Below are 144,179 nucleotides of genomic sequence, written 5' to 3'. Positions count from 1 at the left end.
TAGGACTAATAACTCAAGAATACTTTTGGGTATTGTTGGTATCATATTTGACCTCTAATTTCGATAATTCAAGTTTTTTTATTTTTAATTTGATTTGCCTTGTACAATTTGAATTTTAAAACTTTCAATTGGAAAAAAAATCCTATAGGAAAATTGTCTTCCAATTGGAGCAAATAATTGATAAGTAATTCCCATTGGAATAATAATGTTCCAATTGGAAATTTTGTTTTTCAATTGGAAAAAGTGAATTTCCAATGGGAAAACTGGTTTTCCAATTCGAAAGTCAACATTCCAATTGGAAATCAAGTTTTCCTATTGGAATAAATTTTCCCATTTTTTCTTTTTGTCAAAACTTAAAGAATATGTTTACCATCTTCACAATGAAATTATTATATTTGTTTTTCCAATTTAATTCCGCGCAGTTTGGTGCATAATATAATATATTTACTCTAAAATGGCGATTTGGGGATTTGCAAAAATTAGAATTGCAAATTTGAATTAGAAGAGTTTAATACATATTATGTATAGAATTTCAAAAATGTGACTCGGGGTTCATGATAAGGCTGGATTTCGTAATAAATGTTACAGTACATACACTGTGAACTTTGAATTTTGCATGGAAGCATGTGCACACATGTACATGTATGTTGTCACAATATTTTTGTCTTATAATGTTTAACTGTACGTCAGGTGCCAAACCCCTGAACCCCTTATGGATCCGCCGCTGGTCTGAACGGATTATACTAATAGAGTTGATTAAAACAAACTAGATTCATCGTAAAATTTTTAAAACAAAAAGAAGAAAGAAGTTCAGACGCAATAAAAACTTTCAAGAATTGTTTACCTCTAAAAAAAAAACTCCAGGTTGAAAAAAGCGTGATACAAGGTAAGAAATAGCTTGTTTTGTCCTAACTATGCATTTTCCAACGATAAAGGTTTTCAAATCCCAAACTCCTTCCGGCTTCGCCATTGCGACAGTAAATTCTTGAGAATTTGTTCGAACACGAATTAATGATATTCAGTATCATGTAACACATATTGATTGCAGTTAAAAGGTGGCATGCACTAGATCACCATACTCAGACTTTGTCTCGGGTTATATTCTTCCTTCGTGAAATAATTTAGTAATAAAGAAGTCATTCGCCGAGTCTACTCTACAAAGGTATGCATATCTACAAAACTTCACAATATATCCCTGTCAAAACACCAGTTTTAAACGTTTTTACATTGCGCAATGCATCTTTAGCGGGAATGAATGTAACATGCTCAAATCCATGAACTTGTAGACAGATCACGTTAATCGAGATATGAACTGCAATGCACATGTCTATGGTTTGCCCACTTTAACTGTCTTGAAAGTACGTCTACGGAAGAACTGCGAAATATTATTCGAAGTTTATAAGCTTTTATATGTGGTACGCTGGGTGGTTTACACGGTCTTGACTTTCCTTGCGCACGATCGCCCATTGCGGGATTGTGTTAGTGGGTTGCAGTAATGCAGTCCAGGCTTTGGGATCCTTGACCGAAGAACTCACTTAGAACATGTTTTTCTCACGGCTGGGCTGCTCCGCAAACCCTCTGGTCAGTACTATCAACCCCGCGTGAAACAGAAAAAAATCCCCCCCAGATTGATATGCGAGACCATTGCCTTTATAATGTTTAAATGCATTGCCTATGTAATGTTTAAATGATGTTTAGCTTTTGCAAATATTTTGCCAAAAAAAATAACAATTCACAGTTTAGAAATTCAAAATACATTTAGTTTATTTCTTTTATTCTGGTTATGTAATAAAAGATAAGAAATTTTTAAAAAGGTGTAGAAAAAATGAATAAAGGTAAGAGATAATGGGCGACAATCAACATTTTAAAGTTTCCTCCCCCTTCCATAATCCTAGCGAAACGTATATTAAACATCGATTTTCAGCCTAATAAATAAAAGGCCGTTTCTATAGGCACTTCATTAATTTTGATTATAATATCAACTTTCAAGGAAATCGAAATGAGTTAAACATTAGTTTGAGCATTAATTCTACCACAATTGAGGTCTTTCAACACAACAAAACAGACGATCCCTATTGGTACGTTCGTTTATCAATTTAATGGAAATCTCCATGAGGACTTAATGGTAACATAGTCATAAAATATTATTTCAAAGGAATCATCATCGTCCAAGGCAGGGGCGGATCTAGAATATTGTGAACAAAGAACTGCTCTGATGAAGATCTTTATAAACAAGGGATACAATATATCGTTTGGTATTTATTTGTATATAAGTTGTTATAAACGGCGTAAACATATAAGTACAGAGCAGTTGTAGTAAGTGGTTTGTGCATTAAATTGTGTGTTACTTCTGATGAGATAGTTTAACAAGGTAGAAAAGTTGTTTTGAACATTTACAATGTCATCATTTAAATTTTCTGGCAGCCAATCTTGCTGTTTGCTTCACGTAAAGATTGAATGGTTCACTTCTCGAATTCTGATTAGTTATTTTCTAAATACCAATAAAAATTCAACTGAATCTGGGATTTATCACAACTGTAAAAGCATCTTCGCTAGTTACGGTCTTGCCCTCTTCTTTCACTCAATGGGAAGGGCAGAACCGTAACCCTTTCCTAGCGAAGATGTTGTATAAGCTAGGAATCGGAAATGAGCCACTCACAACTTTTCATCGGTCAATATGATAGTAAAAGCCGATTTCATTTGAAATAATCAATTTACAAAAACAATCTTTTAAACGCTCTCTTTTTCACCATCACAAAGTAGAAGACATTTAAGTAATGGCAGAATTTAAAAAAAAAAAAAAAAACTTTAATCCTTTCAGAATCTGAGAGAGAATAAATCATTACAAACTTTGTCAGTACACCAATCTGTCCTTTCTACTTCCTTTCATCTGAATAGGGTATACGATTGGTCAACCTAATGCAGGGAAATAAATACTACCTTTTTCTTTGTACCTCCACTCATCTGAATGAACAAACAAGAAAAGTGTTTTTTCACTAAGTACATCCATTTTATGACACAAATAAGATGTTACAGAGCTCTCGTACTTTGGTTTGATCCTTGCCAGAGCATATTATAATTACTGTGCACATCATGCAAGACAGCTTTTTTCCCTCCAGAAAAAAATAGATTCAATGCTGTTCATTCCATAAAAAATGAAAGCTGAACAAAATACACACTTGTTTCATCATTAGTTTGATGTATTTAGTGAAACCTTTCAAATCCACAAAAGAAAGCTCCTGAAATTTCTATATAATTTGTATAGGCTGTGCAAAAGGTCACACGTCAGTTGGGGTACATACGGAGATAAATGTGGAGGAAAGTGTTATTGCCTCCCGTTTGAAAAGTAGGATATCGAAATAATTAGTAAATGCTGAAAGCAATTTTTATTGTTATTTTTATTAAATTCATAAATACAAGCTGTTCAAAATTATTTTTTTACTGTCTATGATGGTACAATTTAAGTAAGAGCATGCTTACTGAGTTTGGACCAAAACAAGTGTGTAATATTTCAAGTTAACATAGCTACAACTTTCGACTATGATGAGCAGGTTTGAAACAACCAAGAACAAAAGCAAAAAAAAAAACAAAAAAAAAACAACAAACAAACAAACAAAAACAAAAACAAAAAACAAGGCATTTGTGTCACATTTGGTTGCACTATACATGTGAGACTGAGGTGCACTCTTCCGTTCACACAACTGACCCGGTCTTATTTTGTAAAACTTTGAAGTAAAAGGTGAAACTTGGTGAAAATGTTGATTGTGGATAGTAGAGCATTCGTAAATAAATAGATGCAATACTTGTGGAGGTAAAGAGGTGTAAAAATCCGGAAAGATTCAGGTCTTCACCGGATTGTGTTCTCTTCCCTGCACCAACTGGCTGTTTTTCAAAAATGCAAAATTTCAACTTTAAGAATTGAAATCATGAACAAATGAGTAGAAAAGGTACAATTTTTATCTGTTTACTTTTTACAATAATACCACGCCTACTTACTTTTACTGGCAGTTTTAAAGTGCCTGATATTTTAGAAAACCTGTTTTTTGACAATTAATTTTGGGAAAAAATTGTCGGATTTGCGTTTTAACTGTCTCAATTTAGCTTTATTGTCATAAAGTTATCTGCAGTGACCTATCTATATAGTGGAACCTTTGCCAATGCGGAAATTCTTGCCAACGTCTGTCAATGACGTCAGGTAGTACACGGAGTAGGTGGAGAAAAGGTAAAAATAATAAGACCCTTTTCGATTCATTCTCTCACAATTTTAGTCCTGAAAGTTCGTGCGAAATATGGTATTTTGAAAATCAGCCATCTTATGCTGAGGAGAGAACCTAATACGGCAGGGGACTGAAACATTCCGGATACCATTTTTCATTTAAATTACATCTGTTTACCATACCACATATTACATCTGTCTATGTATAAATGCTTATCTACATTTAATCAGTATGTCCACCAGATTTCAACTTTTAATTTTAAGTTTTACAAAATTTGACGGGGTAATTTGGTGTGCGAAACAGTGCGCCTTAATGTAACTGTATTGTGCACCCTCAACAATAGGGAACTTTCGAGTTATGTTACCTCTCCTATTTCGAGGAGCATTACATATATTGGCCGATCAAAAAGTTCAGCACCCTTACTTCCGGTTAATAGTTGTCAACGTAAACAATGTCGATGTCTCACGTAAAAGCTTTGCTAGTACCCGAACTGACATCGTATTTAATGGACAGAGGAATCTCATATACATTGTACAGAAGGTCGGCTTTGGTTCGTTTGTGTGAAACAGCTATGGAATTAGACTTGGAAGTGATAACAACAGCAGAAGATTATCACGATATGGACATGACACGACGAACAGTTCAGGTGAATGGATCAAAAGTGGTTTTACCTAACATAAACGATGTGCATAACTGGTCCACTGATTTAAGAACACTTCCAATGATAGAGCCTTATGATGTTCTGATTTATTTGATGAAGAATAATAACTGGAGTGAAGATAGGTTGGCATCTCTGAAAGATGATAATAGTTACAAACTGCATTTGGCTAACCATATACAGAATGTAGAAAAATCACAGTTATTTAACACAGATTTTATGTATGTGAAGTCCAGCTGCATACCAGAAACAAGGCAGTCAGAAAAGCCATACACAACCTGGGTAGTGGTCAAGTCTGATGGCCATGTTAAAAGTGGAGGCTGCACATGTGTTGTGTAAGTTCTGTATTATAATTTATGTACATTAGACATTTACAATGGAAAGAACGACCAAAAAGGAATGAAATCATCATAGACCAGTTTCTAGCACCTTTTTCTAAAACATAACAAAAACTGTCGGTTTTAATATAGGCAGGCCTTGCATAATTTCTTAGTGTATACGGTGGCAGACTTAAAAGGGCCAAATCAGGAGCTCCATTTTTTTTCAAGATGTGAAAACTACATCATATAGTACATTGCTAAAAATAAAGTCACTTCTGAGTATTACATATGTATTTAAAAAAAATACTTTCATGACAGTGGCCTTATTGCCCCTTCAGATCCACTTATACTAATGATACATACATGTTAATGTAAAAGTATGTATACTTTTTAGGATATTTTATATATGGACATAAATTGTATTTTTATTGTTTTTTTCTCTTTTTTAGGGATAATGGAACATGTAAGCACTGTAACGCCCTTCTCTTTTCGCTGGAGAGTTTTTCAAGCAGAAACAAAGACCGGCATACTGAATTTGGAACTGATATACCATGTATTTGGAATAAGCCAAGAAAATTGTCAAAACCATCAACTGTAAATCATATTGATGTTAGAACTGTTCTTACAGCTATCATGCCAGTTGAACCTAACACGTCACATGATCAACCTTCAGTTAGAGCAGTTTTTACCCATCATCAAATAGAGAAACGTATCTACAATATTTGTAAAGGTAATCAGTCTGTTTTTTACATACTCTCTCTGATTCCAGTGATGGTGAAATAGAAGACCAAAGTCCACTGACTATCAAGCAGCTTGCAGAGAAAATCAAACTTGAAAATAACAATATTGAATTTTTAGACTTACTCATGTCCTATCACAATTCAAATGTCATTGAAAAAATTGAAGAAAGAACAAGACTGACTGGTGTCAATATAGAACTGGAAGAATAATGGCTTCATTGTTCGCATCTGTTATGCATTTCAAATTTGGTAATGATTTGGATAACTATATTTCCAAGCAGATTTTGAACTCTGAAAATACACCTATCAAATCTACATCTATGGAGTATGGAGTAACTCACGAACCCATAGCAAGACAATTATAATTGAAGAAATACAAAACAGAACATAAATGTGATAAACTCTCATTATGTGGATTGTTGATGCAGATAAGCTATTTCTTGTCTCCTGATGGATTAATATCTTGTAAATGTTGTGGTAAGGGTATTATTGAAATTAAGTGTTTATACTTGCATAGAGATCTGACTCCAGAAGAAGCTTGCAGCCAAAGTAACAATAAATATCATCTTTATTTTGATGAAAATCATACAAGTTAAGTTAAAAAATGTATCTTCGTGGTATGTGCAAATTCAAGGACAGATGGGTGTGTGTCAAGTGAACTGGTGTGATTTTATATTCTATACAAAGAAGTCATGGATTTCCGAGAGAATTTATTTTGATCCAGAATTCTTTCAACAAATAGTAAACAAATGACAATGTGTTAACTGACAAATAAGAATGTGAGCATTCAATTTGAAATAAAATTATCAGAGCAGGTATGTGGCACTTACATGTACATTTTTACTGGATCTACATGTATCTTCATACAGTATGCTATACTAACTGTATGTTTTATTCCTTTTTTATTCACAACATTTTAGGATAAATACTGCTAAATGCCAAATTGAAGCCATATTGGCTTTTTCTTGAAATTCAATTATCAATGGCAAAAGAATGGGACTACAACATGTCTCGACCTGCATTAACACTAATATGCAAATTTTATAGTTTAAAAACTATAGTGGGAGTAACATAAAGTATATCTTAGTTTCTTAAAATCCACAGCACGCACAATTGCTGAAAAAGTTTAACTCTTAACGATGTTCAAATAATAATGATAAAAACCTGAAAAAAACATACAAATACACAAGGTTATATGTACATGTAGCATTACTTCACAAGTGGTTTGTCAAGGTTGCCAAAAAACCCAGCTACATTTGATTGGCCAGTGGTTTATATTTTAAATCCAACACACCTGATAACATTTGAAGTTTCTTCAATCTCTGTATTGCCCTTTCTACATGATATCTATGACAAGCAATATTTGTAGTAAGTTTTACTTCTGCTGATGTAAGACGACGACCTTTATCCCATTTACATTTCCTTGTAAAAGGAGGAATAACCAGTGTTGCTCGCCTGTCTAATAAAAGATCTCTTACAGTAAAACCTCTATCTGCCATAACTTCATCACCTGGACGAATCATATCAAGAAAGCCACTATTTTCCGTAATAAATCTATCTGATGTATTTCCTTCCCACAGGTCAGAAATAAAATTGACTGCACCTGACGGAGTTATACTCACTAAAACTTTAAATGTGTTATGGTTACTGTAAGTTATAACTTGTGCTGTTGGTGATCCAGGTTTTTGAATAAATAATTCAGTACAGTCTATAATGGCAGTAGTATTTGGAAAGTTTTTTCCTGAACGATAGAGGCATGTACTTTCTTATTTTGTCTCGTTTTGGCCATTTTATGCAAGGAACACAAATGCTGTTCATAAGATTAATCCAGGTGGTAAATATCTGAGAAACTCTGGTCTCTGAAACACCAAAGATATCTGCCCAGAAAAAAGACACTACAGCTAGTCTTAGCTTTACTAAGGTTAACAAGAAGCAAAACTAGAAACGTCACAACGTCGAATTCGACCCATGATGTTTCGTAGACAATGCGATACAATCACACATGAACCAATCACCCGTTTCTATTCTTCAGTTCCTGAGACCTCGAACTTCTATGTAGAAGCGAGACTCATTTTTCTCACACGGGTCAGGTGGTGTGAAAATCGATTAAAAATTCGCAAAAAGTTTGATTGTTCAACCTTGAGATTGTTTTTTTTTATTTCATGTAAATTGAGCTACACGATATTGACGTCATGATCATTTTACGCATTTAGCGGTGTCCGCTTTACTGATGAAAAGATATATCTTGTAGTTTGTTTTGTTTAACAATAGCATACATATTTATTCAACAATTGCCTGTTACGATATCACCAAGAATCCAAGCTCTCCATTGAATGTGTTTCCTGAATATTTCACTGACTAACGAGTAAAATTGCCAACGATAGTATGAAATAAAAATACATATTACATACATTCAAAATATTTTTCCCACTAACGTAAATTTATCAAACATTTCATTCCTTTATTCAAATTCGTTTTTATTTTAAATATTCACATTCTTTTTTCTTTTGCTCAGATACATTTATGAATAGAAAAAACTTAACCAACAAAGTAAAAAAAAAACTTTTATCAAAAATTTTATATTTTAAAACTAAATGTTCCAAATATATCTCTAGATTCATATTACATTTTATTACTGTCCTGTGGGTATCATCCGAGAACGCTTTAAGCGACGGACATTTTCCTAATATCTTGTAGTTATTATAAAAATACTCTATATTCTATCAGGAGGTTACAGTTTTTCTACGTTCTTCAAGTATCTAAAGCCAACAAAAAAGAATGCAAATGGATTATTGATCCATTCCAGTCACCTGAATACACAAACACAACGTAATTAAAATAATGATTGATATTTGTGATTCGGATTCATTTTTATTCGCTTGGTTTTAATTTTCGTGGATTGTGTTTGTAATGTTGAACCACTAAATTAGGAATTTAAAGAAAATTAATATCCGTGGATAAATGTTTACTCAGATAGTTCAATCTCAGTATCGATCATGTAACATAACATGGAGGAGGAAACACCAACGAGCAGTCAACATCCAGTCACCATTACTTGTTTAGTTAACCCATTCATACTGAAATTATCCTTTTAGCACCCTCGTACCCAAGCCGCAATAATAATTTTCATACATGTACCCAGATTTCACTTGGTTGTTTCAGTAATTATTTTCGGACACCTCAGTCAAAATTTCGTTTGATTCTGATTCTGACGAATTTGATTGGCTTTATAAAGCTGAGGTACAGGAAGCTGAAACTAGGCTTCAAAGGCTATTGCAACTACAAGGTATAGGGGATTATGATTCAGAGGCTGATAGGCCAACAAGGAACATATGTAAGGGAAAGAATCCATTGATTTCCTAAAATTGTTTTTGAGTGCAGCATTTCCTCAATTTATAGTCGCTGAAACTGACCGGTATGCACAATAAGAAAAACAATTGCATCCAAATAAAAATAAAATGACATGGTCATGTCCAACAATACCTGCGATGAGTGCTTTTCTTGGGCTCTGCTTCATGGTGGGCATTTATCGAAAAGCAGACTCAACAACTTCCTATGTGCAATATATTAACATTTCTCCCGGTAGAAATGGAAATCCGCAAGAAAATCATGGGTCAAATGTAGTAAAAAGTTGCCTTAAGAATTCAAATTTGACAAACAGGGGTTATCATGTTTACCTGTTTACCTTGATTACTCTTTCACACCGATAACTTTTTCACTAGCCCTGAACTTTTTTCAGATTTGTATGAAAATTATGGAGCATCAGTTTGTGGAGATACAGTAAGAAAGGTCTCCCTAGAGGCTTTATGTGCAAAAAAACATGTTGGAATTCATCAGACGGATGATATGAAGTTTCGGCAAAAAGAATGTCTTGTAGCCTCAGTGTGAAAGACATGTCATACGTCTACATGTTGTGCACAATACATGACAATGTAACATTAGAGGTTCGACGAGTTGTCAACCAAGATAGAAATTTCTCCAGAAAACCATTTCCAAGTCCCAAGTCTGTCATAAGCTACTCAAGTTACACGGAAGGAGTAGACACGGTAGATAAGTATATCCGGTACTACTGCTTTGAACACAATACCAATAATCCAGTAATATATTAAAAAAAAAACATAAAACAGCATTGATTTGTACATAATTAAAGCGGTCCCCATGGTTTGATACCTTTCAATGTACTATACAGTGTTTTAGCTGCAGTCATATTTATGGGTGCACTGATGTTTCAACGTACGAATCAACACGATCTGTTGTAGCGAAAGCATCATCCAGAAACATGAAAGTTGAGCAAGTTGCTGGTAAAATTTCAAACATTTTCACAAAAGTTATTTCCAAATGAATAATTTTACATATTTGAATTAATATACTACCATTAGCAGCACCTGAAGATAGAAGATTTGCAGTGTCAGTATATGTTTTGGTTTTCTAGCAATTAACTTGACAGTCCTTAAATCTAATTTTGTTGTTATTTTGATAAATTGGGACTTGATTTTTTTCTCCGAAATGTTTTATTTTATTTTCTGTAATTTTGGGGTTCCTTTTGGTAATGAGTGTATGATTGTGCGATAAATACTTACTTTGGTTGGTTTCCCGTTTAATCCATATTTTTGTCAATTGCTCATTCAACTAATTTATTTTCCAGGAACTAATATAGCCATTTATATAATTGCATCTTCCACTGCGTTTCTCCTGGCTGGTCTAGCAATATTTCTGCAAAAATGTAGGAAAAATGCTTCCCGGAAGAGAACTAAGGGAGACAGACCAACCATTCCCCCAGCATCAATAGTGGATATCGAAGTTCCAAGATTTGTACTGGAGAACGATTATTGTTATGCTGAAATAAATGAAAGAGTAATCAAGGGGACCAAGGTTATAGCGGTAATCCAAAGAATGTAATTCAGGGACAAAGACCAGACATGGAAAACAGACATACACAACAAAGAACATAAGGTAACTAGAATCATACATACAAAGTAACAAAAGTAAATGATCAACTCGGACTCTACTAAAAACTGGGAGCATGGACCAGGTGCACCGGTTGGTTAAGCGTCCTCTGCATTTCTAGAAACACCTGCCGCGTTGCTCATAAAAAGTCAAGTCCGGGGTTGACAAACGACGAAAGGAAAACTATGACCCGTTGAATAAATCACTTTTCATGGTGCTGATGGATACACCATAACGATCCACGACTTCATGATGACGACCATAGAACTTCTGTAGTGATGACTTCAAATTTGTAGCAACATAACCCTGTTCCAGAAGCCTATTTGATAGAGTTCTAGCGCGATACAAAAAGTCTGCGTAGTTTCGGCAAGCTCTGGCATTACGTATGAGTTGTGATATGAACACTCCATACGCATGAGCCGAAGGGATATTGCCACAGATGAAAGGAAAGTTGACAATTCTGAATGAAAAGTCATCACGTTTGTCGTAAAGTTTGGTCAATAGTTTTCCTTTACCATCGATTTCTAAGTGTAGGTCAAGATATGAGGCTGACTTCAGAGTGTCTGTAGTATCCTTTATCTCAAGTCCTTTTGGGTAGATGTGATGTATCAAATCCACGAAATTAGGATTGTTTAAAGATAATACGTCATCTATATAGCAGAAACTGAAACTAGCCAAACGATATTTTTTTCTTTCTGATCAGATAGGCTATAAAGTCAGTCTCATAAGAGTGAACGAATAGGTCAGCAAGTAAAGGAGCACAATTTGTTCCCATGGGAATGCCGACCGTTTGTTGAAAAACACGTCCACCACACTGGACAAATATGTTGTCGATTAAAAATTCCAGCAGTTAACATCTTCCTCTGTATATTTGGAAGATGATTTGGAATTATTTCTTACAAAGTATGAGGAATCTCTACCAAGAACTATATATTTGTATCTAGGTGTACCATCTTTTTTGGAAAAAACAACGATGTATAATGTTTTTAAGTCGGGATTTTAACTGAGCATGGGGAATAGAAGTATACAGTGTTGAAAAATCATATGTTTTAATGCTATTATATTCAGATAATAGTCTTGAACTGATTGTCTCTTAAAGATCTTTCGAATTTTTCAGGATCCACATTGAATTAATACCATTACGGGAGTAAAAAGTGTTGCGGTAGGACTGTAGACCCTCTTTGACAGTTGTGAGTATAGAAGTTACAAGTTTTGAAAGAGGTTTGGTGGTACATTTTGCAGATCCAGCTATGAAACGTTGTTTGTATGGATTTTTGTGAAGTTTAGGAATCCAGTACATAGACGGTAAATCACAATCATCGTCCTTGGTAGAGAGACCAAAAGAGGGTAGCACAGATTTAAGGTTTTCCACAATCTCTTCTTTGGAGAGAGTGGTAGCAGTGTAGGCCTTATCACTGCTATTATTTTCAATAACACAATATATTGTAATGTTAATTCATCTTGTCTTCATGTCAGTGTGGAAAGAGGTCGTCAAAGAGCAAGGTGGTTAACCGATTGAAGTAGTCATTTTGCTGCCGAATGTGTCAATAACACATCCAATGATATTGAGGACTTAGGGTAGAATTTTGTTTTTGGAAAAGCGTGAATAACCAAAATATGATCACATGTTTAAATGGAAGTCGAGTGACTTTTTTGGACATGATCGAATGCAATCTTCAAGCATTCTTGACAAGAGTTACATAATTTAAGTTATTCATTATAATTAAACTGATTCTTCTTTATATTATGTAGATTTTCTATGGGAACAAAAATGATATTCTCAAATAATCTAATTTGATTTGAACCAAGCTTTCTGATTGGTTAGTTCTTTTTTTTTAAGCAAATCAAGTTATTTTGCCTAACGTGCTTTGGTGTTTTGATGTCATAAACTGTCCGCAATCTGATGCATAATTCGTCCCACACAAAATAAAGGTTTTTTTGTGGAAGACTGAATTTGATATGTTTGTATGTTTTGTATTATATGTTTTTAATTGACAGTGATTAGTATTGATGAACGTACTTATTATATCAGGTTTTAATGATGAAATACTTATTTAACTCATTTATGTTATTTGATTTCATGATTACAGTGAATTTGACTAATACATTAATACACTAATACACTAATCCATTGAATGAAACATGTGCTTCTCTTAGTTCTGATATGCAAATTAAGGTTATTACCTTTAGCCTGGTGAACTTGATATTTGCTAATTTCAGCACTGGTTGTTTAAGCCTGGTGGTCAATTCTATTGTTCTTTAAATTGGACTTTGATATTGCTTTTGAGGGAGATGAAAGACATTTTGAATTTCATGTCAATCTGAAACTATTTTCAACTCATTTGATGAATCTATTCAACTCTGTTCTTTTATAATTTATTCAGGGTATCGCCATGCTTCTAATGTAAGGTATAACCATGTTATGGTGTATACAATATTTGATGATCATATTAGCATGATGTACTCATCCTGAGACGATTATTTGTGTTCCTTGCATCTCAGTGTGAGATAAGCATAGAGTTTTGATTGCTTTGATATTTTTCGAGTTTGTTTATTTTGCTTAGTTTAGTTTTGCTGATATTTTTACCTCTTATTCCTATGCCTAACGTTTTTGCTTTGAACCATGTGGATGCTATATGTGTATAAATAAGCTTGTGACATACAATTCTCTAGTTGACCATATTATACAACTTATGAGTACTATATTTCTATCAGTTAAATATACAGTTTTTCATTAGTATAATGAGAACAGATAATTCATTGGTAATTTTCATATTTTAGTTGTAATTTTTATTTTGTGAGAATAATCTAGGAAACCAAGGTTATAGCAGTAGTAAAAAAATGTAACCCCGGGACAAAGACCAGACATTGAAAACAGACATACACAACAAAGAACAAAAAGTAACTAAAGCAAATGAGCAACTCGGACTCCACTAAAAAACTGGGAGCATGGACCAGGTGCACCGGTAGGGTAAGCGTCCTCTGCTTTTCTAGAAACAGCCGCCGAGTTGCTTATAAACGTCAAATCCGGGGTAGACAAACGAGGAAAGGAAAACTATGACCCGTTGAACAGATCAGTTTTCATGGTGCAGATGGATACATGAATTATCATAATATGCTAAAGTTATTCTTCTTTACATATTGTAATAATCTTGATATGACCATAGTTGTTTGCATTATAAAGTTACAGTATTCACAAATGTATAGTTGAACGTTTCATCCATTGACTGTTGTTATTGTCTGTTTTCAAATATGATTGCGCATGTGGCGAGTGCTATCGTTTAACATATGTAAGTGACTTTTTAATTCAAATTTCCTAAAATATAACTTTTGATATTTTTATTCAATATGATGTTCATTCACCCTACTGAAATATATGAAAACAGCTGATACACATCAAAGTGTCTCGTGTGTTTGTTTACATGATAATTTACACATGCACAAGCCACGTCCAATAAGACACAGCAATCGATAGTAGTGGTATTAAAGCCCTTTAAGGACTTCATATTAGAATAGGTGACTAACTTTTATAATGTACAAAAAAATGAATAACTTTAGCCATGAATTAAATTGTTTAATTCATAGGTGTAGTTTGAAGGGGTTCCGGGGACAAGACGGAGGTTAGACAAAAAAGAAAACAGCACATCTTTACTGATAATTACAAGGAGTAAAAACGATAAATTACATTCCCCACTTTGTCAGGGTGGTAAGAGAACTAAACATGAATCTGTATATGTATCAATACAATGACATCAAAGAAACTGTAGTAATATACAGTCACTTGTTGGTAAGGACATCTCGATAGGACGGTCGTTTTTGAGGGTAGTATTGGTTATATGGATAGATTCCGCTTATGAATGAACCTTTTAAAATATAGTAGTAGATATCTTATAGACCAATAGATATCCATCATCTGTTCTTTAGCCTTGGGTATTGACTGTGAGGACTGCAGAGGGCATACTCTATATACATATACTTTATTTCTGTTAAACCTATGTAGACACATTTGTATACAGATAAACATGCATATTTTACAATATTAATGTACAGTTGCTGAGAAACAAAGATTGAAGTACAAATAGCAAACAGACAAAAAAGTAAGAAAGAAGTGAAAATAACACAACTAACAAATAGTAAAAGTAAGAGAGGTAAATACAAAGGTAAGTAGCATATAAACCATTTGGGTTTACTTGTGGTGGATAAAATCAGGGTGATGATTAAATGACTGAATGAGAGAATCTCTTTTCTTATTAATAATTCTGATGAATTGACTTTTTTTGTGGTATTCATTAGTTCATTTTACTTTATAATATTGCAATTCAGTATAAACTTCTTATCTATATATACTTGTCTCTCCCTCATGAATGACAAGCATTTTACTATATACTGATATTCATCACCTAAATCGCCATTCCAGCAAAAAAGGCAGATTCTGTTATCTATTGATATGTTTTTCCATCTTACATTTTCAACAGGAAGTTTATGATTTATGAGTCAAAATTTACAAAGCGTTGCAATATCTTTATCATATAGTATATCAAAATATTTTTCAATACCATAATCATTTTTTAATAGTCGGTGATTCACTGTTTTAGCACCATCTTCAATATTTGAATACCAACTTTGGATGAAGTGGCCATGAAGAGTTTTGTTTTCAACAGTGCTTTTTAGCCATTTACCATTACAGACAAATTGATAGAGCCATATGTATTGCAAGCCCCATTCATTAAACGTGTTTTCAATACCTTCAAGCCAAGATGACGAAAAAGATGCCGTGTTTTTTTAAGTTGATTATCGGCTTTTAAGCAATGGTACTTAATATTTTCATTGTACCGTTTAAGAGTTTCATCCAAAAAGAAAGCATTCTTGCTTTAATATCTAAGACTAAATAACATCTTCCTTGTTCCCCATATACCATGGAGCTAGGCGTTGTTGATCTTACTCGGAGTAGAAGTTTACAATACTTTAAAAAAATTTCTATATAATTTTATTATTGCTTAAACTCCTATATTTCACAACTATACAGTAAAAATTGGTTTGACAATTTTATCGAACAGTTCCTGCTAGCATTTAATTGAAAGATTATGACCTCGCCCCTTTTTAGTATACTATATATGGCTTTATTTGCCTTTTCAGCTAAATGATGTTTGCAGGTTTTAAAGTTTCCTCTCTTTGAAAAATGTACACCCATGTAATAAAAGTAATTTACAATTTCTACAGCAGAATATTTGTAGACGAAATTCATATTCATTATTTGTCTTTTTCTCGAAAAAAAAATTAATATTTTTGTTTTTTTTCAAAATTAACTCTTAATTGCCATGTGTTACAGTACCCTTTAAATTTGTTCAAGAAGTATTGCAGATCACTTGCCGATTCAGCAAAAATGACAGTGTCATCAGCATATAATAAGACAAAAAGTTTTAAAAAATAATTCTTATTCCTTTTCTATTGCACTAGTTACTGTATTTAAGCCCTTAACATTTTTGTTTTGCTATGAAAGTTATCGAAATCATTCAAAAGAAATAAGAAGGAGACGGATTTTTAACCCTGACGCACTCCTAATTCACAAGGGAAATAATCTGATTTCTGACCATTTCAATTTATACGAGATTTGATGTTTTGATATATATTGTGTATAACTTGAAACATGTTCCCGTTAATATTATTAATTATCATTAATTTGCCACAGGGTATCAAACGCCGCTTCAAAATCTACAAATGCACAATACATATTTTTTTTCTTAAATTCAAAAACTTCAAATATAGAATGAAGAACAAAAATATTGTCTACAGTGGAATATCCTTCTCAGAATCCACATTGGTTTTTCCTGATCAAGAAAGATTCATCCGAAAATCTATTAAGCTTATCATTCACTACAGACATGAAGAGTTTTCCAAAGCTGCTCACTATAATTATTGGTCTACACTTTGTGGGATTATACTTATTTCCTTTTTTTTTATAAAAGGGTTTTATAGTTCCCACAAGCCACGACTCTGGAATTTTACCTGTTTCAAATACCAAGTAAAAATATTTTTCATTTACATCAATAAATTCATCTAAAGTTGCCTTAATATATCCATTAACATTAATTATACCGTCATCGGCACATGCTTTATTATTCTTAAAATTTTTACAACACTTGTATATTTCTCCCTTCGTGATTTATTTTCTTATTAATGTTTTCAAAAAAGATCTTCCATTAGTACATGTACCACTGAATTTAAAAGTGTTTAAATACTGTGTTTTAAAAGTTACGAGTATTTTTAATTACCGGATTAGTAATGGAGAACAACACCCCTTTTCACACTTGCAGTACTTGAAAGTACGGAATCTACAATTTTACTGTGATGTCACCTTTGCATGCACTCGACTTTTGTCGGAAATTTACATATCATAAAGAAACTAAATGTTTAACGTAAATGTATCATTGTATTTGTATGTAGCAGTCTATAAAATGCAATATGTATGTGAAAGAGTATTCAAGGGAACCGAGGGGACAAAGACCAGACATGGAAAACAGACATACACAACAAAAAACATAGAGTAACTAAAATCATACATACAAAGTAACAAAAGCAAATGAGCAACTCGCACTCCACTAAAAACTGGGAGCATGGACCAGGTGCACCGGTAGGGTAAGCGTCCTCTGCTTTTCTAGAAACACCCGCAGAGTTGCTCATAAAAAGTCAAGTCCGGGGTAGACGAAAGAGTAAAGAAAAACTATGAAACGGTGAACAAATCACTTTTCATGGCGCAGATGGATACACCGTAACGATCCACGAGTTCATGCAGACGTCCATAAAACTTTTGTAGTGATGACTTCAATCTTGTAGCAACATATCCCTGCTCCAGAAGCCTATTTGTTAGAATTCTAGCGCGATACAGAAAGTCTGCGTAGTTTCGGCAAGCTCTGGCATAATCTATGAGTTGTGATATGAACACTCCATACGCAGGTGTTGAAGGGATGTTGCCACAGGTGAAAGGAAAGTTGACAATTTTTGAATGAATGGTCATCATGTTTGTCGTAAAGTTTGGTCAATAGTTTTCCTTTACCATCGATTTCTAAGTGTAGGTCAAGATATGAGGCTGACTTTACAGTGTCTGTAGTATCCTTTATCTCAAGTTCTTTGGAGTAGATGCGATGTATCAAATCCCCAAAATTAGGATTTTAAAGATAATACGTCATTTATATAACGGAAACTGAGATTAAAAGATCTAGCTAAACTAAATTCTTTCTTTCTGATCAGATCAGCTACAAAGTCAGCCTCATAAGAATAGAACAGCAAGTAGAGGAGCACAATTTATCGCAATTGAAATTAATTCATGTCGAAATGTTGATTTTAGTGGAAAATGAAAGTATGTTTTGCTCGAAAATGCAGATCCGAATATAGGAGAGGTTATCGTTATGTAAAATATAGCATATGCAGTCTGAAAAAGGTATCGTCATTTTGGTGGGTTTTTCTACATTCTACCATTTGCCGTGTCCGAATTTTATATGGACTGATAATTCATTAGAAACAGCCTCAATCTATTTGACTCTACTCAGAAATAAAGCATTTAATTCACATTAAAACATTGAAATGATTAAGGTGCACTATACAATTACATTTAGGTGCACTGTTTCGCACACCAAGTTGACCCGGTCAAATTTTGTAAAACTTAAAATCAAAAGTTGATATTTTGTGGATATATTATTTAAATGTAGTTACGCATTTATACATAAAAAAAAATATATTTTATGGTAAACAGGGGTAATTTAAATGTAGAATGGTATCTGGAACATTTCAGTTCCCTTCCGAATTTGATTCTCTCCTCGGCATCAGCTGGTAAATTATCAAATTTCATTATTAAGCACGAACTTTAATACGAACTAAAATTGCAAGAAAATGAATCGAAAAGGATGCTATTACTCTTAGCCTTGATCCACCTCTTCCATGCATGCTTTCATCCTGTGCTATTATCTGAGTGCTTGATATTTTATCAAAAAAATAGTATTTTACTAGCTGTTAGTTTTGAAAAGGCACATTCTTCGTACTTATACTTTAATATTTTTTTCTATTATACTACCTTGGCCACTGGATAGCATACCAATAATAACTAGACTAATTATTAATTACATGTACCTCCACACACCAAGGATTAAACAAATATGTACTTTTTATGACAAACACTTGAAATTTCTGTGCGGACTGATTGAAAACAGCATTATTTCAACAAAGAGACCAAATGTTTAGAATTTACCTAACCGTATAGTACTCCTTAGCCTGGACTTGCAGAAAAGTCCTGATTTTGTTATGCCGGAAGTGCCGGACACTGTTTATATACGATGTGTATGCTTCACAAACAATTAAACTTCTACATGTGACCACACAATTTTCAATGATTGGCAAATTGCATATAATAAAGCAAGCTGTAAAAAGCCCTATACATTATACATTCTTCCGCAAAAGTTGAATTTATTAATAAGTTCGATATCAATATTTTTCCTGCCTAAATTGTACAATTTGATGGATTCAATTTCCGTTCTGTTTGAATGATTTCCTTGTAAGGGCTTAACATAGTATAGGCATGATGTCGATAAATTTGACAAGAACGTTTCAGAAAGAGTGTAAAATAAAAGACAAAAGGTAAGCCAAATGAATATCAAATGTTTTATATTGTTAATAAGTCACAGGTACAGAAGTAAAATTGTATTCTGTTTAGTATTTTGACATTAAATTAAACCATGCTTTTATTTTGAAAATAACATCTAAATTATCCTGAAGAACATGTGTATCAGCTCAATGATACAGCGTATCGTTTAAATGTATTTCTTTTTTTGTATGTCAAGGTAGATTAAGGTGGTATTGTTTAGTTGTCTTTTATATATCATACCCCCTCCGCTTGAAAAGCAGGAGGGATATGGTGATCATTCTGCCCCTGTATACGTTTATTCGTACTTGTTCTTATCACATTGTACCATCGTGCCCCTCCTATACGTTTTTCATCTGAATGAAGTGTGTGTTTTCCTAATGCAAAACATGGACTTGTAATGGGTTGACCAAGGTTATCCATCTTCAAATTGTCGCCCTATAGAAAGTTGATGAAACTGCCATACATTTTTATCACATGATTTCATTTTGCACATCATATGTTTTTATCCATCTGCATTACTTTTTGGATTTTCTAAATGGTTTCTGAGGTAGGAAGAGGGAGTGGATCTCACCAATTGAGTGTTCCTTGCATTTTGTTCTTGTCAGTTATGTCTTTATTTCCTCTCAGTAGCAATAAGAATTTCATTCGGCTTTATTATCAAGTTAACCGTTAATGACAATCTTTATAAATATAATACTCTGTATTCAGATGTTTATATTAGTGGAGTAGCAAAGCGTTCGAACTAACTGATTGTCTCACCGACAACAGTGTTTTTGGTTAAGGACAAGCTGTTTATTAATTTGTCATTATCAGTTAAATGCAAGAGCAGTAAAAATAAGGCATATAATATAACCCCTATTTTAGTCAAACAGTTATTAAATCTTAACAGAAATATTTTATGTAAAGAAAAATGAATACATTACTTTTTTTACAGTGGTTATTTTCGTGACACGTGTTGTGCAGACCACGAGGTCAGGGGAAACCAATGTTATAGTAAGTAAATCAGCAAAATGAATATAGATGGAAAGGGTATTATAGAGCAAAATTATAGCAAAATTGAGGAAATCAAAGTATATATGTGTTGTCACGCCCTTTCAAGTCATTAAGAAGTGCTTGCTAAAATAGCCAGAATTACACATTATTGGATACAACTTCTTACAAACATTTTTTGGTCCAGTTCTATGTACATTTATGATATTAAAATCATTATACTACGTACTTGTCTAAAATCTGATCAACTTGTGTCGTGTACTTATGTATGCATCTCCAATAAGAGAACAAAACTATTCTTGGACGTTTATGGACTTTTGATGAAGATTTCCAGCTGAAATCTGTTTTACAAGCTTATTTGTTAGATGTAGTAAGTGAATCCTATCAACTTCACTTAAGAAAGCTCCTACAAATTTCTTCATAATTTGTTTAGGATGTGCAAAAGGTTACACTTCGGAAATTGACCGGAAATGCAATCCATGTAGTCAGGGTACATACGGAGATAAATGCGACGAAGTGTGTTCCTGCCTCCCGTTTGAAAAGTAGGATATCGTTACTATTTTTTGAAAGCAGTTTTAATTTTCAATTTCATAAACACAAGTTATTCAAAATTAGTTTTAAATATTGTTTATTCTTGTAGATTTGAAGTTATTTAAATTGATGTAAGAGCATATTTACTGAGTTCCGACAAGTGTGTAATATTTAAAGTTAACATAGTTACAACTTTCAACGACGATGAGTAGATTTGAAACAACGAATAACATAAGTTTTTTTTTTTTAAGTATTAAAATGATTGCTTTATGTAAAATGCATGCGTTATGTAGTGGTACTGTTTTGATTTTCTTTGCAAATTTCCATTAGGGAAATATAAAATCTGCTACGATAGCGAGCTGATTTTGGAGATTTTTCACATCGAGTGAAATATCAAAGTCGACGAGCTTAAGTTGTATATTTCGTTTCATTTAATTTCTTAAAACGAAAATATAATCCGTCATATGACATTTGTGTCCCATTTGTCAATGTGGACATTCTAGTTAACGTATGTTAATGACGTCAACAGTTGTCTCGTAAAAAACATTAGAAACGTCAGAAACGTCGTTTTCGACCAATGAGATTTTGTAGACAATGTGATACAATCACACAACAACCAATCGCCCCTTTCTATTCTTCAGCTCCTGAGAACTCGAACCTCTATGAAGAAGCGAGACCCATTTTTCTCAAATGGGTCAGTTGTGTGTAAAGCGATTAAAAATTCGTGGAAAAGTTTTATTGCTCAAAATGGATATTGTTTTATTTTTTTGATTTCATGTAAATTGCGTTACACAATGTTGACGTCATGATCATTCTACGCATTAAGCTGTATCCGCTTTACTGATGAAAAGATGTATCTCGTAGTTTGTTTTGTTTAACAACAACATGAATATTTATTCAACCATTACCTCTTACGATATAACAAAAACTCCAAGATCTCCACTGAATGTGTTTCCTGAATATTTCACTAAATAACACGGAGTATAAAATAAAAATACATATTACATACACTCCAAATATTATTCCTACACAAAACGTCAATGTATCAAACGTTTCTTCCCCAGCCGCAATAATAATGTTGGCACCCAAGAACCCAGGCCGAATTAATCTTTAAGGATACACGAATTTCAGTTTTAGACATTGCTTTTTGAAATACAAAAATGTACCTTAAAATAACTCAAAATGTCCAAAATAAATGACTGACATTTGAGGATTATCTTGCTGATGTGATCAGATAATCGGGAATTTCATCCGCATTTTTCATTAAATTGCGAACGGTATTTGTACTACAGTTTACAATTTGTTTCTTGAAACTGCAACATGATAATTGGTCAACCAAGAGCAAATCAAACATATCTTATGGTAGTAAATGCAGTTGTCCGAGAAATCCTCGCCAAATGGGCTTTTCTTCGTAAAGAAAGCGAGCTAATTTCCAGACAGGTGCCCGTTAAAATGAATAAGAATGATACAAGCAGTTGTTATTTCATGTAAATTTTTCAAATTATAAAAAAAATGTGTTCTAATAATAGAACGAGAAAAACTAGGTCATATGGTAATAACGTTAACAACATGGCGGTCCTCAATTCAGTAACACTTGATGGACCTAGAAGACAGAACAGAAAAGCGGTTTTAATGATTCAAAATCATATATTTGGGTCGCACATAACAAAAATCAACAGCTCACTTTTCTGGTGGTGTTTTAAACCTTTTTATAGCGCGAGTTTGAAATAAAACAGCAAAAGACTTGTGGGAAAAGGAAGGTAGTTATATCTTGATACGTGTAGCCAGGTTTCACTTATTTGTTTTTGTTATTATTTTCTGACACCCTTGTCAAAATGTCATCGGATTCTGATTATGATGAATTTGATGGTTTCAATCAAGCTGAAGTTCAGGAAGCTGAAACTAGGCTTCAAAGGCTATGCTACTACAAGGTATAAGGGATGGTGATATTGAAGCTGATGGTCAAGTAAGTTCTGATGTCTGATACTGACGGTTTTCCTGGTCCAGGTGGTGATCTCCAGTTGAATAATGGTTTGCATGATGGTTTAATTATTATGAAAGAGATCTTCCTCATCATTTCAACCGCAATGGCAGAACAGGGCCTAAAAGGAACATAGGGTAAGGGATAAAGCCTATTGATTTTCTTAAATTATTTTTGAGGACAGCATTTCTTCAATTTATAGTTACTGAAACTGACCGGTATGCACAATAACAAAAATAACTGCATCCAAATGAAAGTAAAATGACATGGTCATGTCCAGCAATACCTGAGAAGAAAGTTTTTCTTGGGCTCTGCTTCATGGTGGGCATTGATCGAAAACCAGAGTCAACAACTTCCTTTGTGCAACATATTGACATTTATCCAGGTAGAAATGGAAATCCACAAGAAAACCTTGGGTCAAATGTAGTGAAAAGGTGCCTTCAGAATTCAAATTTGACAGACTGAGGTTATCATGTTTACACCGATAACTTTTTCACTAGCCCTGAACTTTTCTCAGATTTGTATGAAAATTATAAAACATCAGCTTGTGGAAGAGTGATATACAATAGAAGAGGTCTCCCTAGAGACATGTGCAAAATTCCTGTTGGAATTAATGAAAGTGATAATATGAAATTTCGGCATAAGGGATGTCTTGTTACCTTAGTGTGAAAGGCATGAAATATGTCTACATGCTGTCAACAATACATGACAATGTGACATTAAAGGTTCAAAGAGTTGTCAACCAGGATGGAAATTTCTCCAGAGAACCATTTCCATGTCCCAAGTCTGTCAAACAGCATTCAAATTATACGGGAGGAGTGGACACGGTAGATTAGTATATCCAGTACTTCTGCTTTAAACACAAGACCAACACATGGAGTAAACGTGTCTTCTTTATGCTGCTTTAAATTGCAAAACCTAATGCTTTCAAGTTATTTCAGTTTAGCACAAGCTCTAGCAATACATTTGTTGACTTTTCCATTATAATTTCTAATGGTTTGGTGAATGGATTTATTTCCATCACCAAGAGGCCAACCTTGGCAACAGTAGAAAACCCTCACTCAAATGCACATGCCTACAACATTTGAAAAGAAGTTAAAATGCCATCTCAGCTACAGAAGACATAGGAATGATGAGGCCATCCCAATGAAACTGACTGTATTTGGCTAAATATCACACTTAGAGGGATTTCTATAATTAACATACTGGAATACATAAGTTCAATGTACCTTGTTAATTATATTAATTAGTACAGTTACTAAGACTTTCTTATTTCTTGACTTAATTGAGAATAATCTTTGCAAATCAAAACTTCACCAATCATCATACTTTTTGGTACATGCAAGACTTGACCTTTTAGATGAAAGATACTAAAACAAACCTTGTGAATGAAAAACAGTACTAACATGTATTTAATAGAAGAATGACAAATTAAAATATGAAGATAACTTTATTTTTCAATTTTGCAAGTTTTTTTTACAATTTAGTGTTATCAAGTTTCTTTTTGCCAGTTGTAGTTTGTAATTATAGTTTTATCTCAATTTTTTTGTTCAACTGAAAATTAATACTATAAATATTATAACAAAAACTATAAACTTAAGAAAACAAATTTCTTAATAAACCAACTCTGGAAGCACTGTGTTCAACAATTTCAGTCTCTTGGGTGGTGATGAATAGCCAAAACGCTCTACTCAGAATTACAATTTAGTTATTACAAATGCAAATTCAAAAAAAGATTAGACCTAATCCAGTTTGTCCCTTAATTTAATTGAGTTATCTCTCTTTGTCTGAATAATTCTAATTTTCAATATAAACGAATATGGTGGCAAAAAAGTTGCAAAATAAATGTGTTTTCAAACGGCGATTCCTGAAAGAAAACGCCACTAGATAAGTGAACTATTTGGTTCGTTGGTATTAAACCATCATTTCCTTGGACTGTTATGAAATAATAATAATAAAATTTATGGTTAAATCACGGACACAGAATAATAACCAAAACTTTCAATATTTTCACAAATGCTTGCTCGTTTTGTCGTGTTAACGTCAGCTGCATAAAGTGTAAAGTAAAGTTTCATTGAGCCGGCAAATCTATTGTTTTTTCACAATGGCAACTTTTTAGAAGGGATACAAAGAAAATTTGTCATATCCACCAACTGCAATTAATTTGAACAGGAAATAGAGTATTGAACTTCTAAATTAACATCTCTCGATTGCAGAAACATGATAATAGTATTCTAGAATTATATAAAAAAAAAACATAAAATAGCATTGATTTGTACATCATTAAAGCGGTCCCCGTGGTTTGGTACCCTTTATTAAACTACACAATGTTTTCTTCTAACCTTCTTAAAATAAAGTATAGACAAAACGACTGCCTTTCGTTAAGTTTTAATTAGTAATAATGAAAAATCAGTACTCCTATTCATTTTACTGTTTCCGTTTTCCTCTTGATTAGCTGCAGTCATATTTATGGGTGCACTGATGTTTCAACGTACGAATCGACACGATCTGTTGTAGTGACAGCATCATCCAGAAACATGGAAGTTGAGCAAGTTGCTGGTAAAATTTGAAACATTTTCACAAAAGTTACTTCCAAATGAATAATGTTACATATTTGAACTAATATACTACCATTAGCAGCACCGGACGTTAAAAGGCTTTGTTTAAAGATTTGCAGTGTCAGTAAATGTTTTGGTTTTCTAGCAATTAACTTGACAAACCTTAAATCTAATTTTGTGGTTTTTTTATATATTGGGACGTTTGACTTTTTCTCAAAAATGTTTTATTTTTTTGTCTGTAATTTTTGGGGTTTCTGTTGGCTATGGATAACGATAACTGCGATAAATACTTACTTGGGTTGGTTTCCCCATTAATCCATATTTTTGTCAATTGTTTATTCAGCTAATTTATTTTCCAGGAACTAATGTTGACATTTATATAATTGCAACTTCCAGTGCGTTTCTCTTGGTTTGTCTTGCAATATTCCTACAAAAATGTAGGAGAACAGCTTCCCGGAAGAGAAACGGCAATAAAGTAACTGAGAGAGACAGAACAACCATTCCCCCAGTAGCAATAGTGGATATCGAAGTCCCAAGATTTGTACTGGAGAATGATTATGGTTATGCTGAAATAAATGAAAATAACACAATAAATTGTAATGTTAATTCATCTTATCTTCATGGTAAAGTGGAAAGAGGTCGTCAAGGAGCAAGGCGGTTAACCGATTGTGGTAGTCATTGTGCTCCTGATGGTGTCAATAACACAACCAAGGACTTGGGGACTTAGGGTAGAATTTGGTTTCGGAAAGAGTGAATAACCAAAATATGATCACAAGTTTAAATGGAAGTCGAGTGACTTTTTTGGACATGATCGAATGCAATCTTCAAGCATTCTTGACAAGAATTACATGATTTAAGTTATTCATCATAATTAAACTGATTCTTCTTTATATTATGTAGATTTTCTATGGGAACTAAAACGGTATTCTCAAATAACCTAATTTGATTTGAACCAAGCTTTCTGATTGGTTGGTTCTTTTTGAGCAAACTAAATTATTTTGCATAACGTGCTTTGGTGTTTTGACATCATAAATTGTCCGCACTCTGATGCATAATTCGTCCCACACAAAATAAAGTTTTTTTTTGTGGAAGACTGAATTTGATATGTTTGTATGTTTTGTATTATATGTTTTTAATTGACAGTGATTAGTATTGATGAATTTATTTATTATAGCAGGTTTTAATGATGAAATACTTATTTAACTCATTTATGTTATTTGATTTCATGATTACAGTGAATTTGACTAATACATTAATACACTAATACACTAATACATTGAATGAAACATGTGCTTCTCTTAGTTCTGATATGCAAATTAAGGTTATTACCTTTAGCCGGGTGAACTTGATATTTACTAATTTCAGCATTGGTTGTTTAAGCCTGGTGGTCAGTTTTATTGTTCTTTAAATTGGACTTTGATATTGCTTTTGAGGGAGATGAAAGACATTTTGAATTTCATGTCAATCTGAAACTATTTTCAACTCATTTGATGAATCTATTCAACTCTGTTCTTTTATTATTTATTCCGGATATCACTATGCTTCTTATGCAAGGTATAACCATGTTATGGTGTATACAATATTTGATGATGTTAATATTAATATGATGTACTAATCCCGAGACGATTGTTTGGGTTCTTTGCAACTCAGTGTGATGTAAGCATCGTGTTTTGCTTGCTTTGGTATTTTTCTAGTTTGCTTATTTTGCTTAGCTTAGTTTTGCTGATATTTTCACAGCTTATTCATATGCCTAACGTTTTTGCTTTGAACCACGTGGATGCCATATGTGCATGAATAAGCTTGTGACATACATTTTTTCTTTAGTTGACCATATTATACAACTTATGAGTACTATATTTCTATCAGTTAAATATACAGTTTTTCATTAGTATAATGAGAACAGATAATTCATTGGTAATTTTCATATTTTTGTTGTAATTTTTATTTTGAAAACGTAATCAACGGAACCAAGGTTATAGCAGTATTCAAAAGAATTTAATCCCGGGACAAAGACCAGTTATCCTTCTTTACACATTGTAATGATCTTATATGCTTAATTAAGGGAGTTTTAGAAAATGGATTAACCACCCAATAAAGAATCCAAAAACCTTCAGAGGCCTTCGATTTAATTTTGTGGAAAACCCATACAACCAATCCATAACATGTGGTCTACGAAACAATTCTTCATACCAGGACTTAAGTCCATTAGAAATGAAGTCATAAGCAAAGTTTTAAACTTTAGAAAAGTGTGAAACTGGCCTATACCATGTTATTTCGTATTACCTGTAAAAAATTCGGAACATTTCTTAAATAAGAGGGAAAGTGTGTAACTGGCGATTTGATATTCTAAATCGCCATTGAAGTCAGATAAAATTAAATATAAAAAAAAATAAAAATAAAAATATTAAAAGAAATTAATCACGGGAAACTCAAGCTTATTTTTGTTTTACCACGGGCTGGTCATTCATGCCTTTGCATTATTTGACCCAGGGCAACAGCGAGGGGTATATTAGTGGTATAAATGGTCAACCCGTTGTAAAACAATGATATACTGGATTTTCCGTGATTTATTTAGATTCTTTTAAGACCATTACGGTACCTTTATTTTACATTTTTGTTACCTATTACGTTAAGCTTAGCTTACACCCGCCATATTTGTCGATATTTGGCTGTTCACTTCACGCTATGTTAGTTGTAATTATCGTTGATGAAACTTAGTATTTTGTATAATTGGTAATGAAGGGAAGGGCGAATTAAATAGAACAATGTTAGATATGGCAATAGTTGTTTGCATTATAAGGTTACAGTATTCACAAATGGATAGTTCAACAGTTCATCCATTGACTGTTGTTATTGTTTGTTTTCAAATATTATTGCGCATGTGGCGAGTGCTATCGTGTACATATGGCAGTGATTTTTTGGAATTAAATTAAAATGTTCTAAAAAATAACTTTTGATATTTTTATTCAATATGATGTTCATTGACGCTACTGAAATGAATGAAAACAGCTGATACACATCAGAGTGTCTCGTGTGTTTATTTACATGATAATTTACACACACACACACGCCGCATCTAATAAGATACAGCAATCAACAGTAGTGGTATCAAAGCCCTTAAGGACTTCATATAAGAATGGGTGACTAACTTTTATATTGTACAAAAAATGAATAACTTTAGCCATGAATGAAATTGTTTAATTCACAGGTGTAGTTTGAAGGGGTTCCAGGGACAAGACGGAGGTTAGACAAAAAAGAAAACAGTATATCTGTACTAATAATAACGAGGAGTAAAAACGATAAATTACATTCCCCACTTTGTCAGGGTGGTAAGAGAACTAAACATGAATCTGCATATGTATCAATACAATGGCATCAAAGAAACTGTAGTAATATACAGTCACTTGTTGGTAAGGACATCTCGATAGGACGGTCGCTTTTGAGGGTAGTATTGGTTATATGGATAGATTCCGCTTATGAATGAACCTTTTAAAATATAGTGGTAGATATCTTATAGACCAATAGATATCCATCATCTGATCTTTAGCCTCGGGTATTGACTGTGAGGACTGCAGAGGCCATACTCTATATACATATACTTTATTTCTGTTAAACCTATGTAGACACATTGGTATACAAATAAACATGCATTTTTTACATATTAATGTACAGTTGTTGAGAAACAAATATAATTAATGAGGGAAAGAAAAATATGTATAAATAAGAAATTTATAGTCAATTGCAATATTTTAAAGTAAATGAGCTAATGAATACCACAAAAAAGTCAGCACTCCGCAAGTTGTGTCAATTTATCAGAGTAATTAATAAGAAAATGGATCCTCTCATTCAGCCATTTAATCATCACCCTGATTTTATCCACCACGCTTAAATCCAAATCATTTATATGCTACTTATCTTTGAATTTACCTATCTTACTTATTTGTTAGTTTTGTTATTTACACTTCACACTTTGTTCTTCACTGTATTTATCTTCTTACTTTTTTTGTCTGTTTGCTATTTGTACTTCAACATGCATTTTAGTATATACTGATATCCATCACCTATATCGCCATCCCAGCAAAAAAGTGTAGATTCTGTTACCTCTTGATTGTTTTTTCATCTCCCATTTTCAACAGGAAGTTTATAATTTATGAGTCGAAATTTAAAAAGCGTTGCAATATCTTTATCATAAAGTATATCAAAATATTTTTAAACCCCATGCTCATTTTTGAATAGTCGGTGATTCAATGTTTTAGCACCATCTTCAATATTTGGATGAAGTGGCAATGAAGAGTTTTTTTCAACAGTGTTTTTTCGCCATTTACCGTTACAGATAAATTGATAGAGCCATATGTATTGCAAGCCCCATTCATTAAACGTGTTTTCAATACCTTCAAGCCAAGATGACGAAAATGATTAGAAGTTAATTTCTTTTTCTAATATATAATTTTATTATTTCTTAAACCCCTATATTTCACAACCATACAGTAAAATTGGCTTGACAATTTTATTGAACAGTTCCTGCTGGCATTTGAAAGAATATTAACTCGCCCTTTTTAGTAGAATATGTATTGATTTATTAGCCTTTTCAGCTAAATGATGTTTGCAGGTTTTAAAGATTCAACTCTTTAAAAAATGTACACCGATGTAGTAAAAATAATGTACGATTTCTACAGCAGAATATTTGTAGACAAATTTCATATTCATTATTTGTGCCATGTGTTACAGTACTCTTTAAATTTGTTCAACGAGTATTGCAGATCACTTGCCGATTCAGCAAAAATGACAGTGTCATCAGCATATAATAAGACAAAACGTTTTAAAAAATAATTCTTATTCCTTTTCTATTGCACTAGTTACTGTATTTAAGCCCTTAACATTTTTGTTTTGCTATGAAAGTTATCGAAATCATTCAAAAGAAATAAGAAGGAGACGGATTTTTAACCCTGACGCACTCCTAATTCACAAGGGAAATAATCTGATTTCTGACCATTTCAATTTATACGAGATTTGATGTTTTGATATATATTGTGTATAACTTGAAACATGTTCCCGTTAATATTATTGATTATCATTAATTTGCCACAGGGTATCAAACGCCGCTTCAAAATCTACAAATGCACAATACATATTTTTTTTCTTAAATTCAAAAACTTCAAATATAGAATGAAGAACAAAAATATTGTCTACAGTGGAATATCCTTCTCAGAATCCACATTGGTTTTTCCTGATCAAGAAAGATTCATCCGAAAATCTATTAAGCTTATCATTCACTACAGACATGAAGAGTTTTCCAAAGCTGCTCACTATAATTATTGGTCTACACTTTGTGGGATTATACTTATTTCCTTTTTTTTTATAAAAGGGTTTTATAGTTCCCACAAGCCACGACTCTGGAATTTTACCTGTTTCAAATACCAAGTAAAAATATTTTTCATTTACATCAATAAATTCATCTAAAGTTGCCTTAATATATTCATTAACATTAATTATACCGTCATCGGCACATGCTTTATTATTCTTAAAATTTTTACAACACTTGTATATTTCTCCCTTCGTGATTTATTTTCTTATTAATGTTTTAAAAAAAGATCTTCCATTAAATACTGTGTTTTAAAAGTTACGAGTATTTTTAATTACCGGATTAGTAATGGAGAACAACACCCCTTTTCACACTTGCAGTACTTGAAAGTACGGAATCTACAATTTTACTATGATGTCACCTTTGCATGCACTCGACTTTTGTCGGAAATTTACATATCATAAAGAAACTAAATGTTTAACGTAAATGTATCATTGTATTTGTATGTAGCAGTCTATAAAATGCAATATGTATGTGAAAGAGTATTCAAGGGAACCGAGGGGACAAAGACCAGACATGGAAAACAGACATACACAACAAAAACATAGAGTAACTAAAATCATACATACAAAGTAACAAAAGCAAATGAGCAACTCGCACTCCACTAAAAACTGGGAGCATGGACCAGGTGCACCGGTACTGTATTTAAGCCCTTAACATTTTGCTACGCAAGTTTTCGAGATCATCCAAAAGTAAAAGAAGGAAGAGGGGGCAGATTTTTTACCCTGACACACTCCTATTTCACATGGGAAATAATCTGATTTCTGACAATTATAATTTTTACGAGGTTTGATGTTTTGATACAAATTGTGTATAACTTGAAACATGTTCCGGTTTAAATTATTAAGTATCATTTTTTTGCTACAGGGTATTAAACGCCTTTTCGAAATCTACAAATGCACAATACATATTTTTTTCTTAAATTCAAAAACGTAAAATAGAGAATGAAGAACAAAAATATTGTCTACGGGGGAATATCCTTCCCAGAATCCACATTGGTTTTCCTTGAGCAAGAAAGATTCATCCGAAAATCTATTTAGCTTATCATTCAGCACAGACGTGAATAGTTTTCCAAAGCTGCTCACTGTAATTATTGGTCTATAGTTTTTTTTTAGATTTTATTTATTTCCTTTGTTTTTATAAAAGGGTTTTATAGTTATCACAAGCCACGACTCTGGAATTTTACCTGTTTCAAATACCAAGTAAAAATATTTTTCACACACATCAATAAATTAATCTAATCTAATAAGTGGCCTTAATATATTCATTATTTATACCGTCATCGGCACATGCTTTATTATTCTTAAAATTTTTACAACACTTGTATATTTCTCCCTTCGTGATTTATTTTCTTATTAATGTTTTCAAAAAAGATCTTCCATTAGTACATGTACCACTGAATTTAAAAGTGTTTAAATACTGTGTTTTAAAAGTTACGAGTATTTTTAATTACCGGATTAGCAATGGAGAACAACTTCCTTTTACAAACTTGCAGTACTTGAAAGTACGGATTCTACAATTTTACTATGATGTCATTTTTCCATGCACTCGACTGTTATGTCGGAAATTTAGATATCTGAAAGAAAGTAAATGTTTAACGTAAATGTATCATGCACCATGAAAACTGATTTATTCAACGGATCATAGTTTTCCTTTCCTCGTTTGTCTACCCTGGACTTGACTTTTTATGAGCAAGTCGGCGGGTGTTTCTAAAAAAGCAGACGACGCTTTCCCAACCGGTGCACCTGGTCCATGCTCCCAGTTTTTAGGTGGAGTCCGAGTTGCTCGTTTACTTTTGTTGCTTTGTATGTATGATTTTAGTTACTTTATGTTCTTTGTTGTGTATGTCTGTTTTCCATGTCTGGTCTTTGTCCCTGGATTACATTCTTTTGATTACCGCTATAACCTTGGTTCCCGTCAAGTCCGTGGCAGACAAAAAGTTTGCGTAGTCTCGGCAAGCTCTGGCATAATCTATGAGTTTTGATATGAACGCTCCATAAGCAGGTGTTGAAGGGATGTTGCCACAGATGAAAGGAAAGTGGATAATTTTGAATGAAAAATCATCACGTTTGTCGTAAAGTTTGGTCAATAGTTTTCCTTTACCATCAATTTTTATGTGTAGGTCAAGATATGAGGCTGACTCTACAGTGTCTGGAGTATCCTTTATCGCAAGTTCGTCGGGGGTAGATGCGATGTATCAAATCCCCAAAATTAGGATTGTTTAAAGATAATATGTCATCTATGTAGCGGAAACTGAGATTAAAGGATCAAGCTCAACTAAATTCTTTCTTTCGGAGCAGATCATTTATAATGTTAGCCTCATAAGAGTGAAGGAATAGGTCAGCAAGTAGAGGAGCCCAATTTGTTCCCATTGGAATTCATTCATGTCGAAATGTTGATTTTAGTGGAAAATGAAAGTATGTTTTCCTCTAAAATGCAGATCAAAATATAGGAGAGGTTATCGTTATGTAAACATATAGCATATGAAGTCTGAAAAAGTATCGTTTGTTCGGTGGGTTTTTCTACATTCTACCATTTGCAATTTTATATGGACTGATAATTCATTAGATATATCCTAAATATGTTTGATTCTACACGGAAATAAACATTGACATGAAAACATTAAAATGATAAAGGTGCACTATACAGTTAAATTTCTCACACCAAGCTGACCCGGTCAAATTTTGTAAAACTTAAAATCAAAAGTTGATATTTTGTGGATATATTGTTTAATTGTAGTTACGCATTTATACATAGAAAAAAATATATGTTATGGTTAACAGGTGCAATTTAAATGTAGAATGGTATCTGGAACAATTCAGTTCCCTTCCGAATTTGATTCTGTTCTCAGCATCAGCTGGTAAAATTTCAAATTTCATTATTTAGCACGAACTTTAGGAACTAAAAGTGCAAGAAAATGAAATGAAAAGGATGCTATTACTCTTAGCCTTGATCCAACTCTTCCATGCATGCTTTCATCCTGTGCTATTATCTGAGTGCTTGATATTTTATAAAAAAAAGTATTTTACTAGCTGCTAGTTTTGAAAAAGCACATTCTTTGTGCTTATACTTTAATATTTTTTTCTATTATACTACCTTGGCTACTGGATATTATAACAATAATAACTAGACTAATTATTATTTACATGAACCTCCAGACACCAAGGATTAAAAAATATGTACTTTTTATGACAAACACTTGAAATTGCTGTGCGGATTGATTGAAAACAGCATTATTTCAACAAAGAGACCAAATGTTTAGAATTTACCTAACCGTATAGTACTACCTTAGCCTGGACTTGCAGAAAAGTATTAATTTTGTTATGCCGGAAGTGCCGGACACTGTTTATGTACGCTGTGTATGCTTCACAAACAATTAAACTTCTACATGTGACCACACAATTTTCAATGATGGCCAGCAAATTGCATACCATAAAGCAAGCTGTAAGAAGCCCTAAAACAAATTAAATGAAACGATTGATAAAAGATGAAAATCAGCCAAATCTACATAGTAAAAACACACTATGTTTTTACACTTGTACTTTAAGTGACTTATTTGGTATTACATTATATACATTATACATTCTTCCGCAAAAGTTGAATTTATTAATAAGTTCGATATCAATATTTTTCCTGCCTAATTTGTACAATTTGATGGATTCAATTTCCGTTCTGTTTGAATGATTTCCTTGTAAGGGCTTAACATAGTATAGGCATGATGTCGATAAATTTGACAAAAACTTTTCAGAAAGAGTGTAAAATAAAACACTAAAGGTAAGCCAAATGAATATCAAATGTGTTATATTGTTAATAAGTTACATTTACAGAAGTAATGTATTCTGTTTAGTATTTTGACATTAAATTAAACCATGCTTGTATTTTGAAAATAACATCTGAATTATCCTGAAGAACATGTGTATCTGCTCAATGATACAACGTATCGTTTAAATGTGTTTCTATTTTGTATGTCAAGGTAGATTAAGGTGGTATTGTTTAGTTGTCTTTTATTTATCATACCCCCTCCGCTTGAAAAGCAGGAGGGATATAGTGATCATGCTGTCCCTCTATACGTTTATTCGTACTAAGTTCTTATCACATTGTACCATCGTGCCCCTCCTATACGTTTTCATCTGAATGAAGTGTGTGTTTTCCTAAATGCAAAACATGGACTTGTAATGGGTTGACCAAGGTTATCCATCTTCAACTTGTCGCCTATATAAAGTTGATGAAACTGCCATACATTTTTATCACATGATTTCATTTTGCACATCATATTTTGTTGTATCTATCTGAATTACTTTTTGGATTTTCTGAATGGTTTCTGAGGTAGGAAGAGGGAGTGGATCTCACCAATTGAGTGTTCCTTGCATTTTGTTCTTGTCAGTTATGTCTTTGTTTCCTCTCAGTAGCAATAAGAATTTCATTCAGCTTTATTATCAAGTTAACCGTTAATGACAATCTTTATAAATATAATGCTCTGTATTCAGATGTTTATATTAGTGGAGTAGCAAAGCGTTCGAACTAACTGATTGTCTCACCGACAACAGTGTTTTTAATTAAGGACAAGCTGTTTATTAATTTGTCATTATCAGTTAAATGCAAGAGCAGTAAAAATAAGGCATATAGTATAACCCCTATTTTAGTCAAACAGTCAAAATATTTTATATAAAGAAAAATGAATACATTACTTTTTTTACAGTGGTTATTTACGTGATATGTATTGTGCAAACCACGAGGTCAGGGGAAACCAATGTTATAGTAAGTAAATCAGCAAAATGAATATAGATGGAAAGGGTATTATAGAGCAAAATTATAGCAAAATTGAGGAAATCGAAGTATTTATGTGTTGTTACGCCAGCTGAAATCTGTTTTACAAGCTTATTTGTTAGATGTGGTAAGTGAACCCTATCAACTTCACTTAAGAAAGCTCCTACAAATTTGTGTCGTGCACTTATGTATACATCTCCAATAAGAGAACAAAACTATTCTTGGACGTTTATGGACTTTTGATGAAGATTTTCAGCTGAAATCTGTTTTACAAGCTTATTTGTTAGATGTAGTAAGTGAATCCTATCAACTTCACTTAAGAAAGCTCCTACAAATTTCTTCATAATTTGTTTAGGATGTGCAAAAGGTTACACTTCGGAAATTGACCAGAAATGCAATCCATGTAGACAGGGTACATACGGAGATAAATGCGAAGAAGTGTGTTCCTGCCTCCCGTTTGAAAAGTAGGATATCGTTATTATTTTTTGAAAGCAGTTTTAATTTTACTCTACCGGTACAACTGTTTCATGCCCCAAGGCCCAAATTTTTATTGGAGTCCGAGTTGCACATTTACTTTTGTTACTTTGTATGTATTTTTTGGTTTTTCTGATTACTCAAACTAAAACTACTGCTATACGCTAAATGCATATTTTACGTAACGGTACTCTTTTTCTTTCTTTTTTTTTGCAATATTTTCTTTAAGAAACATACAATCTATTACGATAGCGAACTGATTATGTCGACGAGCTTAAGTTTATATTATGTTTCATTTAATTTTTTAAAACGAAAACTCAGTTCGTCATTCGGTAACTATCCTATCGGTACGACAACTGGAAGTGTATTTAGGCCAGAAATGTGATCCGCCCTAATCACTGACCTTCTGCGACGTTCTGACTATTTCATGTGTATTGGTTGTACGAAAAAAGACGTTGAAAATGGCAGTGTTATATTTAAGTGATTACTGTGTAACATACACGTGTAATGACAGAAATCCATGATTTTTTCCCATAGAAAATAAGATCAGTTGAAATTAGTCTTTCTTCTTTTTTCGTGTCTTGATTTGAAAAAAAAGATCCATATTTGTTCGTGGATGAAATTACAGACACTTCCAACCAAGATAAGAAAATAATTCACGCGAATAGGGTACAAAAAGTGTTACATCCTGGATGTTCCTGAAAGCTGGCATAAGGAAAATTGAAATCTCTGGCTACATTTTCTTGTAATCATGAGAGTCGTGGATGAACGAAAAACGTAGCTAATTATAAATGAGTGTTGTATTTTTTTGGTAGACTTTCATATGAAATTGTATACTTCGGTTTGATGCTTCTTTGCGGCCCACTATTTGATAATTAAAAACTTAAAAAAAACTATTAATCTACAATGACAGCATTAGAAAATATCTTAAAAATCATTGCAGTTGTGTCGTTATGACCATGAACTGGCTCATTCACAGTCCGTGTTTTTATTTACACACGACCGAAATGTACAAAAATGTCGGACATGGGTTTAGTGTTAACTGAATGTTGAAGAATCAAACGACTTGTCAAGAACGGAATTTGTTACATAGACACAATATGCGTGGTTTCTACTGTTTGAATGGTGACAAAATGTTTCCAACAGGTAGGTAGGAGTATTGTTATCAGTCATTGCATGTATAATGCAGTACTTATAGTATTGTTCACAGTTACTTCGGAATATTTCCCTGTGTTTTCTTTTGTCTTTGTACTCATTTTTGTTAAAATGGTGTTAATTAAAAAAAAAACAAAAACAAAAAAGAAACCATTACATGTATTTAAAAGACTCAGATATTTTACTGATCACATATATGTATGCATGTAATGTACATGCTGTACCTCAGTATGTAGATTAATTTTAGTAGCTTAACATTCCGATGTCATCCTAATACCTAGCCATGACTTAACAAAGCTTGCTTGTTTTAAGTTCAAACATAAACCAGATAAAGACAGCTCCGGAATGTAAGACTGTAAGAGAGACAGCCAACAAAAGTATTGCCGAATGATATATCTGCTTTACTAGTTTAAAGAAAACAAGATTTGGCAGCAGACAGACATGTCAGTAGCATGACCCAACCTTTCCATCTCCTTGCGTAGGGTTGATATCCCACCTCAGCATATTTTTAGGTTGGGAGGTTTGCATTTTTTTGTTTTTGATATTCAAAGCCTATATTTTTCTTTCTTTTTGGGAAAGTTCAGTTCAAATAATTTGTCAAAGTATGCCAGCCCTTACAATACGTATGACAGTAAGTTATTTCTTAAACAAATTGCATTTTATTTTAAAAAGTAATCAAGGGAACCAAGGTTATAGCGGTAATCAAAAGAATGTAATCCAGGGACAAAGACCAGACATGGAAAACAGACATACACAACAAAGAACATAAAGTAACTAAAATCATACATACAAAGTAACAAAAGTAAACAAACGAGCAACTCGGACTCCACTAAAAACTGGGAGCATGGACCAGGTGCATAGGTAAGCATCCTATGCTTTTCTAGAAACACCCGCCGAGTTGCTCATAAAAAGTCAAGTCCGGGGTAGACAAACGAGGAAAGGAAAACTATGACCCGTTGAATAAATCAGTTTTCTTGGTGCTGATGGATACACCATAAAATCATCTAGTTGATGTATTCCTATACAGGATTATTAAACAGCGTAGTTTTGAGAAGTGTAAATAAAATTCTGCCAAGTTTAATCTACTACATTCAGGAGTAGTTGAAAGGTGTTTGTACTACATGTAAAACACTCTCAATATAGTTATCTGTTTTACATTTCTTGTAATAATGACAATTTAAAAAGCCCTTTAAAATAACCTTTGGAACTTGGCAAAGACAAACGACACTGAATTTCACTGATGCAGACTGTAAATGACGTTATATATTACTGTACTTGTACATGAATAACACAGATTTATTTTCAATATTAACTTGTAGTATTTCGATCTGAAAGGAATCGCGTTATTATACTGTTCATGCTAATTCAGCTGCAGTAACTATATTGAGTGCCAGTACTCAGGTTAAAAAATAAACTGTAAATGTACATATATGTGTCAATATAAAAGAACAAAATGCAGAGCCTATATATGTCATGCACCCCCTAAAATCTATCAGTTGCTAAGTTGTAGGTACATGTTTACCGGTACTTGTATATTATTATGAACAACATTGTTGCAAAAATTAATTAAAGTTGTTTAGACAAATATTTTGAATTAAACTATTACGTGTACCAAACTTCTAGATTAGGTGCACATAGCCTGGCATCTTTAAATTTTCAGTTAATCCAATACAATATGTGAATTTTCAGTTAGCAAGAAAAACTATTAGAAAAATAGCATGTATATGTAAATCTCATTGTATGACAGAAACTAATGATGCAAATGCAATTTCAATCAACTTTTCTCTAATTGTATAATAATAATTGTGAAAATATTATTACAGCCCATAATAAAAAAAAAGCAGATCTATTATGTCCTGATATATTTGGTATAATATTGAAAAAAACACACACACAAAAAAAGAAACCAGGACCTTTCATTATTATTTTTCAAAATAAAAGGGCAGAATAGAAAATTTGATCTACATCCTCCATAAAAAAATCAAATGGTTGCTCCCTCTGAGACTCATAATGTGCGGTCATCGAATTGATATCAACAAATTCCCGACAGTTTATCAACAATCGTATTTTCGAAAAAAAATTACCATCTAACCAACAGTCCCATTCTAATTTTAAAGTAAAGCTATCATAGGAAAGGAATACTGGATACGCGGACTAGGTCCTGCAATTCTTACGGGTGCAATGACAAGATCAAAAGTATAGGAAACTTTTCAAGCCAATATACCAGTAGCATAAACGTATTCAAATATGGCCTTCCGGTAATGCCGTTAAGAGAGATTTAAGCATAATCGAAAACAAATCTCTGCATAAGGTCCTCTCTTAAAATCTCATTATACAACGTCAATGTTTATGATCAGAGGTAGATTGTGGAAAGCTGTCATAAGACATTTATTGCCAGTAAACTCTCCAAAGAAGAGATCGACGAAAGCCATAATCTGTGCTATCATCTTTTCGTCTCTCTACAAAAGACGATGATTGTGATTAATACGTTTATGTACTGGATTCCTAAACTTCACAAGAATCCATACAAACTACGTTACATATATGGATCTGTAAAATGTTTCAACAAACCTCTTTCATAACTTTTAACTTCAATACTCACAGCTGTCAAAGAGGATCTCCAGTCCTACCACAACTCTTGTTGCTCCCGTAGTGGTATTAATTCAATGTTGATCCTGAGAAATTCGAAAGATCTTATGAAGACCCTCAATTCAAGGATTTTATAAATATAGAGGGATTTAAAATTATTTTCCAATAAATTATACCTATATTCCCCATACACAGTTAAAATCCCGACTTAAAAATCATTATAGTCCCTGTATGGGATAAACTTCCCACTTGCCCCATACCCCATTGCCCCATCCCCCATTGCCCATACCCCATTCCCAATAGCCCCATTCTCCCATTGCTCCATTCCTCATTACATCGTTTTATTTCGAAAAGAAAAACAGTAAATGTTTTATCAAACATATATAATGAATTAGATGCAAACGGTTTTGTGCAATCAATATTGATTTTAGAATCTCGCCGCCGAGTTCGAGATTTACCGAAATCACGCGATATTTGCATTGTTTACATGTATTATCGACACTCCGAGCTGCATGAATAATAATCATCCAATATATTCCTAAAACTAGATATACATATAAATTGTGCATGAATTTAATTTCTAAAATGATTCTTAAAATAGATATTCTTGTTTCATTTCAAATTGAAAATAGGGAAACACTTTTCAAAATGTGTACATTTTCAGTCCCAGTTGCACAAAATTACATATTTGTAAATTGTATGGGTGCAAACAAATTCGATTTCAATGATGGACTGATATTATTGTTAAACTACACTATAACAATAAAGTTAGCACTTTCCGTATATTCGCTGCACCCTTCATTTCGTGCACTATAAAGCTAGGACTTCGTTGCTTTGGGCTGATGATTCGACTGCCTTTGTGGAAATAAACCACTAAAATCCATGAAAATCTTTCGTAACACAGTGTTAGCCAATCATTTGCACGATATGAATGGCGCCGACCATCAGCTGACTGTTCCTATACTTGGTTTAATTTTCGTTTTCGTGCTAACATATTTGTATATATTCAATAATATTAGACCAGGTTCGCACTTCTTTGTGCTATTTGTGATACTTGGCAGGCAGAGGGGTCTCTTAACGCCCTTGGCTATCATTTTGGGTTTTTCATGAACGGTGTAAAGCATTGAAGCATTTATACTGTTCCCGAGCATAGTCATAGTCACGTTCATTCATAAAATCCATTAAATGCATTATCACGTGATTTAATGTCAATCCGTGATTTAGTGTTCCCATTTGTAATATGTACGCTGTATATTGTAACAGTATACAGCATTTGCTCAATCTTTGACCCAGCAAAATACTTTTTTGGGAATAATCAACACCTCCAAGTGCATGTAAGATAGATAGGTAACTCAACTTTTTTGTGCATGCCAGTCAATTGATGAGAATCTACCAGGTCGAAAACATCATGCTATGTTTCCAATCACCATGCTAAAACTTTGTCGGGTCCGTAGGGATTAATTTTTATTATTTTTTTAAATGGAAATAATGTTATGTTTCCGATCACCATTCTAAAATTTTGTCTGGTCTGCAGGTATGGATTTACTTTTTTAAAAATGCAATAAGTCATAGTGACACCAAACTTAGAATACAATGAACCAATATGCAAAAACTAACAGACTGAGCTCACGGCCTAATTCCTTTTGGGAATCAGTGTTTGAGATATATTTTTTTTTTACGGTAGTGGTCAAAACAAAAAAAAAATATTTAATTAAAGTGACAATCACGGCATGTGTGTTTACAATTGAAACTACACGCAAATATAAACAAAAGTCATTAATGTAACATGAAGTTTCGGGGACTCTACTATATACATATTGACATTATATACACGTAAAACAGTGTACATGTAAGTACATTCCCGAGGAGCTTTTCGTCTTGCTATATATGTATGTCAGACTGCATGCACTGACATCTCTTAATATGATTTTTAATTAAAACATTTTTGTTTATGATTTCATGCCAATAAAGTAAAATTTGTACATTACACAAAAATAAAATTTTAGTCAAAATCATACTTGAACATTTGTTAAAAGGGTGGGGATTTTATTGAGTATCAAGATATTAATACTACACATGTAAAATGAGTAAGTTTTGTTAAATTGTGAAGAAGATTTACAGGATTTAATGAAATAGAGATTCCAAAGTTAATGACATGTTGTGAAGGACTGAATGTACATACGCGTTATGTCGCTTCTGAAACCAAATAATACCGGCAGTGCCTCTGGATATATTTCATACAGCTGCAAAACAAGTACTATAGTACAGGAAACATATTTCAGGGAATTTAGAACTTGATAAAAATTGTTTTATACAAGATTTAGTTGAAATATTTATTTTGAAGTGTTACCTGTGAGCCAGTATCGATGGATTTAGCCTTAAAGTCCGTCATATACCGGAATTAAAATATTGATTCATAAGAATTTTGAATGTTTTCTGTTGAGTACATGACTGTAGGTGGGAAAACTTTACAGTTTCGCTGTTTTAGTATCTTGATAGAGTACTGTTTAACTCGGGCTAATGTAAAAACGAAGAAAAAATTGTGGTCGTATATTGGTATGGTGCTGACAACGGTGTCATCGTCGTCCATATTCACTTGGTTTTCGTGCGATGACTTTAGTTATGGTTAATTAATTGTTATGAAATTTTGATAAGATTTCACTTACTACTAACGAAATGCTCTTATTAAATTTTGAGTTTATGACTCCTACCATTTTCAAATTAGGGCCATCCATGTAACTGACAGATACCACACTGTTGGTTTCTCTTAAAAAAAATCAGAATTTTACCAAGCTAACGTACATAAATTGAAATAACCAATCCTTAACATGACATATCAAGTTGCAAACATCCATGCACGTACACTTTCAAGAAAGAAGCATTGTTACATGTAGATGACTTGTCTTGTGGTTTTGGAAGCCATTGTGGAATTTGTTCCCCATTTATTGATGTTATTAGATATTTAGTAACATATGTTAATGGATATTTATCAACATACGCATAATTCAATTATTTATATCAATAAATGGAGTTTTCTAGACAATGCAAACACATTCAAGACAAAACGTATGTATGTTCAAATTGTTTTCCAGGCATTACCAGTCTGCGTCCATACGTGCCCCTTGGGCAATACCAGTCTGTGTCCACACTTGTTTCAAATGTCAAAAATTGTCAAAATAAGCATCATATGTATGACTGCGACACATTATTTCAGTCCAATTTCTCAAAAATGACATATTTCTGCAGATTGTAAGGGTGCTAACAATCTTAATTTCAATAATGGTCCAAAATGATTGTTTAAAATATTAAAAATGGCAATATTAGTATCGGGTTGGTGGTTGGGAAGCTCATATTTCAGTCAAAAATCTTCTAAATGACATATTTTTGCAAAGTGTATGTGTGCGAACACTTTTAGTATACCTATTAGTCTAAAATTATTGTAAAGAATGTTAAAATTGTCAATGTCAGTATTATGGTGATGGTTGTGATACATATATTTCGAACTAAAACTTTGAAAATGAGTTATTTTTTGCATATGGAATGAGTGCAAACCCTTGAAATTACCTTAATGGTCTTATTTTATTGTTTAAAATGTTGAAATTGTCAACATAAGCATAATTTCAGTCTTATTTCTAAAAAATGACTTATTTCTGAAGATTGTAAGGGTGCGAACATTTTTAAATTTCAATAATGGTCCAAAATTATTTTTAAAAATATAAACATGACAATATTATTATCGCTGCCACAAATGATATATTTCTGCCAATTGACATTTAATTTTTCTTTAATGGTCTTTTCATTATTGCTCTATATGTTTAATTTGTGAATATTAAAATCCGACACAAAATTATTTCAGTACAAATTTGAAAAAAATGACATATGTTTGGAAATCGTATGAATAATTTCAATCTATAATGATCGTAAATCAAATGAGCTTTCGGTAAATATTTAAAAAAATGTCAATGAATAATAAACTACGACACCTGTGATCATTTGGAAATTACTCTAAAACAAGCTTTAATTTGCTGTCATGGAATTATGATAGGTGTGTTGCTTACGGAAAAGGCAGAACAATTGTTTTTTATTGACCAATCAGAATTATTCCATCGCCCCATTCCCCACCTTGAATAATTATAATAATTATACACTCCTTGAATAATTAAACTAAAAATTAAATAGGAGCATTCCGTTAGTAAAATCGTATCAAAATTTATAGCGGTAATCAAAATAATGCAATCCAGGGACAAAGACCAGACATGGAAAGCAGACATACACAACAAAGAACGTTAAGTAACAAAAACCATACCTACAAAGTAACAAAAGCAAATGAGCAACTCGGACTCCACTAAAAACTGGGAGCATGGACAAGTTGCACCGGTAGGCTAAACGTTCTCTGCTTTTCTAGAAACAACCGCCGAGTTCCTCATAAAAAGTCAAGACCGTGGTAGACGAAAGAGGAAAGGAAAGAAATCTACCACACTTTGAACAAATTAGTTTTCGTGGCGCAGATGGATATACCGTACAGATTCACGAGTTCATGATGACGACCATAAAACTTCTGTAGTGATGAATACAATCTTGTAGCAACATATTCCTGCTCCAGAAGCCCATTTGTTAGAATTCTAGCGTGATACAAATATTCTGCGTAGATTCGGCAAGCTCTGGCATAACGCATGAGTTGTGATATGAACAATCTATACGCCGGTGCTGAAGGGATGTTGCCACATATGAAAGGAAAGTTGACAATGGTCAATGAAAAGTCATCACGTTTTTCGTAAGGTTTGTGAATAGTTTTCCTTTACCATCGTTTCCAAATGTTGGTTAAGATAATATGCTGACCTCACAGTGTCTGTAGTATCCTTTATCTAAATATTTTTGGTGGTAGATTCGATGTATCAAATCCCCAAAATTAGGATTATTTAAAGATAATACGTCATTTATATGGCGGAAACTGAGATTAAAGGCTCTAGCTAAACGATATTTTTTTCTTTCGGATCAGATCAGCTATAAATGCAGCCTCATAAGAGTAAAGGAATAGGTCAGCAAGTAAAGGAGCACAATTGCTTCCCATTGGAATACCCACCGTTTGTTGAATAACGCGTCCACCACACTGGACAAATATGTTGTCGATAAAAAAAATTCCAGTATTCTGTAAAAATCTTCTGTATATTTGGAAGATGATTTGGAATTATTTCTTACAAAGTATGAGAAACCTCTACCAAGAACTATATATTTGTATATAGATGTACCATCTTTCTTTGGAAAAAAAAAACAATGATGTATAATGTTTTTACGTCGGGATTTTAACTGAATATGGGGAATACAAGTATACAGTTTTCAAAAAGCATAGCTTTTAATGCTATCATATTCTGATAATAATCTTGAACTGATTGTCACCAAAAGATCTTACAATTTTTTTAGGATCCACATTGAATTAATACCACTACGGGAGTAACAAGTGTTGTGGTAGGACTGGAGACTTTCTTTGACAGCTGTGAGTATAGAAGGTACAAGTTTTGAAAGAGGTTTGGTGGTACATTTTGCAGATCCAGCAATGAAACGTTGTTTGTATGGATTCTTGTGGAGTTTAGGAATCCAGTACATAGACGGTAAATCACAATCATCGTCCTTGGTAGAGAGACCAAAAAGAGTATGAATATGCTTTTCATTTGATGTTAGAATTTCCATGTTTCCAATTCTCTTTTTTATGTCCCCCTCCCCCAAAAAAACATTTATCACATAATATTAGATAAAGAAAGAGGTATAAAATATATTATTTTAAACTATCTGCATGCCAAGCCTTCTGTATGTAGTGTCAAAAATATGTATTTATAAATAAGCCTCTTTTCATGCATGGACTGAACAGAATATTCCTACCTACCTCTTGAAACAATTTTGTCACAACTCGAACAGAAGAAACCGCGTATACCGCTTCCTTTTAACAAATTCCGAAATGCCGATAAGGCTATATATCTGCATACTTGACAAGTCGTTTCGTCCTTAAAAATTCAAGTTAACAACAAAAAACATGTAAGACATTTCAGTCGCGTGTAATTTAAGAGTAGAATCGGCTTGCGGTAGAGCCAGTTTACGGTAATAAAAATACAACTGCAATGTTATTCAAAATATTTCCAAATGATGTCACTGAACATTCGTAGTTTTTTGGTTTTTTTATATTTTTTTATTTATTTTTTTTTATTAACAAATAGTGTGCAATAACGATTATACGATTTTATAGGAAATACTGCCAAAAATATTAACCTCATTAAAAATTAGGTATTTTTTTTTTGTTCATTCATGACTCTTGACCGGACCTGTACGAAAATGTAGCAAAGGATTTCAATTTTTCATACTGCCAATTTTCAAGAAAATCCAGGAGGTAATTTTTTTGTACCTAATTGGCGTAAATTATTTTTTGATCATGTTTGGAAGTGTCTGTAATTTCTTGCACAAAAAAAAATAATTAAATAAATAATATGCATGTTTTTATCAAGGGCAGACAAGAAAAGTAGAAAGACAGATCTAAATTTTCGATTGCGAAGAAAACATAAATTTCTGTCAATTGGGTGTAACTCAGTCATCGCTTAAACATGACATTGTCATTTTCAACGTCATTTTTCGAACAGGTGGTACACACGAAATAGTCCAAACGTAGCGTAAGGTCACTGATTAGGGCGGATTACATTTTTTGCGTAAAATGCACTTTCGGTTGTCCCACTGTGTAACTGTGCTACTCGATGATGACGTAACGGGAGCGTATTCACAAAGCATCCGTTATTTAGCAGTCTTATTAAGTTAACGTGTCATCTAACGGGGATATCCCCTATATTTTAACATGGTATTCACAAACATTTCCGTTGACGAAGGGTTTATGCACCCTTTAAGAACGGACCAGGTAGGATGCAAATGATGCATTGTCAATTTTCGTTGGATCTTTCTAACCATCGTCTAGATTTTTTAGGTTTTTGTCTTAGAGCTTAGAATTCGTATATATGTTTATATCTTTTGAAGAAATCGAAAGTGAAATAATCTATTTGATTAAATGTAGATGGACAAATCAAATATTGTTGTCGTTTAAGGTTTATATATATCTTGTTTGTGTTATTAATAACTGGTTATACGGTAAAAAGCGAGTTTAATGAAAATCCCAGAGTTGAATCAGGATTTCAACAAACTTTGATTATAAGTTTCGTAAGTTCATTGATAAATCATTTTGACTATTAGTCGCTTGCATGAAATTATAGATACAGATTAAATTACCTTGTATATTTGCAATAACATGTGTATATAAACTATGAAACGTAATCTAAGACAGTGCACAGATATTAGGTTAAAATGGTATATAGACTTCGCAAGCGAATTATCAACACATATGAGAAGCTGGCATTTATCGTATATACTAGCTTAAAAGCAACATTGAGGATCGTTATTTAAATCCATGTATGTGTCATTTACGGCTTTTCTTGCACTGCTGGAATGTTACTTACGGACAGGCAACAGTCCCTATTCCAGGAGATATTACATTGTGTGTAGTAGCACAATTTTTGTCAAAATATGATCTCGAGAAAAGTTTTTCAAATATAGGGTTAATATGTATACATTAAAACCAGTAGTAGAATAATCAAGTGAATCAATATCCTAATAGCGGAAATCAAAAGAATGTAATCTAGGGACAAAGACCAGACAGGGAAAACAGACACACACAACAAAGAACATGAAGTAACCAAAATAATACAAAAAAGCAGCACACATAATCGAGCAACTCGGACTCCACTACAAACTGTTAGCATGGACTGTGCACTTGTCGGGTAAGCGATCTCTGGTGTTCTAAAACATCCACCACCGAGTTGTTCATAAAAAAAAAACAACGGAGAAAAGAAAACCTACATGACTAGTTGAAGAAATCATTTTTGCGGTGCAGATAGATACTACGTAACGACCAAAGAGTTCATGATAAAGAACATAAAGTTTTTGTAGTAATGACTTCAATCTTGCAACTATATAACCCTGTTCCAGAAGCCTAAGTGAAGAAGCCTAGCTCAGTACATAAAGACTGCATAGTTACGACAAGCTCTGGTATAACGTATGAGTGATATGGAAACGCCTGAAGGGATGTTGACTCAGATGAAAGGAAAGAGTTGACAATATATAAGGAATAAAAAGTAATCGCATTTGTTGTATAGTTTGGTCAATAGTCATTACTATATAGAAAACACTGTTTCATAAAATGTTCCCAATGTAATAAATTTTGATAATTCACACTGTGAAATAAATTCGGTAATTTCACTCTCGCACTTTCCTCCGCCAAAACTACACAACTTTAATATCAATCCGCCAATCACAGAATTTAAAATTCAAGTAGAATATATCGATGAATTATGAATAAAATCTATATAGTAAGTGGGATAACAATTAGACATCGTGAATCACCAAATATGACCATATGTGCCAAGAACGCTTGAGGATTTAACTCATGCACGGAACAAGTTCCGCACACTCGTTTAATCTAAGCATTCTTCGGTGCTCTCTCGCTCGTGATAACATCTTGGTTATTAACTTTGTAAAATTTATTATCTTATCATTAATCCCGATACTTAGTTGAAATACCGACTAAAAAGTGTAACTTCGAAAATGAGTAGTATTTGGAAGAGAGTATTCATACGTTGTAAAAGAAACGATTCCAAATAAAATCATCTTATAAATATACAGAAGACCGTGGTCAAAATGCTAGAATTTTAGGTCGACAACATATTTGCCCAATGTGGTAGACGGGTTATTCAATAGCTGGTAAACATTTCAATTGGGTGAAATTGTTCTCCGCTACTCCTACGAGGCTGACAATATAGCTGATTTTATCCAAACAAGCTTAAGGGAACATCGTTGAGTTTGATCCTTTGATAACAGTTTTCGCAATAATAATTTGCCCTACACTTAGAGATCGACGGAAAAAAGGAAAACTCATAATCAAACCATACGACAAACGCGATGACCTTCGATCATTTGATAACAGTTTTCGCCATAATAATGGCGTATTGTTTTAAACAATCATAGTTTCAGGGCTTACACACATCGCATCTAACCATATGAACTTGAGATAAAGGAAACTACTGACAATATGAAGTCAGCTTCATAATCTGCCCTAAACCTCGAGATCGTAGGAAAAAGGAAAACTCATAATCATACAATACGACAAACGCGATGACCTTTCGTTCCGTATTGTCTTCTTTTATCTGAGGCAAAATGAATTCAGCTCCTGCATTAAAAACTCATACGTTGTGCCGGAGTTGTCGAAACTACGCATACTTTTGTACGTTCTTTACCCTGTACAAATAGGGTCAAGTTGCTACAAGATTAAAGAATTCCAACAGTTTTATGTCGACATCATGAGCTATAACTCGTGCGTGACATTTTACGAACAAGTATTTGGAAGTCTCTGGAAAAGTAGAGGACGCTTACCCAACCTGTACAACTGATATATTGTCAGCTGTCCTTCCAAATAGTAACCCACATGTACTTTTATTTCAGCTCAAGAGTATGTAGTGTTTGTATATGACATCCCCCCAAAAAAACCCCAAAACAAACAAACAAACAAACAAACAAAACAAACAAAAAAACAACAAACAAAAACAACAAACAAAAACAAAAACAAACAAACACACAAAACAAAAACAAACAAACGGAATTATCTGTTTTCTAAATCATGTGTTCAATATAAAAATGTCATTATTATCAAACGTTATCATATTTGATGTATAAAATTATATCTTATTCTAAGTGTATCACTTAGGTTTCTGCACTAATTTATGCTGGCCTGCTGCTCGCAAATTGCCAAATGTTTACAAAGAAATCGAGATAGTTTCGATGTAAAAATTGTAAAGACCGCAATAGTCGTATAAAGAAGAAGTATTTGTTTTTTTTTCTCTCACAGCTGTAATCCTATACATGGATGCATTGGTTTATCAACGTATTGAATTGAAACAGTCTATTGCAGCAAACTCAACTACAGCATCACCCCGAAAAATTGATTTTGGACAAGCTGCTGGTATGAATAACAATCATTTTTTCCCCTTTACTATACAATATGGATAACAACATAATTACACCTCCTGAAACGTGTAAATTCCCATTTTAGCATGTATCATGTGCTTCGTGTGCGTGTTTCGTGGGATCATGTATTGTGCAGCGTGGGCTTCGTGTGCATGTGCCTTTCGTGTGTGCACTTCTTGCCTCGTTCTTCGTGTATCGTGAAAAGTTCTTCGTGCAACTGTTCTATATCCTGATTGGATGATAAAAATAACTCCTTTGGTAGATCAATTTTACGGAATACATTTGTAATTTCGTTTTGTATGCCAAAATCAATATTCCTTTTACACTGTAAAGAAAATATTTTGTCAAGAATCTAAACGTGTAGGAATTAATTGGTTTCAAACATTCGAACATTATTTGTGTTGGCTGGGATTTTCCATGTTGCAAAATATTTTTTTCTGCTCTTCTTTAAATTATTTAATTTTTTTCAATAGCAATTGAATAATAATTTTCTTTCTCAGGGGTGTGGCAGGTTTTATTTTTTGCTTGTCAAATTTACGATATGCAATAAATGTAAAATATTATATAAATATCAAGGGAAGACATATCACAGTAAAGACTCAGAAAATCAGGTATTGTATTCTTATTAAGACTAAATAAATTAATTGATAGATTTATCTCCCCTTGCGTTCCTAAAAATGACTTTTTTAAAAATGGGACGGTATCTTCAAAATCAGGATTTTTTAATTCATTTTCTTGTATTTAGGCACTACAATATGCAAATCTTTCAATTCTTGGTACACAAAATAATGTGGCTATGAATTTAGAGCATGTCTATACACATAAAAGATAAAATTAGGCCAGCAAATATCTGGTAAGGAGTAAAAAATAAAAAAAAAATAAAATCCTCCCAACCACCCCATATTTTTGGTAAGGTTTGGATGAAATCTACTTGGCGTATACAAGACATGGATTTGTCTGTAGCTAGGAATTGACGAGGAGCTGCTTCTTTTTTTCTAAACCATACAGAGGACGAAAATGTCTGGGACTCATGCACGCCGGATTAGCTTCCCCTGCGATAGCATGAGAAAGTCTGGGACTTGTGCAGGGAAGCCGCCCATGTCACAATCAGTTATGCATGGCAATCTAGAGTCTCTTTAGCACCCCAAAATATATCACTTAGACAAGAAGCAATCTTTAAGTAAATTCATGATTGTATAATATATCTAATTAAAATTCTTGCATACTTACATAGAAAATAAGGGGTAACAGGAGACAACCTTGGAGTATTCCTTGTATGTTCATTAAAGGATGGTGAGAGTGTTGAATTGTGGATAACTTTTGGTTTTTTGTAGAGTCATTGGAAAATTTTTACAATTTGACAGGGATTCCACAGTGTCTTACTACCTTCCAATGTGCATTTCTGTTAGCTATGCTAAGGCCTTGTTGAAGTCAACGAAGTTTATGAAGAGGGCTGATTGCCATTCTATTTACTCCTCGATGATGACCCTAATGTGGCAATTTGGTCAATACATGATCGACCGCATCGTAATCTAGACAGTACCTGAATTCCTCTCCAATTTTTGGCATTTGCTTAGGCTGCCCCTCCTTGGAAGCAAAATGATGTAGCTTAAACTTCACTCTTCAGAGATCTCGACTGTTTCTCAGATGTTTTCAAACAGGTCATGCAAGGTGTAGGGCCCCGTGCAGGTCCGAGTGTCAGTATAACAGATGAAATATTGCTGCTCGGGCGTTAAACCCCAACACTCAATCAATCAATTAATGGATATGTTGTCATTTTTTTCCGGGTTGATCTTCAAGACCTTTGGTTCAGTCCTGGGGCTTTCCAGTCCTTATTCGTAAGGCTTTTATGATTTCATCCTTCGAGATTGGGCCAGTATCAACATCAAGATCTTCTCCAGGAGGTAGATCCGGAGCATCTAAGATATCTTCTCCATTTAAAATGGTCGATCTAGGTTTGTTATCACATTGCCATCTTTGTCTTTCACTGGTTTGGATGTGTTGGTGTTTCTACCTGTCAGTTGGCGTGTGATGTTGTACTCAGTTTTTGTGACATTTCTGCCCATTGTATTGTTTGCTTTTGAAGCGAGCTTGTTGATGTAGGTTTTTTTTATCCTGTCTGTTACTTTCTTTTTACTTCTTTCCTAATACTTATATGTTTGCTGGTCAACCATTTTTCAGCAATCTTGTCCTGACATGGTAAAGTTATATGTTACCAGACGTATGCTTCACAGTTGTCTCGATTGTATCGTAAGATAACCATGGCTTGTATTCCTTATTTTAGAATCCAAGTTCTTCCTGGCATGTGGTGTTATATGTGGATTCTACTCTTTCCAATTGTCTACTACGCCTATTCCATATGTTATACTTTCGCCTTCTAAACTGATCTTGTCTGGTTGCTATGGTATCTTGATCTTCAATTTAGCCACCACTAGTTGAGGATCGGATGATACATCAGTAACTCGATAAGTCTAACGGCTGTCATGTTATTTCCCCATCTCCTGGCGACTGTAATGTGATCTATCTGGTTTCTAATTTTCATCTCTGGAGACACCCTGGTTGTTCTGTGTATATCCTTCTTGGAATGTCATACCTCCTATGACCAGATTGTTCTTGGAGCAATAATCTGTATTCTGAGTTCTCCATTTTCTTTGATATTACCAATTCATTCCTTTTCCGTGATGAGTTCGCCTCACTGTGTTATCTTTTCAAACTTTGGCATTCATGTCACCCATTACAATCAAGATGCCCCAAGTGTTGTTCAATCTTGGGTAGCTTGGAGCTGGTTGAAAAACTCTTCTTTGTCTTCGTCCTCTGCTACGTTGGTAGGAGCGTAGCATTGAATGACTCTTACTTTTTTTTCTTTGACATAAATCTTGCCACGATAAATCTTTCACTGCCAGGATTCCATTCGATGAATGATGAAGGTTGTAGCGCTCCATTTCTAGTGCAGCCTGGGCAGCTTTCGTATGATATCTCTTTGGATCAGCCTTCAATCATTGACGCAGTCTTAAGGGAAAAAAGTTTCATCGGCTGATGAAAAATTATAATTAAGTGAAATCGAATGTATTTTGTAATGCATATACACGATTACTTTTAAATGTATTATGTAAAAGATGCATATATAAAGAACGATATATACATGTGATGATTTTATCTTCAACAAATAAAAAGTGCTATGGAGTAATATTTATAGATAAATTGTTCATGAAAGATGTGCATTATAAAGGTTTGACCAGGGTCTGCGTTAGTGGTGGTTCTAAAATTTTAGAGCATTCAGGGTCATTAACTATATAAAACCAGTGCTTTCGTAACAAATACGAGATTGTGTACGATAATGTTGGATAGTGTTTATGACTTAGTATTATCCTTTTTTATTGTCTTAAGTCTGATAGCACACGCTCTGCAGCACAAGCTGTACATTTTGCAGTCGAGTAACTTTTTAATGAATTAAAACTTTTGAGATTGTGCATTAGGTACATTAGACTACTATTAAATCTTTGGTGTCGTAAGGTTTCACCCTATTTGATTTGGATTTAATTGCACTTTCTCTAAGACATTTACTGAAGACTTAGATAACGAATACGTATATTTGAGTAGTTCAGGTTCTTATTAGCAATGTTAAATAAAAAGACATTAAAGACAATAACGACATCATCTCAGATCTAATTATGTTGTGTTTGTTTGAGAACTTTTCAACCATAAAGTTAAATAGTTCTTACGCTTGTATGTCGCATATGTCAGGGCTAGGGACTGTCCACATTGCACATCGCATTGTTCTAAAAGAACAAATTATAATATTGGATGTAAGCTCTCATTGCTCAAAAGTGTAGCATAGTCTTCTTTTTTTCATTTCAAAGTGAACATTTTCACCCGCCTTAATTAGTTCATTACTGAACATGCTTTTACATATATATGCGTACATAAGTTCCTTGGTTTTTAACTATAGGTAGCAAAAATAGTCAAAAGGTATACACAGTTTCCACAATGGGAAATAATCGGACGGCATGGTATTCTGATCTTTTCTCTATTGGAGATAAAATCTAAGTCGGTTACGTTCAGTGGTAGTTCGTGTATTTTTTGCATCTTTCTAATTGTTTGTTTAACAAACTGGATTAATATAAAACAAAAGTCACTGGATATTGATATCCATTTAGTTGCTTATTATAACATTATGAATTTTCCTACTATAAACTGTAAAATGTTAATATTAAAGACATTTGTAAGATACTTCCTCATTTTAAAATATTGAATGGAATTTTATGGTACACGAGATTCCTCTCCTCTCCTTTTCTTGTTTTTATTTCTTTTTCTACCAACTTTTTTTTAATGAAAAACAGAATACGACATTATATTTTATTTCATCATTAAGCAATTTCATTGATTATTTTCTTGCTACAGCAAACAGTATTTTTTTAATTTTTCATCAAAGTGAAATTAATATTTTTTTTTCAAAAATATCCCAGGCAAACCCCCTTCCCCCCTCAATATAAAAATGGTCGGTGCCTTAGAGCAATAAGATGGTATCGCATAAGCAAAAATACACTTGTATCTTAAAATTAAAGTATATTGTCGTATCAACAATGGAATATAATTTTTGTAAACAATAAGATGGGATAGCATTAGTTAAAATTCTTACTTCACTTAACCTCACCATACATATATGTGATTTGTGTATGTATTATAAATTTTGTTGACTTTATTTTTATATTCGTAATATCACATACATACATGTGACTATTTTCTATGTGTGTAGTAACTTATGTGTATATATGTTCTATCTTTGTTCCTGTAATCCCAATATTGGGGGAAGTAAAGAAATGAATGAATGAATGAATGAACACTGTCATACTTCCATACCAATGACAATGTTTTCGTAATTTACGATGTAAAATGAAAATTAACGTGATTTTATATCAAAACATTTACAGTATATCAAATGTGTTTATTAAAGCATAAAACCCATTAATGTAAAATTACATGGAAGATGTTAGCAACCAACACAATAGAGGATAACCGGATAATTAACTTACGTACCTAACGTTCTTACTCGATGAAAGAATCTCAGAAGATTCAGAATATTTAATTATGGTTATCTCCCTTATCTCAAGTTTTGTGATACACTGTAACAGTAAAGATTCAAATAAGGAATATTCTAAGTTTGAAAAAAAAATGTTGTTTACCATTGTATAGCAAACGTGAATTCTATGCGTATTTTCGGCCCAGGGAAAGTATCATCTTTTGTGTTAACCTCTGGACCCGCCAATTGTTCGGCTTATTCTTAACTATAAGCATGAGCTTTTATTGGCCATGAAAATAATAGTTTTATAGTTTATGATGGATTTACAGTTTTTTGCAACATTGAAGTCTTAGTTTATTTGACGAAATGTACAGCTGACAAAACATAAATATAGATATAAGCTAGACTGAAAAAAAAATGTATCGGGATAGTAAACAAAAAATGCTCAGGACAGACCATTTTATCAAATTAATTAAAAAGACAATTGTTTATAATCAAAACAATATTCAAATTTGTTCGTGTAATTGCGGAATGTACATATATACACTATGATTTGAGTTACACCTAGCACGGGCTTAAACTGTTCTTTGACATATTTATGTAAAAAAGATTTTTTTGATATGCATACGTGTTGCTCAGTGGTTATTATTTTATTACTCCCTATTTATAGATGTACGGTTCATACTCGCTTTTCACAGTACAGTTTGTAAGTCATTGTACATCTATTAAATTCTAACAGTCAAGAAAACTTGCATTTTGATTATGATTATGTTTTTCTTTTACTTTTTCACAAGGTTTTGTCCAATTTTGTCGGTATATTAGCGGTTTCAATGTAGTTTTCAGCTGAATGTCGATAAATAATCTTTAATGATTTATTATTTTAATCGATTTTACATATTTTATGAACATTGGGAACAAAGTATTGTACTGGTAACATTTTCATTTATTTTCTGGTTTAAAGTATCCCCCTTTGCAAATAGAATATCATCAATATGCTGAATACGAAAATCGGTCTGGATCTACAGAAAATAATAAACAATACAAACAGTTGTCTTCAAGACTATATTCACTTGCATAATTCTAATGGTTGAAGCACAAGGACTTGCTCCTACTATCAAATATGCAGCCCCACTAACTTGTAACTTCTGTAAGGGTGATCCCAGATTTTAATATTCTGACACAATTTCTGCAATCGCTTTGGGTGAAAGTGAAACTACTGTGACCTTGACAACGCTAGACAGATAAAAGAAAGCGCGTGGAAATTCATGATCCTGGTGTTATCACAAATAAGTACTCCGTCTAAGAATCAGGCGGAATGTGAATACATTGTGGCACATGAAGACAAAAACACACAGAGATTTTATTGCATTATCCACGTATTTATACCACATAACCTTGATTATTATGTCCATAAAAACAGGCAAACAATCTAAGTAAAAGCTGCTTCGTGATTAGATGTATTGACTATATGTAAGTCTAAAAGGACCAAGTTGAAAATAATAATTTACTACCCATTGTTTGGTTCTTACACAGAATGGTACTGAAGCATTTGTCTAGCGATTTCATGATCGCTAGAGAATGGTATAGTGTACATGTACCAATTAAATAAGTTTTGCTAGCTTTAATGTGTTTTACATAATTATAATTTTATTTCTACTTTTGGTATATTGATGGCGCAGGTCACGTTATCACTTCAGTACTAACTATCAGATACAAATTAGCAACAACCTCAAACCAATGTATGCTGTAACTTTGTTATTAACTTTATGAATAAATACAAGTTTTTATTGCTATTGATTATTCAGCACGATTTTAATGAAATCCATTAGAAAAGAGAGGCACAAACCAGGTAACAAGCCTAAATCATTGTTTTTATGCCCCCGCTACAGAGAGCGTGGGGCATATTAAATACCCCTGTCCGTCCGCCCGTCCGTCCGTTCGGATTACATATGATCAAAGCTTGTCCGGCTATCTTCTCAAACAGTTTTTGAACTACATCTAAAATATTTTACAGGATGTTTCTACACATGATAAAGGTGTGCAGGGCCAAAGGATTTTGATTTTCGTGAATATTACGGAAATGTGTGATATTTAGACAATTCTGTTCATTAGAAATAGGGCTATATGGTTTCCCAGTCCTTTTCGTCTGAAATAGGGCTATATGGCTTGTCCGACTATTTCCTCCTGTATGTTTTAAACTACATCTACACCTAAAATATTTTTTGCAGGATGTCTCGACACATAATGATGGTGTGAAAGTTTATAGGATCTTGTTTTTTTTTTAACATTACGGACTTTGGTGATAGTTGTAATTTTTGTCAAATATACACCCCAAGCTACAAAGTTAGGGGTTTGTTATTGGGGGTATTTATGTGTCCATCAGTCTTTCGTTTCTCATCGCAAGTATTTGTGAAGTGCTTAGCATAACAAACCAAATATTTACTGCATCAACCAACAGTACATAACCTTTCTGAATCTGCAAACTATGTCTTCATGGCTTCTAGCTTTTTACTTAACTCCCCCACTCCTCCCCAATTAAGGTATATTTACAGTTTGACCAATTTCTTTTAAAATCAATCCCAACCCTTACTTCTGCAAATCATTCGTAAGGTTTGTAGGAAAGTAATTAGAAATGGAGGCAGTATCCAAGCATAAATAGTTGGTATTTCTTTTTATTTACCCCTCCCCTTCTGAAAAAGCTGTCCCCAGTAAACAGATGTCTGTGAAAAACCAAACTCATTCAAGATTTCACTCCTTCTAATCTATCACCAAAGTTTTAACCCTACCATTGCATGCAAATTACATATAATTCGTGTGTTTCGCATTGTACTCGGAATTTACGTAATATGCAAACTAACTTATTTGAAGAATCAAAAAGGAAGGGGAATAAATCGAATGTAAATTACGTCAAGAAGGTTCGTACCCAGATCTAGAACTTATCTATTTCAGGACATTTCTGTGCGAAAGATAACTGGAATGTATATTTATTACTTTTTACATTACGTCCGTTCGTTAAGTTAGTTATCCGATTATCTCTAATACGACGAACAAGTACACTGTATGTCATAAATTATTATTAGTTTTGTTTTACAAGTAAGATTTCGAAATATACCAATTACTGAGAATAATACTTCCGGCGGACACGATCATTCGTTTATCGTGCATTATGCAACGTGTTTTGTGTGGCTGTATCGTATGCTTCGTATTTGTGTTTCATTGGATCGTGTTTCGAGTTCCCTGTGTATCGTTTGCTTGGAATTGGGAACGTTAAATATTTCAGGAGGTGTGTCGAACAATAATCCGTTCCATGATCAAAGCCAACTCAACAATAGATATTACATCATCAATAACATATTTCAGGTATTTAACTAATTATCGAAGCAGGTATAGTACAGAATTAATTTTGAAGTATTTGCTATGTTGCCAATTTCTTGACATTTTTTATAAATATAAAATAACCTATTCAATCTTATAGCTTATAAACACCGTAATGTCACAACTTCATTTTATATGAATTTTCAATGTCGGCCACGACGACCAAAACTTTACAGTGCGTTTTCGAAAGAAATAATTATAGAAAATTTTATTTCATGAAAATATCTGGTCTGTATATCATTTCAATATACGTTATTCTTGACTTTATTATACAGTAGTGTATGGTAGAAAGAGTAATCAAGGGAACCAAGGTTATAGCGGTAATAAAAAGAATGTAATCCAGGGACAAAGACCAGACATCGAAAACAGACATACACAACAAAGAACATAAAGTAACTAAAATCATACATACAAAGTAACAAAAGTAAATGAGCAACTCCACTAAAAACTGGGAGCATGGACCAGGTGCATCGGTAGGGTAAGCGTCCTCTGCTTTTCTAGAAACACCCGCCGAGTTGTGCTTGTCCATTTATTGTTCGATGTGATTGTTCTGTATAGTAACATTTTCCCTTTCATTAAATTCACGAAATATTTCTCATTTAGTTTTTCATGAGTTTCATCTATTTATTATGAACTTTCCGATATATATCTGATTTGATTAAATCAAAATAACTACAAATTAATCCCAAGAATAGCTGTGTTGGAATTTCATTTGTGGGCATATGAAATGTGTTGCGATATAAAAGACGAAGATTTGTTTTTCGCAGTAGAGCCACCCCCTTCATTGCTTAATAGTTTGGAAAAACCCCTGAAGTAAACTATTGGTTGCAGGGTGATATGGAGCTAACTTCATTTTAGAATACTCGTTATATCTATTCCTGTACATGGTTGATATTGAATTGATATGCACGATGGAACTGTTTAGTCGTGCAATTCTGTTCTAGACGAAATTGTTCTCGAAGATCCATAAAAGGGCCTGCAAAGTCTGTATGACCTCTTTTATAGGAGTTGTGAATCCTCTCCATTGATAACACGATAACGGATTTCCAATTTACATAATGATTGAGTTTCATTGCTGAATGCAATGCACGGTACAACCTTGGGAGATCTCGAGTATCTCTATTTTCAACTGAACATGCCATACTGCTTTCGCATATATTGTATTGACTACTTCTTCCTATCATAGGTGCTTTATAACAAACTATTACTTTCTCTTTTAGGTGAATACATGTCAGTAAGTGTTGTGTTAAACTATATTTTGTCAATAACAGTTCTTTTCGTTTTGGGTGTTCTTGGTTTCGTATTGTTCCGACTCCGAAATTCTAACAAGAAAAGGAAAGCTTTAAGATGTCAACACGCAGCAACCACAAGCAATGTGCCTGAGTTATCGAATTCTAACTTGGACATAAATGAATATGACCTCATTGACGAAGTAAACACGGTGGAATTTGAGGTCTCGGTTATTCGAAATAATGATTATTTAGATGTCATTGATTCAAATAGCAGTGCTAGTAACCAGAGCCTTGCATTGAACAGGGTCTCTGACTTTGCAAGCAGTGACAGTAAACAACGCATTAAAACGGACAAATCAGGATATCTAATATCGGATTGCCAGAGGAAAAGTCTGAACAATAATCAACCCATCGTTGCAGACAAATTCGGATATTTATCACCTCGTGTGGCTGATGTGAAAACATAAACTGAATGTTGATTAGGTATCTGACTATTTGTTACCTCATGAAACTGTTTAAATAATACTAATACTAATTGGTGCATACATTCACCCAAACGAGTTTTATTGTACTACAATAATTCAACCATATCAACTCGAAGCCCGAAACAATATGAATAGTGTTATGGACAAACCATATTTAAACAAAAGCAAACAAATGAAAGCCGATTTTGTTATACTTATACATTGAAATATCGTTCCACCGGAAGTGCGAATATCCATATTGAACATTACATGGCAAAATCTGTATCACATGGAGTATCAACCCGAAATCAACCGGCATCACCTCAAAGGCTACCGGCCCTCGGAGGGTTACAATGTAATGCTACAGGTGATACACATTGTGGCATGTCATTTTAAATATATCATACATAATTTAAGTATTCATCAAAGGGGTTGGGTTACAAATTCTCCGTCACCCTCAATGCTACATGTCATTTATTTCAGTATACTGAATATTCCATTATCATTATATCATTTTTTTCAAATTAAGCCCTTACAATGAGTTTTGTATGTTTTTCTTTCGTCTTTATTTTTTTATCATTATTATTGGTTTATTTTCTTTTTTTGTTATTTCTTATTGTTTTTGTTTTGCTTTGTTTTTTTGTTTGTTTTTTTTAAGTTTCTTATATATATTTATTTAATACAAGTGTTATTGAAGGTCTTTACGAGAAAAAAATTCAGTGTATGGAAATTTAAAAACAATGACATTAATTCTCATTTGAATACTTTCTCTTCCAGTTCCAAACTTAGCCACATTTTAATTTTACAATACAATTAGAAAATCGTAGTAGATTTGCCTTAAATATGCACGTCTGCTTAATTTATTAATTGATCAATATTATGTGGACGTTGTATATATTAATTCCTTCGGAAGCAAAACTGACTTAGATTGATCTGGTACCTAATATTTACTGGTATCAGTTCAGTTTCTATCATCCTCTGATACATGTGATAAAGTAGAATATTACCCTCATATTGAACAAATAAAAATTCAGCAAATTGACATGAAGTAATGTAATATACTGTAACTAGACATTGTGTTTTGATTAAGGGTGCAATATAGGTTGAGGAGTGTGTATTGATATCTGATATAATTACAGTACTTACAATGCATACACACAAAAAAAACGTATATTTTCATCTAAAAAGTATTATCCTTGTGTTTTGTATTAACTCATTATTGTCATAATTGTCACATTGCTTTTTATGTCCAATACCTTCGAAATATACGGAAAGCGTCATTAAATTACAGTTACACATACTCCATAAGATTCATAATCATTGTTATTTGATAAGGACTTAAAAGAATTCTCAATTAAATTAAAGTGTAATCAAGGGAACTAAGGTTATAGCGGTCAGCGAAAGAATGTAATCAGGGACAAAGACCAGACATGGAAAACAGACATTCACAACAAAGAACATTAAGTAACTAAAATCATACATACAAAGTAACAAAAGCAAGTGAGCATCTCGGACACTAAAAACTGGGAACATATACCAGGTGCACCGATAGGGTAAGTGTTCTCTGCTTTTCTAGAAACACCCGCTGAGTTGTTAATAAAAAGGCATGTCCGGGGTAGACAGTCAATTTCTACACGACAAACTCTCCTTATCCGAAGTTCATCGTAGGAAATATTATTAAGATATTTTGACAGATTTTAATTGATCAAATAGACATCTCGTTGTTGTTTGAAAAATATATTACGATTGGATCCTTTTACCGCAAGTATAGCTTAAGTGCTTATATATTCTAATGTTTTGTCATATATATGACCCATAGTTATTGTACTCAAATTATGTCCAAACTTAGAATGTGAACAGACGGCGACGAAGTCGAAGAAGCCAAAGGCAAAGGCAACATCATGATACCATAAACAAGAACACACAATTTTTGGGGTTGTGTACAAACTAAATTATTACAATTGTTAACACTTTATTACACTTTTCCGTTGTTTGGGCTAACTCATTTTGTGCCCTTTGAAAATGGTGAACCGGAACGTTGAAGATATAGTTTTGGAACTTTAAAAATTAAAGTGATGAATTTTTCATCGTGTTGGTATCTTTATATGAATAAAAAGTTTCAATACCAAAGATACAAATATTCATTCATTTTCCAATTGAACACTGAATGTTTGTTGGCAAGCCCTTGGAGCATTAAATAATGTTTTTTTATATTGCTTATTATACATGTTTCCGTATAGGCACAATATTTTTGGCGCTTTGTTTAGACTCGCAACAAAAATATTTTAACCAATTCTTTTTCTAAGAACAAAAATGTAGAATTGCACAAAAGGCCAAAAACGGAACTATACTTATTTTTTTCATCACAAAGCTAGACATACTGATACCCAGATAAACATATCAAATCTCTATTGATACATTTTTGTACACAGTAACATAAACTGTTTATTCGTTCCACAATCAATTTCGGATATCTAAACGTACTTGTCACCAAGTTCATCCTTATGTCTACTGAAATCACCGCTGAAGACACTGCATAGTTTGTTTTTAATGATCCGTCCTAGTTATAAGAATAAATGTATAACGTTTACAACGTTTATAAAGTCTGTATAGTCTGGCTGCATCCTTCTTCCTTCCTTGAGATTTGACCAAGTATGTTGTCTCTATGAAACGGAATTCGTCAGTCAAAACCCTTCAAAAATCCAAATATGGTGATGTATTGTTTTGAAACCACTCAAGCAATAATTCTGGTGAAATCCTAATTGAGCCTATTTGTGCATATATGTTCTATTTTAAAAATGTCAAATTACAGTGTTTACAGGTTTACCAATCAGCTCTTTTGAACAATTGCTTAACAAAGACAGCGGTCGTGTATTGTATTTTCTCTTTCAATTGCAAGAACAAGAATGTCATGCAAGTAAACGACAGATCAAACAATATGTATTTGTCGACAAAAGTTGTATGTATATTATAAAGCGTAATCAAGTTTCGTATACTTGTAAAATTACTTGAATTATCAGATAACTTTTATGTTAGAATGTCTTGATAGAAACAGTTCTAATTCAAGCACTGCAATATATTATTTTGATGTAATATATATTACGAAAGTATGCTTCACTAAGGGAGAAGTATTATCTTTAAAGTAATCAACTGTGTTAAAATGCATTACTTAGTTTGTTATTTATAGGTTATGATAGACACTTACTGTCGTAGAAATAGCAAAAATCATTCAGCATAGATCAGGTTTGAGAAACAGATGTTTTGACGATACTGTTCAAGGTTCCTTTGCCTTACCCTTATCCACGTTCACAATATTAATATGCTGCTTAAGGGGGCTAAATTGTTGAGAATAAAATAATGGTTAAATGAAAATAAAGGATTTAATATACTTTAATACAAAAGAATTTTGCACGTTAGCGACGAAAGGGCTTCTGGCACGTAAAAATATTACAACCCCTACGGTCCCATGACGTCACAACGAAATTCGAAGACCAATTGGAGTATGAACATATGTATCATAGGGAACTTTTAAGGTTTAACCTGTCTCATTTAAAAATTAGAAATGATTCTATGTATTTCTATCAGAGGTTTTATTTTTGTTTTTGTTTTAGTAACGATGTGCTCTTAGTAAGGACAATATACCGTCAAAATGTCCTGCGTTTTAAGTTTACGCAAATTTTCTCTGAGTTCTTCTCCCCCTAAGTAGACACAAACCTTAAATAAAAAATAAGGAAAGATACAAAAGTCATATGTACCATAAATAAATAATAATAATAATAAAATAAAATGATTAAACAAGATTAATTCAACGGAAATTTATATGACACTTTGCGACCCAGGTTTTGTCTTACAAATTTATTCTTAAAAATTATCAATTGGTACATGAACTATGACAATAATAAATGAAAATATTAGCAGAGAAGACAACTTATCAAAATGTGGATTATTACATCATTATTGTAACAAATTGATGGGAAGTCGCACACGAATGATTATATAGTCTACGAAATCTTCAATATTTGTAAGCGAAAAATACCCAGATTAAGACCCGCTATAGTTTTATTGTGTTACGTCTTTGTTCCCATGTCTTCAGTTTTTATATATGCAATCTATTTTATTTGGTTCGCTATGTTGTAAATGTAGATTGTCTTTTTTTCTGTTTTCATGTTCAGGTTCAGGCCAAGTATTTAGTTTTTGATTGATATGAATTGTCCCTTTATTGTTTCGTCGATATTTGTTTTGAGGACATTTTATTAATTTCTTAAATTAAAATCATATTTGACTTGATTTGTAGAAGAATCACACCATATCTTATTTTGGTATCCCGGCATAGAACACTTCAGACCAAATTTATTTCATTATATTCATGTTTACATAACAAACAATGGTGTCACATTAGTAATAAATTTACCTCTGAGAGTTTTTGCCAGTTTTTCTGAAATTCACTTTCACTCAATCTTCCATCCTTACTCTTAGCTATAGCTTTTCTAATGTCTTCAATAATGTCCATATTTTCATATATTTTATCATCGTCCTTAAGGGATTCAATCGAGTGTCGTTTGAATTTAAGTATTTCTAGGATTAATGTTAAATCTAATTCACCTGAAGTTACTCCATCTTCAACTAAAACAATTTGAAAACCATATTATACGACATTTTTTAGTTTTGATTTATTACACATGTTTTCATTAAAAAAATAGGTAAACAATGATTATGTGAATATAAATAAGTAAAAAGTAAAAAAAATGGTCAAAAGCAGCTATCAGTAAAACTTGATACACAAAAAACAAAATAAAATGGTCCAAATTTTCGGTTCGGCCTTAAAGTACATGTCAGGGACCATAAGAATTGGCTGAATGCGTAACAACAATGGTTTGATGCATTTAAACAAACAAGTAATATAAACATTTTAATTTCATGTTTATTTCTACACTCAGTGAGGATATATCTATGATTTAACTGTAGCCACACATCATATTCGACAGAGCTACCCCCTGTAATTTCAAGTACAAAATTCGATTAAGTTGATAATTAAATATTTGAAAAACCATTCGGCAATCTGTTATTTGGAATATTTCTAAATAAAATGAATTAGCCATGGTTAATGAAGATAAAGTGATTACCAAGCATATATGAAGAAGCTCTTGGGCGATGATAGATCTAGGCAATCTCAATGTTTTAAAGAAGAGGTAGAACAACACAAGAAAGTCACACACTCAGATGTAGATAGATATTCCCCGTTAAGCCTTGACAATGAATTGAGCCTACTTTTAATTTCAAACGTAGTGAGCCAACATGGAAAAAAATGTCATTAAGAAGGCAAAAATAGAATCAGCCTCAGGATATAGTAGAATTCCTTATAAAGTTTATTAGAAATGTTAAAATCTGCTGTGGAAAGTATGTCAACCGTACACATAAGGGGTGTTGGAAGTTTGAATTATATGATTCGAAAATAAAAAAGAATGTTTAGAGTCAGAGTAGCGTCCCTTATATGTATTAGTAGATCATCCACGAAAGGAATGACCATGTCGTTCAGAAATTTAGAAGTTCAGTAAGACCGCTACATACGGTCTTTCAGAATTAATGCATTTGGAAAGCAAATAGAAGCTTAATTTTCTTAGTTTAGACATAGTCAATTTGCGAGTCTCATCTGCTTCTCTCAGTACAATGAATACCAACGCAGTACAATGATACTACAGACACTGTGAAGTCAGCCTCATATCTTGACCAACACTTAGAAATTTTTAATCGACAACATATTTGTCTAGTGTGGTGCACGCGTTTTCCTAGAAACGGTCAGCATTCCAATAGGAATAAATTGTGCTCCACTACTTGCTGACATATTATTTCACTCTTTTAGCATGACTTTATAGCTGACCTCATCCGGAAAAAAGAATATCGTTAAGCTAGATCCTTTAATCCCAGTTTCAGCTTTATAGATGACGTATTATCTTAAACAATCCTACTTTCATGGATTTGATACATGGCATCTACCCCAAAGTACTTAATATATAGGATACTACATTAACTATGAAGTCAGCCTCATATATTGACCTAAACTTAGAAATCGATGGTAAAGGAAAACTATTGACCAAATTTTACGACAAACGTAATGACTTTTCATTCAGAATTGTCAACTTATCTTTCATCTGTGGCAACATCCCTTCGGCACCTGCGTATGGAGTGTTCATATCACAACCCATATGTTATGCCATAGCTTGAAGAAACTACGCAGACTTTTTGTATCGCGCTAGAATTCTAACAAATAGGATTCTGGAACAAGGTTATGATGCTATAAGATTGACGTCATCACTACTGAAGTTTTATGGTCGTCATTATGAACTCGTGGATCGTTATGGTGTATCAATCTGCACCATGAAAACTGATTTATTCAACCGGGCCATAGTTTTTCTTTCCTCGTTTGTCTACCCCGGACTTGACTTGTTATGAACAACTCAGCGGATGTTTCTAGAAAAGCAGAGGACGCATACCCTACTGGTGCACCTGGTCCATGATCCCAGTTTTTAGTGGAGTCCCAGTTGCTGATTTGATTTTGTTACTTTTTATGTATGATTTTAGTTACTTTATGTCCTTTGTTGTGTATGTCTGGTCTTTGTCTCTGGATTACATTCTTTTGATTACCGTTATAACCTTGCTTTCCTTGATTATTCTTACCAAATCATATGCAAAAATAAACACAGAAGTGACAAATTGTTACATATAGTATTGTGAGTCAAATTATATGAGTTACATTTCTAAATAATTGCGAACAACTGCCTTGACGGTAAATTGGTTTATTTACTGATTTATAACAGTGAGTGAGATTTAATTTAACTTGATGTGCATTTCTGATGGTTTGTTGTTTCTGTTAGTCTGTTTATGCTAGCTTGCAAAATGACTTGGTCTTCGTTTTAAGCCTTGTTGTAGTTAATTCAATCTACTTATTTCAAAATAGTTTACATACCTTGCTTTGGCTTAAAAAGTGTGCTGCACTGAATAGAATTTAAATGTATTTCAGACACTTTGACTTTGCCTTCCGTCTTCTTATTGGGTGTCTGATGTGTTGTTAGGCATTCATAATACAATTCGCTAATAATTTCCCGCAAATTGCCCGATAGTTTTTCGTCGAATTTTTTCCTCAGATATGGACAAACCATTTGATAAAGAAGATAAGTTAGTCTCAAAAAATTCATTTCCTCGGGCTCGAATATTTTTCTATTACAATAGAAACAATTAAAATTCAATAGCACTACTTAGAAATTTATACAAAGACGGATAAAATAATGAGAAATTTGGTAATTTATCATGTTGAATTGTATGCTTAAATTATGTTCACAATGCAGTAATTTCACTATCTGCAGTATTTCAAAGTACAAAAGGCAATAAATTACTGAGGCTTCATTCCCTGTATAGCATTTTGTAGAACTTGGGTGGATTTGGCTTTCTATTTCGATACATTTGTTTTTTGTTTTGGATAATGCATAAATATAATGTTTTTGCATGAATTCATGGTCGGTCATGTAGGAAACCGATTGGAAATTCTATACCATCTATGCTGATGCATAGAAGCTGGTAACACAGTTCAAGATAAAACGATCTAGCTCGGACGTTGTAGAATAAAAGCTGTTTGTTCTATTTTGTTTATGTTTTTGATTGTTATATTCAATTATGAATACAGTTATATAGTTAGTTTCACATAGTATTGTATCAGTGATTTGGCGAATGTTCATGCTCGATTTATCTACCACTAATATAAAACAGCAAAACGGAACAAAACAAAAACATAACGCTTTGTTTAGTGCAAGAGTAAGAGTGATTTTATTTTGAAAAAAAAAATCGACCCAAATTATAAATAACATTTACACTTTCTTGATCGTTACGGTGTATTTAACTGCTCCACGAAAACTGATTTGTTTTACGTGTCATAATTTTCCTTTCCTCTCTCGACTACCTCGGACTTGACTTCTTATGAGTAACTTGGCGGGTGTTTCTAGAAAAGCACCTGGTTCATGATCCCATTTTTAGTGGAGTCTGAGTTTCTCATTTTCTCTTGTTACTTTGTATATATTATTGCAGTTACTTTATGCTCTTTATAATGTACGTCTGTTTTCGATGTCTAGTCTTTGTCCCTGGATTGTATTCTTTTGATTACCGCCAGAACCTTGGTTCCCTTAATTGCTCTTATACGCAATCAAAATGTAATAAACTTGTTACATTCTACCTACTGTTTTTGACTAATGTTGACTTTTGCTCTGTGAGAAAGGAACATATTTTTTACTTCTATTTTTCCTGAAAACGAGTATATAATAGGCCGTAAATGTGAAACATTATACTCAATACCAGTATTACGCAATAAAAAAACAATCTCTTAACTTGTTGCAACTATATATCATTTTTATGAGTTGTTTTTGTACGGGACCCCATTCGTGATTCGTGACGACGAAATACTCTATTGTTGCCGACTATTACCAGATTATACTCACTTGGATTAAAACGGATGACATGCTTACCCTTCCTTTACACCTGATGGCACTCCCGTGATTTTGTGATTATTCAGATGCAATGTTCAAATGTTCTTTTTCATACTAAATTCCATTAATTATGGAGGCACTTGTCTGCGATACCACATTATTCGTTCATGCTTTAAGGTTTTGATAAGTTTATTTGTTTATGATTACATGTATGTTGGTTTTATTCTTGGTTTTGTCCGTTTTATTTCTATTTGTTGTACTTTAGTCTTGCTGACCCCTTGTGATATCCGTCAATCTTTACTAGTACCACCTGCAACCTTAACACTTTCTAGGAAAGATCCATGTTTAAAACAAACGTCGCTATAGTATCTAATAATAAAACATGACTTATACTATATGTATTAAAAGTATCATTATTTCCCTTATTTTATAAATTTGAAAAATCTTTCATTTACCTTGATGTTCAAACACTATTACTGATTCAGTTTTTGGGCTTCCGTTTGCCTAAAATATAAAGCATTACTGGTTATCTTTAATAATGGGGTATAATTTCTAAAACAAATTCAACTTTTGTTTGTCAGTTTCACTGGTAGGTTTTTAATTGTTATATCCATGTCAAATAACACACCTAGGTCAATGTGAACCAATTCGTTTCAATGACTGAACCGTATCCAGAAAATGGGGGCAATTGCAAGTGATGTCGATGAATTGAAAAAACACAAAATCCAGAAGCTGAATAACTTTTTATGTTACAACATAGGAGAATCAAAGTCATGTTTGTAAGCTTTACTCTTCCTGTTTTGAGATGAAGGTCAAAATGGATAAAAGACTTCCTACATTATGTTCCAATGTCATTGTTTAAAAGCTCTTTTATATATATACACTCGAGGATCATTTAGTGATAAAAACATCATAATTAAACCACCAGAATATGCAATTGAAATACCATGCAACTTGCATTCCTTTTGTTGTAGATGTTGTGCATTAAGTTTACACCATAAGAATTTATACAAAGTTGGCTAAGAGGGGAGCACCGATTCTTATGTTTATTGTCAGTTAAAACACTAATCCACCAAACGGAACAAATACCAAAAACCAAAAAATGAACTATCTATTAAACGTTATTTTCTCATAACTTTGAAAAGCAGCGGCCCTTAATTACAGAGTATCTTTATTACACATTTCATAATTGTTTAAATTAGTCGGAGACGGTTAAAAAGTAAGCTTATGTCTATTTAGAGGTTCGTGTTGGTTTTATGTGATAAATACTTTTTGTACCTTATTTAACAGTATATAAATTATTGCATTTTAATGGAAAACATAAATCATAAATCTGAAATATGTTTTATTTTTTTTTCTTCTTTCATGGTATTCTGTATAAACATGGAACCTCATAAAACTGTTTACACCAGAGATGTTGATATTATTTGCAGATTTACCAAAATAAAACATATAGAAAGAACGTCAGTATTTATTCTTTATTGTACTCCATCACTCTATACAGTCAAACAGTTCATGATTGATTAAAATTAAATTTCTTTGCAATATTACACAGAGTTGCTACTTATTTAATAAGCAAGTCAATGGTCCCTTATAAATGAACGTTTTAAGCTTAAAAAAAAACAATCAGAAACTCCAAACTATGAATACGGAACCTGTGTCTTACTATTATATTAAAACATTGCTCGAGCATGAAAACTAATGTCTACGAACAACGACAATGCAATAACACAATAACAAATATTGTGCGCAATCCTTAACACCTTTGCCATAATCAGTGTTTAATCCAACCCCTTTGTCCACGTTAGTTCAGTACACCAGATACACTTCGCGGATTTGTATTGAATAGTGATTTTCCCTCATGTTTCACAATCAATATACAGGAAGCTTTAATAGGTGTATGGAAACAGTTGAAAAATCATATTAGTATTTATACGCTTTATACACTACTTAGTGCCGAGATCATATTATTCGACAAGCTACATTTCAATTTTTATCACAGAATCATCTACACCTACAAGCCAACTAAAGTGCTGACATAAATGATGTAGATTGACAAGGAAAATGTTTAGTTTTTGCAAAGAGTGAACTTCATCGCGAGTGAACTCTTTTATCACATAACATCTTACATTACCTTATTTCCTGTCACATTTCTAAGAATCCATTTCGATATAAAGTCTTCATCATGAATGGTCTCATACTTGGATAGTCTTCTTTCCAGGGTTTTTTTAAAAGCCATATCGTGAACAGCTTCCAATAGTTTTCTGTTCCCTTCAGTATATTTAGTTCCAATGCCATCCCAACATAGAAAGGAATCAAGTGGATTTTTATTTGCTTTATCAAATATATGTATTGGCCCTGCAACACTCATTACTTTATACAGAAGATTGTCATCAACATCCTCGACTTTAATATTTTCTTTCACTGAGTATTTACAACAACATTGCACAACGTTACAACTGCTTTCATTTTTTTGCATGAACAATTGGTTCCAATCACTCTGGCTCAATAAATATTTCTTTTTACTATCACTTCCTTCTGCACATTGGCAACAAACGCTATCAGAAAATTGTTCTACCATATGATATACAATATGTTTTTCTCGTTCAAGAAGAAGACGAATTGAAAAATGTTTAGTCATGTACCTCATAAGTTTTGGTACATTCATAACAAGCGAAATCAATAAAGAAGTATCAGAACAAGTCAGTTGGAAGTTAAAATTAATTACACACTCCTGAAAGCATTTTGCCGGATGATCACATTTACAAGCTTTTTTTGCATTGTTGGATGTCATATACAATTTGTTCCAAAGGTCATTAGGCAAAACAAACGAAAATCTCTTATCCAGACATTCACAACAATATGACTGATTCTTTCGTTTATGAAAGAGATTATGCATTTCTTCTTTCAGGAATGTAATAACTGTGTTGTCGGAATATGATTTCTGACAGTATTCTTTGATTACTTGCTGGAAAATTGTCTGGGGTATTCCGTCTGTTAACATTGCAAATTGATGCAACTTGATATCATCTTTTTGTACAGGACTTAGCACCAATATTTTTTCTAAATCAAAAGATTTTGTTAAGAACAAATTAAATATTAAGAACACCACAACTTCACACCAAAATGTGGTTTTTATTATACTTTCACTACGAAAGAACACCAAGCAATTTATATTTGTGATTATTTTAGATATGTAATGGCATTGCCTACAAAGGAGCTTCAGCCTTCTTGAATTATCTTTTGTATCCTTACTAACGGCTCCAGCTTGTTTTGTTAGTGAAAGCAAGTTTGTACAAATTAAAGAAACATATCTGTGGATGATATGAATACCAATGTGTTTTACGCAGACTTTTGACGACAAAACTGATGTTCAAATGTTACTGACATATTTCCAAAAATAGTTGCATTTCTTAGAACAGATGTACTTCGATTTTAATAATATGGTCGGAGCTATGTTATGCTAGGAGTAAGATTTTTCTTATCTTTCTGTGTATATTGAAATTCAAAAAAGTCATGCACATTTTATTCATACTGTCTTGGAGATAATTCGAATTCTTTTAGATCTTATATAAAATGATGAACTATACCTCTCAAGGATCTTTCTTGAGCAATCCTGCTGAAATGATGAGAAGACAATCTCAAAATTGCCTACAAAATAAAACAAAAAAATAAAAGCACTAAATGTGTCAAAAAGTATTTAGTGATGATTTGACCTTTTCTACATGATTAACGTCATCACTACAGAAGTTTTATGGTCGTCATCATGAACTCGTGGATCGTGATGGTGTATCCATCTGCACCATGAAAACTGATTTATTCAACCTGTCATAGTTTTCCTTTCCTCGTTTGTCTACCCCGGACTTGACTTGTTATGAGCAACACGGCGGGTGTCTCTAGAAAAGCAGAGGACGCTTACCATATCGGTGCACCTGGTCCATGCTCCCAGCTTTTAGCGGAGTCCGAGTTGCTCGTTTGCTTTTGTTACTTTGTATGTATGATTTTAGTTATTGTGTGTTCTTTGTTGTGTGTCTGTTTTCCATGTCTGGTCTTTGTCCCTGGATTACATTCTTTTGATTACCGCTATAACCTGGTTCCCTTGATAATCCTTTGTACCACATTGTGATTTAGTTTATGCTACAATACTTTTATATAGTATATAACTAAAGCAAAAGAAACAAAATAAATAAATTTCTCCTCAATTTTTTTTGTGTGCACAGAGTTCCTGTTGGTAAGCGAATTTAGATTGCAATGTAATAATAATAATAGGATAATTAAGTGGATAGAGTGAATAACCTAAATATAATCACGAGTGCCAAAAAAACGCCTAGATTTAACGAATGTGCGGAACTTGTTATTCTTTAAATATAGGCGTTCTTTGGCACTCGTGATCATATTTTGGTACTTTACGATAACCAAGTGATTATTCTATTTAACATATAGATTTCCAGCATTATTAATTGTTATTTTCAACATGAATTTTAAATTTTGTGAACGGCGGATTGACATTCGTGTTGTGGCATTTTTGCGGGAGAAAGCGCGAGAGTGAAATTACCGAATTTATTTCACAGTGTGAATAATCGAACAAAAAATAACACTGGGAACATTCGGTAAGTCACTGCTATGTACATAATAATTAGCGGATTAACATGGTCTAATTAAGATGTATACGTATGAAGTGTGTGTATTTGCAGAGATGTTGACTTTAAGTTATTTAAGTTAAGAACGGAACTGAGATTCTCAATTTAAGACCAAAAGTACCTATTCTGCTTTTAGCTGTGTGAAATTCTTTATCTTAACCTTGGGGTAAGACAAAACAAGTGCGCTTCCCCGTAAAAAAATGGTACACCAAAGTAGAGTAAGAGTAAGATATAGATCACGTCTTACCAAAGTGTTTTAGAAAATGCCGTAAAAACATTAATTTATGCAAATACTATCCGTGTTTGATTACTTCATTCAGTATAAATACGTAGTGACTGTTTACAAGTGATCCATATTTTTATACCCCTTGTCGTCACATTGATACACCATGAATAGCTGTTGAAAGAGTAATCAAGGGAAAAAAGGTTATAGCGGTAATCAAAAGAATGTAATCCAGGGACAAAGTATGTCATTTCAATTCAAAACCTTTAATTGGAAAACAAAAGTGAAAAAAAGAATCGAACCCAAGTTTTTTCTGGGCAAGATTGGGAAGTTTCAGACACCATTGGGAAATATATGATATAACATATTTTGTGAAGTGGCTCATTTAGCGAAGCTTTAGAATAATAACTAAGTGAAAATAGCCACATTTAAAAGGTAAAATCAAACTAAATCTAAATAGAATACAAATAAAACGCATTTAAACAAAGAAAGTGAAGCCCAGAACGTTTGCATTACTCCCATCGTCAGGAGTGAAAATGTGTGAATGGTAAAGACGTAGAAACCATCGTGAAGACGCGTCAAATTAAACAGGAAAAAATGAAGTGACAAATATAAGTTATGAAAAACAAATGAAACAGTGATATGACAACTAAATAATGCAGGTTTTAACATTGATTCCAAATGGGTTTTTAGTCCCAAGACAATATTCAAGGAAATGTCGATGTTTCCGTCTCGCCAACGCAAACCATTTTGCAGCGTTGCAACCCACAGTGTTAATGACGTTTTATGTCATAGAAGTGAAACCATTTTTTCAACTTAAAGAAATTGAAGTGCCTTTTTCGAAAACGATCAAATTTCACCTACGGGTGTCCGAAATTTCGGTCGTCATCATGAACTCGTGGATCGTTAAGGTGTTTTCATCTGTACCATGAAAACTAATTTATCCTCCTTTCGTCTACCTCGGACTTGACTTTTTTGAGCAACTCATTGGGTGTTTCTAGAAAAGCAGAGGACCCTTACTCTACCAGTGCATTTGGTCCATGCTTCCAGTTTGTTAGTGGGGTCATTTGCTTTTGTTACTTTGTATGTATGATTTTAGTAACTTCATGTTCTTTGTTGTGTATGTCTGTTTTCCTTGTCTGGTCTTTGTCCCTGGATTACATTCTTTTGATGACCGCTATAACCGTTGTTCCCTTGATTATTCTTAGATAAAATCTTACATTATCTTCCTACAACCCAATTATATAACAGTTCTTTAATGGTTAAAAACCCGATATAACCCTAACATATTTCAGAAATTAAACAGTAACCAAGATTCAAGCGGTAATCAAAAGAATATGCTCCAAGGAAAATAGCCACACAAAACAAAGAGCATAAACAAAAAAAAAAAACAAAAAAAAAAACAAAAAAATAACAACACATCACATTAAGCTGGCAATTAATCATTTATGTTGTATTTGTATTGTAGTTTAAATCCATAATGGGAAACTCCATTTTAGCATCCTTTACAAAAATGCACTTATACCTGGCTTATGTCCTTCCAATAAGACATGAAGTTATCATCGTTGAGTTTACCATTAACTGAGTAAACAATAATGTCCCTGTAGTACTTTATTCTTCCCAGCAAAGCATCGATTCTATTATCGTAAGGAAGAGGTAGCTGATCTCCAATTTGGAAGATTTCCATTTCTTTCAAGAGATGTATCATAAGGTTTAAATCAAAGTCCTTTGATGATTTTAAATTTTTGTCTGGAAAAATATTTCAACAACCAATGCATTTGTTCTAGCCAATACCGTGCTAATATATGGCAATATTGTAGGCTACTTAAAAGTGGGAATACTCCCACAAGCATTGCATGATCTATGTCATCCTTTTATTTTTACGAACAATAAAACTTGGCTTTTTATAACACCATATATGCATTGAAGATGCCAGAATCCGTCTAAAATATTTTTTGACTTAAGTGATAATACATGTACGACATAGTAACACAACTAAACGTATCTGAATTTATCAATGTTTTTCTCTTTATAGATGAGAAACTGTTGAAATTGAACTTTAAAAAACATGCACGTTTTTGAGAGTAATTGAAATACCAAAATAAAAAAAAGTATAGCCAAAATTGAAGGACATTATTTGTGGTTTTTCCTTTCAAGTAATGAAATTATATGCATCAAATATATGAAACGTACCATTTAGTACTTGAAAGATGTGTAACTTCCTCATTTCTTTCTTGCTTTTTTCTTTTTGCAGCATTTTTCCTTGCTCGAAAAGAGTTTGCCACAGTTTTTTAGGTGTTATTTCGTTGTCGAAGACCATACGGACAACAATACAAGCGACTCCGTATAAGAGGTAAACAATGCGAAGATAATTCACCTCCTCTCTTGTTATCATACTTTTTACTGATGGTGATAGTTCTGCAAAGATTAAAATATTTTAAATATTACTGGAAAATATTGACAAGATATTGTATTTAAAGCCATGCTATTGTACAAGTAATATATATTGGAACTAATCTGTTAAATGTTCATGAAAATTAAATAGAAACAAGATAGTTTCCTTTTTGTAACTAATTAATCACGATTTTTATATCGGGAATTTGAATTTCCCGCACACATGGGTGCGACACTGTTCGGTTTAGCTGTGACGTCACGAAGTCGGTTTGTAAAGTGAAAGTAAATAGGTAATTGATAACGAAGTCCGACGAAAGGCAAATTTGGGACTTTTCCCCTATAATTTCAACCCAAAATATACAGAAGATGAGATCAAGTCACAACCTGTAAGAAAATGTCAGACAACATTGACGAACAACGGGATTTGCAGCCAGAAGACTACAATATCTGAGGAAAATATGATGGCTACTTTCGAAGAATATTCGTGTTACCGATCAAGAAACTTTTTGAATATTTCTTTTCTATCGTTTGTTTTTGGTGATTAGATAAACAGGATCGTAGAAATATTTACGAAATATTCTTTGTTTACATGTATACAGTACTTATATCAGTACGAAACTGATCTAATGACACTACGAGCTAATCGGAAGCTATTGGCAAAAGTTAATAAAGTCTGCTAATGATCTTCCTTCTGAAAGGAGAGTTCTGCAAGATAGCTATTTGCATACATTTCAAAGATTTCGAATTTTGCATAGCCTTGAGCATTATTCCAAAGCGCATTTTGCATTAAAGGTTATTCATTGTTGTTTACATGGGTATGATTTTTTCAAAAGAGCCAAACTTAATGCAATGGTGTTTTTTCACGACCACCATTAATAATCAGCAGTCTATGTCTTGTTTCATTTAAATAAGAAGTAATTACGAACAAACCGTTGACAAAATTTGTCCATTTGTAAAAACAGCCGAGGTATGACTAAAAAGTATTTATAAAACCTTTGATATTTGCAAAAATACTTAAGATATAAAAAGAAAATTATGAATATGCACATTGAAGTCCTTCTAGATGCTGATTTCCCAAATTGTAAGGGTTATATACTAATTTTCATGAAATTATTAAGATATTTTGTTCACCGTTTATAGATCGATTCTGAACGAACAAATAATTAGGCCTAGCTATCAAAATGTCTTTTACATAAACATTTTTTTTTATTTTATAAGCAACCTTGCGTATAGTAACCACTGCTTTTCATCATTTACCACGCCATCATAATCTGTTGTTAAATGTGTGTTCCATTTGAAATCTCCTTTAAACAATAATATTAACATCAAGGATAAAATGGAAACGTTCGAAAAGAAAAATTCAGGCAGCCACAGACAGCTTTTTTTCAAAAGTCATGCAATATATGCATACAATATTACGGTATTGTCGAAAAATACAGGCTTCGTGTGTATAAACGAAATTAAAAATAAAATGTGAAGTACTGAAATTACGAGGAAAAATACAAGCGGAAGTTAAACAGTTAAAAATCGCTGTTTTTTCTGTCTTTGACGAAATGACCAAAATCACGTTTGTAAACTAAAATATATACAGAGCAGGGTAATTTCAAGAGTACAGAGTAAAGAGAAAGAGTAATCATAGGAACCAAGGCTACAGTGGTAATCAAAAAATGCAATCCACAGACATGGAAAACAGACATACACAACAAAGAACATAAAGTAACTAAAATCATACATACAAAGTAACGAAAGCAAATGAGCAACTCAGACTCCACTTAAACTGGGAGCATGGATCAGGTGCACCGGTAGGGTAAGCGTCCTCTGCCTTTCTAGAAACACCCGCCGAGTTTCTCATAAAAAGTCAAGTCCTGGGTAGACAAACGAGGAAAGGAAAACTATATACCGTTGAATAAATCAGTTTTCATGGTGCAGATGGATACAGAAAAAAATGTTTCAGTCATTCCAGATAATTTTAGTTTAAGGATAACAATTTAACAAGTAGATCACCAAGAAAGATCATGACGTCACAGGCATATGACAATATTTGGTCTATGAAATCAGGATACACAATGTTCATGTGGAATTAAAACACATGTTAAGTATTTGACTTTACATATATATCTATTCTAAAAATCATTTCTCATGAATATTCCGCGTTTTGAATTATATTAATACTTTTTTGTTATAAGTTAAATTGTTGAGACTTCTCAAATTCTTATGTAATGTGTACAGATCTAATACAAAAAAATACCAAGCATTTTGATATTTCGGACTTCTGAATGGTTGGCACGTGTTTCATGTCATCAGTATTGGTAACAAAGGCAAAGGAAGATCTAAACCCAAAATCTAATTGCAAACATGATGAACTCAAAACAAAAACAAATATCGAAGTAGGAATCGACACCCAGCACTAAGAATGTCTACTTTGTGCAATACCATGAATGATGTCTCAGTTTTTTCTTTGTGTTTTCAATATGAAAAACTACGAATTTCGGTACGTATATAAGATAAAATTCAGGTCACACACGTCTGACTACTTGGCTGGTAAATATCTTCGAGAACCTTTTGTCAGTCAGCAATGGAATTGACCAGGCGGTTTTTAAAAACAAATGCATCCATCAACTTCATACTGAAATTTCAGATTTCTGTGCACCGGTTTCAAGGGGAAACCTTGCAACAACACCATTAGAAAAAAATACATAGTAGGATAAGTATACACAAGGAGAATTATTAACCAGCTAGAAGTGTAAACTTATGCCCACTAGTGAGATCACTCCTTCCAAATTTTAGTAAATGGTCAAACTGTAAACTGAGTTGTCACGCTGGAAGTTGATGCATTAAATCAAATCCAATAACATCACATATCGGTATAAAGCTCGTGTCAAAATATCAAAGGGCTGTGACAAATAGTTGCAGACAAATCTGTCATCAAAATTTGAGTTAAGTAATGACAGAATGACGGACACAGGTAAAAAAGTATACCCCCTTTTCCCTTCTCCTAAAGAACTTGGTAGAACATCAATGCTCTAGCAAGGTATGGATCGGGGTATAAAATGCCAAAATAGGTAGACTATTTCCTTTTTTTCCCACAGATATCTTTAAACCAGTTTGTGAAAAGTCAAGATGAAGAAAAACGATCATTTCTTCCACTACCGTTTGTCAACAAAGGTATAGATGCAATTAATTTGGCTATCATCTTCCATCACTAAAACGTCACCAACCAAATTCCCCCACATTTCAAAGACAAATCCATACCAATTATTTCATATTCCTATACTTCAACCATTGCATCCAAAATTTTCAATTATAAAAGACTATTGTAGAACCTCGAGATTGAGGATTTCAAGGCTAAACCACCTGACTGTTCTTGCAAAAGCTCTCCATTCAAATATGGTCCTTCTGGTCACGTTGTTACGGGAGATTAAACATAATCGAAAACGAATCTCTGCGTAATGTCCCAAGTACCGTGAACCACGCTGTATAAATTGAAATTATAACTTTAAAGTTCTTATGGATGTCGTCGAGGACTATGTAAGAAAATGGATAAAACGAGAACAAGAAGACATTGATTCTCTGTCAGAGTGGTTAAAGGCCATGAGGTCTTTAATTTTGAAACGACTGAAAGTTTTAAGTAGGTCAATGAGTACCAAAGCTACATCAGTTTTCAAAGACCCCGATGTAGCAAAAATATTGTCTACTATACATGACAAGTATGTTGTCGTACCAGCAGACAAATCTCAACATTGTTTTTGTCTGCAAAACGTTTTTCATCAAATGTTTATTATCAGAGGTAGACGTAGAAAATAATAGTATTGATAGCACCTATACTGCTACCACACTCTCCAAAGAAGAGATTGTGGAGAACCATAAATCTGTGCTATCCTCTTTTGGTCTCTACTAAGGACGATAATTATGATCTACCGTCTATGTACTGGATTCCTAAACTCCACAAGAATCCGTACAAACAAAGTTTCATATCTGGATCTGGAAAATGTACCACCAAACCTCTTTCAAAATTTTAAACTTCCATACTCACAACTGTCAAACAGTCTGCAGTCCTACCACAACACTTGGTACTTCCATATTGGTATTAATTGAATGTGGATCTTGAAAAGTTCGAAAGATGTTTTGGAGACAATCAATTCAAGACTATTATCTGAATATAATAGCATTAAAACCTATGACTTTTCAACACTATATACTTCTATTCCCCATACTCAGTCAAAATCCCGACTTAAAAACATTATACATCGTTGTTTTTCCAAAAACGATGGTACACATAGGTACAAATATATAGTTCTTGGTAGAGATTCCTCATACTTTGTAAGAAATAATTCCAAATCATCTTCCAAATATACAGAGGAAGATCTTTACAAAATGCTGGAATTTTTAATCGACAACATATTTGTCAAGTGTGGTGGACGGGTTTTTCAACAAAAGGTCGGCATTCCAATGGGAACAAATTGTGCTCCTTTACTTGCTGACATATTCCTTCACTCTTATGAGGCTGACTTTATAGCTGATTTGATCCGAAAGAAAGAATATCGTTTGGCTAGATCCTGGTCCATGCTCCCACTGATTTACTTTTGTTACTTTGTATGTATGATTTTAGTTACTTTATGTTCTTTGTTGTATATGTCTGTTTTCCATGTCTGGTCTTTGTCCCTTGGTTGCATTCTTTTGATTACCCTATAACTTTGGTTCACTTGATTACTCTTTCTGGCATACACAATACTAAAAATACAGCAACAGTGTTTAAGGGGATTTAGTTTTGTAAAACTGCAAAAATATCCATCAATAATTCATGATATATATGTATTTGAGTATATAGGAGATATATATTTAGAAAATACTAACCAACGCTGTCATCTTTCACGCATACGTGACCTGTGCCGTCACCAGAAGTATCTACACTTTTATCTTTATCTACTAAAAAAGCAAGTGAATATATATACGCGCAAAAAATAAAATGAACAAACTTGATGAAAACATAATACGATAAAATCTCTAAAATATGCTCAGATATTCCTCAGGTCATTGCATGATACAGATACAAAATGCAATATGGACATATGATTCATATAGGACATAATTGTTATGCTTTATACATGTAGACTATCTATTTTGCTACCTTTTTTTTAAAACCTTCCAACGCCGAACATCAACCAGTACTTTTTTTTTTATCGTTGACAAAGCAATAACAGAAAATGACATTGAATTTCTTACAATATGAAAATCTCCATAATATCATAATCCAAGACCACATGGAGTTTTGTAATGGTCCTGCAAGTCGTTGAGGAAGAGTTGTGGACAACGCATGAGACCAAGTTTCGCTGAAAATCGTTTAAGTTGAACAGCCGTCATTTCTAATTATATTTTCCAATCAATAATTACTGTCAATATGCACACGCACATACGGTAATTTAAAACCTCATTAAGTTTCAAAATAGTCCTGCAAGTTGCTTAAGAGGTTTTGTGGAGAACGCATGGGACAAGTTTTGCCGACGAAAAAAAATGTACAGTGGCCATCATTTCTATATTTTTTGTCGAAACATTAATTCCTATATGTACGCACATCTCCTTGTGATTATATAATATCCAACAAAGTTTCAAAACTATACTCCAAGATGCTTCACGGACAAAGACAGGATGAAACCCGTAAACCCCCATCCTCCCGAAATTGTTTCCGTAAAAACAGTTAAAACTTGCATTGCAATTCTCAGCTTGTAAAATCAGCCAAGATATGTGTGTATACGAGTTCGTGCTTTATACAGCATAATTTTCTGAATAAAAGGTATTTATAAAACTTCTAATATTACGATTAGACTTTAGAAATAAACAACTTTTTTCTGAAAATGCACACTTAAGTCTTACAGATGATCATTTTCCAAACTGTAAGGGTTATATACTCATTTTCATGAGAATATTAAGATATTTAGTTCAACGTGTCTCGATCGATTTTGAACAAACAAAAATGGAACAAAACTGTAATACTGCCTATTGAACTAACAACAAGCTACCTCGTGTATGGTATTCATTGCTTTTCTTACTCTCATTGTTCATCTCATCACCAACAATGTTTGTTGAATGTTCGTTTTGTTCAAAATCTGCATTAAAAATAATATAAACATCTAGGATAATACGTTAAAGTTTGTTCATAAGTCGTGCAATAAATATATACAATATAACGGTATTGTCGGAAAATTCAGCCTATTTGTATGAACGAATAAATAGAAAATATGGTGTACTGATATTACGAGGGGAGAATGGCTGTGACAAAAAGTTGCAGACAAAAAATTGAGTTACGTAATGACAGAATGACGGACACAGGTAAAAAATATACCCCTTTTTTCCTTCTCCGCCCTAGCTAGGTATGGAGTGGGGTATAAAATGTCGAAATAGAGATGATCGGATAATGAACATACGTACATAACGTTCTAACTCAACGGAAGAATATCAAAGAGTCAGTATTTTAACTTATGGTATCTCCTGATCTCAAGTTTTGTGATACACTGTTACAGTAAGGAATACTTTAAGTTTGAAAAATAAATTAAACAATTTTTTGTTTAGCATTGAATAGCAAACGTGAATTATGTGCGTTTTGTTTTGGCCAAGGGAAAGGATCGTCTTTTGTGTAATCTTGTTTGGTTTATTCTTAATTATTATAACATGATCTTTTGTTGGTCATGAAATAATGGATATATATTTTATAAATCTATGTACTATGATTTGAATTATACGTAGCACAGGTTAAGACAATTCTATGACATGTATGTAAACAGAATATGTTTAATATGCATACTTGTTGCTCAGTGGTTATTATTTTTTACTCCCTATTATAGATGTACGGTTCATACTCGCTTTTCACAATAAGTCATTCTGCATCTTTTAAATTCTAACAGTCAAGAAAACTTGCATTTTGATTATGATTATGCTTTTCTTTTACTTTTTCACAAGGTTGTCCAATTTTGTCGGTATATTAGGGGTTTCAATGTAGTTTTCAGTTGAATGTCGATAAATAATCTTTAATGATTTATTAGTTTAATTGTATTTACATGTTTTTTAAAGATGGGGAAAAAGAACTATTGTACTGGTAGAATTTTCATTTTTTTCTGGTTTAAAGTATCTCCCTTTGCAAATAGTTTGTTTGTGTGTTGGGGTTTAACGTCCGAGCAGCAATATTTCAGCTGTTTTCAGACGACGAACATGAAATTGATGATAAAATGAAAAAGGGATGGGACACAAAGACAATGGGGTCGACAAATTTTGATTGCCACTGGAAATAGGGAGAGGTGGGTAGGATCGGACAATTTAGCCTCCTGTGGTGGAGCCCTAACGTTCCTACTGCGGGAGAATACCACAGTAGGGTTCTTTAACGTGCGAGGAACGTGGCATCTTTCCCAACACGGTTCACTACTATGGTTTGCGGTCAGGTTTTCCGTATTATAGCCTGACAACCCCAGCATGTAACACGCCAAGGGTACCCCATTCCACCACCTGGGGCACACATCCCAGTTGCTCTGTAGGCAGAGCGCCCTAGCCCCCGGCTAGGGTTCTGAGCACTATTTAGTCGCCTTCTACGACAACCTTAGCGCTGCTGCAGGCCTATTCTATTAACACCCGGACCTGCAGGGAGGCCCTTTGCAAATAGAATACAATAAATATGCTCAATACGAAGATCGGTCTGGATCTACAGAAAATAATAAACAATACAAACAGTTGTCTTCAAGACTATATTCACGTGTATAATTATAATGGTTGAAGCACAGGGGGTTGCTCCTACTATTAAATATTTAGCCCGCTAGTATATAACATAGAGTGGTCCCGGATTTTTGGCGCCTCGTTTCAACACAATTATAGTTCAAATAAAATCGAATATATCAGCTATTACTACAAATGATGAATCTATTGAATAAACACAGGTATCACCAACAAATACGTCTAATTAAACCCACACCATGATTTGAATATTCTAACTGAATTTATAGTTGAGAATAAATAGCTAAATATTTAAATAATACTGACCCGTGCAGTCACCAGAAGAATCTACATTTTGATCTTTATCTACTAAAACAAATAAATGAATATATACGCGCAAAATATAAAATTAACAAACTTGATGCAAACATACGATAAAATCTCGAAAATATGTCCACCCATTTGTCAGGTCATTGCACCCTAGAGATACAAAATACAACTAGAAATACTGCTAAGTAAGATATTCTTTGTCCCTGTTTCCTTAACCGAGTATATAAAATGAACCGAGAAAATAAATGTTAGAACACTAGACATGCTAAACTTTAGACAAAAAGTAGACATTCTTGACAGTACTTAATAGAAATATGTAGACCAAAATATACTTTCCGTCCTGTTTCTTTCATACAGCTGTTGGTACACAAGCTTGTGGAATCCTGTTTCATAAAGATTTTGAGGAAACAAATGAACTGAAATTCAATAATAAAAAATAAAAAAAGGCATGATAAATCTAAGTAAGGAAAGACCATAAAAAGTGCAGATTTGACTATATAATCTTACACAGAGTGAAAATAGTCATCTAAAATGGCATAACCTACACGAAACTTTAGACACAACATCTTCCTATTACAAAAAGTTACAAGCTAGCTCGATTGGACCTTTATATTATCTGCAAATACTCTTTATTACTGACGATAACTGTAAGGCTAAACATATTAATTCTATATTCCGTTATATAAAATACGGTTAAAAGCTGCAATGAGCAATTTGTTATGTGGAATAATCCTTCTAATGAAAAAAAAAGATTCTTTTAAATGGAACATATACTGTTACCTGATTATTGCATGACTCTAGGAAACAATTGCTCAATAATGATTTCTTTCATAAAGTAGTTCACAATTCATACCAGCATTGAACTATAAGTTTACACAGATCTTTAGTCTTAGTTTGCGTTATCTACATTATGTTTAGCCCCGAACAAAATTTCGAAAAAAATATTTTTTACCAGAAAGTAACAAAATTTTCAAATTGCCATCCACCCATTAATCGATTGTCTAGAAAGAGCTCAGCTATAGACATGTTCATAATGAATTAATTTTTAGATTTGTATCGAGTTTTGATGACATAATTTGCAACGTTTTATTTTGGAGTCATTTGATATACCACTTTAAGATTTTTTTCATTAAATGAGCTGGCGTTTTTAGAAAGCAGAGATCGATCGCGTTAACAAAGCACTTAGTTTGTTCTTATACATTTTAGTGGAGAACGGCGTGCCAATTTGTTTTTTATCTGTGCATGTACTATTAATATCCTTTGCTCTGTGTGTCTATTATCTTTGTCTAGTTGTTTCCTTTTAAATTTCCACTCATATCTGGTTTCCTTGATTTTTCTTTTGTTCCACGAAGTTGAGACTACTTCAAACTGAATATAAAATTAAATTACACCCAAAACATGACATACCAAAGAAAATCCACAACATAATGAACGCAGCTAAAGCCAATGCTGTGAGACAAGTAACCACTGTTCTTTCATACCGGCTTGAAATCCGCACTAAAAAATGTCATTTTGTAGCTTATTATTCTTTAATGTATAAAACATAAAAAATGGACCCATTATATAACAATTATAATTCATACCCTTGATAATCATTATACGGTTAACACGTATCAAATTAAAATATGCACCATTTTGGATGAATTACTCATTTCTTATTTTGTATACAACTGCTGCTAAATATATACTGTGAAATAAATATTGTTCGTGGGTAACCGAATTTCATGGTTTGTCTGGTTGAGCCACACTAAAATATTGCTCCAAACGAAAAAGAGATTATCATTTATGTGTTTGAATACATCAAAACCACAAATTCAAGAATCTACGAACTTGTGTATCTGTCCTACTGCATGAAAATTGGTATCAACGAATTAAAGTACTTGCACAGTTCTGAAATGATTGACACAGTTGAGGCAGACTAAATGCAACAAGACATCGCCCATATTGGTATTAATACCCCTAGTATGTCACAATTTCTACATTTTTTGTTCAGACATTAATTCCTGAAAAATAACTACGTTCATATTTGTATTTAAGATCCCGATCATTTAAAGAATAATCCTCCAAGTTGTTGAGGAGGGTCAGACCAAGTTTAGCTGATAAATTCCTAAGCTCAAACTATCATGTCTTTTAAAAATTGTGTTCAAAGACGAATGGCTCACAAGATGCACAAATCAATATGGTAATGCATTACCACCATTAAGTTTCATTAAATTCCTACAAGTAATTGAAGAGGAGTTGCGGACAACGCATCATACCAAGTTTTGATAATTTAAACAGCTATCATTCATTTTGTGTCCTGATAGTATGCTAGTCTCAATGTGATTATTTAACTGCCCACAAAATTATAACAAACTGCTTAGAAAATAGTTCGAACAGACTGACGGAGTTTCGGACATACATACATACATACATACATACATACATACAGACGTAGCCTTAATTAATACCCTAGGCATCGCACTGTACACATGTTATTTTATAAACAGTATGCATATGACTTGTTTTACTTCAATTTCAAAATATTAACTATAAACACGCATCTTAAGTTGGACGTGAATGTAAAAAGGTCTTATGGATCAATGTTGCTAATTATGGTACCATTTGTTCTGTATAATTAGTGCTTAAAACCGAATATTTTTTTCCTCTGGTGTTCCCGTTAAAATTTGACAGACCTCATCTATAACAGTTGTATCATTGTAGGATAATTCAGAAAATACATCCTAAATAGTATTTTATCAGAGTTTTCTGGTATCCGAGAAACAGATCTTTATAGAAGAAATAAGATGCTTACATTTTCACTTTCTAGCCAGTTAATTAATGTGTTGATGTCCTTCCTTGCATGTTGGTAACTTTCACCAAGTATTTATATGGAATTAATGTGGACACACAATATATATTGGACACAATTTTCACAATTGTTATGGGGGATGAACTATTAAGAATGTTGCTGCTATTTCTAAAACGTAGAGGATGAATTGACGACAATGCATTAGACTAGATTTTGCAAAAAAACGTCGAAGTTCAACAGCTGTCATTCCGACAATTGTTGTCCAAACATTAATTCTAGGCGGACAGACAAGGTGAAACATATATACTCCAAAACTTTGTTTGTATAATTTATGATATAATTCGAGACATAAGTCTGATTCTTGAATTGTAAATACCCTCCGGACAATTTAATGTATCATATCATTATTTATAGTTGAAAATATACAACAAATTACGGATGGAATAAACCTGACAACATAATGAGTACTAACCATTCACTGTACTTCAAGGTAAAGAAAAAACAACAAAGAATCACTCGAGTATCACAGTAAAATATATTTGAAACGCGTGAAGATCTTAACAATATATTGAACTAAACAAAACCAAACAAGTGAGCAGTCATATACAAGCTAGCCGCAAAAGCAGTCCGCAAAAAGAGAAATATGAAGGACCGAATGATACCATCAACCACCTGGCAGGGAATGTAAGACAAACAAGCTAACAGGTCAAAGATAAATACTGGATTTAGAAACAAGTTGAGCAGACAATTTTAAAGAGCTGTAAAAAAGGCCACCGCCTGGGTTAGCACATAACGTACCAGAGCTGACAAGGAATCAAAAGTTAATTTTAAATTACATCAAAAAAAAAAAAAAATACATCACACTTGAATTGTAGATAACAGCAGCATTTTCTGTCCCAAAAACAATCGTCATATAGCCGTAACCAAACCTACGTATCACCAATATTCTTTAGGAAATTCTCATCAAATTATGGGAAGGTGCGCTAATGCCCTAATAATTCAAACCAACGTCTTTCCCAACGAATATAAAACCTATAGAACATGTTGTTTTATTTACCAGTTGTTTCAAAATTATTTATAAAAATAATTATTGTAACTGAGTCTTTATGAATACAAAATATTTTAGAGACAAACAAACATGAGTTACAAAATAGTGGTCATGAATATACCATATTGCAATATAGATCATACAATTCTACAGTGTAACATCCCCTTGTTTTTTTCCAACTTTCTACTTTCTAATGGCAATTTATGCGATTGAATACTACATAAGTACTTAAATAAGTTCATTTACAGAATCTTCCATCAACTAAGAAACGTTTTGATGTCAAGAAATAATACAAAAAACAAGGTTGCTGCTATCGTCTTTTTTCTCCAGCAATTGAGTTCATGATGACATGTGCTGATAAAAATGAAGAAAAACGACACACTCAAATGGATAATACGGCAACACTGACTGTCTTTTATTTTGTTCATGATATTGTTTGTATTGAGAACAAATGCTTGACAATTAATAGCAGCAAAATCAATATAACTTGACTAAAACCAATTGCAATCAATGCAAAGGGATGGACAATAATCCGAATGAGTTTAATTACCTAGGAACATTGTGAATATTGAAAGAAGCCTTTGATTTCATAAAAGAAATAAACTTACCAAGGGTCATCTTAAGCAATCTGTATTACGGACCGCCAATAACATATCATGAAGCACGAAGATCAAGAATTCAAAAATCAAATTCATTTTCAATGGAGAACTACAAAGGCCTTGATATAAAAATACAAATAATTCATCGTAACTACTCCCTGCGTTAAACGATAAAAAAGATATTTAAACAAAATAGAAGAAAATGCGATGACCACAAAGCAACATAGCAAAAAAGCCATAAAGAAAAAAAGCAGTGGACGACATGTACGAAGACACAATTGGCAAATAGACACAAAGACATAATCGAAAGAGCAACGATACAAACCGGAGTGGACAGGAAAGCTTCCTCAGAACCGACTTAGATGGAGAGATTTTCTATAGGCGTATGATCCAAAGAAGAGTGGATTTAATAAAAGGTAAGCCAGAAGCCACCTTTTATATTATTTATGCCGACATTGGTACAGTTGTTCGAATTGGCTACTAGTATCAGAGATACACGCCTAACTGTTTTTTCTACGTAATTGGTCACAGTCATTCAATGATTCAAATGAATGACATAACATGAAGAGTTTGCATTTGGTATTCAGAGAAATACTTCTTGTAGAAGGTTTAAAATGTTAGCTTGCTTCTTTAATTTCAGATGACTAAAACCAGACATTCAGAAGCTGTAAAGGGCAGTTGTAGCAAATAAGTTAAATCAAACCGAAATTAAGTTAATCATGATGAGAAATTGAAGGCTAACTTAGGTTACTATCGTATCATTGGTAGCACAGGTATAGGCGAAAATAGTTTTCTCATACCTTTAAAAGAATAATCAAGGGAACCAAGGTTATAGCGGTAATCAAAAGAATGTAATCCAGAGACAAAGACCAGATATTGAAAACAGACACAGAAAACAAAGAATATAAAATAACTAAAATCGTACATACAAAGTAACAAAAGCAAATGAGTAACTGGGACTCCACTAAACATTGGGAGCATGGACCAGGTGCACCGGTAGGTCTACTTTTCTAGAAACACCCGCCGAGTTGCTCATTCAAAGTCAAGTCCGGGGTAGACAGACGTGGAAAGAAAAACTATGACACAATAAGTAAATCAGTTTTCATGGTGCAGATGGATACACCATAAGGATCCACGAGTTTATGATGACGACCATGAAACTTCTGTCTGTAGTGATGACTTCAATCTTGTAGCAACATAACCCTGTTCCAGAAGCCTTTTTGTTAGAATTCTTTCGCGATATAAAAAGTCTGCGTAGTTTCGGCAATGAAAAGAATTTGGCTGCTATCATGGTCAACCAATTTAATCAAAAGTGGAGCGGTTGGTGAAAATATTCCAGTTTTCTCAAGTGTAATCAATAGCTACATGTAGTCAGAATAGTTTTCAAAAATGTTTAATTATACAACAGACAACGCCGGACGTCACTTTATACCATAAGTAACAATTGAAAATTTGTTCTATGCGAACTAAAATTGTAGCAGTGGTCATTTGCCAGTTATAGTTAAATAACGAAATGCAATGTGCACAGTTTTTATGAGCAACTCGGCGGGTGTTTCTAGAAAAGCAGAGGACGCTTACCCTTCCGGTGCACCTGGTCCATGCTCCCAGTTTTTAGTGGAGTCCGAGTTGCTCATTTACTTTTGTTTCTTTGTATGTATGATTTTAGTTACTTTATGTTCTTTGTTGTGTATGTCTGTTTTCCATGTCTAATCTTTGTCCCTGGATTACATTCTTTTGATTACCGCTATAACCTTGGTTCCCTTGATTACTCTTTTAGATGCTGACGTATTTAAATCATCTCAATGTTTACGTTTCGGTGTTTTTGCCGATATTTGATTTTGAAATTGAAATACAAATGTTTTCGAATGCTTTAGATCAGAATTAAAATAGGAACATAAGTTAAAAATAAAATACACGGACAGATGGACCATATGGAATTACTTCTTGAAAACCACCTGATTCTGGAGAAGCAAGGCCCAGGTTAGAATCCGCATTCGTGTATCGATGAAGTTTTAAACTCTTTTTCTTACCACTTTGAAAAAAACAAGAATCCACGATCAACATTTTATTTTTAGATTCAGAACCACGTGGTAGAAACGAAATCCATTAAACTACAAACATATAATTGTCCGGAAACCTTAAGTTTGCATGCAACAAACGATCACACCACGAGTACATTGTTTTTTCCGGTTGCATAGAAAGAGGTAGTATTCGTTAACAGATACATTAATTTTCATTTTACAAATTTAACTACAATGTGATCCGTAATATTTTGGCCCACAAGGGTAACTTTAAGACAAATAAACTGTCACTGATGAAATGCATTTTTGTTTTTGTTTGCTCTGAAATATTTATTTACCATTCTCTTTTGGTTATTAATTTCTCCATATAAGAATATTCCCTGAATATTAAGGATAGAAACCTTCTTTCAATTTTCCAATTTCAAATAAATGATTAAGTGTTAGATATATTAAATTATTGACACTAACTATAAGATTAAAAAAGCACGTTTCTGCTTGTTTTTTTTTAAAGAAATGATAAGCATACCTAACACAGTGTTTGGATCTTTCATCTCTTGTCTGTGAGTGTCATACTGGTTTGGCTTTTGATTGTACAGTACATGTCCAGAACAGTTTAATACTGTAAGGTATAATGACGTCTCAATAAAAAAAGAAAAAGAAAAAAAAAAGAAAAACACCATACAAGCATACAATTCATGTAGAGCTTCCTTATGAGATAGCAATAACATAGATCACTGTTTGAATCGATTAATTTCGCAATAACGCATGGCAATAACTTCTGCAATAAGCATAACAACAGCTCCCTCATTTGATACTAACAGTCTACTATGTTTCTATGTCTTGTATTCCGGTGTTTTAGATATTTACATAAATAAGATGGGTTAAGCATGGCCGATTTATGGGAAATGCAATATGAAACAGTTTATTTTCTTACTCATAATATCTTCTTCCTTTCTGTTTTAAAGAGTTTTCTGAGTTTTTCTAATGCCTAGGTCACACATTCACGATTTGCATCGCCTGTTCTACTACGGATTAAATTTCACGGATGATCCCGTCAAATCCAGCTTACGTTGTTCGATACGGATCCAATACGATTGAATGACGGTTGGACTACGGATTTGGACGGACCCACCAAGGACAATTCGAGAAAATAGCTATAATTGATATGGAATGACACGGTTTAATACGGATGGATACGTGTCTGGACGTGTTCGCTACGGTGAAACAACGTGTTGCTACAGTATAGGTAAGGGTTATTACGGAAAACCACGGTCTGATACAATTAAGAATGGAACACCTGGTAGAGGTGATGCAACTGGCATGCCAATTAATCACCTTTAAAAAATTTCTTCAAATCACATTGATTCATGATCTGAGTGTCAGAGTACCCACCTTTGTAGTTGTAGTAAAAGGAACCTCCGTTCGGAGGCCACCGTATGGCTACATGTTTGCCATCCAGAGTACCAAGTGTATGGTGAAGCTGCAATCTCGCGTGAAATTCTGGTGTCATTTCGATGTCAGTTTGGCGGCAGGTTTGACTGCCAATGTTGTCATATTCATATGACAGTGCTACATTAAGCTTACACTGGACGTTATAGTCGCTATTTTTTCGGGGTGCAACGTACTACATACGTAATAAACCGTAACAATCCTTGGGAAACCTTTCTGATCCTTACCAATCAGTAAATCAACGTAATGGGGTCGTACCTTTCCGTTGTAAATTCGTAGAACACCGTACTCTATGCTTAGTTTGTACTTATTCGTAAGTAACCGTACAAGTCCTTGATAATTAATAATCTACGAATACAATGTGAGTAGTGATCAATACGGTTTTAATAGAGATTTCCATTAATTTGACGGAATTCGCTGTAAACAAACGTAACTCAATAAAACTCTCCCTAACAGAAACTTATGCAACAGACAATGAAGGACAGGGGAAATTATTTATAATAAGTGCAGATGGAAATCATTTATATCTATTTCACAGTTCATAGCTTTATTAAAGATCAACAGTATTAATTTTTTTAGATAATTGGTTATATTGTATGGAATAAAGCAAATTTTTATGAAACACGAGATATTTTGTCCCTTTCAATGACCTTATGCAAATTCTAAAATGCCGCTAAAAGTCAATTTACGTGTTATGTCCAAGGGCGAGGCAATCGCCCCACATCATATCTTGAGCTTTGAAATATAGTATTGAAAATAAAAGTGTGTCTAAAATATTATTTATAATACATGTCAACAATAGATTGGAATTGAATTATGGTATTTAATCTGTTCCTGCATATACAAACAACACAAAATTATAATTTGAAGAACGACATAGTTAACATGCAACTACATTTTGCAGCCAGCTAGCTCCCCCTTATATCAAATGAATGTTAAATGACGTGTTCAAAGTAAAAACTAGTCTATGTCTTGTTATTTGATTTGACAACGCTTTTGTTACACCATTTTCTCTTCAAAGTTTTGTTTCATCTACTGTTGCTACTTTCCTATAAATACGAAATGTACACGTTTGTTAGTCTAAATTCCCAGCTGCCTACATTACATGTTTGTCCGAAAATAGTTCAAAATAAAATTCTTGTGGTCAAATCTCGATATTTCTGAACGCTAAGTGTCTGCATAGGAGTAACTAAATCAAAAATGCATTTAATTTAATTTTAGCACGCTAATTTCCTTTTTAATACTAGTACTTAAGTGTAAAATGAAGTTATGAATATACATATCCATACAGATTAAAGAGTCTAAACATATGACGTGTTAGGTAATGTATTCAGGCGCGGATCAAAGGACAGTCGTACCGAGCGAACGCCCCATCCCCCAAAAATTGGGAAGAATAATTTTATTGGCATGAAATCTTGATATTTCATGAATTCTATATCCAAATATACGCAGCTAATTGTGACTCTTCGTTCGTTGTTGGTCTAGTAGTTCATGCTCATCACAGCTGGAGATTGTACTTTTTGTTCCTCTTTCAATGTTACTGTTATTGTAAATGATTCCGGTATCTAAAAGATCTTTATTGTAAATTAAAATCATCGGCCATTTCCACCCCATTAAAATAATCATATACAGATGTAGAGCATATATACTTTTCGCCCAAAATGTTACGACTTAATATAAGATCTTTATTGTAAATGAAAATCGAGGACCTTTTCCGCTCCACTAAAATAACCACGTAAAAGTGCAGACCATATATACTTTTCGCCCAAAAAGTAACGAATTAAGGTATTTTCCTCTTCGTGACACCAACAAAGAAGAGAGAGAGAAAATATAATTTTTGGAAATGCATCCTGACAAATTCTTGAGAATTTGTCTGAACACGAACTTAATGATGTTCAGTATAATAAAACACATATTGATTGCAGTTGTGGTATACATGCACTATATCACAATACTTAGACTTTGTCTTGAGTGATATTCTTCCTGCGTGAAATTATTCAGTGCCAGAGAAGTCATTCGCCGAGTCTACCCTACAGTTCAACATTTGAAATATCAAACGTTGTCAAGGATATCCAATTACTACATATCATTACGAATCATTGTGGATGTAATACGGTAAGTACGGGGCGATCCAGATCGCTTCGAGTTATGCCGGATCGTATCCGTGGCAATTCCGGCAAGGCGATCCTTGAATGTGTGACGTAGGTGTAACATACAATTTTTCAAAAGTTTTCCTTTGTCAAATATTCAAGTTCCAATCACATACGTATTGACGTTGCGTACAGTGTTGGTATCATTTTTGGTAACGTCGAAATCGGCGTACATCGTGATATAATTAATACATTGTAAAGAAGTGTGGTTATTTAACTTTTTACTAAAAATAACACATGACATATGTTATTATTTAATTATCCGGTTCGATATTAATTTTTTGTACGTTTTGGTCAATTGAAATGAACAGAGTATATCATAATATGGTGAACAATTTGGTATCAACCATTTAAACTGATTTGAAGGAAATTTTATCCCATGATAAATGAGTAATCAAGGGAACCAAAACAGTTCTAACTGAGTAACTAAAATCATACATACAAAGTAACAATAGCAAATGAGCAACTCGGACTCAACTAAAAACTGGGAGCATGGACCAGGTGCACCGGTAGGGTAAGCGTCCTCTGTTATTCTAGAAACATGTTAGGAATTATGAAAACAAATTTCTTGTTGCGTTAAAAAAAAAAAAGCACACTTACTAAATCAGAAGTCCAACAAACCTACAAGCAAAAGGTTTGCAAAAAGTTAGTAGTTCCCCCGACCCCCCCCCCCCCCGCCCCGGACATCAAATTTTGGAAACATATAAATTGAAGCTATTTCTTTCCTATTTGATTTCATATATCCAATGTAGATGTATGTTGTTACATTACTCGTTTAGGCATTGCATAAGGTATGTTGTTAAACATAACACATTTCGAGAAAAGAAAACCTTTGCAAGTCTCCCTCTTTAAAGATAGGTGAGAGCGAAATCTCCTGTTTTTTTTTATTAAAATAAATGAAGTCGTATACTGTTATGGCGCAGTCGTCGTCCGTATCGTCGTCGTCTAGGGACACTTCATTTCCGCGCAATAACTTTAGTTGTGGTTGACAAATTGTTCTGAAATGTTGATATGATATTAACAACAAAAACATATTCCTATTTAATTTGGACTTTGTGGATCATGTCATTTTAGACAAAAGCGGCAAACATGAGGAACTAGGACTCTACTACAAACTAGGAGCATGGACCAGGTGCAAATGATAAGGCGAAATGATAAATATTTACTATAGGCGTGTATTTACCTGTGGGTCTATTCCCCGTTTCATTACAACATTTTTCCTGCACACAAGTGCAGTCTTCTATGAATGGTCTACAGTTGCAAAGGTCTTCAGGTAATTTGGCATAGTTATATCCTCGGTCAAAGTCACATCTACATGTTGTGTCGACATACCCAGAACCATTGCTATTGATCACTTGCCCTTCTTCTGAGCACAGGCTTTTACTGTAAACACAATCAGTCGTTCCATTGGTCCAGAAATCAAACGGTTGGAATCTGTTTTTAGAACATTTTCCTCTGGTAAAGTCTCCAGATATCACACGCTTGCTACCTGAAAAAAATGAAATTAATTGAAGGGGAATAACAAAAAAAGAACCAAAAAAAAAAAAAAAAACCCCAAAAAAACAAGCAAAACAAACAAACAAACAAAAACAAAAACAAAACAAAAAATAAAACAACTATTGAATTGCAGGTACCTGGCTAAGGACGGGGACATAAAGTTAAGCTGTTTTAAACATGTTTGTTAGTGCTCAACTCCTCTAACCTGGGATAGTGGTTGGAAAATACCACTATAAAACGAAATAATTTGTCGCATTTGGATTTAACCTTTGATATCGATACTGAATACGAACAATTTATCCAATAGGACAAAAGACAACAAGCTGTATCAACCTCGACAAAATTCCTGCTTTTTCTATAAACTAGTTCAAAATGAAAAAAAAATATCAATTACACATCATTAAATGTCGAAGTAAAACATGGTCTTTGTGCAAATACCAAGATAAAAAGCAATGATGTTCTAATAAAGTGGGATTCGTTAGTCATATAATAATAAGTGTACAAATTGAATCACGATATCAAAATATTGGAGACGGAGCGTTAGCAACGTTCTATACATGACGAAACTTTGAAACATCAATGGCTTGAAAGTCGAAAGTTTGGTGCTTTTAAAATAACGTACGTGGTTAGGAAGTGTTCGAAAAGGAATGCCGTTGGTCTAGACATCTACCATAAAAGTATTTTTGAGTGCAAATAGTTTATTCAATCCCTAATACGGAAAGCCAAATTTCAAATTAAAATGTGAAACAGTAATATAGCAATAAAATGTTTAAGAATAACGTTCGATTTTTTAAATAAAATTGATACCTTTTCTATCCCAGTCGGGTCCTGTACACCCTTCTACATACTGTTGTTTTAGAACATTTTCTAAACAGTAGTATTTATCTGGATTGTTAGTGTTATTACAATTCCGTTTTGCTCGAAGTTTCCATTGTACTGCTCTAGGGCACTCAAGATGGTAAGATTGCCCATACTGCACTTTAAACTAAAACGTAGAAGTTATGTAATTTTTAAACAATAACTGTTTTTAATATATTCTGTGAGGTTTTAGATATTCAATTTTATGAGCCATAGCATTGAATTTAGCATAAACATTGCTAAAGAACATAATCAATAAAGCTAAATACAAATCGGGTTTATTATCATAGTACCGTTTGTTTAATTTTCAAAACTTTTCAGTTGCATCAAAACATCGACGAAGTCGGAGAGCCTATAGCAGCCAATGATACCTTCCTACAGTTCCAAAACGATTATGTTCTATTTACACTGTACATAATATACACGTAAATTTCATATTAAAACAAATATGACATGCGCTACTTTTCAATAACAATTTTAATGTTCTTTCAAGTCGACATCAGAGTGTTGCCTGCACTATACTAACCATAAGAAGAAACCATAATATTTGTATCCTCAGATTAGTCTGCTCCATTTAAATTTCTGTCTAAAAGATTGATAAAAGAATACAAATAATATATTTGTAGAGAAAACATCTTTCATATGCTGTTCATTCTCGCTGTTAAATCGAGGATTTAGTCTGTTTGAGTTTTATAATCTTAAGTATTTTATTAGAACTTAATATTCAAATGCCGTTCATTTTTATAGTGTATACGCACTCTAAAAATAATTCTTTCATTTCAATATACCTAAATACCCAGCACGTTACTAGGAGTATTGTTGTTTTAATTAATTTAACGTCTTCGATTTCCGTATCAATAGTAACCTTGTGTAGATATGTCTCCTTTTTTTATGGATAATGAAGTATGTCCTCAATCAAGATGAAATGGCAAGAAATAAAACGGCAAGATGCAAATTGTATAGATTCACCCCTTCTGTATTAGCATTTAAATTCTGCTTTAGCAGTAGTCAGTATTGATAACATTACATTTTAAAAGAGTTTTGCTGGTATTGGTAGCTGTGTTTGATTATCTGCATTAACGGAATGGAGTATAAAAATCGTCATTCGTCATCAGTTGAATAGAGACAGCAACAATCGCATGTGCTTTCATATTTGGATGCCTGTTCGTAATTCGCAAGTTCTATACCCATTTTCTGGTAGGATGCACAACAAGATGTCGTATTTGTTTTTAATTTACGTTATTGTTTTTGATTTCTCGGATATGTAGATTTTGCTTTCATGAACTCAAGCGTTGTTTTTATTTGGATAATGATGACTGCATCATTCCTTGAAAGTTAGGTTTGTCTCAATATACAATATAATACGTTAAACATTGTATGATCAGAACATTGATTAAAATGAAAATGACAACAGGGTGCGGTTTGAATGATTAATTTATGTCATGAACAATAACATGAACAAAAATTATACCATACCAGAAATGTGTTCGCCATTAATATAAGATAATTAACCAAGATGCACGTAGAATGTGAAATTTCTTTCTTCTGAATCGCTAAAATATTATATAGATTTTGATGAATTCACCTATCATGAAGTACCGCACACATAATTAACATATATATCATTTAATGCATCGCATAAGTTATTAAAAAAAGTTATACCTAAAAATCAATATATACAGGTTTCCCTTCGATTCAGTAATGCTAAAAGATGATTATGCATGTACCTAAACACTAGGACTATTCAACATCGTATCATTCAAAATGGCGGCGTCAATCTAAACAGGAAGTAATAACAAATATAGAACACTCACTCGCCATTTAAACAACCAGACTTATTTATGACATATAGAAATCCGATATTTAAAAATAGAATTAAGCACTATATACTACAGCCTGCTAACTTGTTTATACATAAAATGATCTTCACTGTACATTCGATAGCTTTGCGTTTGATTAAGTCGTCAGCTATTATACCGGACATGGATATACCAAATTGTTAAAGCTAACTGGTGAATATTTAAAGATATTTTGTGGACATTTTGATTTCTGCATAAATGAAAAAATTAAATGGCATAAATGGAAATATATATTGTGTTTAGATAACTAAATAACGATTTCGAAATAAAAAAAAAATCATATTTCTCGTTAAACGTTTAGCAAATGATCTAGCACTTTAAAATGTTTTAGTTTTGTCTAAATAAAATATAGCAAGGTATAGTTATATGACTGTAATGCTATATTATGCAAACACGAAACACATGCCAGAATATTGATATCACATACAGAGGTTATTAAAACCCATTCCTTGTAACCATTCAAACAATTTTTTGCACACAAAGTAACTATTCCATTTTAATGAAATTTTCCATGAATTTACAATTAATCTAAGAAAAAAAAATACATATGATTTTTACATTAACTTCACATGATTTTCACCTGAAACGAGCAGATAAAACCTTATGATAGTTTATGATATCCAAAATTGTTTTCGGATCCTTCCCATGTGCCTTTTATTTCTAATTCAGAGCAATTTTGTAGAGTCTTTTTCTTCATATTTGGACATGCCTATATAATTAGATCTTTAGTTTGTGCCAACAAAGGATTTTGTATTTGAATTCACGTGAAATTCGGATGAATCAAACCTGCAGGCAAATCAACTGAACTTTTTCAAATTCTTTCAAGTTCATACGTAATGCATCTTTGTGAAAATGATGCTTACTTCAGGTAAAATTTATGTGAATCAGCTTTGCCTGTGATTTTTTTGAGACGTTGCAAGGGACGTTGTAATTTTAAAGTAAAATGATAAAACAATAATAAACGGTCCGATTTCACTCTAGGACAAAGACGCAAAACAAGGTGATCACACGATCTGTTATTTCAGGAAAAAATCCCAAAGGATCACTTATCTTAATTAGATTTATCACATTAATAGATTTGTAACAAGATATGGATTAACAATGACAGGTCAAAGTTACAACATTGACCTTAACTCCATCCATTTCATTTGCTCAGAGGGAGTTAAATATATGTACTAGGTCAAATGCTATGTAAAATTGGATAACACTTTCGATATAAAGATAAAAATTCCCCTTTCCGTTCTTTAGGGAAATATACTTTACTATCAATTATTGAAGCATTACAGCTTCATAAAATTATCTGAACCTTTCTTTCCTAGATGCTTTTCTCTTTCTGGTTAGGACCTTTCATCTTTAAGCAGTCTTAGTACAATCAGTCTGAAAACAAACATGATTGGAGACGGAAAGAATAATAGGCATCGACACTACAAATTATATGGTTACTAGTCAAAGCCGCCAACTTCCAAGGATTGCAAAATTATGGTTACATAAGACAGGTGTTCTTTAAATACAGGTTAAGAATTTATACGATTTACCTCATAGGGGTAATATTATCATACCAATACAGGTTGTTATTAATCCATGAATTCTCTTTGACCCCAATAGCCACTGAAGTTTATAACAATAGCAGCTTATTGTCCAGCAGTTATGACATGTTGTTCATAAGCAAATTATTGGTTTAGGTTCGGGAATAGTTGTAAGAATAGTTATGTATTGCAGAAACAGTATACAGAGTTTGATCTACGGAATCACTTGTGTTCGATATTTTATTTGTCTGTTTTAGGTGATATTCTAAATTCAAATATAATTTACAACATGAAACATTGTTAAATTTATTGATATCGCTCAGTTGTGAATCGCACGTAGGTGACTCCTTTGTATTTGGTATAACCCTACTGTGTGGCTACACCCTGGCAAAGTGTTCTGTGGAGCTACAGTTTTATAGCTGCAAAATTGCCGGACTTTGCTCCCATACAAGTTGATGGATGCCTCTGACGGAGCAGGGGAATTTTTCCTTCCGGATTACTTAATAGAAGATCATATTACAAGTGTTTAAGTTTGTGTTATGTCTTGTTTACCACATCTTCCATTTTTATATGTAAATGTATTTCATTCTGTTTCCCCTATAGATGACATTTTGCCCTTTAACAATCCTAGATTCCAGTATATAGATACATAGATTCTACCCCAAATAAATTGAGATAAAGAACACTACATTCAAATGAATGAAAACAAATCGCATTCTACATTGAAGCTGTTTTAACATGATTTAAATTGCTATTGTACGTTTTTAATGAGGTTTGTTTGATAAAATAGGTTAAAAAAATACGCGATTTTTCTACTTTCGATTTATTGGGATTTTCCCTGGTGAATCACGTGATCATTTCCTGATATCTTTCAACTCAACTATAAAAAGCTTTTACCCGACCTGTTAATTCCAACCAAATTTGTTAAAATTGACAAGATACTTTGTATTAATGTATTTGTCCTGAATTTGGCTGGAAATAGAAATGAATCGTCAGATTAGTCAAGAAAATCACATTAGAAATATGTTGAGCCGTGAAATTTGTGAATCTGACAAAGTCAGCGAAAGATATTTTTTTTCCACTATCGCTCACGATTTTTTGCCAGATACAGATAGATTCCTTGTCTCATTCCGATTCTTTTGATATATGACACAAGAAATTCGGTTGAGTGGAATAAGTCGGGTGAGATGACGTAGCACGTGTGCAACTTCCGTTTCTCTTTTGTTTACAAACGCTCAAATGATCTATTTTTAGATTCAAGATTAAGTGACGTACAGTGGGTAAAACGATTACGATGTCCGATGTTTCCTTCGCTTATATGTGCTTTATCATAACCGTGCACATTCGTATATTGCAATAAATATTTTAAGTTTGTAATACAAGTGTGCATGATGCTGCATATTTCGTTGATCTATTTATAGCTCTGATATGCGTTGTGGTGGAGATGCATTTTATTGCATTTACAAGTCTATGTTCATAACTTTATGGATGTTTTTAATGTTTTCTAATGTCTGGACTACTATGAGCATGTCGTTAACATTCGCATTAAAATGAAAAACTGAGTAAATAATTATTCTAAAAGGTGGTTGCCGTAAGATGTTGAAGCTTGTAAACAACGCCGTTTTCCATATATGGAATATAAGCCGCGCCTACAAAAACGTACAAAATGTGAAATAACAAACTTTTAAAGAATATTTAAGCTGAAAACTGAAGTGATGATTGAAACCTTTTATTTGTTTACTTTTTGCTTCCAATGTATCTAGATACCATTTCCGAAAAGTGTCTGTCAAATGGAAAATTATAATTGCTTGCAGACGTTGACGTAAACATAGCTTAATGACATTTAACAGTTTATGACTTTGTTATTTTATGTAGTAGAAAATACACTTGAAGTGCCTTAACTGTCCTGCGTAGGGAAATATAGATATGGATATTAATGTCCAATGTATTAAGATTGACCTCTGTAAATTAAACAAATAGTTCCGGTGGAGCAAATAAAAAGTAGCCAGATTTCTTACGTTTCTAGCAGAGGAATTCAGGCTGTTCAGAGTTCCTTTTTTAGATAAATAGAGGAAAATAATAAATGTACTCTTCAAATACAGGTATTACGACTTGTGAATCTGCGTCACTAAATTGCTTCTAATAAATTGTACTAATGTAGTAACATGTAGCAACCATTTAAGAAAATTTTTTGGTATTTCATGAATGCTTATTTGACCAAAGAAGTCGATTTTTTGGAGGCCTTAGCCCCTTTGACCCTTTATAAATCATTAGAGATATACGTATCTGTATCTGAAATCTGATTTAAACATGCAACTAGGAATTATCAGAACTATAACAAAAATATTGAAATCGGACCGGAAATTAAAAAAAAGGTTGATTTTTTTGGTGTGGCCTCTTTGACGCCATATTACTAGAAAACAGTAAAACAAAAACATCAACTCAGCTGATACAATTGTTAACCAGAATTGAATAAAGAACACAATAAAAAGGAGATTGTCAATTCGGAAGAAATTAAAACATTCTACACGGGTTTTAATATAACGCCCTTGTTGACCTTTATTTAAAAAATTTATTTCACAAACTCCAAACCAAACAGAAGCCTTCCGTAAGTGGTTGGTAAAAGCTTATCAAAATTTCATAACATTTGGTCAACCCTAACTAAATTCATCGCACGAAAACCAAGTGTATATGAATGACGACGACACGGACGCCGCCGACGACAACGCCGCTGCCAGCACCATACCAATATACGAATGCATATTTTTGTGATAATATTATTATATCAGATATCTACATATATAGATAGATTAGAGGTTTAGACTACTCAACTTTCAATTCTCTATAAAGCATGTTCATTACTCTCCCTTAGAACCAAAATTGTAATGTGTGATTTGCTAAAATGTCTTTGTTTTCACATTAGTCCTAATTAAACAGTCCTCTAGCAAGAAAGAATTAAACTGCAAAATGGCCAAAATTCCCATTTACATTCATGCACTCAACAGAAAACATTTAAAATTCTTATGAAACAAAAATTACAATACCGGTGTATAACGGAGTTAAAAGCTAAATCCATCGATATTGGCTCACGGTTAAAACTTCAAAATATTTCAACTAAATCGTGCATCAAACAATTTATCTAACTCTAAATAGTTATAGTGGTTAACCAAAAGTCTCCAGTCCTACCATAACACTTGTTACTCCAGTAGTGGTTTTAATTCAATGTAAATCCTGGAAGCCGTCATTTCAAGATTATTATCAGAATATAATAGCATTAACACCTATGATTTGTCAACTCTTTATACTTCTATTCCCTATACTCAGTTAAAATCCCGATTCAAAAACATTATACATCATTCTTTTTTCCTAAAAAAGATGGTACACCAAAATACAAATATATAGTTCTAGGTAGATATTCCTCATATTTTGTAAAACATAATTCCAAATCATCTTTCAAGTACACCGCAGATTTTTTCAAATGCTGGGCTTTTTTAATCGACAACATATTTGTCAAGTGTAGCGGAGGCGTTTTTCAACAAACGGTTGGTATTCCAATGAGAACAAATTGTATTCCTGTTCTTGCTGACCCATTCCTTCACTCTTATGAGGCTGAGTTTTATGGCTGATCTGATCCGAAAGAAATTTTCCGCTATATAGATGACGTATTATCTTTACACAATCCTAATTTCGGGGATTTGATACATCGCATCTACCCCAAGGACTTGAGATAAAGGATACTACAGACACTGTGAGGTCAGCCTGATATTTTGACCTACACTTAGAAATCGATGGTAAAGGAAAACTATTGACCAAGCTTTACGACAAACGTGTTGACTTTTCATTCAGAATTATCAACTTTCCTTTCATCTGTGGCAACATCCCTTCGGCTCCTGCGTATGGAGTGTTCATATCACAACTCATACTTTATGCCAGAGCTTGCCGAAAATTCTAAAAAATAGGCTTCTGGAACAGGGTTATGTTGCTACAAGATTGAAGTCATCGTAAACTTGTGGATCGCTACGGTGTATCCATCTGCGCCTTGATTACTGATTTGATTTTGTTTATCAATATTTGAATTCGGTGTTTGGAGCGGCATAAATCTTCTGTTTGTTGTTTGCTACGTGTTGAGTTTTTTCTTTCCAGATTATTTTTCTTAAATTTGTACAAAACAATTCCAAGGCAGCCCAATACGACTGGAATCATCACTGATAATGTGTAATTCAATGCCATGCCTTTTGACAATGTACCATCTAAAATACGAAAGAACTAAAGCGTAATCATTATCTCAGAAGAATATACGGTTGTACACACTGTTATGATAAACTACAGAAAGCGACATGAAATAATCACATAAAAATGCTATAATTAATTTGCTCATCTATAGAATCTATAAAAAAGACAAATTATAATAGTAAAATTGCGTAGAATTGATTCTATTCTTTACTGTTACCTAATGCCGGAGAAGATCCTACTTTCGGAACATTTGTTGTGTAGCCTGGTGTTGCACTGAATATTGCAGTTGAAGTTGTTCTTTCTGTAGATAGAGACGATTTTATTTTGACACAACCTTTAATGTGGTTACATCTCAATAAAAAAAGTCAATATTCACGCAAACCTGTACAAAAATATTTTAATATTAACAAAAACCTTATACCAATGAATCAATAATAAGGAAACGTCGATACTGATTTCAGTTTTGTGTATCCGTGTTCATTTATTTCACTTACCGTACCTTACTTTCTGTTTTTGTGAAGTAATAAATACTGATTTATATGTAAGTGTCTATCTGTTTTCAATAAGTTAATTTATATCATTAAAACTACTTTGTATGTCTTCAGTTTCTTGTCTAAGATACCGAAAATTCTGTTCCTCGTTTACATTTAGCCTTTACATCAAGCTTTCACTTTTTGTCCTATGGTAATAATATTTGACAAAGTGTTGTAGGAATGGAATTTAATTAACTAAGATGACAATGTTTTTTTTTTTTTTTTTAGTTTTTGTTTATTCCAAAATTATACGAAATCATGTATTTTTTTCCGATTTGTTGAACTGAATTGACTTTTATATGTTGCTGTATATGAATATATTTTAAACTAAACTCTCTAAAAAGGATATTAGCTCTTTTTTTATTGTATAATTGTTATCGCTTTCATGGTCATCAATTTCTTGTCATTTGTAACTTCAGAAGTTCTTTTATTTGTCTTAAATACCTAATCTAACTTACATTTGGTCTGAATTACAGTTACATCTTTCACCAAATATATTAGCAGTGCAGGGTTGACATTTGCTGTCGGGATTTGTACTGTAACCAATAGCAAAATAATTTGCTTCGTCGTTCTGAAAAACTAAATCTGAAATTTCCTCCAATTTTATCGACTTTTTGTGCAGACTATTTAACCTACAAATCACTATGACAAGCAAGGACTAAACAAATAAATAATGGTGAATTATTTGAAAAAAAAACTACATTTTTGATGAACAGACTCGTACGGGACGATTTGACATAGAACCTACTAATCATAGGTATATATGCTGTATCAAACTGATGAGAAACATTTCCCTTAATATAGAAAACAGCTTTTAACATTATTCAAAATAGCCCCTTACATAAGAACATATTAAAATGTTTTGATTGATTAAATCCGTTGTGATTTTTAGTTTGACAAGCTTCATAATCGATATCAATGGATACAAAAATGAAATAAGAGTGCCAAACCGGTTTTCTCTCTTGCGAGGCCGTTTGATTATATTAAAATGCTACTCGATAAGTCCTTTGTCCCTCGCCTGCATAAATTATCTGTCACAGTTATGCTTGCACAAAACACGACTAATCTTATTGCAATCGCTAAACATGATAACCTCAAAGGCTCAGTTAGATCTGGTTTGAATCTTTGCCTCCATTCGAAGCTCAAGTTGATTGGGAAACCTGATAAGAGTTTTAAAAAAAAATCAAAAACGTTTTCTATCTACTTTTACTTATCATGATGCTTAAATGGAAAATAATCATTGCCAATGAGAAAAAAGTCTTATTTTTTTCATCGCCGAGTGAACTGCCTACTGAAGTAGGGATGTATTTAAAATGCATATAATAATCTCTTTTTCTTATGTTTAATGTTTTTTCCTAAAAAAAAAACAAATATATAACTATCATTACATTGTACTTGCTGTTGAATATACGTCATGTAGTTTATGTGTTGTTTTGTGAAATTGTGAATAAAAAATGTCTTCGAGACACGCGATGTTTTTTGGTGCCTTGACGACACGCTGTTAAAAAATGATCAGGAGCCTTCAAAACTTATTTCAGTGAATTGGACTATGTCATGTCTTAAAGACACGTCTTGTAAACAATTGAAGACATGGCATGTGTGTCTTGTAGACGTATTTTCAAGATGCATTAGAAAAAACAAAAGAAAATAATATATTAATAAAGCCGTCCTTAAGATTTAGCCTAGAACGTTTTCAGAAGTGAAGATAGAAACCAGATTTCACGTGTTCTAAATACTTTACAATAACTTCCGAAAAGTCGTGCCAGAAACAAAAAGGACCAACTTACAAGAAAAGTCGAGGACAATGGAAAGCAGTTTTCTTAGCATACTTTTCTTGATTGTTTTGCTATATATATTTGGTTTATGAACACAAACGATCGTGTCCCCTCTGCACAGCCTTTAACCCCCATGCTGGAAAAGGTTTTGATTTTCGTTTTTTTTCTGTTTAGATTGTACTGTATGGTTAGGTCAATTCTGAAACTTTGACCTCAGTTTGTTGAAATACAGCTATTTCTAGGCAGTCCACACAGAATTTTCAGGTGCTTGTTTTCATAAAAAAGTACATATTTTTCTTATCCTTGGTATGTGATGGTTCAAGTAAATTTTAATTTAATTAGTGATTATTGTCATAAAATTCAGTAGCCATGGTGCATTTTCAAAAACTGACAGCAAAATACTGTTTTGTAAAATATCAGGTATCTAGTACAGGATAACAACATACATCATGTACATGGAGGAGGTGGAGAAAGAGGTATAAAATAATAACACCCTTTTCGATTCATTTCTCGCAATTTTTTTCCTAAAGTTAGTGCGAAATAAGGTATTTTGAAAACCAGCCAGATGATCATGATACGCATAGGGCAACTAAAGAAACGTTCTGGATACCGTTATTAATTCATATTATACCTGTTTACCATTACTCATATTAAATCTTTCTGTGTATAAATGCCCAACTACATTTAAGCAAAAAAAAACTTATCCGCCAAATTTCAACTTTTAATTTTAAATTTTACAAAATTAGACCAGGTCAACATGATGCAGTGTGTAAAACAGTGCACCTTAATGTAACTGTATTGTGCACCCTTACGAAACAAAACGGCCAAGGTCATTGGGGCTTTGAAAAATGGAATCGTGTCCGGACACGGAACAAAAAAATCCTGAATATCAGAGAATGACCTAAGGAATAATGTGTACCCAATGGGCCAGAAGCCGCACTTTTTGTTGATGCAGGATTGAATAAACACTGTTTGTAGATCTTTATGACAATTCATGACGGGATTCCAAATTCTAAAAGGTAGGTTGGTTTAGATTGTGGGAATTTGTCTGCAAAACATAAATATTCATGTAATTATAGGACTTTCTATCTCTGGATAGTCTTAACAGACTGATATAACATGATTGGAGCTGGAAAGGAGAATAGATATCGGCTCTACAAATTATATGGTTACCGGTCAAAGCTGTCAACTTCAAAGGATTGCAAAAGTATGGTCACATAAGACAGGTGCTCTTTAAATACAGTTAAGAATTCATACAATGCACCTCATAGGAGTAACATTATGATATCAATACAGGCTGTTTTTTACTCCGTGAATTCTTTAGGACAGGCTTGACCTCTCTTTGACTGTAATAGCCACTGATGCTTTGCAGCAGTTCTGACATGTGTTGTTCATAAGCAGATGTATTGGCTGAGGTTCGGGAATTAGTATATGAATAGTTATGTTTTGCAGAAACAGTATACAAAGTTTGATTTTGGAGGTCAATTGTTTACGATATTGTATTTGTTTTAGGTGTTATTCCAATTACCATTTACGTCATTAGTCATTGATAATTTATTGATATCGCTCTGTTGTGAATCGCACCTAGGTAGCTCCTTTCTATTTGGTATGACCTTATTGTAGCTCCACCCTGGCAGACTGTTTTATGGGGCGACAGTTTTATAGCTGAACAATAGTCGGACTTTTCTCCCATGTAAGGTGTTAAGTGTTTCTGACGGAGCAGGGGAATTTTTCCTTTCGGAGTACTTGATGTTTTTTTCTTTTCTTGTTTCCCCTATAGATGACTTAACCCCACAGAACTTGAGATAACGAACACTACATACAGTATGAAGTCAGCCTCATATATATTTTGACCTAACTAAGAGATCGATGTTAATAAAACTACCATTGCCAAACTATGCAACAAATGCGATGGTTTCGCATTCTTTATCGTCAGCTTTCCTTGAGCACTACCGAAAAGAGATTCCATAATATTTTATCGTTGTTTATGTCAAAGCTTACCTTAACTGGTTTTTACATACGTTTAATGATCTTTATGGTGAATACCTCTGCACGAAGAAAACATAGTTTCCTCTCCTAACGTGAAATTTCTTGAGCAATTAGGCGGATGTTTCTCAAAACAGCAGAGGGTGCTTACCCTACCGGTGTACATAGCCTATATGCTAAATATGTGGTGGAGTCCGGGTTGCTCGTTTACTTTTGATTACTTTTTTACAAGTTATTTTGATAATTTAAGGTTCTTTGTAGTGAGGGTCTATTTTCCTTCTCTAGTTTAGCAATTTTAACACACAGTTCATTTGGTGAATTGGTCATTGTGCAATGTAAGTAGCCAAAAAAGGAAGTACAAAGTTACACATTTACTTAGTCAATTAGATGTTGGACAAATTCAGAAAATAGCAAGTAAGGTGATAGAGGTCTTACATCTCATTAGACTTCTTATATGTATTATATACTTGGTGTGTCTGTATTTGTATACCGTAGCAAAACCTTTACTGCCTTACCAGGTCCATCGGAAGTTGTCCTATTCAGTTACATAGTGTGCTAATGTTCACGCTCTAGATTTGCTTACGAGGAAGTATCGTTCGATTAACGAAAGCTATATTTTATATAGCCTAATTGGCCGAGTGGTTTTGAGCTTTGGACTTAGCGCAGGCTATGTTTCCATGGATGTCAGAGAAGAGAAGGGGTTCGAATGCCACTTAGGGAGCGACCAAATTTGCATCACTAATTCGCAACATTACATTGATTCTTAGCGTAGATTTTATTATATATATGTGTATGTTATGTACCAGTTGCAAAATATACAAAATTAAGGTACATGTTGCAACTTGTATGACACGAACAATTGCAACTCGAACAATTATTTTTGTATATGTTGTAACTTGAAGAACCTTTATCCGGAAATTGGTGTCAACTTGTACAAATCTTTATCTAGACGTTGTTAGTATCAACATATATCAAGTACAGAATACAAAAGTGTTTAATTGATTCAATTAACAAACACAAAAAAAAACACATAATAAAATGATGAAAAATCATATTTATTCACAAAATATCAATAATAGTTGATCTCCTTTTACTATAAGTTGAGAATGCAGGGCACTTAGAACTACATAACCCTTTTAAAATTCTTATGGCATTTACACCCTCCCGAAGATAATGTAAGCATAGAACGGTGTAAAAAATTCCCAACGAATATATATATATATATATATATATATATATATATATATATTTCAATTTGTCTTTATCATTTGATCACTTTTCCGTAGTCATTACTTTAGAATGATCAGAACGAATGCGTTGAGAGTCGGAATTCTCCCCTCTTGCTTGTCCTGTAGTATTGACATTTTCATAAATATTTGGCATCTGAATCCCAGTTCCCATTGTTTCGGTTTCAATAATGTTAACATAACCATAAACCATTTCATCGTTGACACTATCATTGTTCACACTAAAATTTCGTAATTGTCCATCGCATGTATTTGGAACTTCTAACTCGTTTGCGTTTCGGACATTTTGCTTCTTAGATCTTCTGTATTTACGTACGACAGCAGCCAAACACAATAACATAAGTAATGGGGCGACAGACAAATTGTATATGTTCACTACATCTCCAAAGAAAGCATCCCCCATTTTATTGCCTGAAATATTGGTCTTTTTGCATGAAATAATTATTATGGAGGGTCAAAACTGTTAATGTGGCTAAGCGTGTTTTCTGTACAGGTCGCTGTTTTACAAACATGTATCATTTTGTTACCAATATCACTCAGGAAATAGAAGTATAGTGATTACTATATATAATAGATGTGTCCATGTGAACGTTAACCAATCGTTCCTTAATTGATCAATTTATGGTAAAAACAACTAAAATATACAAAAGTGATATCACCTTTTTCAATGAATAAACATTTTAAATTGCACATCAGAACGTCTGTTTTATACAAAATTGGATATTACGCTGTATAGAAGAAATCGAAAAAAGTTAGATGAAGGAATTTTTTATTATCAACATTTGATTTAGTGAAAGACATTTCTACAGGATATGTACCTTAGTGTAGTATATTGAAGTCGTTGTTGTTTAGAGCCAAAATATCGTCAAAATATCTAAAGGTGTTTAAAGTTTACTTTGTGTCTATTGTTCAAGTTTTCTCGCGTGATTTTGGTGAGTGTATGTGTCTGTTTTGCGTGTCTGGTGTTTGTCACTGGATTGCATCCTTTTGATTTCCGCTAGAGTCTTGGCTCCCTTGATTGCTCTTTCTACCAAATGTTGTTTGGAAGGGTCTTTATTTATTTTAACCATGACTTGTGATTCGTAACTGTACAGAAAGAGATACGCAATAGGTGGTGAACAATTGGACCCAACGGTTTTTTTTTAAATAATTCTAAAGATTAATCAATGTGCATATATAGAATTCTTACACAACATACGTTGGGAAGCGTAGAGGCCAAATCTGTGTGTGTTGAAGCTCGACAATTAACAAATTTTGAGAAGTGTTTGTGTCATGGATTCTTTTCGAAATATTTAATATTTCATGTTGTGTAAATAAATCTACCTGATTTTATTGGAGTTTCCGCCGTCGACAAGAATAGATTTATACTATCTTTTGTAAAATGAATGCCATCTGGTTCTACTGGCGGTTTCGTTGTCAACAAGACTTGATTCGAATCATCTGTTGTTAAGTTTCTGGCAAGGTCAGCTATTTTGACCAGGGAGGCATTTTCTAAAATTAAAAAAAAAAACAATGTCTCAACAAGCATTAAAGGGGCTAAAATGACGCAAAAATGAAGCTTAACACATTAAAGAAAAGACTTGCACGGCTAGAGGAACCACATAAAACACATTCAGAGTCCATGATATAAGATCTGAAAATTAGGCTAAAAAAAACTATTTTTTTATTTCTAAAAACTTCTTATCGACATTGGTCTCAAATCTGTTATCATACATAAGGGTAGGATGAGCTAGTAGAAGAAATGGGCTTTCATGCATGTTTATGGCATGGTCATCGCCATTTTGGAAAACGAGGTGGAGCTTCAAATATTGACAATTTCAACTGCTTTTTATTATACGACGATGAAACAGACTCAAAGCAATGAAAATTTAATTATTGGTGTGTATGACTATATCTTGTAACATTATATCGGTACGATTTTCAATTTGAAATTAGCTGTTAAATTGGGCGATCGTCTTCTCTTCCAAAAACGAAAGTAGAATTTTATTTATGTATATCAAGCCGCTGTTTCAAATTTATTGTATTTTTTTTATTTCTTATATATTTTTGTTTATCAAAATCACGTTGAAATAGAATAATCTAACCTAAAACACTATTATGAGTATATGAAAGCGCATTAAAATCTCGATTATTGATTTGTGAGAGATCGTTGGACTGAATTTGGTAAAGATCATTGTTAACATGTTCGATAAACCCCCATTCTTGTTGTAGGAAACACAATCGATCAGTGATCAGACGGCTAATCTTTGTCTAAAACATATAAATAAAATTTTATCATTGGCATTTTGGGGCAGCCATAACGCGTGGTGTACGGTAAGTAAATATAAATAAAATACAATTTAAAATTAAAAGATTGAAAATGAGAGGTAAACTTGGTGTTACTAATGCCATATAAACAAAGGTAAGTATATAAATTAATATTATTCTAAATTAGCTATGAAGTTAATAAAAGAATAATCAAGGGAACCAAGGTTATAGCGGTAATCAAAAGAATGTAACCCAGTGACAAAGACCAGGCATGGAATACATGGAAAAAAGACATACACAACAAAGAACATAAAGTAACTAAAATCATACATACAAAGTAACAAAAAAAATGAACAACTCGGACTCCACTAAAAACTGGGAGCATGGACCAGGTTCACCGGTAGGGTAAGCGTCCTCTGCTTTTCTAGAAACACCCGCCGAGTTGCTCATAAAAAGTCAAGTCAGGAGTAGACAAACGAGGAAAGGAAAACTATGATCCGTTGAATAAACCAGTTTTCATGGTGCAGACGGATAGACCATAACGATCCACGAGTTCATGATGACGACCATAAAACTTTTGTAGTGATGACTTCAATCTTGTAGCAACATAACCCTGTTCCAGAAGCCTATTTGTTACAGTTCTAGCGCGATACAAAAGGTCTGCATAATTTTGGCAAGCTCTGGCACAACGTATGAGGTGTGATATGAACACTCCATACGCAGGTGCCGAAGGAATGTTGCCACAGATGAAAGGAAAGTTGACAATTCTGAATGAAAAGTGATCACGTTTGTCGTCGAATAGGTCAGCAAGTAAAGGAGCACAATTTGTTCCCATTGGGATGCCGACCGTTTGTTGAAAAACACGTCCACAACACTGGACATATATGTTGTCGATTAAAAATTCCAGCATTTTGTAAACATCTTCCTCTGTATATTTGGAAGATGATTTGGAATAATTTCTTACAAAGTATGAGGAATCTCTATCAGAACTATATGTGTGTATCTAGGTGTACCATTTTTTTGGAAAAACAACGATGTATAATGCTTCTAAGTCGGGATTTTAACTGAGTATGGGGAATAGAAGTATACAGTGTTGAAAAATCATAGGTTTTAACGATATTATATTCAGATAATAGTCTTGAACTGATTGTCTCCAAAAGATCTGTCGAATTTTTCAAGATCCACATTGAATTAATACCACTACGGGAGTAACAAGTGTTGTGGTAGGACTGTAGACCCACTTTGACAGTTATCAGTATAGAGGTTAAACGTTTTGAAAGAGGTTTGATGGTACATTTTGCAGATCCAGCTATGAACGTTGTATAGATTCTTGTGGAGTTTAGGAATCCAGTACACAGACGGTAAATTACAATCATCGTCCTTGGTAGAGAGACCAAAAGAGGATAGCACAGATTTATGGTTTTCCACAATCTCTTCTTTGGAGAGAGTGGTAGCAGTATATGTCTTATCACTGCTAATATTTTCTACGTCTACCTCTGATAATAAACATTTGATGTAAAACGTTTTGCAGACAAAAACAATGTTGTTTTGGGCTTTGTCTGCTGGTACAACAACATATTTGTCATGTATAGTAGACAATGTTTTTGCTACATCGGGGTCTTTGAAAACTGATGTAGCCCTGGCACTCGTTGACCTACTTAAAACTTTCATTCGTTTCAAAATTAAAGACCTCACGGCCGTTAACCACTCTGACAAAGAATCAATGTCTTCTTGTTCTCGTTTTATCCATTTTCTTGCATAGTCCTCGACGGCATCCATAAGAACTTTTAAGTTATAATTCCAATTTATGGAGCGTGGTTCACGGTACTTGGGACCTTTAGAAAGGATATTACGCAGAGATTCGTTTTCGATTATGGTTAAATATCCCGTAACGACGTGACCACAAGGACTATATTTGAACGGAGAGGTTGAAATCCTCAATCTCGAGGTTCTGCAATAACCTTTTATAATTGAAATTTTGGATGCAATGGGTGAAGTATAGGAATATGAAATAATTGGTATGGATTTGCCTTTGAAATATGGGGGAATTTTGTTGGTAATGTTTTTGTAATGGAGGATGTTAGCCAAATTAATTGCATCTATACCTTTGTTGACAAACGGTAGTGGAAGAAATGATCGTTTTTCTACATCTTGACTTTCACACAAACTGGTTTAAATGGTCTGTGGAAACCAAAATCCAAAAATGATGGCAACAAGTCTGTATAATGATGAGGTGGGGTCAGAAACAGGAGTGTCAAGACTTATTTTGTAAAGGGAGTGTAGTAGAGTGAGAGGTATAGCATACAGTTTGGTTCTAATGTGATGAAGTCCAAGAGGTTTTAGTATGAAAGGAAGGAGACCATTTATTGAGACATCATGTAACTTAGGTGACGTATAGTGGCGATGGCCATGACTCCTTTCCCGTCTTGGATTTTTGTCCAATAAATTCATCACATGTATGCTATTGTTATATTGGCTTGAAAGGTTTCCTATACTTTTGATGTTGTCATTGCATCCGTAAGGTATTGCTGTACCTAGTCTGCGTATCCAGTACTCCTTGTGTTTCTCCGACATATATTAAACCACATAAGTTGCATTCTAATCCATATATTAAATTTGTTGATTTGCAACTTAAGTCATCGTGACTTCTTGAATGGAAGGTTTTGTTTGTAAGGGAACTGGAGAAGTAAGGGTCGGTTGTACGACTGTTGCATGTTTTGCAATTTTTAATACCGCATTTTGATATGGTACAATGAAAGCAAGTATTGAAAGCAAGAGGACACAACCAGCATTTACAGATCATCATTGGTAGAAAACAGAAATAATTTCGTATTTTTTGGAAAGGGATTGGTTATCCACAAGAAAATTGAACCTGAGAAGCATTTAGGAAGACCAGTTTACCAAATCGAACATTAAAAAATCAAACCATCTAAAAGTTTAAAGATCCAAATCCGGAAAACACACCGATTCGACTTCAACACATTGAGGACACCTGTTTCAAAATCATCATTACATACCATCCTTTCATCTAAAGATAGTCTGAGACTTACCATTAAGAAAATAAAATATCTGAGTCCAAAAGGATACCGATTCATCAACCTTGAAACTTTGCAGATGCATGTATCCGAAATAACAATGTATGCTTGTTTATTTAAGGTTGCAAGTGAAGGAAAACCTCCAATTAAGCTTGAGACAGAAGTAAGGTATTACGGGTTGGCTAGTGTGATGTTGGCTAAGTGCCTAGGCTGTACGGAGTTCTCCGAACTTGAGTCCAGCCCAAAAGTGCCTGGTTCAAGCTGATTTGACGTAAATGTTCGCCCCGAGTGGGGAAGCATGGTTTCTGGTAACGGACCAGCTCACCTAAATAAGTTTTTGGCTAAAATGAATTCGCCAGGTTTGTCTCAGGCGCCCTTTTCTGCCATCGAGACTGGTATTGGTGAATTGTAGCTAGATATTCTGCAAAAGGATATGCTCTCTACCGGGAAAGAGGATAGAAAACTTGCAATTGAAAGGAATGACTTTCATCAGAAAATCCCTGCTATAACAGTGATAACCGATGTTGGGTGGTCTAAAAGAACCCACAAACATTCATATAATGATGCAGGTGGTGTTGCCATAATTATTGGTAAAGAAACAAAGAAACTTCTACACATTGGGGTATGTAATAAATACTACTATGTATGCAGTACCAGCAAAACTACTCCTCCGAAATGCTATAAACACTGGGATCAAGACAGTCAGTCTGTGGAAGGAGATATCATATTAGAAGGCTTATTAGGTATATTAGTAGCCTAAAATACATGCAAGTCGTAGGAGATTGATTGGGATTCATCTTTTTTTGACCGCATGACGGAAGAAGTTCCAGTATGGGGTCGGTATGTTGAAAAAGAAGAGTGTGCGAATCACATTTGCAAGTGCTACTGCTCAAACCTGGAGAAGCTTATCACGGACAATCCCCTTTATAAGGGTAAGCAAAATCTTATTAAAACCACCCGTGTCCGCTTGGTAAGCGCCCTCAAATGTGCCATCCGGGTTAGATCAATGGAACTTTCCCAAAATAAATGTGACAGAAAGACAGCTGCTAAAAAATTAAATAAAGACATACAAAACTCAGTTCATCACGTATCTGGCCAACATAGTAATTGTTCTGATTTTTGTAGAGCGAAAGACCAAACATCCACTACATGTACAAAAATTTCAAGTGATATACAATTAACTGATGATTTGGATGATGAGACAATAAATAACCCCGGCTAGGTTTCTGAGCACTATTTAGTCGCCTTTTACGACAAGCTTAGCGCTGCTGCAGGCCTATTCTTTTGACACCCGGACCTGCACAGGGCTATAAATGAACAAATTGAATTTTGGACTGATGGTTCTTCTTTAACATCACAAAAAGAATCACGAAACGGTAGAGATATTGAATATATTAACGTTGAGCAACATGTTATGAAAGATGTTACAAGTCTTCTTTCAAGGATAGCTGAAAAGTCTGATTGATTAATTAATAACAGCGCCACAAACTGAATGCATGTCCGTAGTAAGTTTGACGCTGGAAAAGTACACCACTTGTGCAACAGAGGGTCATTGTATGCCCGGTTTTATGGTGGAGCTTTAAGAGATAATCTTGGACCACAGTGGTCTTGTAAAGTTTTTGAATCCGCAACTGCTTCAGAGCCTGGGCTTCATTGTCGAAGGCGATATGCCAAACAGGAAAACATGTTGTCGATTTCCATAAAACATAAGTCAAAACCAAGTGTTAAACAGCAACGTTGGAATAAAAAAGTTGCGTCTTTAAAAGCCAGCACTAATAGAACAGCTAAAAGAGCATATGGTCCGGAGACTGTAAAGGTTACACAAGATGTCAGCACTGAAGAATTGAATAATCTCAAAGAACAATACATTGAAGAGAATATCAACCTATCTAAGGAAGTATGTGACAATATTACAAAAGGTACCATCAACCAATCCCAATCAGGTCTTTGGCATTCTGAGAGAAAACAAAAAGAATCACAATATCTGGTTCTGTAAAAAACATTGGCTGCTTGAACATTTTTATGGGTTTGTAGAGTAGGAAGAAACAAACTTGTTAACAATGTATTTTATATGAATATTTCTCTTTCAGTATATTTTTCTAGTGAACCAAAAGAAACACAAAGCAAAGCTGCGTCATTCAAATTCTACATCAGCAAAGTCTTCCTCTAAAAAATCAAAAACATTGGCCATAGATGCACAAATTGAAGATGGACCACAGGCAGAAGTTCACATTAATCAGAGGTGAATAAATACAAGCAATCAAATACACGTCATGTGTATAAGGATATAAAGTAGCGGTAAATTCTATAGGAATCCTATACAATAACCAATGATACATTGTTCTACATTTGTTATGTATCAAACTATACAAATATGTACATTTTATGTACAGCTACATAATGTAAATGTATTAGAACATTAGAGACACATATTTTGGAAATAAATCAATTTCGTTATTTGTATATACATGTAAAGGTATTATATGATGCCCTCCGAATAAACTTTCGGTTGCAAGTCGGTCCCTTCCCTAGGAGTTTCCAGATGATAACTTAAGAAAGAATTAATGAAATCTTATGAAACTTTGTATAGTTGTTTATGAAATACAGGCTAAGTTAAATAACAGTTTGATAAACCAAAAAAAAAAAAAAATATTTTCAATTTTGCGACTTTTTTTTGCAGGGTATCGCTTATGCTCCATTAATGTCCTATTTTTTATAATATCGAACAGTATTACAAAAATTTGTTTATTTTTTACAATTGCCTCAAGAAAAGTGGAACATTCAACATCTACTTGTAAGAAGTGAAATCTATTGACCATAGCAGCAAGTTAATCCCAAGGAAACAAATAAATGTCCAGTCTTTCCAGTTCCAGATCATGTTAGGTATATATATTTTGATCAAATGCATTTTCCAATAGATAGAAACTTATTTCTACACTTTTTAGCTTGTCTGAACTGAAGGTCAGTGTTAGTTATTGCAATCACTTGGCATACACTGTTATTGTCATGAACTTTTTCGAAAATCTTTTTGCCCCGTGCAGGTCCGGGTGTTAAAAGAATAGGCCTGCAGCAGCGCTAAGCTTGTCGTAAAAGGCGACTAAATAGTGGCTTAGAACCCTAGTTTGGGGCTAGGACGCTTTGCCCACAGAGCATCTGGGATGTGTGCCCCAGGTGGTGGAATGGGGTACCCCTGGCGTGTTACATGCTGAGGTTGTCAGGCTATAATACGGACAAGCTGACCGCAAACCATAGTGGTGCATAGTGTTGGGAAAGATGCCACGTTCTTCGCACGTTAAAGAACCCTACTGTGGTAGGCTAAATTGCCCGATCCTACCCAACTCTCCCTATTTCCAGTGGCAATCAAAATTTGTCGACCCCATTGTCCTTGTGTCCCATCCCTTTTTCATTTCAACATCGTTTCATGTTCATTTTATCATCAATTTGATGTTCATCGTCTGAATATAGCTGAAATATTGCTGCTCGGACGTTAAACCCCAACAAACAAACAAACAAAACGAAAATCTTTTTCTCTGAATCTTATTGACTGATTTAAACAAATTTTAAATCAATAATCATTAGGAGGTTTATGTCAAACTCGAGAGCAATCATTACTATACATGGAACATAGGGACGACACTGTATTAGCCTTGAAATTGGTCCCAAACATAGCTATTAGCAGTACTTGCCATTTTATGGGATTTTCATTCTATTTAAAAGGCAATCAATGCACAAATTGTATTTTTGTTTTTCTAACAAAAGCATTTCCAGCATTTGATATTAACTGAAGGCAAAACTAAATAATTTTTTTTAAAAAGTGCAAGGAATATTAAAACTACATTACATGTATCAAGTATGAATATTCTGTATGTGTCTTTGTCTTTTGTGTGAAATGATAAAATAAAATGTACCAATATATTATTTCTTTTGACAGTTTGTATTCAGAAAAACCAAAAACATTCAAAAGAAGGTAGAAATGTTCAAAAGCTTATCCCAACGAAACTAAGATATGCCCAGAAATCCCATTTCCTGATAGCAAAAGGTATGTAAATAACATGTTATTTGACTTTTTTGATAAAATAACGGATGAGCTAATGAAAAGTATAAACCATTTTAGCTTTAAAATATGACGATGGGAGTATCAGCCTCTCATGGCACAGCTATTGATTTTTATTTGTAGGTCAATATTGTTGCCAATGGTCAAGGTCAGACAAGCGTTTTCATACATGTACATGCAGAGGGTGTCTAGATTATCTTTATGTTTTGGTATAATGAAGTGCACACGTTTGAAGATTTAAATTATTTTAATTCGTATTCTTTATCTTTTAGAAGATCTGAGCAGCAGCTAACTAAGTGTTTGGATAGAAGAATCCGTCATGAGTGGGAAGTTGATGAGGAAATTAGTAGGAAAACTGGTTCGAAGGCACTGTTTTGTTTGTTACCTCAGGAATTGACGGGACATTGAATGCTACATATAATGTTTTGTATGAAGGAGACACTTCAGCATATACAGTAGACCATTTAGTTGAGGATTTCCAATCTGGATCCCTACAGTTCTGTGACGTTTACATATAAACAGGTGTGATTTTTTTAGCCAATTTGCAACAAAGTTGAACTTTGGTATTGTGATAGTGACATTATAGGGGGCGGACAGGCTGACATAAAAATGGATTGAATTTCACTGAACAGTTTTCATTTGATTTTCAAATGAAACTTTGCAGTATTGTTACATATCACATCAACGAAGACTTGATTTTTCTCTCAAGGCAACAGTCACCAAAACAAAATGTTTTCGGAACAATAACTAGAAATAAAGGCTTTCAATCAGATTTCTGAGACAGGTATCTCCTAGTTATTGAGTAATTAAGGATTAAAGGGACAAAACATATCAATTCATTCAGTTTGTTTTTTATATGATTTGAAGGATTTAGAGTAAATTAAAGGCTTTGGGAGATACATCAACACATTTCATAATTCATTTATTGTTTTCCCATTTAGATTTGATGGGAGGAATTTGATGTAGTGATAAAAAACATAGTTTTACTGTACTTCTTATTATTTTGTTCGTATCTTTTTCAGACGCAATTCTGAAATAAAGCTCCCACTGCCCCAGACTTTGCAACAACCTGGAGATGACAGATGAGTGATGAGACCGTCCTATCTGCGCAACATCTTATGACCTCTGTTACGTTGTAAGTTTTTGTATAGTAAGGATCAGCAGTTAAACATGACAACTTGAATTTTGACAAAATATTGCAGGTAGATAAAACTTTCATTATTTATTTTTCATTAATTTCAATCACAACATCTTGGTATTTGTTTTGCATCAGCAAAAAAAAAAATATAATACCAGCAAGGCAAAACCCTCCTTTCTTAGAAGAGAATATAATAAATCTTAATAGGGCCACACAATAAAAAAAGGATGGTCAAAGTATGATAATTTGTCTGTCCCTATGCCTGTCTGTATGTCTGAAACAAGATGTTGTCTGAACTCTAACTTCTGTATCTTATTAAATAGGCGTTTGTAATTTCAATATTGGATGGTATATCATATTTATGTTGATCTTAAAAGGTGATATATCATCCAAAGTGTACCTGAAGACATTGATTTCATATCAGATTTTGTGTATATAAATGTACATACTACATAAAATATTAAATTTCGGTTATGAACTACTCTTTTACAGATGCAATTCAGAAATAAAGTTTCCACTGCACCAAACTTGCAACAACCTGGGATGACAGATGAGTGACATCTCCATCCTACCTGGGCAACATATTTTGACCTCTGTTATGTTGTATGTAGTAAATTGAATACTATGGAAGTATTTTTATTCGTGGGGTACCACTTTTGATGGCAAGAGGGAACCGCAAAATTTCATTTCCAATTAATAGCAAATGTACCATACATTTGTATGCTGAAAATGACAAAAACACAAATTAAAAGAATAAACCTGATAATTGAATTTAGTTTGAACCATATCTACGTGTACAGTGTAACACATTCAAGTCAAAACATATTGTTTCGTTTATTTTACCATCCCTTTTTTCAACAATAAACACATACAGGTTGTACATGTACTATTACATTGTATTTGTAGTTTTGTATTTACATACATTGTATATCCTATTGACATTTTTTTCATTTTTTATGGCACATAATGTATGTGAACAAATACATAGTTATAATGTGAAAAAATAAAAATATAATATGCAACCCCCTTTTTTTCAATTCTTGAATATCATTGTGGGCCTCTAATTTGAAAAAAGACATTTTATTTTTGCATTTCTGTACATGTAAAAGGATATATGTATGCATTTTATGTTTGATTTTAACTTATATTGTTTTTGATCATGTTACAGGTTACACTACTGGTTTTCCATAGTTTATAATAGGTTGCGAAAGTGAAAGTTAAACACGAAGTGACTATTTATAGAAAACGTAGCCCCAATCAATCAAGTCAAATATGGCTTGTTATTTTGAATCAAACATATTGGCTAAAAAGACTAATATGATTAGATTTTTACTTGTTATTGTGAATAAATGCTAGCTCACAATAGGCATGGCCTTTATTAATACTCCTGTGTTATATTGACATAGGAAAACTGAGAATTTTTTCTTCACCAGAGACTCTTTTAGGACCTGGAACAGATTTACAAGAATTGCCACATGCTTGTAATCGGCGCAAAACTATTGTAGTCCTTATGAGGAAGATTTTGATGTATAATATGACCTATTTTGTGAGAATATAATGCAAAAAAAGAAGTTTGAAAATTTATTTGTTTCTTCATTAAGCGGATCCTTAAATGAAGTCTATTCAATCAGAGATTTCATCGTCGACAAGACTCGATTCATGCCATCTTTAATATACTTCAAACGTCATTTTAATTCTTATTAGCACGGCAAATTTTGGTTCGATTTTGTGCATCACAGTTGTCAATTTTCAATTTTCAATTCTGTCGTGGATTGTAAGCGGGTTGGGGTGATACATTTTCATGATTTTCCAAGGGCTATTGGTTCATAAGGCTTCTGACATTTGTGGATTGTACTACAAAATCAAAGTTCAGGTTTAATATGCCTCATATTACATATTAAAGAAACATTTCTGCCAACAACAAATCAACACCCACCTTGTTTGGCTATCTCTTCATGCTGGCTAGAAGATATGGGAGCGATTGATGTCTTACTTCCTCTGCATCCATCGATGTGATGGCACCTGTAAGTGATTTGTGTGCCTGGTAATGAAATAATTCTAATAATATCTCGGATAAAATCTGGTTTTATCACATGCATTATAATCTTATCATAGTACATCTATTTTAATATTTTAATAGCTTTTTAGAATGAGTGGGAATTTATTTAGGAATTATCAAACAAGTTTGTAACTTGTCGTTAGTCATTTCATTGATGCCAAACAGACAATTACATTTTTGATTGCAAAGTTTAGTACAAATTTGTCCTTCTCAAATCATCCATCGACCGGGAATATAAGGTCATATAACTTAAACAAATCAACTATTCACGTTGTCGCATCTCTTGCAAAACGCGACCTATAATTCAAATTTATTTGAAAAGGACAAAAGTTCTTTACCGGAATTTGAAAGTTTTGAAAATAAAAAGAAACACTGTAAAATAGAGAACTTTTATGCACATTCAAGGTATATTAGAAATCAATATGTTATATTATTAATTTTTAAATAGAATTCACATGCGTTTTAATACTTGTGTGGAAAATAACGTATGGAAATGTTGACCAACAAGTCAAATGAAATAAATAAAGGGAATAAAAATGTGAGTCATTATAAGATGGAAAATGGAAAGTTCTTACTTTTCTCCATTTTTACAGTTGCAGTGACTCCGACACCTTTCACCATACGTTGGATAAGGACATGGTTCACACGTTCCTCCAAGAACTGATGTATATCCAAGTGAACAAGCTATAATATAAGTATCACTAATTTACAATTACAAAAGCCCACGGAAATACTTGAGGCCTATTGTCACCGAAAACAAAAGTCCGTTTAAGATTTATTTTAATGAACTTGAATATTAATATTGACCTTAAAACAGACGTATTTGGCAACATGTATTCTGAGATTGAATATAATCTAGAGTGTGTCCATTTCAAGTATGAAGCCGTATTTTCAATTTAATACGTTTTCAATTTCAGATATATTCAGATATGAAACCAGAAAATAGATAGGTCTTCAAACAGAAAACCAAGAGCTTTCACCCTAACGTTAACTTGATATATACCCAAAATCTCTAAGAGTATGATATTGTCAATTACATTATCATTAACATTAAATAAATTATTAATTGATTAGTTACTACTCCTTCCCTACGTTTTCAGTGAAGCCTCGGGTTTTATTTTTATTTTAAGCCTCATCCGTACATTGATTTTATTTCAAGTCAACGTACTTTAATTGTGTATTTGGCTAAGGATAACGTCAGATTGATCTCAATATCGAAAACAAACTGCTCTTATTTACTTACGATAACACAACGATCTACGCATTTCCCAATCATCACAGCATACTTTGTATCCATTCCTGAAATTGAACGTAAAAACAAGTCATTTGTAACTTCGACCAACCTTCATAAAATATCACGAAAAAAAAAGAAAACATCAACAGACAAATGAACAATCAAAAACAAAAACAAAATACCAAAAGCTAAAACAAAACAAAAACACACAACAAAAAGAAACAAAACCAAAAAACAAAACAAAATGAAACATAACTACGAAAGTTTACTTTGTCATCTTACCCTTTTAAACATTGCGGTGTTTTGGTATTTGCAGCAATGTTTATTGCCATAATTGAGGTTGTTCCTTTCGTTTCAGATAACAAAATGTTATTACAATTTATTTTTGGTATAATAAAGTAATTGTGATAAAAACTGACAGAAATATAAAAAAAACTACCATTACTTAAAGTGGATATTACCGCTGCAAATAAATATTTCCTTAAAGTATTACTTTAACGTTGTTTTTTCCATTTTAAATGAATTTTATTTCGTCGTTGATTTTTAAATTTTAATTTAAGTCTGATATTTTAAAGGTCTCGCTATAACTTCCGGATCAAATGGTCACCTCCATAAAGTACCAAAAACACACTGAACCTGGATCTATGCATTGTAAATGCATTATTTGTGTGTATTCTGATCAAAAGTAGTCAAAACAAAGCCGAGAATGTCTACTTTAAAATCATATTTTCAATTATCTACTAAAGTGTATAAATATTGTTTACATTTGTGAATAATATGCCTCTATGCTGTCGGAAAGAAGAAAAGTTATAAATGTGGAATTTCAATTCTACTTATTCAGGTAAATTTTTGAAGAATTTCTACAATTATTGTACCAAAATGATTTTGAAAACCTTATTTTCCTAGCTGCGAAATGGTTTGTAACTTTATGATGTCATTTGTCCTAGGATTTCACAGTGAAAATTTTTTAGCATGTAAAATAATGGAAACGTTAGAAGTGGTTAGTGAGATAAGCGAAGTTTCGGTAAATTTAACAGAAATGCATATTTTGATGAAAATTGCCTTTCCTTGCCATAATTTCCATTTTCACATCATATCAGTATAGTGATATTGGTAATATGGCTTTAGTTTAAGAGATACATTTCGCCAGATACCGTAAAAAAACAACATAGCAGCAAGATTTTCCTTAGTAAAACTGACTCTTAACGTCATCCCTGAAATACATAACGACACTGCCTGGGATATTCAAAGTAATAAAATTGTCATACAGCACAAACTAATAATCGCAGTGATGAAAAAGTCATGCTATTAATTGTTGAAAGAGTAATCAAGGGAACCAAGATTATAGTAATAATCAAAAGAATGTAATCCAGGGACAAAGATCAGACATGGAAAACAGACATACACAACAAAGAACATAAAGTAACTAAAATCTTACATACAAAGTAACAAAAGCAAACGAGCAACTCGGACTCCACTAAAAACTGGGAGCATGGACCAGGTGCACCGGTAGTGTAAGCGTCCTCTGCTTTTTTAGAAACACCCGCCGAATTGCTCATAAAAATTCAAGCCCGTGTTAGATGAAAGAAGAAAGGAAAACTATAACACGTTGAACAAATCAGTTTTCATGGCGCAGATGGATACACAATAGCGATCTACGAGTTCATGATGACGACCATAAAACTTCTGTAGTGATGAATGCAATCTTGTAGCAACATAACCCTGTTCCAAAAGCCTATTTGTGTTCGAATTCTAGCGCGATACAAAATGTCTGCATAGTTTCGGCAAGCTCTGGCATAACATATAAGTTGCTATATGAACACTCAATACGCAGGTGCTGAAGGGATGTTGCCACAGATGAAAGGAAAGTTGATAATTTTGAATGAAAAGTCATCATGTTTGGCGAAAAGTTTGGTCAATAGTTTTCCTTTACCATCGATTTCTAAGTGTAGGTCAAGATATGAGGCTGACTTCACAGTGTCTGTAGTATCCTTTATCTCAAGTTCTTTTGGGTAGATGCGATGTATCAAATCCCCGAAATTAGGATTGTTTAAAGGTAATACGTCATCTATATAGCGGAAACTGAGATTGAAGGATCTAGCCAAACGATATTCTTTCTTTCTGATCAGATCAGCTATAAAGTCAACCTCATAAGAGTGAAGGAATAGGTCAGAAAGTAAAGGAGCACAATTTGTTCCCATTGGGATGCCGACCGTTTGTTGAAAAAAAAAAAACACGTCCACCATACTGGACAAATATGTTGTCGATTAAAAATTCCAGCATTTAGTAAACATCTTCCTCTGTATATTTGGAAGATGATTTGGAATTATTTCTTACAAAGTATGTGGAATCTCTACCAAGAACTATATATCTGTATCAGGTGTACCATCTTTTTTTGGAAAAACAACGATGTATAATATTTTCAAGTCGGGATTTTAACTGAGTATGACGAATAGAAGTATACAGTGTTGAAAAATCATAGGTTTTAATGCTGTTATATTTTAATAATAGTCTTGAGCTGATCGTCTCCAAAATATCTATATATGTACTTTTTCATGATGATCATAATGATAAAGTTCTTCAATTATCAGAGATATCAGATTGGTATGACAAGTTACCTGAAATTTTCATTTTAAGTAATTTAGGGGAAATGATATAAAAGAAAAGTAATTTTCTTGTAGACCCATGTCTTATTTTGATAGTTTTGGTCTTATTAGATTCGCAATACCACAAGCCTTTATAAATTGTAAAAATAAGAAAACATAAAAAAATCATAAACATTTCGTAAGGTCTCACTAACAATTTACGGGTCAAATGACCACCCCTCTATGTAGTACTAAAAACACACTAACTTAGATCTATGCATTGTAAGTGTATTATTTGTATGTTTTCTTTTCAAAATAACGCTGCAAATGCGTACTTTAAAGTCGTATATTCAATTTTCTACAAAAGTGTATGAATATTTTGAGCAAATTGAGTCCATGCTGTCTGTTAGCAGAAAAGGTAAAACTGTTGATTTTCAGTATTATTTTTTCAAGTAAATTTTGTGAAGAATTTCTAGATTATCGTACCATAAGTATAATGATTTTGAAAGCTTTATTTTCAAAGCTGCGCAATGATGTGCGACTTTAAGAAATCATTTGTCCTAGGAATTTACAATGAAACTTTGAAAATTACCTTTTTAACAAGTAAAGTAATTGAAAGGTTAAAAGTGGTTAGTGAGACTTAAGGTGTAGTTTATACCAGACCTTACTTGTGAAATGTAGCACCATTACTGAATGAATGTGTTGTTGACATCACATGAAGGATGTCTATATCTGTTCTATATGAATCATTTTGAACATATTTTCCTTATTCCAGTATAATAAAAATACCAAAATGTCATAAAGAATTTGTAGGAAGTACTTTATTTTGAAATAATTAAGCTATTTTAACTGATGCGATAACATCTTATTGGTAGAAAAAGAAAATATTGCATTTTTAACACGAAAAATGCCCATTTTTATTATACAGGTAACATTGCAAAACATTTTCAATGGTCTTGGAGTATTAAAATATTGAAAGTTCATAAAATCCCACTAAAAACTTGGAGCATGGACCAAGTGCACCGGTAAGGTAAGCGTCCTCCGCTTTTCTAGAAACACCCGCCGAGTTGCTCATATAAAGTCAAGTCCGGGGTAGACAAACGCGGAAAGGCAAACCATGACCCGTTGAATAAATCAGTTTTCATGGTGCTATGTATAATAAAAAAATGTCCATTTTTTATTATACATTGCGAATAAATTGCCACTGGTCTGGGAGTATGAAATATTAAAATTTCATAAAATTGGTTTAAATATACGCAATTGTAGTTAAGAAAGTATTTTCGACTGATGCAAAATGACCATCTAATTGCTCTGAATATGAAAAGAAAGTAATTTTATGTGAGAAATGTCCATATCTAATGTATTGTAAACACATTTTCCTTGTTACATGATAATAAAAATACCAAAATTTCATAAATTATTGGTAAAATGTAATTTATTTTGTAATAATTTAGCAATTTTAACTAATGCAATACCATTATATTGGTTTAAAAAAGAAAATATTGCATTGATGATACGAAAAATGTTCATTTTTATTACACATGTGACATTGCAAAAAATATTTTCAATTGTCTGGGACTTTGAAAATATTCAAATTGCATAAATCTTTGGTAAAACATATTAAATTTTAGATACACATGTAATAAAGTATTTTTGACTGATGCGATACCATATAATTGATCTGGATATGAAAAAAAATATTTGAAAAATGTCTATATTTGTTGCGTACGAATCATTTACACATTTTCCTTTTCTCGGGAGAATAAAAATACCAAAATGTCATAACGTAATTGTAACAAGTACTTTATTGTGAAATAATTTTAACTAATTAGTAATGCACTACTATCTTATTGGTCTAAAAAAAGAAAATAATGCATTGTTGATATGAAAAATGTCCATTTTAAAAATACATGGTACATTGCGAAAACATTTTCACTGGTCTAGGAGTATACACTATCCAAATCTCCCCATCATTTTTTTGGCAATAGAATTGTGAATTGCATTAAGATTCAATAATGTAGGTGCATCTGTCATGTACTCAACTATAAGCAAGAGTTCACAAACAAACACGGAGATATAAAGGCAAGGTTAAAAAGAAATCAAAAGAAAATGGTCATTATCAGTAATTTTTGTAATAATGATTTTTTTCGCCCACTACCTGCTTGTACACTTCTTTTTTACGGGTTTAGCCGTGAAATTAATTGCCATGATAAATTGAATTGTCTTGGTTTATTAATAAAACCCATTCACATATTGTTTTAATTTTTTTTATAAAGAGGGTCACGGTCGAATAGGGGAAGGAAATATGACTAACATCATTCTTTCAAGTGATCTGTCCGATTGAGAATAAATATTTCCCTAAAATATTAAGTAGAATGATTGTCCTTTGTGATTCTAAGATTATTTTGTTTATATTTACGTTTGAGTGATATATAAAAGATATTTTTTCTCAGAAAGGAAATTTTTAGTTTGAAATTTATAACTTAATGTGAAAATGGATGAATCTTTGTAAATTCTTGTAGGTTCACTAAGTTTAATACGTATACGTATTCTGTTTAAGGACGTGACTGTATAAGCCACAAAACAACAAAAAAATAGATGTCATTTGCGTTGAGATAAACTCAAGGTTGAAATTATTCTTTGAATTTGAAACTTCAACGTATTTTTAAAACTTGTATATGAAATAAAAAGACCATATTCCCATTTCAATCTATATCTACAAGAAGCTTATTAGGAGAATATTTGATAATATAAATGTAACAATATAATATTGTTAGTTTTGTTATGACTGTCTCAGTGACGTTTCCCAGGTTCTTTATATTTTGGCGTAAATTAGCGATGCGATCCTTGTTCAGTTTACATATTTGATATTGGCCAAATACATCAAGCATATATCATTGATTATAATCCTAACGGGGAGTGAAATAAACGGTACTGGTCAAGTACCGATCCTTACCAAAGTAACGTCGTCTGCTAAAATGTTGAGTTAAAATTCGAATCCGGTTCCACTACAGTCCCCCTCTCTTAAGACGTAATTGGGGATATCATAAAGATATAACCAATTAGTCTAAAAGAGAAATAGATGAAAAATTTATATACAAGTGAAAAAATATAATCACAGTAAACTTTAAACTTTAAAGTCCATCAAAATAATCAAAAATATATCAGACACAATAATTTAACAGTTCTTCAATAAAAAAAGGAGAAATACATATGTATATGGAAATACTGATTGTCAGTCAAGCGGACGGGATCATACAAGTTATATATTACAATTACTGTTCCACGAATTTCCTGCTGAAAATCTCATCCCTCCATTTCATTTCAGTTATTTCCTTCTTGAGGGTTCTATTCTCAGCCTCGAGCTTCCTTTCCCTCTCCATGCGTGGCTGACTATTTCTCCTTTCCAGCAGTTTCTCCTTTGCAGATTCTCTTAATCTCCCAATCATGTCCATTGTATTGCACAAATTTCTGATGTATTCCTGCAATTCGTCTGTGCTATTATCAGGTATGGGTGGAATGTATAAGTTACTTATATCGACAATTGAAGTCTGGGTAGCAAAGTCAGTTTTGGGCTTTACTTCTGGTGGGGTTATTTGTAAAAATTTTGGGACCTTAGAATCTGCTGGTAGCTTGACATGGAATTCAACGTCATCATCATCAGGCACAGAGTGGACCAATGACTTGAGGTCAGTGACAACTCTTTTCCGTGCAGCGGAAATGTCCTCCTTCCTACGGACCAGACTCTTACATACCTTTACAGCACATTCAAACGTTGACGAAAATGGCTCATGCTTTTCATCCCAGTGTCGGACGAATTTTGATTTGATGACGAATTTTGCTCTCAGCAGCAGTACACCCATCGATCGGGCACTTCATCCCAGATGTAAAACAGACAAGCAGATCTGGATTCTCAATCTGGAAGTTGTCCTGCTCAGCATGGATTTGAAGTTCAGTAGTATCAGAAGACTCTCACATGGTTCTGTAACGAAACAATAAAGGTTATGTATTTATTAATAATTGACATACACAGCAAACATAAAAGTTCTAGGGAACCAGCAATGAAAATAAACGATCCATATCAAGGCTGCAGTCCTCGATATAATAACAAGTCATATCCTAAGGCAGGTATATGCTTCTACATGCAACCACCATGCATGAACATGCAATCCGACAAAATGTGGAGTTACATAAATCAGGTACACATATACGTTAAACAAAACCGGACACAAAGTCAATGGAGTACTTTTACATGTAAACGTGTTATGCCCTCTGCAATACTCCTATAGCATGGTTTATTGCTTCCTAAGTGTATCAGTTCATTCCAGCAAATACATATTAACGAAAATGCATTGTATGTTGCAACTGTTAAATATTCTTATTATTGTTGTCTATTGTTTATGAATACGGTATTACGTTTGTGCAAATATGTATAACAGGAATAGGTAAGCTCTGTTACCTACTTTCCCTCCCTCTTAAAAGCAAAATTTTATGGTGAAAATTTGACTCATGGCTTCACTAATCCGCCACGCTGTGTATGTTTCGGAGAGCTCAATATAGGAACGTAAGTATTTTAACAATATTTTCAGTATGATTAACAACATCAGCTTCGTTTACGGCTGTATTATACGGATACGAGTCGTAGAACATGCCGTCACTATCCACATGGATAGAGTTTGGGTAGAAGATCCTGTATTGTCTATTTGTTTATATGTTTTTAAATGATCAATGCATCGTTTTCTATCAGCACATCTTGCTATTTCAACTGTGATGTCCGAGATTTTCCGGAGTATTTCATAAGGCCCCGTCCACCTTTAACCAAGCTTTTGGTTAGCCTCAGGTGGGTACCATCGCAAGACTTAATCCCCAACTTGGTGGTCCCGTACTTTAAGTTTTGTATCGTAATACGTCTTTTGTCTACGAAAACTTTTGTGTAAATTATCATGGACATCCCTAATCCATTCAACATTTTTTATGGGACATAAAGTTTCTTCCATGTGAATCAGGAGTGTCATCAAATCTATGTGAAGTTTTACTTCCCTTCCTAACATAACAGGGTTTGGGGTACAGTATGTGCATTTGTGAACTGATGAACGATATGCCATAGTGAGAAGGTGATCATCCCAATCGGACTTATTTTCCTTAAAAAACATCACTAGCATTTGTAATAGGGTACGGTTAAACCATTCAACCATGCCATCTAATTGTGGCCGATATGGTGCTGTTCTAGATTTTCCTATTCCTATTATTTCGCAAATTCGAGCAAATAAATTTGACTCGAATTCACGACCCTGATCTGTGTGTATACGGTTTGGCGCCCCAAAGCGGCATATGAACTCAGTATCTAATTAACCTGCCACAGTATATGCAGTATGATCTTGAAGAGGGTATGCTTCATGCCATTTCGAAAAATAGTCCCCTACAACCATTATGTATTGGTTACCACCGTCTGTTACTGGGAGAGGGCAAAGGATATCAATGGCTATAACATCAAGTACTCCGTTAGCCGTGCGATTTTGCATAGGGGATTTCTCTACCCAAGAACCTGGTTTTCGACGTTGACATTGCAAGCAGGACTGACACCATCGTATGACATCCTCGGACATTCCGGGCCAGTAAAACATTTGTTTTACTTTCTGTGTAATGTAATCCTTGCATTGTGTAATTGTTCCATGATTTTTGTGCGTAGAGACTTTGGTGTAACTAAATGAAGGTAAGTGTTGCCCTTTTCCTGTATGTATTCCCTGTGTAAAACGCCATTTTTATTTTCAACAGATCCCATTGTTTCAATAAAATGTATTGGAATGTTTATTTCTTTTCTTGTGAAGCTTTTAAATCAATGACCCATTTAATCACTGCATCATTTAGTTGTGCATTAGCGAATTTTTTATCATCAAAAGTTGGGAGCCAATTAGGGCAAAGAACATTGACCTGATGTCCGTCCGTCTGTTCATTTGTCTCAGTTTCTTGGTCATTGATGATTTCTGCGCAGTCATGAATCACCCGGATAACTTGGTCTTGTATAGCCATACACTGTTGCACATTCGACACGGTTACAGCGTCTCCGTGGCTTTCTGGATAATGCGTCCGCATTATCATGTAGAGCTCCTCTTCGATGTTGTAAGTCAAAGGTGTATGTCTCGAGCGTAGCGAGCCAACAGGCTACCATCCCTTCTGGTTCCTTGAAGTTCTTCAACCAAACTAAGGAAGAATTGTCGGTTCTCAAGAAGAAGTTACGCCCGTATTCATAATGTTTGAAATGTTTCACAAAGTAGACCACTGCCAAGAGCTCTCGGTATGTAGTACAATATCCTCTCTGTGATTTTGGTAGTGTTTTGCTCCCATACGCGATAACCTTCTCCTCATCGTTTTGCATCTGACTGAGTACGCCTCCAATACCCGTGTTACTCGCGTCGGTTTCCAAAATATATCGGTCAGTGTGTGTGGGGTACGCCAAAATAGGAGCAGTGCAATGCAGATTTGAGAGCCAGGAATGTGTTTTCGCAATTCTGAATCCATACGAAGCGACGGTATTTCTTTCAACTGGTGTTGGCCAGTGTTCAATTGCGCTTATTTTCTCTGGATCGCACCTAATTCCATCGGAAGAGACCACATGTCCAAGGTATCATACTTCGTCCTTAAAGGAATGACACTTTTTGGGCTTGAGTTTAATGTTAGCCTGGCGGAACCGTTCTAAGACCATGGTTAAGTTCTCTAGTGTACTTTCAAATGTTTTCCCGAAAACGATCACATTGTCCAAAAAGATTTAAGCCCTCTCCCACTGAAGTCCCGACGATACAAGCTCCATCAGTCGCCCGACCCGAAGGGCATGGTCCAAAACTGAAACAGCCCACGGTGCGTCCGCATCCTTCATTTTAACTTAGGAAAACCCTTGAGCTAAATCGAGAGTAGAGAAGTATTTCGCGCCCGACAACGATTCTAATGACTCATCCACGCGAGGAAGTTTGTCCATTCAGACGACGGTAGTCGACTCAGAAGCGCGTTGTGTTGTCCTTCTTCTTTACAAGCACTATTGGCGCAGCGAAGGGGAGTTGCTAGGTTCAGTTATCCCTTGGTCGAACATTTTAGATATCTCCGCGCTCACAATTTCGCGCTGACATTGTGGAAGTCGTCTTGCCGGCAGCTTAATCGGTTTCGCGTCGCCGATGTCGATGGTGTGTTCTACAAGGTCGGTCTGTCCTACTTTACCGTCATGTCTTACGAAAACGTCGGAAAACTCCATGAGTTTGCCTTCCAACTTCGACTTTTCATCTGTTGACAGTTTATCTGACACATCCTTAAGTAAAAACTCGAGGTGTTCCGGGAGCCTTTTATTGTTACCTATTACGCGGGAAATTCGCTTGACATTTGAACGCTGGACCTCCTCAAATAACTGTAGTCGCGCCACGGCTGCATTTTTCCTTAGAATTACAGTGTTCATTGTCGGGTTGAGTACAGAGAATGTTATTCCGGATTCCGTTTTCTTTACAATAGAATTCGGTATATAGACATCTTTGTCTCTGTTAAATCCGTTTAATGGTTCTAATACACCTTCGTCACACGATATCCCGGCGCCATCTATTTTTTCCGCGAATCACCATTTCTGATCTGGCCGGAATGTGAACCGTTTCGCTAATATGCACCCTAGCACACTAAGTCTGGTTATCTATGCAGCTGCGTAACTGAACTATAAATTCGGGCGATCTCAATGTTCCTTTGCTGGTGTCGATAATAATCTCGTTTTTAGACATAAAATCTAATCCTAAAATTCCGGAGATGTCACCTAATTCTGCGACGACAATCGGATGGTTGTACGTTTTCCCGCCCATTGTTATATTGACAGTAATTTGCCCTATGAATTGATATAAACATTAGCAAATAAACAGCGTCTTTTGATCGCTTCAAAGACAAAATTTGGCCTTAAATTGTAATTTCAATGGCTGAACCTTTGCCCGCAAGATCAGCCCCACCTATTTTAAACGTGATGGCTGTCGATCGTAACTGTTTATCGAACGTAATGCGTTCTGTACATCTCGGGTGGCTCTATTATTTTCTCTGCGTCTGTCGGGACAATGCCGGCGGATGTGTCCCTCCTGTTTACAGTGGTAGCATTCCGTGCTTCGCCTCGATTCAGTCTCAGGACCCTGTGTACGTCCCTTCATCTGCGTAAAATCACTTTTACCCGCCGCGGCTGTTTGTTTCAAAATTTCTTCGAGGGACTTCTTCATATCCTTTAACGATTTTTCAACTTCGCTTACACGTGAATATTCCGTCTCGCCCGGTCTTGACTGCGTTTTATCATGTGTAACCGACAGCACGTGTGATTGTTCGTATTTTCGTTTGTTGGTAGGTGTGAGAATTGCACGTGTCTTTTCAGTTCAGTCGAATTTAGTCCGGACACGAATTGTTCGACGATCAGGCTTTCCCTCATTTCATAGGGAATGGAAGGAAATGCTTTTGAACCCAGCCTTTTAAGTGTGTAACCATAATCAGTTAAGGTTTCCTGTTGGTACCACCGTCGGTTCCTGAATTCACAGCGATGGGATATTTCGCGTTCCGGTGAGCAAAATCTCTGCATTAGTGTATATTTCAGTACCTCATAGTTTTGCAGCGCGCTAGGGTTAAGTTCACTAAGAACACCCTGAGCCACACCCCGGAGACTCATAGATAACTGTGCAGCTTTTCCGAGTCTGACCATTCATTCCAAGCACTAACTTGCTTAAAGTGGCAAATATAGTCAATCCATTCTCCCGTTACCCGTCATAAATGTCTGGGTCCTTGCTCTTCCACCCACGCTTAACCATAGTATGTTCCCGAGAGAATATATTGTTTTGGTAAGGTGAACCTGGATTGTATTCATTGTTTCACATGTGAAAGTTTGTGAATGCTTGACTAAACCCTTGCGGCGAGTTTCCTACGTTTTGGCTACAACTGGAATAATGGTTTGGTAATCCCTCGCTCATTGACCTCATTTTAACATTATGTGTATAATCATTTATTTGGTTCATGCTTTGTGGCGTACTTCAATGATATTTGTGTTATCATTCATTTTATCTCTTCCCGTTCCCCTAAAGGGCACCTGTTGTCATGTGACCAATGTTTGACGTCATTGACGTTGTGTAATGCGCCCTATCGGCGTTTACATTTTTGCTCCGCGTTTCTTTTTGTTTTATTATTTTCATGCGATAATGACCCGTAACATGCATTTTTATACTCCATGTGATCTGGATATGTGTGAAATGGCTTTGTGTCCTTGTTGTTTGTCAAATTCATAAGGATGTGTTAATTTCTTTGTAACTTTCCAAGTGTGTGTCGTGACCCCGAATTTGATGACACTCCAACATTGTGTGTTGTTTGTTTTTGTCATCGTGATTGTCGTTTATTCCGTGGATATAGGAATACCCTGTGTGTTGGAGAGGTATAATGTCATGTTGTGAGAAACCGGAACAGCTTTTATTTTCCAAGGAAAGTGTGTCATTGGAAATATATTGTTCCGATGTTGGTATTTTAGTTGACAACGTTTTTTAAAGATTGTTCCGTGAGCCTTGGACCGGATTGGGAGGGCTAGAAAGGACGTTATCTTTATTCAAAGCTCTTGACGTGTCTAGGGGTAAGTACTTTATCTTCTGTAGGACGGGCTTGGATTGTATTTTCATCAGAAACTAGGGCGCCTGGTGACGGCACATCCATGCTGGTACGGACAGAACTCGGCGTTAATTTTTGTTTTAATCCGCTTAACCCGTTGCTGATGTTGTTAAACATAGCTGACATTTTACATTCCTAAAGTTTGTTCTTGTTTGTTTGTTTGTTTGTTTGTTTTTTTTTTCGCTTTACAACACAAAATCCCGGACGAGCCCCCCAATGTAACAATATAATATTGTTAGTTTTGCTATGGTTGTCTCAGTGACGTTTCCCAGGTTCTTTATATTTTGGCGTAAATAAGCGATCCTTGTTCAGTTTACATATTTGATATTGGCCAAATACATCAAGCATATATCATTGATTATAATCCTAACGGGAAGTGAAATAAACGGTACTGGTCAAGTAACATCGTCTGCTAAAATGTTCAGTGAAAATCCGGGTCCCCGCTCGGGACAGGAGAGTCTTATATACTATGGGCTATCCCGGCCGGGATCGGGAACTGGAAGTGATCCGGTGAGCTGAAGCTAGAGTTATATGAACACTAGGAGTAGAATATATGACGTCTAGCTCACTAAACTAGTGGAATTACTGAAGTTCCTATCATTGACAGTGAAATACAATAAATCCCTAAAGTGAAAGAGTAATTCCACTTCATAAAAGTAAAAGAAAGAAGTTATATCAAAAATACAAACGATAGGAGATATCCACGGACAAAAAAACCGAGAACACAAAATATGCAAGAGATGAAAAACAAGTCCACAGCAGAATGACAATTCTGTCTTGAAAATCCCGTGTTATTGTCGCAATTGTAGCAAAGCCTGTAAATGAAAAGACAGTGTCAATACACTGTAGCAGCTATAATATTAAAAATAAGGCTAACAACAAAATAACAGAACACTTATCCGATTAAAAATAAAGTTAAATCCAGAACAAAGCTGGCAAAATAAATATTACAAGACCGGAGCAGCTTGTACCGCAATGGTCATGATTTTGTACAGTCATTTTAAACAAAATGGTGGGTCAATGTTAGGTTTTACAGCGCGCTAAACCTCCCTCTTCCATTGCGGCATGAATGTTCTAGTGGTAATTAAATAGTATTTGCATGATCCGTAAATCAGCGGTTACGTCAGCACAAACAACAATTTAAAAAAAAAACAATCATTACTCATTATTTAAAAAGAAACTGAGTATTTTGCAACTAAGGACTGATATCTAAAAATGAATTTGACAAGAAACCTTTTGAGACGCATTTCCTCATACCCTTATTCAGGCGTCTGTTCCGCAGATATTCATGGCGCAGAAGACGAAAGTATATTGCCGATCATCTGCTCTCATAATGGAGGGTGAAACTCCGAGAAATGTGAAATACATCAGAAAAATTAAGAATCAACAAAACTGAACACGCTTTGGCAAAATTATTCATACTGTTTTTAATATGTTTGATAAATATTGCCCTGTTTACATCCCTTGATTGGTATGGTCTCTCCGATAGCAAAATCAATATTGAAAAATACATGTATTAATCTATTAGTAATTGTCAAAGTCTTGACGTAAAGTTGGAATTTTATTTTAAAAAAAACAATTTTTTAAAGAGTAATCAAAGGAACCAAGGTTATAGCAGTAATCCAGGGACAAAGACAAGACATGGAAAACAGACATACACAACAAAGAACATAAAGTAACTAAAAGCATACATACAAAGTAACAAAAGCAAATGAGCAACTCGGACTCCATTAGAAACTGGGCGAATGGACCAGGTGCACCAGTAGGTTAAGCATCCTATGCTTAGAAACACCTACCGAGATACAAGAAATCTGATTATACAACGTTGATAACATAATAAAACAAGCTTTTGCAGGTTTAAATTGGTCTAGAACTGGCATACTAGTTAAATGCTAGTAACCCTTTGTTTGTGCGTTTGTTTAACTTATGATCAGTTTGTTTTTTGTTGTTTTTTTTTTAACGAAGGACTCACACCGTTTTGAAATGTTTTGGTGTGTATACTTGTTTAATTATTCCAAACCGGCCAGACTTGAAAAGGGGATGGGTTGTGATCAAACCAAAGTGCTTTAAGCGCCCTATTTTTTTTTTTTTGCGCCTGTTCCAAGTCAGGATTAACTGCTTCTTTATGTCTTGTTTAGTTTTATGCTACGTTGCTAGAGTCTATAAGGGTAACGATCTTGCAGTATATGTGTATAAAGCTATTTCGGGGCCAGATACAGCCTGCCCTGAGGTTTTGGGGTTTCATAGTCGTTCATTGAAGACCAATTGGTGGCTTTGAACCGACAACGTTGATCTATTTTCGTCATATTACATATTGAAATTTAAGATAGGAAAAAGACAACTTATAAACAATTAACGCACTTGCTATGTAAAATTCCGTAACGTATGGTAATCCGTAAGGTACAGTATTTCCTGCACCAGTACCAAAAGAGGAAAATTCTATTTGCTGGATTCCTACCTTCTACAAGACAACGTCACATAACTAAATCAACTAACCAGCAAGCCTCTTTCTAAACTTTTTAACATTTTAACCAGTCCTACCATGACACATCTTACTCCCGTATTGGTAATTCAATGTGGATCCGGCAAAATTCGAAATATCTTTCTGGGAACCCTCAATTCAAGATTATTATCAGAATAAAATAGCATTAAAACCTATGGTTTGTCAACTCTTTATACTTCTATTCCCTATACTCAGTTAAAATCCCGACTCAAAAACATTATACATCGTTGTTGCTAAAATAAAACAAAAACAAATGTACACATAGATAAAAATATGTAGTTCTTGGTAGAGGTAGGGATTCTACATACTTTAGAAAAAATAATTCCAAATCATCTTCCAAATATACCGCAGATGTTCTCCAAATCCTGGAATTTTTTTATCGACCACATATTTATCAAGTGTGTTGGAAGCTTTTTTCAATAAACTGTCGGTATCCAAGTGAGGACAAATCGTGCTCCTCTAGTTGCTTACCTATTTCTTCACTTTTATAAGCTGATCTGATCCAAAAGATGGAACATCGTTTAGCTAGACCTCAGTTCCCGTTATATAGATGACGTATTATCGTTAAACATTCCTAGTTTCAGGGATTTGATACATCGCATCGCATCTACTCAAAGGAACTTGCGATAAAGGATACTACAGATACTGTGAAGTCAGCCTCATATCTTGATCTACACGTGGAGATCGATGGTAATGGAAATATATTGACTAAACTATACGATAAACGCGATGACTTTCCGTTCAGTCAACTTTGCTTTCAACATCCCTTCAGTAGCTTTGTATGGAGTTCTTATATTACAAATTCGTTATTCCAGAGCTTGCCATAACTATGCAGGATTTTTGTTCCGCGTTAGGCTTCTAACCATGTATTAGGCTTATAGAACTTGGTTATGTTGCTACAATATTGAAGTCATTACTATAGACATTTTATCGTTGTCAACACGAACTCGTGGATTAACACGATGTATCCATCTGCACCATGATAATGTCATAGTTTTCATTTCCTTTTACGTCTACCCAGGACTTAAGTTTTTATGAACAGTTCGGCGGATTTCTAGAAAGGTGGAGGACGCTTTACCTACCGGTGCACCTGGTAATGCTCTTAGTTTTGTGGATTCTTAGTTACTCATCTGCTGTTGTTGCCTTATGCGTGTTGTTTTAGTTATTTTATGTTCTTTGTTGTGTGGGTCTGTTTCCCATGACTTTGTCCCTGGATAACATTCTTTTGATTTCCACTGGAACCTCGGTTCCCTTGATTACGTTTGTTTAATGGACTAATACATGAAACGGACGCTAGTTTTTTCTGTCATATACCGCCAAAGACTAACCATTAGAAACTGTTCATTTTTCTGAAAAAATACTTTATTTATCATTAGACTATTTGTACATCTATATGATTTAAATCGCAATAACATACCTCATACAGTTTTCTCTGCGACTACTTATCACATTCACTTTTCAAAAAAAATGATAAAGACTTGATCTTTTGTGAAAGAGTATAACATACATTGTATATCGAATGGAAACGCATCGTTTGTTTAGTTGACTTTTTTACACCGTGAATCCTTTATACATACCTCATACAGTTTTCTCAGCAACTACTTATCACATTCACTTGACATCTTTTCAGAGAATTTATAAAGACTTAATATATTGTGAAAGAGTTTAAAATATGTATGTTGAAAACGCATCATTTGTTTGGTGGGTGTTTCTTCACCATCAATCACTTAACCATTGACAGAATTATATATGGACTGATACTTAAATGCCAATAAAATATTTAAAGTAGTCTAATTCTGACTGACTTTTTGTCATAACATTCTGGTATCTAACCGACAACAAAACAAGTTCAAGTTCTCTTTAACTAGTACTTCCTGTAATTACGTACAGCTTTCTGTGTATCAACCTGTTATTGCTTTTGATATGGATATTTAAGGAAAATCTGTGTATAGGTATGTCAGATCGTTGGATTATGTGTATAGGTATGTCACATCGTTAGATTCTGTGTATAGGTATTTCAGATCGTTGGATTCTGTGTATAGGTATTTCAGATCGTTGGATTCTGCGTATAGGTATGTCAGATCGTTGGATTCTGCGTATAGGTATGTCAGATCGTTGGATTCTGCGTATAGGTATTTCAGATCGTTGGATTCTGCGTATGGGTATGTCACATCGTTGAATTCTGTGTATAGGTATGTCAGATCGTTGGATTCTGCGTATAGGTATGTCAGATCGTTGGATTCTGCGTATAGGTATGTCAGATCGTTGGAATCTGCGTATGGGTATTTCAGATCGTTGGATTCTGCGTATAGGTATGTCAGATCGTTGAATTCTGTGTATAGGTATGTCAGATCGTTGAATTCTGTGTATAAATATGTCAGGTCGTCGGATTCTGCGTATAGGCATTTCAGATCGTTGGATTCTGCGTATGGATATGTCAGATCGTTTGATTCTGCGTATAGGTATGTCAGATCGTTGGATTCTGCGTATAGGTATTTCAGATCGTTGGATTCTGGGTATGGGTATGTCAAATTGTTTAATTCTGTGTATAGATATTTCAGATCGTTGGATTCTGTGTATAGGTATGTCACATCGTTGGATTCTGTGTATAGGTATTTAAGATCGTTGGATTCTGCGTATGGGTATGTCAGATCGTTGGATTCTGCGTATAGGTATTTCAGATCGTTGGATTCTGCGTATGGGTATTGCAGATCGTTGGATTCTGCGTATGGGTATTGCAGATCGTTGGATTCTGCGTATGGGTATGTCAGATAGTTGAATTCTGTGTATAGGTATGTCAAATCGTTGAATTGATTTTCATTTTCGAATAGAATTAACATTTTTAGACGATTTCTATCCATTTTGTTTTTATAACTACACAACTACTGATCATAGCCGCTTGACATTTTATCAGAAACTTTATATAGATATATTTAAGTACGGTCGATCGCGGAAGAATTTCCCCGCTTTATTTGAATACGCTTGAATTATGAGTGATTAGTCTAACAAGGTATAAAAGCAGTGCGCATGATTTTAAAAGTATCGAGTAGGCCGGTGACCAAGTTCTGTGTAGGTACACGTTGTACCAAGAAGCCATTACTGAAGTTATATTTCTTTTGATTGCATATTTGTATTATGATGATGTATTTAGTGGTCCTTTTCTGTCCCTTAAGATTGTTTTTTCTTTTGTAGATTGAGTTGCCTGCAGTTTGGGCATGAACTGTTTATAAATCTTAATACATAATAAAATTTAATAAAATAGGTCACTGTGCTTGATGGAACCTACATAGTATTTGTTTATTTATTAGTATTTAAGGCATATATGGATCACTTGCGGTGTAATTTGGAAAATTACTAGCATGGAGTACTTACATATTTTATTAACGTTTAAACGAAGTTTATTAGATCAAAAGTGCAGTGTATGTCATATCATCACATATGATTTTGGCTTGTGTGACAAATACGTCTTGATTGCCGTTTGCCGTACGTTTATATTTGACCATATTGTTTTAATGTAAAATTTCGTGACATTTCTTACTACTTTTTACAGCTATTTTATATTTTGATTGAGTTTAATTACTGGTATGTTTTTGTGTGTTTTATGTTCTCTTCGTGTATCATTATTATTTCTCGAAATATTTTTATCAGGAGATTCTATAGTGATTTTGATATTCTTGCAGTTTTAATTTTATTGAATAATCATATTGAAGCACATTCTTTATATTTCAGTACATACCTGAAGCTTTGTTTAAGCTATTAGTGAATAATAACAATTGCTTTTTTTCATTAGTTTTACGACATAACACAAGGAGCATCAGCGGAATTTTTGTGTCGTGAAATGTGCACCAAACAAAACAAAAATAAATAAATACTGTAGACGCATACTACGTGCTGCAATACCTTATTGATACAGTGACACTATCAGGAAAATAGGAAATCCTTCAAGTCAAAACTACAATTTAATGAAGGTTTTAGATAGTTTAATGAGAAGTTATAAACATAGCCACTAGTCTGTTTTTTTAAACAGAGGTCTACTCGATGACCTATTCTCTCACATTTATATGTTTGAAGATGATATTATCGAAAAGAGGAAGCATGATTTAGTCAGGTCTCAGTTACAAACATGTTGTTTTGATTATAGATTATCAGATTTTATACATCACATCTACTCCAATAAAGTATAGTAGAGACATTTTAAGTAAGCCTAATAACTTGACCTACTTTTCGAATCTTAGAAATCAACAGAAATGAAAAAAAAGTCTTCCATAAATAACTTCCAACTGAGGCAACGTTCTTTTAGGAACTGCGTATAGTGTTCATATCACACCTCATAGGTTATACTTGAGATGACATAAGTAGACGGTCTTTTTGTTTCTTTCTAATTGTCTTCATGTTGGAAGTCTCTATGGTCGACCGTTCTATATTTCTTTCTCTTTCTTTACCTAAGGAAAAATCGTTTTTTGTATTTAGTCTTTGTGTAATCTATAGAATACTCACGCGACAATTATGCCTACGATTGAGCTAACATCTATTTTATTTCATTATATAAACATAACTGGAAAAAGAAATGTTTTTCATTTATGATTCAGCACTATTTTATTTTGTGTTTTGTGCAGTCATGTACATTAACTTTAATATTTATGTGGTCAGTGCATTCAGCCACGCTGTCGATGCCTGACATTAAAAGAGTTTTCAAACACATTTCAACAAATTTTAAAAGCTGTATTTTGATATATAGCCTAGATGACCGATTACTTTAGGACGCTGGACATTGTGCAGGCGTAGTTGCCACAGCGGTAAGAGTTGGAGTCCCGTGGAGGAAACGACAAAAAATTTGCTTCCCAAATTTGACAGTTGTAATATAGTTGGAATTTTTCAGACCCTTCTATGCTTACGTTATCTTTCCTGTGTCAACTTGATCCGACGGGGCAGTGTAACGAAAAGAGTCGTCACATTCGTAGACGTATGTATAATATTGATTTGTTGAGACAAGTATCGTTAATTTAAAACTTTGAATTAACAAATGATCGATATATACGTATTTTACTACACCACTAAAGTCCTGGTTGTGTCAAAATGTTCTTCTGGTCCACCATATTTCTATTTAATTAATAATACAAATAAAGATTTATTTACAGCGTGCAGGTAAAAAAGTAGCATATACCTTGTTTGGTGCTTTGATACCTTGAGTTTATCGAAGTAAACGAAGTCATCTTTTTTCTACATCCATCAATATGATGACATCTACAAGTAAGCATTGTGCTTGTTTATGAAAAGTTTCTATGATACATGTGTTTTGAATATTTAAACACTTACGTTGATTGTCATCCGATCTTAGTAGCTTTGTAAAGTCAAACCAAAGTAGTTCACTTAGGAAAATATTAATTTTTTTCAGTTCAGCTTATCTTAAGATTGTCTTCATGTCAAAAAGTTTGAAAAAAAAAAACATGTTATGCATCGATCAAGCGAAGATATTCAATGTACGATCAAAAGAGAGAAATGGATCATAGATTATATGGGAACATGACGAATGTAAGGAAACTAAACAAATATTGATATCGGTATATTGAAAACTTAATTAAGCCTCGCTTTTGTATTTTCATCGCTGTTATTTCAGAAAAAATGAAGATTGCGGAATGCAAAATGCGGAATAAACTAATCAACATTGCTTTCACATTTAATATATTGTACTAAGGCCATATATATATATATATATATATATAGTACATATAAAGCATGAAAATAATAATTTTTATTCTTTATTTATAGATGACTATTATCTTTAAACAATCCTAATTTCGGGGATTTGATACATCGCATCTACCCAAAAGAACTTAAGATAAAGGATACTACAGACACTGTGAAGTCAGCCTCATATCTTGACCTACAATTAGAAATCGATGGTAAAGGAAAACTATTGACCAAACTTTACGACAAACGTAATGACTTTTCATTCAGAATTGTCAACTTTCCTTTCATCTGTGGCAACATCCCTTCGGCTCCTGAGTATGGAGTGTTCACATCACAACTCATACGTTATGCCAGAGCTTGCCGAAACTATGCAGACTTTTTGTATCGCGCTAGAACTCTAACAAATAGGCTTCTGGAACAGGGTTATGTTGCTACAAGATTGAAGTCATCACTACAGAAGTTTTATGGTCGTCAGCATGAACTCGTGGATCGTTATGATGTATCCATCAGCACCATGAAAACTGATTTATTGAACGGGTCATAGATTACCTTTCCTCGTATGTCTATACCGGACTTGACTGTTTATGAGCAACTCGGCGGG

At 33.6% G+C, this 144,179-nt stretch overlaps 4 protein-coding genes, 2 long non-coding RNA genes and 2 pseudogenes across 18 annotated transcripts; 5 read left to right on the top strand and 3 right to left on the bottom strand.

Annotated features, from left to right (window-relative positions):
* Nucleotides 1–4,668: 4,668 nt before the first annotated feature.
* On the top strand, nt 4,669–6,407 carry LOC148613069 (uncharacterized). The gene is made up of 3 exons (XM_088595427.1): nt 4,669–5,210; nt 5,645–5,975; nt 6,106–6,407. The coding sequence occupies exons 1-3, from the start codon at nt 4,669–4,671 to the stop codon at nt 6,298–6,300; spliced, it is 1,068 nt and encodes a 355-aa protein (XP_088451553.1). The 3' UTR covers nt 6,301–6,407.
* Nucleotides 6,408–7,185: 778 nt separating this feature from the next.
* LOC148613068 (uncharacterized) lies at nt 7,186–7,753 on the bottom strand (annotated as a pseudogene).
* An 11,692-nt stretch (nt 7,754–19,445) lies between these two features.
* On the top strand, nt 19,446–28,484 carry LOC148613067 (uncharacterized). Its single transcript, XM_088595082.1, has 5 exons — nt 19,446–19,510; nt 20,452–20,510; nt 20,941–21,049; nt 25,475–25,578; nt 25,937–28,484. The coding sequence occupies exons 1-5, from the start codon at nt 19,452–19,454 to the stop codon at nt 26,302–26,304; spliced, it is 699 nt and encodes a 232-aa protein (XP_088451208.1). The 5' UTR covers nt 19,446–19,451; the 3' UTR covers nt 26,305–28,484.
* Nucleotides 28,485–34,634: 6,150 nt separating this feature from the next.
* LOC148613066 (uncharacterized) lies at nt 34,635–60,149 on the top strand. Of its 2 annotated transcripts, XM_088595081.1 has the most exons (5): nt 34,637–34,713; nt 35,639–35,697; nt 36,062–36,170; nt 49,853–49,966; nt 59,587–60,149. In XM_088595081.1, exons 4-5 carry the CDS (start codon nt 49,867–49,869, stop codon nt 60,063–60,065), a joined length of 579 nt encoding a protein of 192 aa, XP_088451207.1. In that variant the 5' UTR covers nt 34,637–34,713; nt 35,639–35,697; nt 36,062–36,170; nt 49,853–49,866; the 3' UTR covers nt 60,066–60,149. The 2 variants fall into 2 exon arrangements, with proteins under 2 accessions (XP_088451206.1, XP_088451207.1); XM_088595080.1 differs by lacking the exon at nt 36,062–36,170 and having other exon boundaries at nt 34,635–34,713.
* A 1,865-nt stretch (nt 60,150–62,014) lies between these two features.
* Nucleotides 62,015–98,030, bottom strand: LOC148613065 (uncharacterized). 12 transcript variants are annotated; one of them, XR_015924546.1, is made up of 21 exons: nt 97,891–98,030; nt 96,755–96,814; nt 96,178–96,355; nt 95,057–95,362; nt 90,801–90,893; nt 85,223–85,312; nt 84,148–84,231; nt 83,813–83,854; nt 81,808–81,894; nt 80,645–80,716; nt 75,590–75,814; nt 74,922–75,145; nt 72,124–72,184; nt 70,668–71,596; nt 68,989–69,037; nt 68,288–68,351; nt 67,027–67,277; nt 64,474–64,685; nt 63,705–63,776; nt 63,268–63,402; nt 62,015–62,754 (listed from the first exon to the last, which is right to left on the bottom strand). XR_015924546.1 is itself a non-coding variant. In XM_088595075.1 (20 exons), exons 2-20 carry the CDS (start codon nt 96,800–96,802, stop codon nt 62,743–62,745), a joined length of 3,099 nt encoding a protein of 1,032 aa, XP_088451201.1. In that variant the 5' UTR covers nt 96,803–96,814; nt 97,891–98,029; the 3' UTR covers nt 62,015–62,742. The 12 variants fall into 12 exon arrangements, 4 of the variants coding, with proteins under 4 accessions (XP_088451201.1, XP_088451203.1, XP_088451204.1 ...); XR_015924551.1 differs by having other exon boundaries at nt 74,922–75,085; XR_015924549.1 differs by having other exon boundaries at nt 80,645–80,713.
* Nucleotides 98,031–111,771: 13,741 nt separating this feature from the next.
* Nucleotides 111,772–116,665, top strand: LOC148613064 (uncharacterized; annotated as a pseudogene).
* Nucleotides 116,666–117,434: 769 nt separating this feature from the next.
* Nucleotides 117,435–122,919, top strand: LOC148613063 (uncharacterized). Its single transcript, XR_015923959.1, has 7 exons — nt 117,435–117,552; nt 118,601–118,708; nt 118,996–119,245; nt 119,746–119,858; nt 120,354–120,464; nt 121,765–121,885; nt 122,514–122,919. It is a non-coding gene; the product is annotated as an uncharacterized LOC148613063 (long non-coding RNA).
* On the bottom strand, nt 122,191–123,390 carry LOC148613062 (uncharacterized). Its single transcript, XR_015923958.1, has 2 exons — nt 123,164–123,390; nt 122,191–122,604 (listed from the first exon to the last, which is right to left on the bottom strand). It is a non-coding gene; the product is annotated as an uncharacterized LOC148613062 (long non-coding RNA).
* Between the last annotated feature and the right edge of the window lie 20,789 nt (nt 123,391–144,179).

Source organism: Perna viridis, chromosome 7, assembly GCF_037379345.1.
Source record: "Perna viridis isolate PV_CMFRI_1.1 ecotype Kerala chromosome 7, ASM3737934v1, whole genome shotgun sequence".
In the NCBI taxonomy this organism is placed as follows: Eukaryota; Metazoa; Mollusca; class Bivalvia; order Mytilida; family Mytilidae; genus Perna; species Perna viridis.
Note: the sequence above shows the minus strand (reverse complement) of the source record. Positions and strands in the feature narration are given on the sequence as shown.

Coding starts and splice junctions, on each gene's coding strand:
- LOC148613067 (XM_088595082.1), top strand. CDS start 19,452: ATGATGTCGATAAATTTGACAAGAACGTTTCAGAAAGAGTGTAAAATA. Junction 20,511..20,940: donor CAGGGGAAACCAATGTTATA/GTAAGTAAATCA, acceptor TAATTTGTTTAG/GATGTGCAAAAGGTTACACT. Junction 21,050..25,474: donor TCCTGCCTCCCGTTTGAAAA/GTAGGATATCGT, acceptor CCTCTTGATTAG/CTGCAGTCATATTTATGGGT.
- LOC148613065 (XM_088595075.1), bottom strand. CDS start 96,802: ATGGAGCAGACTAATCTGAGGATACAAATATTATGGTTTCTTCTTATG. Junction 75,815..80,644: donor CGTGAAAGATGACAGCGTTG/GTTAGTATTTTC, acceptor TAATCTTTGCAG/AACTATCACCATCAGTAAAA. Junction 72,185..74,921: donor ATTGGAAGGACATAAGCCAG/GTATAAGTGCAT, acceptor TTTATTTTGTAG/GCAATTTTGAGATTGTCTTC.
- LOC148613066 (XM_088595080.1), top strand. CDS start 35,655: ATGTATTGTGCAAACCACGAGGTCAGGGGAAACCAATGTTATA. Junction 35,698..49,852: donor CAGGGGAAACCAATGTTATA/GTAAGTAAATCA, acceptor TTTCTCTCACAG/CTGTAATCCTATACATGGAT. Junction 49,967..59,586: donor TGATTTTGGACAAGCTGCTG/GTATGAATAACA, acceptor TTTCTCTTTTAG/GTGAATACATGTCAGTAAGT.
- LOC148613069 (XM_088595427.1), top strand. CDS start 4,669: ATGTCGATGTCTCACGTAAAAGCTTTGCTAGTACCCGAACTGACATCG. Junction 5,211..5,644: donor GGAGGCTGCACATGTGTTGT/GTAAGTTCTGTA, acceptor TCTCTTTTTTAG/GGATAATGGAACATGTAAGC. Junction 5,976..6,105: donor TGATTCCAGTGATGGTGAAA/TAGAAGACCAAA, acceptor AATTGAAGAAAG/AACAAGACTGACTGGTGTCA.